The sequence below is a fragment of the Xyrauchen texanus genome, chromosome 33 (genome assembly GCF_025860055.1).
Source record: "Xyrauchen texanus isolate HMW12.3.18 chromosome 33, RBS_HiC_50CHRs, whole genome shotgun sequence".
Taxonomy (NCBI): Eukaryota; Metazoa; Chordata; class Actinopteri; order Cypriniformes; family Catostomidae; genus Xyrauchen; species Xyrauchen texanus.
In genome coordinates this window covers 15865993-16010171 of record NC_068308.1, presented here as the reverse complement: position 1 = coordinate 16010171, position 144179 = coordinate 15865993, and the positions used below count along the sequence as shown (strand labels likewise).

The 144179-nt window shown below is 37.2% G+C and overlaps 3 protein-coding genes and 1 pseudogene across 9 annotated transcripts; 2 read left to right on the top strand and 2 right to left on the bottom strand.

The window, feature by feature from the left end:
- Positions 1-28438: 28438 nt before the first annotated feature.
- On the top strand, positions 28439-69565 carry myocd (myocardin). 5 transcript variants are annotated; one of them, XM_052102409.1, is made up of 14 exons: positions 28439-28694; positions 35305-35370; positions 47888-47943; positions 48168-48243; positions 49258-49422; positions 53446-53621; positions 55245-55346; positions 55636-55925; positions 58580-58736; positions 59012-60034; positions 60403-60549; positions 61158-61280; positions 63870-63927; positions 64154-69565. In XM_052102409.1, exons 1-14 carry the CDS (start codon positions 28640-28642, stop codon positions 64714-64716), a joined length of 3057 nt encoding a protein of 1018 aa, XP_051958369.1. In that variant the 5' UTR covers positions 28439-28639; the 3' UTR covers positions 64717-69565. The 5 variants fall into 5 exon arrangements, with proteins under 5 accessions (XP_051958369.1, XP_051958370.1, XP_051958368.1 ...); XM_052102410.1 differs by having other exon boundaries at positions 47888-47952; positions 64217-69565; XM_052102408.1 differs by having other exon boundaries at positions 47888-47952.
- A 238-nt stretch (positions 69566-69803) lies between these two features.
- On the bottom strand, positions 69804-81317 carry map2k4b (mitogen-activated protein kinase kinase 4b). 3 transcript variants are annotated; one of them, XM_052102417.1, is made up of 13 exons: positions 80711-80962; positions 79078-79113; positions 78913-78945; positions 78339-78441; positions 77293-77467; positions 76945-77064; positions 74581-74700; positions 74411-74462; positions 74114-74241; positions 73925-74002; positions 72268-72416; positions 72054-72099; positions 69804-71832 (listed from the first exon to the last, which is right to left on the bottom strand). In XM_052102417.1, exons 1-13 carry the CDS (start codon positions 80844-80846, stop codon positions 71719-71721), a joined length of 1290 nt encoding a protein of 429 aa, XP_051958377.1. In that variant the 5' UTR covers positions 80847-80962; the 3' UTR covers positions 69804-71718. The 3 variants fall into 3 exon arrangements, with proteins under 3 accessions (XP_051958377.1, XP_051958378.1, XP_051958376.1); XM_052102416.1 differs by lacking the exon at positions 80711-80962 and adding an exon at positions 80978-81317 and having other exon boundaries at positions 69805-71832; XM_052102418.1 differs by lacking the exons at positions 78913-78945; positions 79078-79113; positions 80711-80962 and adding an exon at positions 80978-81317 and having other exon boundaries at positions 78339-78399.
- Positions 81318-82840: 1523 nt separating this feature from the next.
- adprm (ADP-ribose/CDP-alcohol diphosphatase, manganese-dependent) lies at positions 82841-84883 on the bottom strand. Its single transcript, XM_052102419.1, has 3 exons — positions 84180-84883; positions 83829-83951; positions 82841-83738 (listed from the first exon to the last, which is right to left on the bottom strand). The coding sequence occupies exons 1-3, from the start codon at positions 84739-84741 to the stop codon at positions 83449-83451; spliced, it is 975 nt and encodes a 324-aa protein (XP_051958379.1). The 5' UTR covers positions 84742-84883; the 3' UTR covers positions 82841-83448.
- A 1713-nt stretch (positions 84884-86596) lies between these two features.
- On the top strand, positions 86597-141652 carry LOC127626540 (growth arrest-specific protein 7-like; annotated as a pseudogene).
- Positions 141653-144179: the final 2527 nt, after the last annotated feature.

Sequence of the window (144179 nt, the reverse complement as noted above, 5' to 3'; positions counted from 1 at the left end):
GAGAAACACTGGAGCTGTCAGAGTGACCATCGGGTTCTTGGTCACCTCTCCTGACTAAGGCCCTTCTACCCCGATTGCTCAGTTTGGCAATTATTAATTTAATCAATTTTGGAATAAAGCTGTAACATAACAAAATGTGGAAAAAGTTAAGCACTGTGAATACTTTCCAGATGCACTGCAATTTTCTTTTCTTTGTTATCACAGCTATAGTAAGGGTTGCCCATATATGAAATGGCATAGGTCTTCATTCATTTAGTAGCTTGGCACAGCTATTGTTGTGTAATCCATGACTTTGATTGCTTGGAAACAAAACAAGTTAGTCAAATACAGTATGCATGGACATGCTAAATTTGATCATCAAAAACAATTCTAATCTTTCCTTTACCTTGACATTCTGTATCGCTAGATAATTTAGATTTATTTTATGCTAAGCTGTTCAGTGTTTAGAAATAACATGAAATGTAGACAGTCTCAAAAGATTATTGGCAATAATAATCTGTCCTTAACTGTAGTTGTCTGTTCACTTGATTTCTGACATTTATTTTTTGGCAAAGAATTTATATTATAGTTGTAATAAATAACTTTCAAATTGTCCTCAAACTCTGACATATTCTAGAAGCAAATGTTATTTCAAAGCTGCTGGGGGCAGCAAAGACAATCATGCTGATACATGTTGATAGATGTACACGAACAAGAGCAATGCTAACGCTAGCTAGAGAACTACTGAATGCCCCTTTAAAAGAAGGTGCTGATGTTGTTGCTGTTGAGGCGGTTATGAATTAATGATGAATTAATGATTATGAATTAACTCATGTGACTGCGAGCATGCTTTGTTGGAGTCGTACCTAGTCTATTGCATGTACAATGCAAATCCGTTGAGGAACTGCGCAATCCAATCATACTGGACTAAACTTGTAAATGTAGTTGTTTATGTAATGCACATGCTAAAATGTCTCTCTTTTCAAATCATCTGCTGTATAATATTTTGATGTCATAAGATAGCATTGTGTGAAGAACAGAGCAGAAAAAAAAGTTTATAAACTGATATTTAACTGTTTAACTCATGATATATGTGAAAGTGAATAAAAGTCATGTTTAGTGTTTATTTCATCAGGAAACTGCCACGATGTGTAGAACAAGGCATGTGAAATTAAATTACTATACTGTATTAACATGATTCTATGAGAGCAGGTTGAAAGAGTGACAGCATCTTCTTTTAAAAACTCACAGCGCAGCACTATTTCAGCGCTGGATTACGGGAGGTTAGTGCAAGTTTTTGAAGTGATGCAAATGTTTTGTGAGTTTGCCCCTGTATATAGTCTTATTACAGATTGAAAATCTGGCTGCAAGGTGAAACAACATGCCTGCATAGAAACACAAAATCACTGCACTATTTGTTCTCTAACAGCTTGAGATTTTGGTCCAAAGGATAAAAGTACATGGGGTCATTGATAACCTCTGACTCAAAATTAAGCCACCAGTTTATGAACATTTAATGACAAATTATTTCATAATTTTCTTTCATTACCTCAGAATGCAAATATTCCTCTTGAAGAAAATCTTTTATTTTTGCCAGTATACATACCAGGTAAATAGGTAAGTATGCAATGCAAGCCTCTGCCAAGTAACTCCCCATACCAGATAAAACAAGATTGTTTGAACAATTTATTAGAACCAGCTGATGGCTAATCCTTGCTGAAATATCAGTGCGCTCTGCTTTTCAACTTCATAGTCTAATCAAACCAGCTCAAATGCCACTTGAATCACAAGGTTTAGAGATGAAAGTATTTATGGAATGCCGTGAAAGAAACTATATTTTTAGAATGATGGATCTCTGGACTATCAACTTCTTGTGAGAGAAAGACACAGTTTCCCACTTTACTTTAGAGCAAACCAAGTTTTCCATGATGTCATATGTGGAGTTTGGGTGAAAGTAATTGAGGAGGCAAGTGAACATAAACTTGAATGTCCTCGAGTTGAGCCATTCAGACATTTTTTCTCTTCTTTAAATCAGACTAATATGTTAAGAACCTAACAATGAAGTCCTGTTTTGATGCCAAAGCTGTAAAGTTCAAATCTAAATGGAAGATGAGACTGATGCAGTCATCGTCTCTCCAGGTCTTTTCATAAATTTTCTGGTAATTAGAGGATCTTCCTTTAAACTCTTTGTTGCGTTTAATGCTGGAGCTGGAACACAAGCTCAATTTAGAAATGGAAACATGGCATGGAAAAGAATAACAGTATATGCAATTGTAAAGGCATTACTACATGGTTTATCAAATACAGCAGCTATTTTGGTCTTATTTAGCAAATAGTGGAACTGTAGTGTAAAGGATGTTTTAGGAATGTTTTGTACAATATTTTTTTCAAATAACCTTAAATATATATCTGTAACTTGATATTACTGAATATAACTATCCTGAAGCCACATGCTTCAACTCAAATGAGGAGACAGTTATCAAATCTTGTTTGTTATTTTTGACTGCTGTCCCAGCATTAACCTCAACATATCGTTTCACTGTTCTTGGTCTAGAGCCAGAGACCATTGAAAAAGCCTAACCACCGTGTGATGTGAGCTGATAGCTTTCATCTGAGATAGAGCTCCATACATCTGATTTTAACAGAAAGGCGCTATAGAATTATATAAAATCATAATTTCATCAAGCATAAGTGAAGATCCTCCAATTTGCAATGATTACAATGAAAGGAAAATGTGAACATGTCAACAGGTTTTTTTAAGGATTTAATTTTAGATTAAACTTAGTAGTGTACAGAATGTGAATTTAGGATGCTACGCAACTGTATATGCAGTTGGTGTACACATGTTAAAAGGATGCACATGATGGCATAATTTACACAGATAGTCCCGCCCCAGACTCACGCCATTGGTAGGCCAGTGTTGCTGTGTTTGGCTGGTTTGTGTGTTAAAAAAAACAAACAAAATATTGTTTTAATATGATTTTGGAGGAAATCAGCCCACAAGTGACTTACTAAAATTTTCTCTGCATATAAAGCTGGGATAGAAGGAATTCTATTTTACACTGAAAAAATCTCATTTACATTATAATTCCAGAACCTCTCTGGAAGAAAGAAGTTTTATCAACAAACTACACGTGCGTCAGTTCATCTTAAAGTACGTTTGTCTACTGAAGTGCTACCGTGTGTTTCAGAAAACTCAAGCCCTAGTTTGTTAGTTAATTTGTCAGCAAGTGATTATGCTGCGTTGGCTTAATAACATAAACCAGCTGATGCTGTGAGGATTTTCTTGTTTTTACAAAGTTCTGTTGTCATCATGCTCATTTGTCAGTCATCTCAGAAACAAGCTGACTGATGTCATGATCAAAGCGAAGCTGAAACTGCTTGTGACAGGAATGAGCAAAACTGTTACAAGCAACATCAGCACCGGATTCCAAACAGTCTAATATGAACATTCTTTCTCCTACAGACTATTTTAGTTACTTGCTTGTTGTGTGGCACAACTTTGTGGTCTGGTTGGGAATGTTCATTTTCAAAGAATTAGAAAATTCAGTCTTCAGTCAATTTGAAAAACAAAACAAAAAAAAAACTTAAACAATAACAGTTTTTAAGTGGATTTTCTGTTTCTGATGAAAGCTTGTGCTTAACTTTTGTACACATAACATACTAAACATATTAAATTAGTTCACCCAAAAATTTAATTTTTTTCTCACCCTGATCATTCACAAAATATTTTTAGTAAAAATGTGTAAATAAATAATGATTAAACATAATTTTTATTGGAAAAACTGTGGAAAACATGGCTTAATCATTTCTACCGAGATTTTTACTTCATGCATTAAAAAGTTTTATTCTATTTGACTACAATAGTCATTTAGAAAGCTGTTTTGAAAACAATGCTTATTTTTGCAATTCAGTTTGGTGGCCCTTTTGGCGCAGAAATTAGCTTTAAAAATGTATTTTCTATTTTTACAAAGTTTATGTTTTGAGTAAAATTAAGTAAACAATGCTAAATAAATGTTAATTAATTTAATTGTATGCAATTTTATGTAAATGTCAATTATTGTCATATGAAATTGATATCTAGCGGCATTATTTTGACCTATTAGCCTGCTGTCTAGATTCTGGCAGGGCCGTAACCACAATATACTTTGAGGTGGACAAGTATCAAGTAACAAGTAATAGTGAGCAGGAGCTGTCACGCTTCATAAAGGACAAATACTACAAAGCATTATTAAAGGTTCAGTATAAAGACATTATAACAGATGTCCATATGACTCATACTCTACGTATATTCCAAGCTTTCTGAGGCCACACAACAGTTTTGTGTTGAATGGACTACTTTTATGATATTTTTATAATGATTTTTTTTTTCTCTTTGGGCCTTTACAGCAGTGCTCAATATGAACTGTTTTTGTATGGAAAAGAGCAGCATTAGGATTCTTGAAGTAAATATTGTGATAAGATTCTGCTGGGTGGAAAAAACAATGAGGGACAACTTGAGGCCAGTAAATAATTTTGAGTATTTTCTTTTTTGCTAGCCAGCAGACACAATCATGTCATTTTACAGATACATCAATGATGAAAAGAAATTCAAATTATATATTTTTTTTCTTTGAGACAGCAAAAAAAGAAAGAAAATATGACTGAATCAGGTAAACTTCTTGCAGTGCAGACACAGTGTTTGCCTTCTTCTGTGTGAACTTTAAAAATATGGAGCTTTTAAAACCAAAAATTATAAAACTGTTGAGCCTTTAACGGCTTTCAAGCCTTTATTCAGAAAATGATTGCATTCAGTGCCTTTACTATATTAAAGGATAAAAGATGACCACTATATTTGTGACCTCAACACCTGTGAACCTACACGCCCAAAAAAAACACGCCAATTCAAGATATGCCTATGTATTAATTTCTTTATAAAAATTTGTTTAAATGGATAAGTTGGAGAGGATAGTGAAGGAAAAGCTGCCAACATGTGCCTGGCATAGATGGGAACTCTTGCAACACTGTTTAAAAAGCATCTCAGGATGCACCTCATGAAGTGGGTTGAGAGAATGCCAAGAGTGTGCAGAGCAGAATTCTGGTGGCTTTTTATTAATATGGAAGTATGGAAGTTCTACAGTGACCAAAACAATGCTTATCAAATCAAAATAAGGTACAAACAATACTTCTGGCTCAGCTTCAAAGCTTTTATTCAATTTAATTGACCCATATACTGTAATAGTGCACTCGCTCCTCACACCAGAAATGGATTGACTTTCACTCTTTGTTTTATAGCCATTTCATGCGAACAAAAATTTCACTTGATGCTATCTCAGATGTGAAACAAAGGTTGGGGGAGGCTCTGACAAAAGGTTTTTTGGCCCTTTTGTTCAAACCAACACCTGCCATAAAATACTTATTTTTACAATCTGGATTGGGTGGAAAGCTGCACTAGGTCTCTTTCACGTGAATTCCAGACTGATTTTGTGGTGACGATAGGTAAGTGATTAAATTCATCTGTTTGGAATTGCAGTGAAGCAGGCTTGATCTCCAGAGTTATTAAAACTGAATGCCATCAACGTAACATTCCAAATAATTCTAAACATGTGAACATTCTGGTTTCCTTATACCATTATTCCATCAAACAAATTTTTCCTGACTTTACCAGGGCTAGGTTATATGTAAAATGTAATATTTTCTGGAAATGCAATAAATTATCTAGAAATAATAATTATGGTAAAAAATTACATCCTTCAACCCTCAGCCCTGAGCCCCCATCGCATATTTAACAATTACAAGAAAACTGTCACAACTTACACAGTCTTAATTCAGCTTAAAGGGATAGTTCACCCAAAAATGAAAATTCTCTCGTCATTTACTCTCCCTCATGCCATCCTAGATGTGTGTGACTTCTTTCATCTGCCGAACACATACATAGATTTTTAGAAGAATATTTCAGCTCTGTAGGTCCATACAATGCAAGTGAATGGTGACCAGACCTTTCATGCACCATAAATCACATAAAGGCATTATAAAAGTAATCAATATGACACCAGAGGTTAAATCTATAGCGATATGATAGGTGAAGGTGAGAAACACTTCTTTACTGTAAATCTCCATGTTCATTTTCACTATCAGAATGTGTTACACTTCAAGCTCCAAATGTTACAGTTCATGCATGAGTCTAAAGTATTGGCTACAACTGCAATTGAAAATGTTTTGCGCTATTCAAAAAACATGTCGGCAGTAATCCATAATGCTTTTAACTTTTTGGTAATAATAATTGGATTAGTATCTAAAATGCTGGGGAAAAAACACATAAGTAATGTAACGACTATTATTATACTGGATATATTTGGCAATTTCCCAGCTCTATGGTTTGTCATTTCCCATCATTGTCGATCAACCCTGCTGAATAGACCAGTTTAGACCAGTATGAGTTTTACATCAATTGCATTGTCCTGTTACCCAGCCCTCGATTCTGCCTCATAAGAACATTGACAAAGGCCTCAGGCTGTTATCTTCTCAAACCTCTCGCATCACTATGTCCTCCAACACTAGATTTGTTTCCTTTGAAAAGTCTCACATAATTTATCAGCTAAGAAAACATGAAACACATAAGAATGTATTGGAAAGAACTGTCAAGGCACAGTGCCAATATGATCAGTGTAAAATAAAAACTAAAATCTCAAGGCCGCATTGTTTTCTCATTAAGCAGCATGCAGGTGGAATGTGCAGTAATGTTTTTGTTCTGCTATTGTTGTGCTTCCCCAATTTATCCATGAAATTGCTTACATGTTCATGTATTATTTCATTTGAATGTTGAAAGGAGTCATAATGACGATTAGTTGATGGATAACTCATTCCCACTAATATTATCAAGCCCTCATGCCCGTAAACATAAATAGATGTTTATGGCACAGATGTCTGAAGAATGAAATTAGATGAATGTAAAAAAGTAAACAGTGAATTTTAAAGGCAAATGAAGAATGTAGATGGCTGTGTTTTTAGTTCCTCCCAGGAGTCTCGTATAATTGATATCACATTGGGTTATATTGGAGTTAAACATTATTGAAGTCTACACAGTGCTTTGGGTTAGAAAGCATAACTCTAGCATCATTACTTTGGATGCAAAACGTTTTGCACACATGGCAAGTGTTCACTGGGCTGGTCATTGGTAGTTGATTTTGTTGTAAGCTTTAAAAAATTCATGCCCACAGCCAAGAGTTGTTCACCTATTTGGAATGTACAGTTGAAATTGGTTTGCAGCTAATATAAATAAGGGGTACATAGGAAATAAAAAGACATACCGAAGCTGGGCTCACTTCTAACTTGCTCTCTCGTAAATACGTTCTTAAGCTCCAAATGAGATTTATACATGAGGGAATAAGGTTATGTTGCTGAAATGAATCATTGACAAAAGCCCTTTTTGATGACTTCTTGATTCACGGCAGATCGTTTTATAGCTGAGTATTTTTTCTACTGAGAGTGGCTCTGATAGATTATGTAACTTTATGTATTATCAGTGTGTCTATTTAATTCTGGACTCATATGGTTTGTTGTAGTCAAATTGTTCAATCATAGTGGTAATTGGAAATGACAATGATTTCTCACCTAAAAGTCATTAGAGAGCACAGTCTGAGCACAATGATAGTTAGTATTAAGTTCTGTAATGCAGTGAAATACAAATATGTATTTCTATTTGAGCTCACTTAATAGCACAACTAGCAGCACAACTCAAATGCATTCATCTACAGAATATTTTTTAAAGCTAACTAGGTTTTTAAACTTTTAACAAAGATTATATTACATTTTAACTACTGTAGGCAAATCATACCAGAGAAATGTGTTATGTCCTCAGATGTGGCCACTCATCAGACCCACTTGCTAACACATTTCCATTTAGTCGAAACACACATACACGCATATAAATCACTGAATAACCCCAGTGTTTAGTTACTTTGGCCCGGTGGTTAGTTTAGTTGCATTAACCTTCTCAGTGATCTAATACAATAGTTTTAAGGAAAGCATTTAGATTTAACTGTTCCAGGCAAATCCACAACACTATCAAATAGCCTAACTTTTTCATCGTTTACAAGATGATAAGAGCTTTCGGCTGTATTGTATCCTCTCTCCTGAACACTGAAACCGGAAAAGATTAGGTCATAGCATCCAGTGCTCTATTTATAGACATTAAACGGCTGCATATTAAACAAAGCACTCAAGATATTCAATTAAGAAACCACTCGGCCACACTGACCTGAAAACAACCCGCGAGGTTATTCTTCAACACGGAGCAGTGGTTCGAGGATGGGCCACTTGCATGTGTTGGGGGGATGAGAGGACTTTAAACCATGGATTTTGGGATGGCAAAGATTAATGGACAGTTTCTTTTTCCAGGTGTTGTATTGTGGATACAAGAGATTTGCATTGTGCATTTTACCAAGGGAGAAATCCTTTCCTTAGAAATGAAAACAGTAACACAATACACAGCCCTTATCCAGCTCAGCTGAGAAATGAAGTTGCCACTGTGCATTCCTTGCTTCAAAAAAGTACATTTTTGAATTTTGAAGTTCTGTGGACCTGGCCGTTTTATAATATCAAAGTACAACAATTAAATCAAGACATAATCATAATCAAAATATAACTGGATTTAACAGTTACAAAGAATGAATCCCAATTTGATATATCACGTCGCTCATTCTGCATCTACTGTCTTTGTTTGTAAGTGGTTGCCACAGTCTAAACTCTAATTGAGTTCTTTTTTTAAATAAAAAATATATACAGACATTCTTGGTCATTTTTGTTACTCTTTATTTGCAATTCGTTCTCTTTGACCAACTCAGGTTGTAAAATTGTTCCTGTTCCTCTTAGATAGTTCAAACCACACATCCTCAACCTGAAGCAGCCTTTTTAGGTGAAATCCACCAAAATCTAGTTTAGAAGTTATATGAATGCACTGAGTACTTTCATTAGAATTTGTAAAAAGCTTTGGCGAAGTGGGCACTAAGCTCTGCTTGGCTTTGGGATGTTTTTTTTTTTTATTTTTTGACATTTCAGCGATACTTCAACTGTTAATTGATGATTTCAGGCGTTTGCATGCAGGCCCAAATTATTTATATTTATATTGCAGCTGTTGCCAAACATATGTAGGGTCTGAAATTGAAATAAAAGAATTAATTTGTGACCATGCTTGCAAGAAACCTGGGTATGTATCAAAGCCATGGAGAAGGTAAGTTAGAACCATATGTTAATTTCAACGGAAAGCATCTGGAGATGATGAGAGGCGTGCTGTTGATGATAGGAATGCACTGAGCGCAGGCAGCAGTGTGAGAGAGGCAGGGAAACATACTCGTATAAAGAAAACAAAACGGCACTAATGGGTTGCAGCTTTGCATCCACAGGCATCCCGAACAACACTGCAACACTTTAAAAGTTTATTACTGAGCATTCTGATTCATCTCGCTGCCAGCTCACAGAGTCTCAAAACAATAAGAGACTTTATTATTCAATAAAGGTGCAATATAATCCACTTTACAATTTCCTTCCCAACAAGAGAACATGCGTTATTTGTATGGTTTTTACCTGCGCTGTTTGTTCTTCAGGCATCATTGTTGGTGGTGGTCTTGGTTTAATAAACCCAGGAAGAGATCTGCAGGCAAGGTTTCTTTTCAATGGGAGCCAAAAAGGGCCACATTAATTGGAGAATAATTTGTAATGCTTAATTTGAAGACCTCTCTCACAAAGGCCATGAAACTCTACACAGCATCCTGATGAGGCTTATAACATGCTATTGTCAGCAGCTAAGAGTAACTTTGACATGTAATGCAGTTGACAAGTCATCACAGTACTTTTGCCAATCTGTTGATATCACTGGTGAACCCATCTATTGATAATGGAAGAATGTAATAATATTTATCTTTTGGATACAATCAGAGGTTATAAATTATAAATAAAATAACAATGTACTAACTATAATTAATAAATATAACTGTAGAGAACTTGATTTTAATATTTTTTTATTTTTTTTTTCAGGTTTTGTAACTTATAAATCTGGTATTACCATAAGCAATAATTATGAAACATTTTCAAGACTCTTTCACTGGATAATTTGAAATGGGGCGAGCAGGGTTAATTGTCACACAGAAAGATGTCACAAGCGCTACATCTCCACAACCATAAGGTTTTTTGTTAAATGTATGTAAAGCAGTCAATGGAAAGGAGGCGAGAACCGGCTTGATGATATAAATAATATTTTAATGATTAACTTAAACAAAAACAAACACACACACATGATGGACATGTCGGTAAACGATCTCTCTCTCCCGCACTATCCTCCGCAGTCAGCATTAAGTCGGATGCTTAATTAGCCTGATAAGGGACCGGGTGTGTAGAATCACGACCCGGCCCGCCCTCCGCCCTGCCACAATGTACAATTACACAATTGTAAACACCTTTTTTTAGGTTTTTTTAAACACCTAGGATATTTTTGGGTGAATTTTTTCTCCAAATTAAATTTCTATTCTCATCTTATTTTTGCTATAATGGTTGAGTAAACAAGCGAAGACAATACATTCACACTGGGGTCAACTATAATGAAGGTAAAATTTTAAAGGTGCACTTTTATTTATTTTTTTATATCGTCTTGGAATTTACTTGGACTGCACAGACACCTAGGTTCATGGATGAAGCATTATTCAAATACAATTGTTTTCAGTTGCCGACGCCATTGTAGACATTCACTATTCACAGTCATGATAAATTTAATCCATGAGTGAAAGTGCCCAATAACAGGGAGGTTCCTAGATTAAATGAGTAGTATTCGGCTGGTTGTGTTCAGGCTAAAAGCCTCGGTATACTAACAGGGAAGTTCTTCGTAATCATTCGCTCAGAGCCAAAAAATGGAGTTCGAAACAGTCAAGCAATGGTTTACTTGAGGTGTTTGCGAGCATTCTGACACTGCCCATGCCTCTGGGGGAGGTGTTTAGAGCAGCATTTAAATTTAAGGATGCACAATACTTCATGTAAAACCTTAAATAATGTGACATTAAATTGTGTTATCATTGACTTCATGTCTCGTTCTATGTGTAATATTTATAAGATGTTTTAACCACTCTATGATAATTTTAAAGTAATATATATGCAGTTATTTGTAATTTATCATGTTTACATTCTGCATTCATGGTGCTAATGCACTAAAACTCTATATTCGACCATAATATGCACCGGTTAAACTCTATTATTGTAAAGGGGCTTTTCCACTGCATGGTACAACTGGACTCAACTCGACTCTACTCGCTTTTTTGGGGTTTTCCACAGTGGATAGTACTTGGTACCTGATTCTTTTTAGTCCCACCTTGGTCGAGGTTCCAAGTGAGCCGAGCCGATACTAAATGTGACATCAAAATGCTGCAGATCACTGATTGGTCAGGGAGAATCGTCACTACCAGCTTCACTGGATTTCCGACAAGTGACATCAACCCACGAGTTAGCAACAGCGATAACAGAATAATTTGTTCACGCAAATTTCGAATTGTGAAAAAAAGAAATGGCTGTGCGCAATACCACACTGTGTTCAATAAACGTCATGGTTACTGTCGTAACCTCCGTTCCCTGAGGGACGGAACGATACTTTGTGTCGAATGAAGTGACACAAGGGGTCTTCTTTGGATGCCGAATCATACCTCTGAACCTGAGAAAAGGCCAATGTCAAGTTGGCAGACAGAATTTGCATGCCCCGCCCCGGACATATGGGTATAAAGGGAAGCGGGGCAGCCAATGCCAGTCAGGATTTTGCACTGTGGAGCCGAAAATGAAGCACGGCCATTTACAGTGCTAGGTCTAGTGCTGTGGCAGGAGGGACACAACGTCTCATTCCCTCCCTCGGGGAACGGAGGTTACGAAAGTAACCATGACCTTCCCCTTCTGTCACTCACTCGACGTTGTGTCGAATGAAGTGACACAAGGGGTCCATAAAAAAGCGCCACGCACTGACCGTGTTACATGACTGTCAAAACAGGTGCACAGCAAGCTATTGCACACTAGAGGTGCCTGTGCCGGCTGCTTGTAACCCTACCCAACTCCCCAATCTCTTTTTTTTATTTTGCATACAAACCTTAGGTTTTCCGCATCCCATAGGGGGGAAAAAGGTATTACATGCCTAGCATGAGAGCAAGCCCAGCAGCCGCGGCCTTCTCTCTCCCTATGTCTCTCACATAGGACTTAAAGAGGCTGGGGCCTATCTTAAGTCGGGGAAGGCGGTCTTTCCCCGGGGGGAACAGGAGATAGCATGTCGGGATCTTTTAGGATGTCCCGAGGCTAGGGTGCTGAGAGAAGACTCGAAGCCCTTACTCTGCTCCGCGCATTCGGCAGGGGGCGGATTTAGAGACTGAGGAAGAGGCCTAAGGGGGCGTTTTCAGAACTCATCAGCTCTGGAGTGCCGGGGCTGAAGGCGAGGCCGGAGGCAAGGTAGCTGTCCGGTCTGCAAATTTCCTATTCTTTCAGGAGGGAAAGACCCTGCGGAGGCCACGCCCTGCCCAGTTTTAGGGGGAGGTACTGCATGGCAAATACACCACGAGGGTTGTGATGCCGGACATGGGATATGGCACGGTGGTAGGTCCAGCCTAATGAGGGGGGACACTACAAGCAGGACTGCCAGGGAAAATGCGGGTCCACTGACAAGGGGGACCGTACCATGGAAAATACATCACAGGGAGTTAGCCTGAAAAGGGAACTATGCCTGTGGAGCCTGACCCCAGTACACAGCATTGAGACTCGTAGTGGGTCTGGCCATGAATTGCTCCGCTGAATTTGTGGGCCAGAGGGCTAGGGAGGAGAAACATCCAGGCAGCGACGCTCAGTGGCTGACCTGGGACAGAAGGCGCACTGGATCAACTTGGTGAAGGGTGCAAGGTGCAAGCGGAACACCTGGTCGGTTGTGCCACATTACAAGTTCTACCGGCTCAGACGTGACAAAACACGGGAGGAGACCGACTCAACCCTCAGATTGTAAAACCAGGCAAAGGTATTGGATGTTGCCCAGCCCGCTGCTCTGCAGATGTCTGCTAGGAAGGTGCCATGGCTCAGTGCCCACAAGGATGCCACACTTCTAGTAGTTCTCGAACCCGCAAAGGGGCAGGCATGACCTGGGTGTGATAGGCTAAGGCAATAGCATCAACAACCCAGTGGGCTAACCTCTGTTTGCCGTCCGCCAAAGCAGACAAAGAGCTGCTCAGAACATCTAAAGCTCTGCTTGCGGTCCAAATAGGGGGGTCTCTGAAGACCCGAGAGGACCACTGAGAGATCCCAAGAGGGGAAAAGGCTAGGCCGGGGAGGATTCAGTCTCCAGGTGCCTTTCAGGAACCTTATAATCAAGTTGTGCTTACCAAGGGACTTGCCATCTACTGCGTCGTGGTGGGCTGCGATAGCAGCTATATACACCTTCAAGGATGAGGGGGACAGCCTCCCCCAGTCTCTCCTGCCGGAATAGAAGCACTGACCGAACTGTGCATCTCTGTGGGTCTTCGGCTTGGGAAGAACACCAATTTTCGAACAAGTGCCACTTTAGGGCGTAGAGTTGCCTGGTGGAAGGAGCTCTGGCTTGGTTGATCATGTCTACGACAGCAGGTGGTAGACACACTAGATCTTCCGCATCCCTTCCAGGGGCCAGACGTGGAGGTTCCAGATGTCTGGGTGCAGATGCCAGAGGTTGCCCCGTCCCTGAGAAAGAAGGTCCTTCCTCAGGGGAATTTTCCAAGGAGGGGCTGTCACGAGGAGCGTGAGATCTGAGAGGGGCTCCTGTCAGGGAGTGTCTGTCCCGAGAGGGGCTCCTGTCAGGGAGTACCAGAGCGGGCAGTGGGAGTTGTCTTGGGAGGGATCTTTGCCTTGCCAAATTGGTCCCATATGAGCTGGACCACCTTGGGGTGGAGCCTCCACCCTCCGCTGGGTGAAACCTGTCGTGAAAGCGCGTCCGCCATCGTGTTGCAGTTGCCAGGGATGTGAGTGGTGAGCAGCGACTTGAGTCACAGCTGGCGAGTTCTGACATATGATGAGAGCGCACGCCGCCCTGGCAATTGTAGCCAGTGCTGTAGCGGTCTCATATGCATCAACCCGAGTGGCACAACCGCGGCTGAGGATGCCATATGCCGCGCTGTCATTGACACTGAGTCTAAAAGGGTAGTGAGCATGCAGAGAGAGAGACGCCAGCTGGAAATGCGCCGTGCAGATCCAACAGCAATGCTTTTCGCTGGTAGAGGTGAGTGGAACAGGAGTGAAACTCAGCTGCTTGCTGCACAACCATTCAGCTGAGAAGAAAAATTCTGACTGGCATTCGCTGCCCTGCTTCCCTTTATACCCATATGTCCGGGGTGGGGCATGCAAATTCTGTCTGCCAACTTGACATTGGCCTTTTCTCAGGTTCAGAGGTATGATTCGGCATCCAAGGAAGACCCCTTGTGTCACTTCATTCGACACAACGTCGAGTGAGTGACAGAAGGGGAACGAGGTACAGACGGTCCACTCGTTAGTGATGAGTGAAATTAAAAAGTCTCTAAGGAAGTGTCTCAGCTGTTGGCCGCACATAGCTACCAATGGACCTACCCACAGTGTAGAGAAAAGTAAAAAAAAAATTAAAAGGGACTACAGAACCATCAAGGAAAAGTGGAAGTGGTTCGACCAAATGGACGCTAACTAAACCAGCGAACAATGGTAGGGAGGGAGCCCTGGATGATGGAAGATGGTATGTTTAGTTACGTTAACTCTATACTCTGCTTGAAAGCTTCACTTTATTTAGTTGAGTTATATAGTTACTTCTAAAATAACTAGGCCATTTTAACTATTACACTTGTGTAAAATCACCATGCAACAACTGCTTTATGCAGCACAATGTGCTAGTAGCTAACAGCTTGCGGTTGTGTTATTGTTTATGGTCAGTAATGTTTGTGTCACATTTAAGATGATGTCACAGCAGTAGAGGCGGCACAACTGTGATCAGCCTATTATCCCACCCACGTTGAGGTGGCACTAAACTGCAGTGGAAATGCAGCTCAGAAAAGTAAAATACGTGTTGAGTGCCCTTTTATGCATTGTCTTTCCATGTACACTCTTTGAGGAATATTTTAAGATCTACTTATATTATGTTTTGTTTGGGCTCATTTGATTTGAGATAGTCTGCTGAAAGTTATGATATGTCACTGTCTATGTTATATGTATGTTTCAGGTAGTAATGAGGAAATATGTGACAAAAAGACACTCCTGTTTTTTTTATATGTGTGTGAGGCAAAATGTGTTAGCACAAATCTAAAACCGCGCAAGGGGTAAATTTTGCGAAAAACATAACTTACCTCATATAGTGTCACAGCATGCCTGCTATTGGGTTGGAGCTGTTCAATATCAATATTTTGTAGTGAAGAATTTTAAGAGTCTATTCAGAAAATGGATTTAAAAAGAACATATTCACTGGATTGTGAATCTAGCCTCCGATTTCCTCTATATCAATACGAAACTCACTAGATTAGAACCATGACAGCAATGATTTCTGTGCCTGCTTGCCCTTACCCCGTGAATATCTTTAGTTAAAGTAAGGTTCTACCTGGCTGAGGCAAGCCAAAGTCAGGCTGCTGTAAGTATTTTAATCATATGTTTTATTAATTTGGCTTTATGGTATTTTGAACCGTAACTTTGATGAACAATGAACCTGTTGATTTTCGTTGGCTTTCGTTTTATTTACATTAAATATTTTCTCATTTATTACTAAATAAATTATTTTGTTTCCGATAGCTTTAAATATAGGTTGTCATAAGAGTAAAGGAATATCAGAAATCAGTGGTGAGCTGTCTTTGTTATAACTGAATATCTCTTTATTCTCTGTCTTTATTCTCAGTGCATTCCCTGTCAATGCACATGCCCTCATTAGATTTACAGGTTATGTGTACGCTGAGCTAGATGTGGTATTCATTAAACCGTAATGCACTGAATCAATCAAACGGTGCCTTACATTTCTTTTGAAAGCTGCCTATCCCAAAGGCCAAAGAAAACATGGGAGATGGGGTCATATTTTTAAAGGTTTCGACTGACATGCCAGCAGCTATGGGAATCAGCTAAAATACAAACAAGAAAATACCACTTTAATATTGAAAGTTTTGCAAGAGCCAACATCTTTGCGATTCTATCAGACATCATGTTTTACTCAGGTCAGAGTCAGAAATTATTTAACTTTTTAAAATATAGACAACTATGCCAAGAAACTATAGTGTCATATAGGCAGGTGTGCTTTTATGACTCTACACAAAGACCATCGTTCAAATAGTTAATAATGCTAATTAGAACAGAGGCTCCTAGCCATAGAGATGCTTTCCATGCCAAATACATCTCCCTCTAAAAACCCTCTTCCAGAGCATTCCATGTTGAATGGCCTCGAGGTGCTTTGTACACGGTAGTTAAAATCTAGTGTCACTTCTGGGGTCACAGAACAGTTCTGCCTGGCTTTGTCTGTACATTGTTTTTACAACAGAATATAATCTTATTCATCAAAAGTATTGTCTGTATCAATCGACAGCATGCCTCTCAAGTGGTACATTTACATTTATGCATTTGGCAGACACTTTTATCCAAAGCAACTTACAGTGCACTTATTACAGGGACAATCCCCCGGAACAACCTGGAGTTAAGTGCCTTGCTCAAGGACACAATGGTGGTGGCTGTGGGGTTAGAACCTGTGACCTTCTGATTAACAGCCCTGTGCTTTAGCCACTACGCCACCACCACTCCAGTGGTACATAAACATTAGGTTGAAGAAAACACTGAATATTGCTTTTATAAAGTGACAGTCACCCTGGTTTAACCTAATTGTTTATTCTCTAGTCTAGACCATTCTGGAAAACATTACAGAAACTGACACATTGATAATAGACTTTACACTGACCATGTCTCCTTTCAAACCAATTCTGTAGCATAGATTTGGTACAAACTCAGAAGTTCAATTCAAATGTATTTGTATAGCACTTTTCACAATACAAAGCAACTTCACCAAAGATCACACCTCAAAATTAAGTGACCAAGCCAAAGGTGACATTGGCAAGGAAAAACTCCCTTATAAGATGTTTATGTAATTTGAGGTAGAAAACTTCAGAGATAGCAAGACTCAGCTGGGGAAGTCCAGATCCTCTGGCTGGCTGCAGGGACATATTTAAACAATTTTATACAAATGCATATGCACAGATGTTCATTGACAAAATTATGCACAGACATTTATAACATTTTAATTAATTAAATTGTAAATAGATAAATGCAATGAATATGTAACATATTATAAACATAGTCTTTACAATAGCATTGTTTCAGTGATAAGCTGAAACTGGTTACACTTTTAATGTAAGGATCCAGACACCTAAGCAGAACAGAAAGAGAGATAAGGATGACATTTGTTCTGTAAAGTATGCAGCCAGTGAAAGCTCCACCTGTCATCATGTGTTAGTAGGTGTTTCCGAGAAGAGGAAAACAGAAAACATGTCACACATTAATCTGTGTTCAACTAGCCATCACATGACATTGTCTTACCTATTCCAACAACAGGGCTGTAATTGTAGTAAAAAACTACAATGGAATTTTTGCTATACTTCATTCATAGGTCAAGCTAAAATATGCATATATCTAGAGAAAAGTTGTTTACAATTTTCAAAACTATTATCAGTGCAGTTATAATTTTTATTTTTCACACATAAAATGTCTAGTTGAAGTTAGCACCAGTCATATATTTGCCATTTCTTTTGATGCAAAACATTTATGTGGGTTTTACATTTGTGTTTAACGAAAAATTCTGGTTTTTTGCATTTTGTAGCTTCAGTGTAGCTGTTGGCATTTGTTCTGTGACATGGTAAGTAAACATCTGATGACATCATTCTGCCACCCGGGATTCAGATATACATAAGTGACACGTATATGCAGTCTGTGACATGAGCACATGTGTTGATTTAGAGTTGAGCTTGTGTAGAGAGTCAGTCTGACCTCCATTGGCTGACTCAGAGGCTCTGACCACAGCACAAGCCATGTGTCTCCCACATTACCCTCAGAGCTAACAATAATGTTTATATCTGGAGCTTTGCTAGCAAAAAGCTGCTTCAGTATTTATTGTGGAAGAGCTTTGAAAGAAAGTAAAATCACCTGTATTGTAAACTTAACGAATAAACTAAAGTGGGATTTTAAGAGCACTTAAAATATGTGGGTGGTTGGTGAATGGATGGATGGATGGATGGATATAGGTGAATGGATGGATATAGGTGGATGGATGAATAGATCTATAAATCTTTTTTCAATTGTCAGCTATGGGAAAACCAGATCAGTTAGAAAAGATATAGCAACCCAAGTCAGGACATTCTGAAGGTCTGTGCTGAGCTTGGGGAATGTAGCTTGAAAGCTCGAGGAGGAGCAACATTTACACGTTTTCTTTTACAAAAAAAAAACATAACTCAACTTTGTACAATAACAGGATGTTGGCTTTTTCCAACCAAATAATTATCAATAAAAGAAAACAGCGGTAAGTTATTCTGTTGAGCACTATGTGCTCGGCTGGCATAACAGAGACGGTTTGCTTTTTAATAAAGTATTATCAGACCCCATTTTCTCATGGATATTAAGAGCAAACATATGCCTCCATATGTTTATTCAGGTTTTCAATCTGGATCACCTATCACTGCAGAAATACTGAAAACGTAATGTAGCGAATCAGCCGGACAGAGCGATGATAAGCAATATAATTTCACACTGACAAGTTACATAAGTCATTGCATCTAACTCAATGTATTTGCCATGGAGATAACACTTGTATGTTTATTTTGAACACAGAATGGCAGAACCTACCATTTCTGTATAAGCCATTGTCCATTGAATAAGGTCCCTCCTTCAGACATTTATTGAAGATTATATTTATTTTATTTTTTGGATGTCTGGGCTTTTAGATCCTAGTTCTTCTCAGAGGAGCTTGACAGGGTCACCATATGGCTACTTTATCTCCATCAAATAAATGCAGAGCGCTTTATGACATGTGACACTGTGGGAACTTGCTTTTACCAACAAAAATATAGCCTTGGTCTTTCCTCGTCAAGAGGAAAAATGTACTGCTTGACAGCATGTTTCAGCCTAGGTCGTTTAGAAGTGTTTGGTTCAATCCAAGTCATGAAAAGGCAAATAATCACCCTATTCAAAACCCAACCATTTTGATGCAACTTGCTAAATCTGTACTCTTTAAGAATAGTGGCAGTTTACTGAGCTTCTCACAGAAATGATTTGGTTAAGCACATATTAATGAGACTGGAGTTGAATTGCTGAGTGACAGGGCGGAGGGCGGGTCCGGGTCGTGATTCTACACACCTGGTCCCTCTCGGAGATTTGATTGGCCTGATAAGGGACCAGGTGTGTAGAAGCACGACACATGCTTCTTTACCGCACCTGTGCTAAGCGTGATTAGAATTAAATGTTTTTTTTTGTTTTGTTTTTGTTTTTGACTTACTGTAAAGAACATGAACACCTCTTGTGTTCCATGGAAGAAAAAAGTTAGTCTTGTTTGGAACAACATTAAGTTGAGAAAAAAATGACCGAATTTGTGTGAACTATCCCTTTAAATGTGGTGGGAAAGATACTAGTGGTAAGAGTTGTGTTTATGATGTGTCTGAGTGCAGGTAAGAGCAAAGAGAAAAGAAAAGACAATTACGTTACTCTCAAATACCAGGACAAACAGCTGAGAATACACATCACTTGGTAAGCTGGACATCATTCATCAAGCAGAGGCTCCTAACAACTGCAGATAAAAAAAGACCTCAAACGAATTATGGTTGTTAATTAATTGAATTCCTAGGCATGATACTACCGCAACAAGATCAGTTCCTACAGAAGAAAAGAAAATATTAAACAAAACAAAAGTTACTCAGATGTAAAGCACATGTTTAATGGCCAACATAAACCAGAGGAATGTAATAGCAAAGTCTTACACTGTGTAACATCTTCATAACATTCTCACAAAATGTGGACATCCAGATTTCACAAATGCAGTTTGAAATCCTTGGAAACCCTTCAAGAAGTTATACATAATGGGAATAACTCTAAGCTCACGAGACTGAAGTGACACTGACCTATATGTCAAATACATTCCTCAACATATACAGTAGTCTTCAGACTAAACACAGATGAGTGTTACATGTAGTTCAGAGATCTGATCGAAACATGAACATCCCTTTTTTTCCAATCATAAATCAAACTAAGAAAACAGATTCCAGTTTACCTGACAGAAACCAATCAGTTTTGTTCTTTTAGAGCTAAACAGACAGTTTTTGCTAGTTATTTTCAATACCTGTTTTTGATACCAGATTTAGTCAAAGTGCAAGTCTACTTGGAGTTATTGAATTTGATGTGTGGTGAAGTATTAAGAGTAGCTTTTGAAGCCTATATTACAGCTAATAATGCAGATTTAGCATTAAGCTGGTCTGATGCAGGGCTATGCTTGCTCTCGTGCTGAAATCATTAACGTATATTTCTTTCTCCGCCAATGTCCTGGATCCAACTAAAGCGGAGGCAAAGTCAATTGGCGAAAGCAAAACAGCTACAAAGACACAAAATAATAACCCTGTGTTTAACTGCGAGCAATCCGGATTCAATATGAACCTTTGCGATCACACTCTTGTTGTGTTTTAGATTCCTCAAGGATTGCCTGCTGCCAGCTTGAAGCAAATTTCACTCCCTCACACCAAAATAAATGTTCCCCACATCTTTTCTTACTCATGAGGCTTTGGCCTGAGGCCTCCACTTGTCACTTTTGATTTGGGATTTGCCTTCTCCTGAGCAGTGTCTAATGAAATCCCAGTGTGGGTTGAGAAGATATGTTTAACCTCACTCTCCGTGTGGCCATTATTGAGCCCTCCTCATTTTATTTTTACCCCCATTTTCTGAAAAAAAAAGTAAAAAAAAAAGTAAAAAAAAAAAAAAAGCTCTGGCATCCCTGAGAACGTTTGATTTGGGCTAATAAACCCAATGAATCATGCGCAGCGAGTTTGACTGAATTCCACTGAGCTATCAACGATTGTGAGGAATATTAATATATGCATTTTAAGGAACACTGAATCTATGTTACTGATGAGGTTCTCAGCAGAGCTATTCTTAAAAGAAGTCGAAACCCCAGAGAATGTTGGAAGGCCTAAACAAATGTCTTGCATAGGTTTTCCAGCACATTCCAAAAAGGGGACATATTTTCGGCTTCTTACTTAGCAGATAAATGTTCCTAGAACGCCATTTGGGAGTGTTTACCTGTGGATGTGGCCATCTTTCTGAGTCAGTGGCAGCAGGAACAGAGGCGAATCATTAAAGACTGGAGAGGTAACTGAGACCGATGGGCCTCAGAGAGAAAAGATCCAGCTGTTGTTACTGCTCCTGCCTTTGCTGGTCTTCCTCAGTCTGTCCTCTGCCTCTTTCTATGTTTCTGTCCTCTGTCTTTGTCTCTTACTCTGTACTTTACTGCTGTCCTTTGCCTCTATGGCCTCATTTACACCTGGGATTAAGATGCATTTTGGGTGATCCATTTTAAATGGGACAACACCTGGAAAGACAGTTGTAAACAGGATCCAAAATTTTTTAGATTTGTCCAATAAATAGTGTTTACTCCTGTTTTACAGTACATAGTTTTAAAAGGTACCACTTTACTTTATAAACATATTTACTTTATATAAATGACATCTCACATATATAACATTTTAACTTTAATTATTAAGTGCTGTGTATCATATTCCAATATGCCCCTCCCCAAAGCTCAGTTAATACAGTTTTTCAGTACCACTGCTCCCTATACACATATTACTCAGTCTGCGTAGTGCACAACCTCCTGGAGTTGCAATGTCTTACACTAGGGGGCACCTGAAATTCCACCGGCTGCCCTTCCCTGCACAATATTGGATATTCAAGGACCCGATAGCAGTTGCAGGACCCTAATGATTGCAGCACGTTAGATTTTCACCTCACATCTGACGATCGCGGAACTCTCCGTAGGGCATCAAATTTGGCCAGTGCTGGCCCGGCAGCTATTCCACAAAAACATTTTTTTACGTAAACCTCATGTTTGGTCGCTTTATTACACACTGACATAGTTACTGAAGTATGTCGTCATTAAAATCTGTACACAAGTGGTAAAAAGAGATGCATATTAATATCAGGTGGCCTGTCCAATTGTGATCTGATCACTCAAGACATCTTAATACCAGGTGGAAACAGGGCCTATCTCTGGCCTCCGTTCTCTTCCTCTGTCCTATGCCTATGTCTTTCTCTCTGTCTCACTCTGTCCTTTTCAATTTTTTTACGCTTTCTTATTCAGCTCCATCAGCCACATTCCTTCAGACTTTTTCCAACACATCTGTCACATTCCCCCATTTGTCCTCTGTCTGCTCCAGTTGGGACTCAGCAGGCTGCAGCTTCTCCCCTGGATGTTTGCGCACAGCACCCCTGTCTGACGGGCGCAGAGACATAGCCAAAAGCACAGATCCGGACAAGCCCCATTCCCCGTCTCCTTAAATGAGACAGAACTCCTTGGACACCCTGCTTAAAACAACTAAGACTTTATATAATTATCTAATTACTCTTATTATTATTTTTTTATCCCCCACTAGTATCCAGGTGGCAGAGGACAAGTCTCAGTTGCCTCCTCATCTGAGATAAGATGCATGGATTGAGACCGTCAATCCATGCATCTTATCACATGGCTCATAGTGCATGACACCGTGGAGGCTTGTGCTACTCTCCACGATCCAGGCACAAATTACCATGCGCCCCATTGAGAGCAAGAACCACTAATCGTGACCACGAGGAGGTTACCCCATGTGACTCTACCCTCCCTAGCAACCAGGCTAATTTGGTTGCTTAGGAGACCTGGCTGGAGTCACTCAGTACACACTGGATTCGAACTCGCAACTCCAGGTGTGGTAGTCAGCATCAATACCCGCTGAACTACCCAGGCCCCCTTTATATAATAATTTGTATGTATTGCTTTATTCTTACATCTCAGAATCTGACAGTTCCTGGCATTAGAATATGTAAGCAGCAGTTAACAGACATAAATAACAAATGGCACAAATAGGTCCCTTGACTCTGACTGCTGATGAAAAGGTTCACAATCTTTTGTATTTTTACTCCTGATTTTGGTGCATTTTTGTTCATGGAACTATCAAATCTACCCCAAAAGATAAAAGAACCGTCAGATTTATAGATTCATTTCAAAGTTTAAAAATGTTTTCACTGGAAACTGATTAATGATATTTTTGATTTCTTAAGTATACACAGACCACAAAATGATTTATACTTGACCTTGTGTAGATGTTACCAGATTTCTTTATGCAAAAGTTTTATTAAAATCTCCTTTCAAGACACCAATAAACACATCTTGAAAGATAATGACTCTGATGAATCCAATATGGTTTTAAATGCTGGATCCTGCAAGGAAAAAATCCAGTGTCTAAAAAGTTATGTTACAGCACTCACATAACAAACTGAAGATGGATATTGTGTTAAAAAAACTTGTGCGTATAGCCAGTTTTGTTCTGTATTACTGTATACAATCATATATCATAACTGCATTGCCATGATTCATATCCAAAGGTGTCACACAAAGCTGCCGCAGAGAGTCTGCTCAGATGAAACATGTCTCGGCCATAGACACAGGGCCCAATTAAAGAGAGCGATTAAGCGGGACTCAGTGACCCTCTGAGGAATTTCACAAGGATGCTTTGTATTCACTGTCAAACTTTGGGGTTGCACCCTGCCTTTAAGTCCTTTCACCTGCTAATTAAGCCTTCCAAACTCCAGTCAAGGGGAAATGTGTGCGCCCAGAAACTCTTTGCAGAGAAAAATGGCCAGTTCGCAACTCAAGATGTCCTAATGTAAATATTTGACCTAGGTTGTGTATTGGACCGCAACTCTACTACGCGTGGCGAAGGGAGTGGACCGATTTCAGTGCCATTAGCAAGTTTTCAACTAAAGTGCCTCAAAAAGCTGGGCCAAACAACTGCAGGCTCTTAAAAGGGAAGGTCAGGAAAGTTCGGGTGACAGTAGAGCGGACAGACTCCAAGGGGTGGCGACGCACGCTTATAAGCAAGCTTAGTGGCTGCATTCCCAGCTGTAAATACTGAGACTCATCACCAAGAAGAGGAGAAGGCATTAAAGGAATGTTCAGGGTTTAATACAAGCTATGCTCAATTAACAGCATTTGTGGCATGTTGATTACCACACAAAATAATTTTGATTCTCCCTTCATTCTATTCTGTTACAGGCACTTACCATGAAAGTGAATGCGGCTAGTCTATAAATGCTAAAATACACATTGTTTCAAAAGTATAGCCTCTAGATGTAAACATTATATTTGTTAACATGAGTTAACATCTGTGTTAATTTACATACAATATTAAAACTTAATTTTAATGACAATGAAACCCTGCAACTGGATATAACTATAGCTTTTTATAACACTAAAATCATGTTTACATGTATTATGTTTACATATTGTGACTTTACTTTTGAAACTATATGTATTTTAGCATTTATTGACAGGCCCCATTCACTTTTTTATTGCGAGTGCCTTACTGTTATGCAATTTTTGCTTTATTTTTTAAATAAATGAGGGACAAGTTGAAATCATTTTTTGTGGTAATCAACATTCTGCCACAAATATTGTTTATTGAACATGGAATATTCCGGGTTCAATAGAAGTTAAGTTCAATTGACTGCATTTGTGGCATAATGCTGAATATTAAAAAAATATTATTTAGATTTTTTTCCTCCTTTAATAGAGTGAGGCACTTGCAATGGAAGTGAATGGTGCTATTTTTTTAGTGGTTTAAAGGTAGAAATGTGAAGCTTAGAATTTTATAGAAGCACAAACATTAATTCTTCTGTTAAATAGCATGCATTGTTTGAGCAGTGAAGTTGTTTAAATCATAATTTTTACAGTCATTTTATGGTTTATGAAGTTGTAAAATTGGCTATTGTAACGAGGCAGGCGTGAGATGTGAATCTAAATGCAGCTATAATAAACAAAGAAACTCAGAATATAAAGAAAACAAAACACAGGAAACCAAGTAAAGAGCATAACAAACACATGTGAAAACCGGGGGAAACAAGGGCTTAAATACACAAGAGCAAACAAGGGAACGAGGAACACCTGGGGAAAACAATCAGGGGAAAACCAATAATGAAAGAAACCTACAAAGGACTACAAAACTAACAGGAAACAGGAACAGGGAACTAAACAAGAATTTCAACATAAAAGTCTAGACAAAAAAAAAACAGAGAATTTGACAGAGCCAAAAGCCAAAAGGCAGGCAGAGCCAGAAGAGGCTCGACAAAATGTAGATGGAGCCGAAAGAGGCTCGACAAAAGGCAGGCAGAGCTGGGAGAGGCTCGAGGGGCAGAGCCATGGAAGGCGGAGCCGTGGAAGGCTCGAGAGCGAATCCATGTAAGGCGGAGCCATTGGAGGCTCAAAGGCAAAGACATGGGAGGCTCGAGAGGCAAAGCCATGGGAGACAGAGCCATGGAGGCTTTAAGGGTGAAGTCATAACAGGCGGAGCTATGAGAGGCTCTGGGGTAAGAGTCCTGAATGACTGGGAAATGACATCCATGGTCGTGAGCACGGGCAGAAACTTGGAAAAAGACATCTGTGGCCATGAATACTGGCAGAGATTTAGGAACAACCTCCATGGTCGTGAACACAGGCAGAGACTTGGGAATGACCTCCATGGTCGAGAACACTGGCAGAGACTCGGGAACGACCTCCGTGGTCATGAACACTGGCAGAAACTCAGTAACAACCACCGTAGTCGTGAACATGGGCAGAGACTCTGGTACAACCTCTGTGGTCTTGAACAATGGTAGAGATTTGGGAACGACCTCCGTGGTCGTAAGTACAGGCTTAGACTGGGAAACGACCTCCGTGGTTGTGAGTACAGGCAGAGACTGGGGAACGACCTCCATGGTTGTGAACACAGGCAGAGACTTGGGAATGACCTCCATGGTCGTGAACACCAGCAGAGACTTGGGAACGACCTCCATGGTCGTGAACACTAGCAGCGACTTGGGAACGTGGTCTTGAGCAGGCTTCCGGCTCGTTGGCCGTGGCAGGCATGAGTGCTGTCTCATTGGCCGTGGCAGGCATGGGCGCTGGCTCGTTGACCATGGCAGAAGTCGGAGCTGACAATTTGTGAGGTAGAGTCTTCATTCAACTTGGAGAGAGGGGCCGTGGGAGGCTTGGAGCAAGGGGATGCGGGTGGCTTGGAGCAAGGGGCCAAGGAAGGCTTGGAGCAAGGGGACACGGAAGGTTTGTTGCAAGGGGATGCTGAAGGCTTGGAGCAATGGGACGTGGAAGGCTTGGAGCAAGGAGCCGTGGAAGGCTTGGACGAGGGAGCAGAAAATGCAGGTTTTGGCCCAGGGTTCCCACCATAATCCACTGTGTAAAGGGATCCGCAAAGATCCAGAGCCTTTTCCATATTAGCAGAGCATCCAGTGAGGATCAGCCGGAGGCATCAGTTCCTTCAGTGCACCATTCAAATCGGATCAGAAGAAAACCACCAAAGAGAGGTCTGGATAGTAGACAAAATTCACTAGCTCTAAAAACTCACAGATGTGATCCTCAACTGGACGGTCTCCTTGCTTAAAAAACAGAATTTTGACAGCCGCTAGATCCATTTTAGGTCAGTCTTTCTGTAACGAGGCAGGCGAGAAATTAGGCTCTAAATGCAGCTTTAATAAACAAAGTAACAAAAGGCTCTGGGACGGACGAGGCTTCCAGCTCGTTGGCCGTGGCAGGCATAGGTGCTGGCTCGTTGGCCGTGGCAGACGTGGTCGTATAACTACTGTACCACCACCAGTTGAGTTGGGTAGGCTCCTCGTCCCTGCCTCCTATCTCCGGCAGGATATGACGGTTCTGAGTACAACTTCTTCGGACCTCCAGATGGGGCTTATGCCAAAGAGAGACATTACATTTCTGTTTTATATTCATCAAAGAAAAGTAATCTTAAATTGCACTCAAGTCAACTCAAATTGCGAGTCTTCCTGATAGAATATTCCTTTAAAGGGATATTTCATAAAAATTCTATCATCATTGACCGTATGCATATACGTGCATGTATATGTACGTTTGCATGTATATGTACATACAGTATAAGCACTTGTATGTTGGGGGAATCCCGGAGCTTTAAGTAAGAAGGAAACCCCACTATTGCTGCTTAATTCAACTCAATGGTCGCAATAGAATGTTAAGAATTCGAACACAGCAACATCTGCAAATAAAATTGCAAATAAAGCGAAGCAATGAGGCATACAAAAAGTCTTAATTGGATACAATGTTTCTTATTTACACAAGCGTCACAGGAAAATTATGTTGTTGTGGAGAAAGGTGCTTACTGACTGAGCCGCATGTATTAGGGAGTAAAGAGTACGCCGCTTATACAGTGCATGTAAACCAGAACACTACATTCTTGCAGTAATCCTGCTTTCTCGCAATAAGCTGCTTTCTGGTGTCCATGTAAACGTAGTCAGTCTCTTGCACATTTGTTCTTTACCCTTATGACTTTCTTCCACTGAACACAAAATAAAATGTTAGGCTGAATGCTAAACTCAGTCACCGTTCACTTTCATTGCATCTTTTTTTTATACAATGAAAGTGAATGATGACTGAAACCTCCATCTGCCTAACATCTCCTTTAGTTTTAATCATAAATAGGGAGTAAAAATGGGCACTCCCATGAAAGCCCTGTGGCTCTATGTTTTCTTTTTAATTCCATATTTGTTCACTTTTGATTAAATTGATTTCACAGGCTTGCTCAAACTACATATGGCTATTCCTTCATCTGAAGAATCGTAGAGGATCTTACTGCTAATAACACAAAAAAGCTCTCCAACAGTGGTTCTGATAATGTTCTGCTCCAGCTCTTAGGGGGTGGTTGGTTAAATACAGTATAACTAGCTTGTTTAATATGTGGCCTATGTCCAATAATGTGGGCTGTGACCGCAGTGCTACAGGCTGGAGACAGAGCTAAGCACTGACAAATGTTTTGACGGCTCGTGGGAGCTGGAGGAAGGGCTATCTGTTCTCAGAGTGGGGAATCCAACACTGAAGATAACATAACACATATTAACTGAATGACTGTAAATAGCCCATCACTGGCAACATTGATTCAATAATTAAGGGATAATATGGGAATTTAAGTATTAAACTCTTCCACACTTTAAATTAAGATAATTCTGATTCAAGAGCATGACATGCTTTGTTACGTATTAAGATCACAGCATTTGTTTGTGTTTATGTGTGCGTGCATGTGTGTATATGCTCTCCGGTAAAAGCAGCCCACTCCTGTGCCGAGCATGAGTCCACAGGAGGAGGGCTCAACCGAGCCCCCTCTACTTTAAGACCCTCCCAGCAGCATAGACATATCAGTTACTTTCTTATGGGGCAGAGAATCAGTGCTACATGGAACCAAAGCTGAGCAAACGCTGAGTGTCTGTTCCCTGGGAGACACTCAGTCACAGATGTTTGTAGATGCATAAGGAGATCTGCGCTTACTCTCACTGGCAGGCGGTAGATAACGTGCTGTGATAGGTTGGACTGAAGTGGAAGGGCTGAAGTGAATTGATGCTTTGACACTGGAACTGTACACTGAGCAGAATGACTCTACTAGGCTCTGAACATTCCATTCTGATCCGCAGCAAGTTTAAATCAGGTGAGTTTTTTTTTTTTGTGGTGGTGGTGGTGCAGGTGCTCCACCACCACAAATTGTTTAGTGTAAATTCTTACACTAAACAATTAACAGAGTAAGTGAAATGTTTTTTTATTTACTAACAATATGTAAAAATGTTACAATGTTCAAAACATTGACATCTAATTAAGAATTTTCAATTACCATTTAAAATTAAATATTTAAGTCTTACATTGTTTTGGAATAATTTACAGTGAATTTGATAATAGACTGAAATCGGCAACACTTTGCGCCTAAGTACCTGTTGGTCATTGCCTACGCTCTCACGCACTGCTTCCATATTCTGTTTCCAAATGCCTGAAGTGCTTTGAAACAGAGGTCAAAGGTTATCATGCATCACCTCCATATCACTTAACCTGTCTCAAATTGCTGAACACAAACAAAATAGATTTGCCATTTTAAATACACTTTAAAAAGTATTAAACTGCAATTGTTACCTTAAAATTTGTTTTGTCAGTGTAACCTCTTGTATTAATGTTGATTTAGTGATGCTAAATAATGTTTTTTAACTTGAATCAAACCAGTTCATTTGGATCATATCATAAGAAGAACATGTTGGTTACTTAACACCTGAACTGTTTAGTACTATTCACTGATTGTTTTATAAATTTACTATTTTTATTTCTCACTTTGTCTCTTTTTCAAGCTATTTCTCTCTCTGTCTTGATCTACAACATTTATATACATTTATTAAAGCCTTTTTTCTAAGTGACAAGTCAATGTGATATGTAAATGTATTGTGAACAATGCTGCCACCTCTCTGGTGGAAGCGTTACTGACTAACCAAATTGTCAGAATGTCTGAGATGAAAGCAGTACCCTCTAATCTAAAGATTTTCATTAAGTCAAGCATTTGACAGCCGAGATTTACTTCCCAGCAGACAAACTGTAGATCAGCTTTCCTCTCAAATGGTACAGTTGATTCCACAGCTCTTTGGTTTGGCACAGTAATGGCTCACCAGACAAAATTACAGACAAAATTGAGCTCTTCCTCCAAAAAAGGGAAATTACCTCTTTGCTTAAGGGATGTACACACAACTCTGGTCCACACAGCGGCATTACGGGGCTATCTTAAACATTGGCTTGTTTTGCCCAACACACATTATCGCTCTGATATATCACAGATGTGAAGGTGTGCACCCGTTCGTTTTGGAGTCAGCAATGACTGGAGCTCTCATTTCATTTGTGTCTAAGTATGGGACTGAGTTGGGCTGATAGGTATCTTACATTGTGTTCCCTGTGGACGTGTTTTGCTCATTGAGGAACTTCGTCAGGGGCAACAGGACATGGGCGGCCCACTCCCACTACTGCGTAGAGATTACATAAACCCTGCCACTCAGATGTTTAGACAATTCAGAACAGCATCTTCTAAACTGATGCCTCATGAGGTCAAGTGGTTGACTATAGGGAAGAAAGATCACAAACGAGTTCTCGTTTTTACCTCAATTGTTTCTCCTAGACAGTAATGGGATTAAATATAGAGTAAATTTAGTCTTCTGCTTAAGTCTCCTGTTTCCCAGATGTTTCTCCTGAGAAAACAAGACTCTCATTTGTCTCTTCTAGCATTTCAGAAGAGATCTTAAAATTGTCTTAAAGGAATATTCCAAGTTCAATACAAATTAAGCTCACTCGACAGCATTTGTGGCATAATATTGATTACAACAAATAATTATTTCGACTCGTCCCTCCTTTTATTTAAATCAAGGTTGCAGTAAGGCACTTACAATGGAATTTTTGGAGGGTTTAATGGCAGAAATGTGAAGCTTAGATATTTTTTTAAAGCACTTACATTAATTATTTTAGCTGTAAAGTTGCTAAAATTGTAAAATTGGTTTTAAAGTTGATTTAGGGTTTTTGGGCATTGTCGTCATCATGGCAAGTTGTAATATTTGATATATTACACAGAAAAGGTTATTAAGCAATTTTATCAAACTAAAATCATGTTAACACACTTACTGTTTATATCTTGTGGCTATACTGGCCCAATTCACTTCCATTGTAAGTGCCTCCAAGACTTTTTTAAGAAAAGGAGGGATAATTGGAAATAATCAATCAGTCTGCAATAAAAACTATTTTCTTGTCAAATTCTTCAAATACCAAATAATCTGAGCTACATTGTAGTAACCTGCAATTGTTATCTTAAGAAGCTATTTCTACCTCATTTTACCCTCAAAATATGTTTTGTTGATGTATCCTAATGTATACAGGTTGATTTAGAATGATTTTTCTTTTTTTTTTATTATTATTATTAAATCAAACCAGTTAATGTATCAATGCACGAAGAAGCATATTTTTTAGGTTAATTATTTTTTTACAGAGATGTTTAATGGCATTATATTCGAAAGGCATTGTAGAATGACTTTTATAAATTGTTTGACATACCATTACAGCTGTTGGTGCAAGTGCTCTGAATAGACTGTATGTTTTGAAGCATTTGAATGCCAGTAATTAAACTTTTAAAGTTTTCAAAGCAGCATTTAGACTTAAATAACAGCACATTCAATGTTAAAGACCATTAAAATTAATCATGTTATGATCAGTCTGTGTTCGTGTCTGCATGAGTGTGTGTGGAGAAAATGCTCACAGAATGCTTAATACAAAAGTTTGTCCTCTGTTGGACATTAGACAGTTCTTCCAGAATACATCCCCTTCACTAAATCTCAGAACTGAAATTAAACTACTCAGAACTTGAAATCTACTACTGCATTGTAGATATTTGTTTTACCTAACAACTTACATTAGACATTGAGTAGGTAGGACCTCAAATGTTCAGAACATTTGTAGATCAACAGGGATTATTCAATGACAGATTTTTAAACTTTTATATTTGGTCGCCCCCCTAAAGACACTTTTATAGAGAGTGTCCCTAAGTCAAATTCTGGAGACATGCTGGGACCACACAACAATTAATTTGTTGTAGGCAAAGTGCCCCTGGCTCCCATGGCGACAGCTGTGTCTGTGTGATGTTTAAGTTGGCATTTGGTAGTGTCATGAACTTTATGTTCTCGTTGAGATGCGTCACCATGTGTACACACATGGCTAAACTAGCCTTAATGTATGAACGCGCCTGTGTCAGGACTGCTTGTGTCATGTCAACATTACAGCCTTGCTATTTACAGGCAATGTAGTTAACGTCAAAAGTTCAAGGCATTTGTTTAGTCTTGCAGTCTTTCTGATATAGCTCATGACATTAACATTTAATAGAGTTACAGTACTGAAAAAGCAGTTTTTTCCGAAACGAAGACAAAGTGTGTACGATAATTTGTGTACGCAATATTTTAGTTTAAACGGTAATATTTTAACATAGCATGTGTATTCTGCAATTGCATAATTAATGTGTAATTGCCCTAATTTGGACAAATCATTCAGGGTACAAGTTGTTTTTGCAGGTATATGCCTTGAAGACAACCACTGCTGCTATTTTTGCGCTATTGAGTCAGCTCATCTGGATCTGATTGCTGAGAGGGTTATTTGATCTAGTTTGTCTGCAAAGCTGTGATCATTCTTATTGAGGGCAATGACTTAGGGCAATCATGAGCTCTGGTTCTTTCTTTTGCCCTGGTAAAATATTTTTATGCTGCCAGGAGGCATTTTTCCAGTTTTATTAATTCACCTGTTTTTAGAGCTGGACTGAAGCTCAACCTTTAAAGGGATTGTTTACCCATAGATTTAAATTCTGTGATAATTTACTCACCGTCATGTTGTTCCAATCCTGTAGTTTTCAATTTATTTTTTTACATATAATTAAAGTGAATGGTGAATGGTGTCATTTTCCTAAAATCTCCTTTTTGTGTTCCACATAAGAAAGAAAGTCAAATGGGTTTGGAACAATATGAGGGAGAGTAAATTATAATATAATTTTTCATTTAAATGTTCAGTGCCTATTCTTAATGAAAATGAAAATTCTCTCATAATTTACTAACCCTCATGCCATTCCAAAGACTTTTGTTCTTTGGCAGAACACAAACAAAGATTTTTAGAAGAATATCTCAGCTGTGTTGGCCCACACAATGCAAGTGAATGGTGACTAGACCTTTGATCCTCAAAAAATCACATAAAGGCCACATAAAAGTCAGTTCATCAATTGCACACTATTTCTCCCTGATGCGGTTGCAATTTAAACACAAAATGTCAAGCAGAATTATCCATAATTTTAGTGAATTAAATGTATTAAAGGAACTTCAGGTGTTCGTGCTTTTCATTTGTTTTGATATCAGACGCACTGATGAATGGGACAGTTTGCTTTTAAATTTGCTCGTAACCGTAAAAGTTTAAATTCTTGTTTTAGCATAGCGTTTGATTGACAGGTAAGTTGTGATGCTTCACTGCTGCCAGGACACATGCTGGACGTATTAGTATTTACACCGCAAATGAGATGTGGTCACATGCATTTTGACCACATTTGTATGTGTTTTTTGTGATCCAATCACAAAATATTTTAGACCCCGTTTAGACCTGTATTTAGGGCTGACCACATGTGATCAGATCACCCGAAACACATCTTAATATCAGATGTAAATAGGGTCTATAAATCCGAATACCTAAGATATTCTGAAGATTTTGATTGAAGCGCTGGAGTCATATGAATAACTTTAATGTGGCCATTATGTGATTTTTGGTGCTTCAAAGGTCTGGTCACCATTCAATAGCATTGTAAGGATCACCGGAGCTGAAATATTGTTCTAAAAGCCTTTGTTTGTGTTCTGTTAAAGAGAGAAAATCATACACATCTAGGATGGCATGAGGGTTTGTAAATGATGAGAGAATTCTTATTTTTGGGTGAACTATGCCTTTAAGGAGAAAGAACAACACTGTAGCTAAATTTGATCTAGATTGGTCCAGATTGAATTTCTTTTCATCTGCCAAAAATAGACTGGTATATTGGCAATGATTGTCTGAGTTCATATCAGCGATCATGTGAGAAAGCCGCCAATATTGTTTGTGCGTGAGAGGTTGTTTCTGTGTGCCAAGACTGAACATCATTAGATTTCTCTTGTTTGTCCACAGACTTGCAGTCCATGACAGTTGCTGGCATTGGACAAAGAAGCACAGGTTGCCCAGTATGTGACCTAAACGAAAGCAGATGTATGCAGATTGCTTTTTCGTGATACCAGCAGTATGAGCGAATTTGTGGCCATTGCATTTGCGTCATCTACCTTATTATGCAGCTACTTGATTGATATGCGATATATGGGAGAACAAATAAACATTGACAAGAACTGGTGCATGCCCATATGTTAACCACCCAACATAACCGTGTGTTTCAGGAATTTAACGTTATTTATAGAAAAGAGAAGCCATTTATTCCTTATTCTTGTAAGTCATGAGGTTATGTATGTAAATAATAATGAACAGTGAGCCGGACATGACCACAAAATAAACCCCCTCAGAGTGATACAAGACCCCACTCTGAGTACTGATCTCCCTTTTGGGATTTGTTTCACGATAATGACAAGCTGACTGTACGTTTTCCTGCTCATTACATGACTACTTACCAAATAAATAAATAAATGGACATGAAATATTGATTTGAGTTGAAATTATTTTATGATGTAAGTAGAAAGAGAGCACAGAGTGTAACAAGAGTCATGAAACTAGCACAGTGTTGGAGATTGGTTGACAACAGTCACATTTACAGTTTAGCGGTCAATATATGAAAATATTTGACCACTGGATTCCATGATTCACCAATCTGTATCAAGTATTCCATAGAGCTATTTAATAAAGATTTTTACACATGGACACTCAAGCAGTGATGCGTGGACTGTTGACTGCCCTGATGAGAGACACACCACCCAAAACAAAGCAGGCCCACAAATATTTCTTAAAACAGGATGTAGGGGCTTTGATAAACACAGCTCCTGGCTTTTAAACAAATCTTCCTTGCAGTGTGTGGTCCTCCTGAGCCTGGGAGGGAGGTGCTCATAAATGTAAGAGGATGGCCATTAATCGACGCTGGTGTGTGTTTCTCAGAGATGGTTCTTTGTGAAAGGAAATGCAACTTTTTTCATCATTTACTCTCTTATATGTATTTCGAAACCTGTATTATTTCTGTGGACCACAAAATGAGTTATTCATAGCAGAATGTTCAAGCTGCTCTTTCCCATACAGTGAAAGTAAAAGTCTGGCTATCAAGAAAGATTTTCAGTAAATAATTACTTATATTTCAGTCTGTTGAAATAAAGCACACAGTTAGTGTAGACTACATAAATGATGTCCTATTTGGAACCCCTTGTACCCATCAACTTCCATTGTATGGGGAAAAGCAGCTCAGACATTTCTGTTAAACGTCTCCTTTGGTGATCCACTGTAACAGAATTGTCCTGTTAGACTTAAATAACAGCACAGTCAATGTTAAAGACCATTAAAATGAATCATGTTATGATCAGTCTGGTCTATCCCTTTAAATAAGTCAAGAGAATGCAGCATCTGCCTGCCTGAAGAGTATGATGTGTTCCTTCTATGGACACATATTTACAGTATGCATTATTTCTCCAGCTTCACTGATGTTGAGTCATTATCTCTTCCTTTCTATCTCTTTATCTCTCTCTCTCCCTTCCTTCCTCCACCCACAGTCCTGCAGTTGAGACTCCAGCAGAGGAGGACACGAGAACAGCTCGCAGACCAGGGCATCATGCCTCGTGAGTAATACCTCTATAATTTCTGTGTCATGTACCCCTCTGCTCAGTCTCTATATTGACAAAGACAGGCTTTATTGGGCTTAGAAAGAGGGAGAGACACATACAGAGACAGAGAAGAAGAAAGAAAGTAACATCCAGTGGTGAAGGGAAACAGCTTAAACCAGCCTAAGATGGTCTTAACTGGTCTTACTGCCCAGTGTCGAAAGATGCAATTCAAAAGTGAGAAAGCACAGATTGTTGATTTTGGTGACTGCATTGTTGCTTCAAATGCTGCTCAAACTACTACTGCAAATGTCAGTTACATTTCTAACTAACTTCATTAACTAAATTTTTTTTTAACAAAACAGGTAAAATATCTGATTATGAAAGCTAAAATAAATGTGTTACTTCAGGTAATAACAGCATGTATATCTCAGAGTCACCGGACACTGCTCGACAGTGGTACTTTTACATTTAATTTGTTGTCAATCATGTACATCACCGTTTTGATTACTGGCCATTTATTGAAAAGTGCAACCAATTTGAGAGCTTGACCAATCATCACATAGAGAAGCCAAGCTTCCAGGCAGAACAAAAATGCATTTATGGATGCAGTGTCTAATAGGCTCTGTTTAGAGCCTCTTGTTTAATGAACATCGTTCTTTTGCCCCTTTGATTTGAATGATACAGGTATCTGTCATATACTTTTATTGAAGCACGTCTATGAACCGTGCGTCCACTGACTCCTATGAACATATTTCATATGAAGAGTTCAAGGTTGCCATGGCCTCTAAATTCCCCTGATCTCAATCCGATTGAGCATCTGTCTGATGTGCTGGACCAACAAGTCTGATCCACGAGGACTCCACCTTCACAGGACTTGAAGGATGTATTGCTAAGATGTATTGTAGAGTCCATGCCTCGGCGGGTCGGCACTGTTTTGGTGGCATGTGGAGGACCAACATTATATTAGGCAGGTGGTCATAATGCTTTGGTTCATCAGAGTATGTACAAACCTTAAACTTGTCTTTTCAGCATTTATTATGAAATTTTTGGGGAAGCCGTTTTGGCCACTTTTCAGCTGGTCAAGGTGGGAGCCAGCTGGGCAACCAGCTAAACCAGCCAAACAGAAGCTTAACTATACTGGAAGATCTGCTTGACCAGCTAAAGACCAGCTTGGCCAAGTTGGGAGACCAACAAAGTCAGCTTAAACCAGATAAGACCAGCCAACCATTCATTTAAAAAAATAAAAAATAAATTAGCAGGGAGGCCTCCTATTGGGGGCAAAAAATTATCAAAGTATTAATAATTACAGTCTTGACTGACACAAAATAGGTATTGTTTTAAAGCTAAGAAGCTCTACTTTACAATGCATGTAGGCATTATGACCAAAACTGAACCAAGTGCTTTGAAATTTGCAGACGAATCAGAAGTGCTTAGTTTTTATAGTTTATTAATAATTTTGCACTATACATATTATAGTAATCAGTAAAAACTTAAAAATTATCAAATAGTCATGTGTCATATGTCTTTGGAAAGTTCTCAAAGAGTAAAATACAACCAGCCTATTTGTTTTACTTGCAGATAGAAATATCAAGGTCATAGATAAGTACATGTCTTTGACAGACATGCTACATTGTACACAGGCATTTCCATGAAAAATAAACAGTACATAAAATATCACATACCACTACTTAATGGAGGGGATTCCTGTTAAAACGAGCCACCACACAATGTAATCTGATGCATTAATTATAGAATCTACATGAAGCACCATGTGCACACAGCACATAATGCACTATCTGGGTAAAAATATGTTAGCTTTTCTGGATCAGATTACTTCATCAGAAATGTAGTAGTAGTTTGTTCAGCGTCATGGAATGATAAACCAATCATATTAGAAGTGCCTTTCTTGAAGTTCTTGAAGAAGTTCTCAAATATTTTCTTCAGAACATCTTAACTGTTTTCTTAAGAATAAAAAAAGCTTTGACATTGTCTGATTAGCCTGCTAACAGAGTTGCCTTGTCTATTAGCCCATAACAAATTCAATACTTCAACACTGGTAAATTGTAACAATTGGTTTATCTATTAATGTTTTTTTTTTTTTAAAGTTCAAGCATCTCGCAATAATTTTTTTAAATGTAAAGTGTGTGAGATGTGTTAGTTTAATGACATTAACCATCAAAGGATAATTTATTTGCTGTTAACCATTTGATTTCTGCAAGGAAAAAGTTCTCCTTGGGAAGCTTGATAATAACGTCAGGCTTTATCCACTGTGCACATCTCCGATAGGGATGTGGATGGGGGCTCAAAAAGAAAGTCTTTGCTTTCTAATGTTATAATTATTATGTTTCTTTAAACTCTGAAGATTGCAGAAAGCACCATGTGTGGCGCATCCATAATCATGCTTGGACACCACATTAAGAAGCTTCAAATCAATTTATTATTTCAATTTGGTGATACATTTACATGTTTTGAAAACTGAAAATAATAATATAATTAATCACAAAACAGTCGAAAAAGATTTTCGGTCAAAAATAAAATTTCTATGTAAACAGCCCACTACGACTTCAGACTCAACATGAAAAACCTATTAAATTCATGAAACATCTTACCTTTTATGATATAAGACAACTGTAAGGTTATCCTAACTTTAAGATGTTATTTATGACAATATTTAAGAATTATTTTTTTTGAGAAATGTAATGCTTCTTAAGTTTTTTGTTGTCCAAGCATTAAGAACAATCTTAAGAAAAAAAATAAAAACTTTCTTAAGAAGTTTATTCGGGAATACAAAATATTCTTGTCTTTTTTCTTAAGTTTCAAATTAAGAAGAAAATGGTAGTTAAGAAGAAATTTCTTCTTAAGTAGGTTTCGTGAATCCGGCCCCAGATCGCTGCAACCAGAGGTGGAAGTCATCCAAATATGGTAGAGAGGATCGTTCACTCTAATTACGTGTACCAGTAGATGGCACCAAGTACAGACTCAATGATGGCTCAAATGACACAGAATAGAACTGTATGAGATCTCGTTACTCATGCCTGTATGGTTTGGAGAGAGAGAGAGCATACCTTTAGTCATTGTTGTATTTGCATGTGTAGTTAGTTCTTATGTACATTTCTTATGTTTTATTTGTTTTGAGAGGCTTTTGGACACTAGGATGAACAATTTATGTAATGCTATAACTTTTGATTGTTTTATCATATAAACACTGAATTTTATTCAGTTAGAGGTTACATGATTTTAAAGATCTTTTTACACCCTGAGATAAATAATGTCAAATCAGAGAATATATATATATATATATATATACATATATATATATATATATATATATATATATATATATATATATATATATATATATATTTGGCTCAAGTTTTTTTGTGATTTTCAGCAGTTTTTTAAGCTGAAAGACTCATAGTTTATCAAAATCTATATCATTACAAAATGTGAAAAGTGTCACTAAAACAGGAAATCTTTAAAAACACCCTCAGAGCTTAAATGGTTAAAAAACATCTTGAACCAGATGGTCTACCAGCCTAGCCAATCTGAAAAGTGCACAAAACCCCTCTAAGACCAGCAAAAAAGACCAGCTATGACACAGGTAGGCACATGCTTTAATATGACTAAAGAGTGAAGTAAAGGCAAAGACAGCTATAAGATGATCCTTGCTGCACTACTTTTAATTAGTGTGCTCCTCGCACATTTTGTTTGCACTGTCAGCCAGCGTTCATCGCACAGCCTACAGGCTGACCTCACTGGAATTCACTTGCGCTGAAGAGGTGATCTGCACCAAAATTACACCAACAACACCTGTTAACATTTAAATAGAGGAGGCAATTTCATACAAGCAGGAGTTGGCCACCAATGCATACTGGGCACAAAAACCTTGCAGATTTAATCTGCCTATTTAAACAGCTGTAAGGTGATAAGAAAGGGTAAAAAGATAATAAACAGATGATCAGGCAAAACAGCATCGCTTTATACCTGAAAATGAGATCATGGACACCATTTATGCTTCAAAGTTAAAAAAAAAATCACAAGGTCTTGTGAAGAACAACATTTATGTACACTCATGTACAGTAGCCAGACTTTTGACAAAACATGATGAAGTCTGGTCTTTGTTTTTGCTTTATCTAGACAATAACTGCATACTTAAGGCCTTTGTATACTTAATATAAAATCGAAAAATTGGTGTGACTTCATTTCAAACTAAATCTGGCCAAAATGAAGGTGTTTTTTAGTTTGTTTCAGTGGTTCCTAACTGATCACCTGCACAAACTTTCAGCTTTGTAACAGCTGCTTAACGCCTTCTTACTGCCATTGGTCCATGCCATCGGTAGGTGTGACCTGGAGCTCCACCTACTTTGAGACAGACGGCTAATTCTGGTTACGTTGTACAGCTGTACAAATCGTTCGCGTAGAGACATCTTCTAAGAACATGTCGTGTGATTTTTTTTGGTCTACAAAAAGAATCAAATCTACTTTTAAGTGCTCATTCACTATGTTGTTTGATATGCTGCTTCATTCATGTGCTGCAAAAGAAATCCATTAACACATTTGCCCAAAGTGCGATATGCCTCTTGTCATCATTCTTTGGTCTGTATTCTGCCCATTAACACTGTTTTATGCACCCATCTTTGCAGTAGTATCAGTGTCATCTTAAATGACCATTTAAATCATCATCGAGTGATTAAAAAAGCTAATTATACTGATCTCATGTGAATTTTACTCACAGACCCAGTTTCAACCTGGTATTAAGAAGTGTTTCATGTGATCGGATCACATGTGGTCAGCCCTAAATACAGATCTAAACAGGGTCTAAAACGTTTTGTGATCAGATTACAAAAACCATATATGAATGTTGCATTTGAGGTGTAAACGCTTATCCATCCTGTATGTTTCCCGGCAACAGTGAAGCAATTTTTTACACTCAAATGTATCATTTGTTGTTGCTGTCCTAACTATTTAAGTATGTAATTCTGTTTCTGTTCACTCTATCTCCCTTTAAAACGTCTTAATTAATTCCACTAAATGGCAACATGTACTAGGGAAAAGAATTCACCTTCCATCGCAAAATGCAGATCTGAAATTTATGTGGCACTCTAACTTATTTTAGACCTGACAGATGTGCTTATCCATAGAAATTCATTCTAATTTTCAGTTCATGGACCCTCCAATTGTTTCATCAAATATCTCGGCCTCTGTGTGGACTAGAAGCTCAATCTGGGTGTCATTGGAAATCTGAGATTCTTATCTTTGCGATGACATAAAACATTTTATCACTAATAGTCAAATTTTTCCGATAAATTAGTTTAGCATGCTTTTCCTGCTGGGCTGCATGTGTTCTGGACTTCCTATATATAACATTGGATTATTCACACAAGCAAGCTCACATGCATGTAAAAAATGGCTCATTGTGCAGAAAACTGCCTAAGATAAAAGCAGATCAAAGTTTTTTGGCTCCTTGGGGATTATATTAGCATTGATCACTGCATAAACGAGATATTTGTATTTGATGTCTTTCAGAAATCATATTTCACTTTGTGATTCTTTTGATTTTTTTTTAAATTGTGGTATATTAGGCAACAAACTAAACTATATAGTCACATTCCTAAGAAAGAGAGTTCCCCGTCTGTCACTAACTTCAACGTTGTGTCGAATGAAGTGACACTAGGGGACTTCTTTGAAGGCCTTGGTTACCTCTGAACTTGAGAAAAGGCCAATGAGAAATTGGCAGACAGAATTTGCATGTCTCTCTCCCAGACATACGGGTATATAAGGAGGGAATCATGCCTCTGTCCATTCAGATTTCTTCTTCGGGGCAGAGCGGTTGTGCGATCATCGAGCTGAGATCACTTACTGTTCCACTCATATCTGTAGAGAGTATGCTGTTGGATCTATGCCGCATATCAGCGGCTTTCTCCTCTGTACGGCAGTGCAGCTTTGCCCTTGGGTGCAATACACAGCTGGCGTTGTACGTCCTTTTCAGGACGTATCTTTATAAAGATGCCCTTCCTGGATAAGGTTGATTTCTCTCCGCTCCTGATGGTCACAGACACTGCCTCGTGTGTCTGGGCAGCGATCACACCGAGGAAGCGTTTGTGGATGGTTTGTGTTCTCACTGGGAGAACCTTACCATGGCAATGTTGCGGTCGCGGCTGTCCTTCTTAAGGAGAAACGCCACTCCAGCTACCCCCGCATCGCTCCTTCCCATGGGATTGAGGATGACCCGGCTGGCGATGGTGGCGATTTGGGAATGGCAGTGGGCTAGGTTTCGCCAGGTAGATCCCCACGTACCACCCGCCCCCAGCACGATCACTGACTTCCGTCCAAGCTCGAGGTGAGAGCGGCTCGCCTCACGGCCAGTCTGCTTACTTCCTCAAGCCCCCCGAGCTGGATGATGATTTCATCGCTGCATTGGAGAGCATTCTGGCGTCTAACGCGGAAGACTCGACTGGACTGCCACCTTTGGCTCGGCACACCCAGTCTGAGGCTGACGCCCTTCACGGCTAGACGATTGGTTCCTCGGTCTGGGTGCTGCTCACAACCACTCCCCTCCCCCCCTGTTCCTTTCTTCCTGGAGGTGCATGATGAGCTGACAAGGTCGTGGAAGGCACTTTTCACTGCCTGCAACGTCATCGGCCCACGGGTACTTGGAGGTCCCCCAGGTGGACAGAGCGGTTGCAATCCACCTGTGTCCCGAGCGGAGGACACAGGTGAGTGTCGGCGGAGAGTGGAAAGTCCAAGCAACTGCCTGCCCACACCTGCATCAGCAGCGCATCAGCACATGACGTGATTGAATAGGGACCCCTAGTGTCGCTTCGTTCGACACAATGTCGAAGTGAGAAACAGACAGGGAACGTCTAGGTTACTGTTGAACGAGACGTTGTGTCCCCCTGGCCACGACACTGAACCGAGCCACTGCTATGGCCGAACCTTATACTCTGCTCCTCAGTGCAAAACCTGAATGGACAGAAGCATGATTCCCTCCTATTATACCCGTATGTCCGGGCGAGGGACATGCTAATTCTGTCTGCCAATTTGTCATTGGCCTTTTCTCAAGTTCATGGGTAACCAAGGTCTTCAAAGAAGTCCCCTAGTGTCACTTCATTCGACACGTCTCGTTCCCTCCATCAGGGAACGGAGGTTACAACAGTAACCTAGACACTTTTCTAACATTTCTACCACATTACCTCTAGGTGCTGCTTATTTGCAACACAGATGTTTTCAGACTTTTTTTTGCTATTCATGCAACATAAATGCAAAAAAGATGATATTAAATCAGTTATACCTTCTAAGCTTTTAAATGAAACAGCATACACCAGACTTATGTATCCGGGAACTTTAATGATTTTAAACTTATTTTGCGATATAGCGCTCCCACCCATATGAACTTGGGATATAGCGCCCACCATTAAAATTAGTTTGATAACACATTTTAATGTCACATTAGTTAAGCTTTAACATGTAGTCTTGTGCTTCCTCATTTTTAAATGCTCCTCCCCCAGTGGCTTGGCTGGTGTCTGAATGTTTGCAAAGAGTGTTCTGTTGCTTAGCTGTTTTGAGAACTTCGCCACAAGTATACTGGGACCTTTTGAAAGATACAGTCTGACTGACATGTTAAACAAACAACCACAGTTCATTTTGTTTTGTTTGTGGCACAGATTTACCTAAAACAGCTGATACCACAGTATTAGATAGGCATGGTAAAAAAACACTACATCTGTACAAACGGTTGTCTGCCTGGAAACACAACTTTGTAAAAAAAATGTCCATACACCCGGAAGTTGCGTTAAGTTAGCTAATCAGATTAGATTTTGCCAGATGTTAAAATAAAATTCCAGTTTTGAGAGCAAAATGTATCAGACGTTCAGCGAACAGACCTCAGACGGGACTGTGGACGTGCCGTCTGAGTATGAGACTAACTTTTCAGTAGTTTTTAGACACCGTGTCATATAATGAAAGTTGTATTGTAAGATGATTCAAAGCTAAACACCAAAAGATATTAAAGAAAACAGAGCGGTATGCCTGTCTAGCCTTATTGGCATATCTAAAAGTTTGCTTTAGGTTTAATAAATATACCTATGTCCCAACAGAATACAATTGTAACTGTGTCACAGGTAACCTACTGTATATTTTCACATGTGATTAGGTGTTTTAAAATAAGCTGTTGAATGGTACCACTGGCACAGTTGGTCTTTTTGCAGAAAGGCTTTAGATAACCTGGCATAAGTGTTCAGCAGCCAGCTCGGCCCTATCAATTTCAGGGAGTCTGTCGGAGATAAAATCCACCCAAAAATGTGATTGGGGTCTGTGGTCCTTAAAAAAGAATTTTCAATGGCTGTTTATCTTTTAATGGCAGACCAGGGGCCGACAAAGTCAGATAAACATTTTTTTTTCAAGCATTTAAATAGGTGCTATCCACCAGCCTAAATGTGGATAAAGGTGATATCTGTATAATAGTTTACATGTAAAGAACATTTATGTTTTCTCGTTTATTCACCTTGTCTGGTGGATCTGACTTTCTGTAGATAACACCTCTTTATTGCACTGTCATGTTTCTTATTCCGTGCAACCCCAAGCACTGTTTTGCGAAATCTGTTCTTGTGTTTGTTTTATTTATATCTCACTGTTTTCCGAGAGTCAGTCCAACATAAAGTAGATCTAATCCAACCTCTAGCACACTATATTGCCTATAAATCATAATGCACCTTACATTTCAAAGGACTGGAATTATGCAATCCATTACTTTCCTCTGTGGAGGTGATATTTCAATCTTTCCTCTGCTTTTTGAGAGGATGGACTGTACATATGCCCTGTGTATACATTTCCCTGTGAACATCTGGTCTTTATTAGACAGTTGAAAGCAGCAGTCAGGCCTCTCAGGGTTGTTTGGCGTGTGGCTGAGGAGGAGTCAGTAAGATGGACATCTCTGCTTTAGTGTTTGGCTAGTGCATGGGCTGTGCTCTGTCTGGGACTAAAGGAGTGTGGACGATTCTCATTCCACAATGTGTTACTACTTATGTTTTTTTTTTTTCCTTTTCTTTCATGCTCATTTGTTGTAATGTAATTCAAATATCTTTGTGTGACTTTAAACTTTAGTGTCTCACTTTCCATGTAAAATCTTTTAAAATAATATTTGTAAGCTAAAAAATAAATAAATAAATAAAAAATCTTAATGGTCCCAAAGATTCATTTTTTTCCATTTCTAGTTTATCTATTTTGTTTTGGAGTGAAATGTGACCTGGACAAGTTTTCTGTAGAATTAACCATCTAACTATTGCATACTTAAAAGGAAGCATTGCAGAGACCATTCAGGTATGGCCAGTGAGTAACATAAATGGTGAAATAAAAAAGGCTAATTAATACAATTTTGTTTCCAGTTCATACAAGTACAATATTTGCTGACTGCAGATTAAATACAAAATCAGAAGTATACCAGAGAAATCTGAATTTATCAACATGCTTATTCCATAAGAGAAAACCTGTGATGCTTGACAGCTGCCAGATTAAAAAAATAAATATATTTCAAAAATATTTCAAATTTAGCTATATTATTTAAATATAGATTTTATTATAACTATATGTTGCAAACAGCACTGTTAAAAGAAGTTTTTTTCCCACAAAATTTAAAATAACCTTTAACCTTAAAATATATTACAAAATGTGCTTCAGGGGCAAGACATTTCTGATACTAAGTTTGATTAGGGAATATGCATAAATGTATAGCTTAAATTCATTAGAGGTTTCTTGAGCACCTGTCAAATGAATCAATGTAATGTATAAATGTCATAAATAGATGGAAAAAAAAAAACATAATTTATTTGATACATTATTAATTTTAATTTTAACAGAATTTATTTATTATGACAGTATTTTTATAATTAGATTTTTAAATATAAATTAAATAAGTAAAATAAATACATAATAAAAAATTACAAAAATGTATTCAAAATACATTTATATAAAAATATTTCAAATATAATTATTACCAATTTATTTTCCAGATATATTTTGGCCATTTTTTAATACAATCAATATTTATATATTTATATACAAAGCATAAACAATGATGTCTTTTAGAGTACATACAGGAGAGACTGATCTAGGTATTTTCATGTTAATTAAGAAATATTGTAATACATGTGTATGCATTGTCTTCTTATTGCTAGGGTGAACAGTCAAAAAAGCTTTGTTTTTATGTCAGCAGAGGGTAATGTCACAAATACTCAATTTGACTGCATAAGTATTTGGACCCAATTTATATAAGATGTCTTTAACTATTACTATATACTTAAAATGTGATACAATGCACTTGAATTTAATTACACCTTTAATTACACTTAGCCCTAACTCTAAACTCTAACCCCTAACCCCTACCACTACCCCTAATCCTTAACCTACCTGTACCTCAATCTCAGTAGCACCAAATTTGAATCGTGTGAGAATTTTGCAGAACATGTAGTTCCAAAATACATTTGTTGTATTGTATTTTATTGTTAGTACATAGTAGTTAAAAACACCTGATATAGTTTGCTTTATACTGGGACCAAGTATCTCTCTCTCTCTCTCTCTCTCTCTCTCTCTCTCTCTCTCTCTCTCTCTCTCTCTCTCTCTCTCTCTCTCTCTCTCCCTCTCTCCCTCTCGGTGAACTCATAGTGACCTAATGTTGGTATCTTTAATTGCATTGTGTGGCATGAGTCATGGCTATCAAAGCAGTAGGTGACTGTAAGCACTTACAGAGCACTTACTGTGTCAGAAGGTCTGTGGAAGAATCTAATGTTACCTCTCTATTTAATGGCAGCTAACAATGATCTGTTTAAAACTGAAGAGTATAATATTTTATGTAAAATTAATTCATGTATCCCAGCTTAATACTTTATGCGGCATCAACTATAAGTAAGCCAATTGTATTTTGATTTCACTTAAAAGTGTAACACACTGTGACTCTGGGGCCCTATCAAAACATTCATCTGTTTGTTTGAGCGATGATCCAGCCTGACACAGCAATAACCACGTGACCAATGGCGGGACTGTTTGTTTGTACGACCATTGTACTATTTTTGCAATTCTGTTTGGTGACACTAGTTGTGCAGAAATCAAACATTTGTGTTTTAATCTCCCGGCTTATGGTCCACCTAAAGAGATAGTTCTAGAGATAGAAGTGGATCATAATACATCATTTAGCTTTCATAAGTAGATATGTAGTTCTTCCAATAACACATAGACGTCTGACACAACAGACGATTTTAACGAGTGTGATGATAGTATGCATAACCGTGTGAAAATGTATCTCACTTTATAAATGATTGCTACATCATTAGTAAAACATAAATAAACAAATAATACGATTTCAAATTGTTTCCATGTTCTTGTGTTTGTGCTAAAATGTGTTCCTGATCCCTTCCTAATTGTTTCCATGTGTTTCTTGTTTGTCAATTACCCGTGTGTGTGTGTGTATAGCCCTCATGTTTGCCATTGTCCTTTGTCAGGTCTTGCCTTTAAATGGCTGTAATGGTTAGATTTAATTTATTTAACATTTTCCCTTTTCCATGTGTTTTGAATTCTTGTATCTTGTTCTTATTGAAGAAAAAAAAGGATGCAAGGATGAATTTAATTTTAATTATAACACTTTCAAGACAGACCTACTGTATCATGATCTCTGATGTTAAGCAATTATATCATGCTTGAAAAATCATGCTTAGTAGCTAAATGCCCAGTGACGAGCTACAATATCCATAATCATGAAGAGAGATTCACCAATCAGAGACTTTCAATGGAAACAAAAATATACATAAATATACATAAACTTGAAAACTATAATCTAACTATGATGATGAATATAATGCATTAGTTTTATATTGTACTTTTGCTTTTGAATCAATAATGCTTCATATGATAATTAGTTGGTTTCCTCATAAAATAATTTAAGCACAGTCTTGTATCTATTCTCGATTAGCATACATTTTATTTGAATCAAATATTGTAATGTCATGATTCATCATGGAGCTGGTTGGTTTGATTTAAGGCTTCAATCAATTTATTGAACAATATTTTGAAATTCCTATGGAGAAAATCAATGGGAAAATTATGCCCCTGAAAAAAGTGGGTGGTCAGTGTTATGCTTTTAGGTCCTCTAACTGCTGCTTTGCTGAAACACACATTGTAGAAAATATGACCAGAACCGTAAAAAAACTAATGTTTCAAATAACGTAAAAGTAAGTTAGCCACGTGTTGAATGTCAATATCGGGCTTTTTATACATTTATGGAATCATGGCCTCACATATGACCCAACAACTATTTGATGTACTCAAAAAACATTAAATAAGTGTCTTGTGTCTACATTTCTTTGGAGCAGTCAGGCTAGCATTTGGTTCAGAACTATAATTCAGCTTTATGGGAGATACACAGGGTCAGATCAGGTACCAACAAAAATGATTTATGTAGGATTCATTGACAGCGTGTTTACAGACAGCTTTACAGATAAAAGTGTATCACATTTACTTAGTTCTCTTCCATTTGTTTTTCCAGCCTTGAAGAGTCCGGCTGCATTCCATGAACAGAGAAAAAGTCTTGAGCGATCCAAGGTTAGAACTGTAAGCAACATTATCTCATAGAATCCTTCAAAAACAAAGTCACGTGGCATGCGGCATGTCTCTCAGATATATACAATTGCACAAAATAGCTAAATAATTCAATTTGATTTAATTTGATGGTGTAATGTTCTGAAATTACAACAGGTGATTTGTTGTATTGGTATTGTGTGTGAAAACATTCAAATGCTTTAATTAGTTGTGTCAATATTTTGCAGACTGGAGATTACTTAAAACACAAAATCAGAAGTAGACCGGAGAAATCTGAACTTATCAGCATGCGAATTCTACAAGGTAAGACATTTTGGTGCTCGCTACTGCACTTAATAAAACTTTAAATATTTAGTTTTTACAAAAAAATAAAAAAGTTATTTGATGGAATTTTGTTATGAAATTGAAATGCATAAATCTTAAAAAATAGGCTTTTACTTATTTATTTTATATGCAGTTGCCAAAAGTAAAAAAAAAAAAAACATGAAAAAAAAATTTGGTATATATAAATATATAGTTATATATATATATATTATTTTTTTTATCTGACCAAAATAAATTATAAATATAGAATATAGCCATTATATGAATATAGATTTTTTTTTTATAGCTATATGTTGCTAACAGCACAGTTGAAAGTTAGTTTTATAAATGAAAATATATATACATTTAATTTTTTTTTAAACCTTAAAATTTTAAAATATATTTAAAAAAGTACTTCTGGGGTAAATAAAATTAGAACACCAAGATTTGATTATAGAACACACATAAAATGTATAGATTAAATGCACTGGAAATTGACAAAATAATCTAATGTGTAATTATAGTGACAATATACCATCAAAACATGCTACTTAATTCTTTAATTATTTACGTGAATATATATATATATATTAGGAAAATTAAATAATTAAAATGTATTCAAGACACACTTATATAAATACATTTCAATATATTTATATATATTTGAAAATACATTAAAAAAAATAACTAGACATGTTTGCCATATGGTTACATACACTGAATAATTCAAATAAAATTACAACATCTAAAAGTGTATTTTCCGTAAAGACACAAAACACTTGGTTTTTGTCTGCAGTCATTACAGACTGACTGTTTGCAGTGGGAGCATTTTGACACTTCAGACTGAGTTTTGCATGATCCGCTCTGACTGATGGTGTGCCCTGACTTTGGAAGCTCACACAGTAACTGTTTATTCTGGAAATGACTCCAGTGCTACATCATGTATGTGTTTGAAGGCCTGCTATATTATTATACTGGTTTGGAGTGCTTACCAACACTCTGTTTACTGTGCAGACCCGGCCAGTGAAGGCCCCGCACAAGACTCGCAGACAAAACTTAAGCGTGCCAGGCTCGCTGACAACCTTAATGAGAAAATAGCTCTCAGACCAGGCCCACTGGAGCTGGTGGAGAAGAATATCATTCCTGTTGATTCAACTGTTAAAGAGGCGGCTATGAAAGGTATTTGAGGCAACCAAAATGTAACTTGCTCATGTATTCTATAGTTTTCACTAACAAGTTTAAGAGATAAAAGAGTTTGTTGTGCTATTAAAACATATTGTAAGTTTCAAAATTCCAAACTTCCTCCCAAGTCCCCATTTATTGAAACAAAGTTGCCAAAATTTTTATTTTTGATTGCCACATTTCGGCATTGATTTTTTTATGAATCTTTTACAATGTGATGCAATTTTTTCTTTGCTTTATTGTTGAAGGATCTGTAAGTAAAACTATATTGAAACCGACATTGAACCTGCAGCTCGTCTGTGCCCAGAGAAAGTACTGTTTTTAATTTCACATGCAAATAGAATTTCTTAGTCACAAAAAAAAAAAAAAGTAAATAAAAATAATTCTATGGGTCAGGCAATAATCATGAAATACATTCATGGGTGCAACTACCCATTTACAAGGGAGTATTGCAATATGAACGTTGGCACCCTCTTTAAAGTCTGTCCAATCAATTAGTTTCCCCTTTAAATCACTACAGAGGCTTTATGAATAATTTTAGTGAAACAAAAACTAAAAAACATCTGGTGTTCAAATAAATAAGGTTTTACATTAAAAAAAAAAAATGAAATACTATATGAGAGAATATTTTAATTGATTTTGTATATTCTATGGATGACTATCCCATCAATGCTCAGAATTCCAAGCTAATTATGGTAAGCGAGATTCCTTAAAATCCTCCTAACCTGTGCTTCAACAAACACAGTTTGATTTAAAAGGCCATCCGCTCATGCTTACAGACATTAACTTGCAATGTGTTTACTATGTAGTCCGACCACAGTATGCTGTCCCCTTAGATCCCCCCAAAGCCAATGTTTTTAGACATGCTCAATGTCAACATTTTGTGTTTTCCCACTGGAGCTGTCGGTAAGTGTATTGCATAAGCCAGGCATGAGGCTAGGGGCAATAGTTTATGTTACCTCTGTTGGAAGAGGAAAATGCTTTATTGAGACAAACAGCAGCTGTATTTAGATCCACCCTTTACAGTGGAGATCAAATGAATGTCCCCCTCATTTCTCTGTTTTGACTCGGTATGATTTATATGGCTCCACCAAACCACCTACAAAGGTGTCTGAGAAAACAGGGGTGCTACCTAAGACAGCCATCCCAAAATGTGACTTCATAGTAAAAAAGAAGTCATATATATATATATATATATATATATATATATATATATATATATACACACACACGATCAGCCACAACATTAAAACCACCTGCCTAATATCATGTAGATCCCCCTCATGCCGCCAAAACAGCCTTGACCCATCGAGACATGGACTCCACGGGATCCTTTAAATTGATCATTATTGATGATAAAATAATATACAGTATTTAATCATTTTATTTGACACATTTGAATGTAGAAAGGACAATGAAACATGTAACTTAACTTTAGCTTGTTAACTTTAGCTGTGGTTAAAGTTAACATCATTTTCATAATTTTTAAATAACAACTAACAAAAATTTGGTTAAAAGATCAAACAATAATTGGTGGACCCCTGCAGTACTGTTCTGGTGAAGACCGCAGTTGTAAAAACAACTAAATACATTTTCATTTCAAATGAGTGCAAATGCTCTGACACCTTGATTCATGGTGCTCATGCATGTGGTGCAAGTTTGAATCTGGCTTTCAACATTTCTTGATTCTGTTCCCCTTCTAAAATAGCAGAAATCCCCTGCCTTTAAATACAAAGAGTGATAAAAAGTAAAGAAAAAAGTCAATTAAAAATGCATTGCGTAGATGGATTAGGAGCAATATGGTACATTTTCTTTCTAAACACAACTGTCTCAGAAGATCCAAGATGGTACAAGTGGACAGGCAGTAGTCAGGTGCTTCCTTGGCTATGTTATAATGCACAGGCCAGTCCAACATCAACAACTGAAGGAAATAACACACACATTTCCCAGTGTGTGCCCAGCACACAAGTGTAAAGTGTGCTTGACATGATTGAAACCAGCCTCTCCACTCTTGGCAGGTCACATGCTTAGATTTAAACACACACACACACACACACACACACACACACACACACACACACACACACACACACACACACACACACACACACACACACACTTTGGTCTACCTATCATTATGAGGACTTTCCATAGACATAATGACTTTTATACTGTATAAACTATAGATTCTATCCTCTAAACCTAACACAACCCCTAAACCTAATCATCACAGAAAACTTTCTGCATTTTTACATTTTCAATAAAACATTGTTTAGTACGATTTTTAAGTGATTTGAATTATGGGGACACTATAAATGTCCTCATAAATCACATTTATAGCATAATAACCTTGTAATTACCAGTTTGTAACTTACAAAATTGTCCTCGTAAATCACAAAAACACGCACACACACACACACACACACACACACACACACACACACACACACACACACACACACACACACACACACACACACACACACTTTCCCCTCTTAAGTATGCACTCAAATCAGTTTTGGGGAGTAACTATCTAAAAGTAGTGACGTTACTAACTTAAAGGGTAACTAAACACCTGCTCAGAGTCTGACTCCACCCACTAGAAATATTTGAAAATGCAGGAAAAGTGGGCAGACCCCGGCGGGGATAGAGGGAACGAACCGAGTGCGGGGCTGAGCCGGGGGGTGGGGGGGGCACCTGAGACTCGTAGTGACAGATTAATTGACAGCTGTTGTCAGACTCTATGTTATTATTATTCCTCACACGGTCGCAAGACGACATGTACATGAATCTGGCGTGGTGAGCTGGAACCTGCTTACGTCAGCTGTCACCGCTTACATCACGAAGTACCGCAAACAGCCAATAGGAAAATTCAACTGCAGTAGCCACCGTTCAACCTGAAGAGGGCAGCACTCAGACGTTTTTACACCATATATTGTAGAATTAAAACACTTTATACACAAATGTCAAAAAATTTACTTGAATCAATGACCAGTACTAATAAAGCCCCATGCTTACAGATCATTAACTAAAAAAAGTTGGTTGAGGGTTTAGTTACCCTTTAACTACATATTTCAGTAGCATGATTGTAGATCAGCTATTTTAATAATAGTGTAGCTTTTACAGCAGGAGGCTACTGTTTTCAATAAGTAGTTGTGTAGCGACACAGAAACATGTAGTGTCTTCTTTTGAAGCTATATTTAGTTTATTTTAGAGTTTGGTAGATTACTCATGAAATGTCATCTGGCACTGATTACAAATTGCACTTCTAAAATTGTAATCAGTCATTTAATATTTTAGATTACACTTTTAGGTAATCTAATCTGACTATTTTAGGATTACTAAATGCATGTTTTTATGAAAATCCAACATGTATGAAGTACCAATTTGCACTTGCACTACAAAACATTAGTAAACAGGAAATCATACAGCAATTAGTTTATTTTTTTCAGTCCCTGAGCTACAGTTTCAAAGTAGCTTCAACAACAGTAACTCATACTGGCCCTATCATGACCCCATAGTCTGACCTGTAGATTATCAGTGCTCCCGCGACTCTGAAGTGGCCATCAAGGCACCTCTGGCCCAAGTGCTTAACTAGGTGCAATTGACAATCGAAATGCACGTGTTCAACAATGGCCAGGATCGAGCCCATGGCACAAGACAGAGCAGCTTTCTGGCATTCGCTCATAGCTCTTACATTCCCCCTCCACACACTCGCAAAATCAGACGCAAACAGACTCATGCACATACTCTGCAAGACTTTTAGTCAAATATTTACACAGACACAGACTTCAGAGCCTTGTAATTCTTTCAAACACTGCTTGTGTTAAGATGTTAATCAGTCTAACTTCAAGTTAGTTGAACTAGCGGGCTGTGAGGTTCTGTAAATTCGTTTTTTCTTATCTTTGCTTTGGCCTGCTTTGTTTTGCTTCTTAGATTTATCATTCTATGTAAGCTAATCTTAATGCATTCGAGTTCTGTATCCCAATAAACTAATTTGTCCATGTCTTTTCTCCCTAGGGAACCATGGGAAGTACCCCAAGCATGAGGACTCATATGCTTTTGAGGAAGACAGCAGCAGTGACAGTCTCTCTCCTGAGCAGCCCCACAGTGAAGAGTCACAGGGCTCTTCCGATCCCCTCCCAGAGAACAAGACTAGTGGTTCGCCCTCCCCTACACTGACCAGCATTTGCCAGGTGAAACACTGCACTGTCCAACAATGATAAAAATATTCTATATATTCAGACTGAACATACTGAAAAAAATCAGAGTCAGGAGGTTGAATATTTTTCCTGCAGAAAAGACCATCATTGCTGGTCACCATCTTATGTTGTGTTTTGGGTGCTGGTTCCACAGCATAGAATTCTGGTATGCTATTGACCCCACCAAGCTTTTAAAATAGCTTATCCAGCTTCATCAGAAAGACCATGCTGGTCATCCAGCTTCACTAGCTAGGTTTTGCTGGTGAAAAGCATGGCTATGCTGGTCCACCAGCTAGACCAGAACCAAACCAGCACTTACTGGCATAAACCAATGGGAATTCCATGCTGGTTAAGCTGGTCTTTTCAGCAGGGTTGACTGCTAAAATCGCTATATACTTTTAGAATTTCCAAACTGGCCCCCAGTGGCCAAATCTGGAACTATATATATATATATATATATATATATATATATATATATATATATAAGTTCAAATTCTGCCTGGGTCTGCCCATGGTCTGATTTGAAAGGGTCACAGAAAAGCAGGTAAAAACAATGCTAAATGCAAAGATACCATTATAATCATGCATTGTTAACTTAGGATAGTTAAATAAATATGTAGGATTAGGGACAAAATACTTCCCCTTTTGTTGATGACTTCATGGCCAGGTGCACAATCAAACTATACAGTATTTTAAAATATCACTTGGTAATGTGGCTAATTACTCGTGTTAGGTTTGTAAATCACACTTCTGCTGTTTTTTATATTTTATTATTTTTACACAATTTTCTGTTTTCCTATTCAGCCTATAAAGGCATATAAATAATTTTGCATATTATTGCTCCTATGGTTATTGTAATACACTTCAATGTTCCTATTTGAGGACAATTTGTTTAACTAGTATAATAAACTATTTTTGTACTGTGTTGTACCACTAGATAAAACCTAGGCCCTGAAGCAAAACCATTTGTGAACCGCTGATTTGTTGAAAACAGTAAGCAGTGTCTTAGAAAGGTTTTCCCCCTGTGGTCAAAATGGGAACTACAGTGTTCTGCTCAGACTCTTGAGGAGCCGTTAAGCACGGGATGACAGGACTTTGACTCAGGGCCCAGTTCAGCATGCCAGTGTGTTACTTACACAGTGAAAAGTGTAATGTGCTTGTTGCTTTTGCAACATTGCTTCAGCCATTAGAATGATTGCCCATTCTTTGGCCACAGGCATAATAAATGACTCGCTATTGCTGTCAGGTGCCAGCCCTGGCATGAAATCATGAAGTATTACTGAGATCACGTGCAGCGAAAGCGTGAACGAGTTGGGAATATTTGTTTTAACATTGTGGATGTCTAGTGGTGAAAGCAGTAAATTATGCACATGTTTAATAATAATCACCTAATGTGTACTTTTAAAATGGAAAGTAAAGAGAAAATATGTGTAAATCTTGTATAAACAATGTTGTATGGGTACCAGCTTTGTTAGTGTAATACCCTTTTATAAAGCCTATCTTCAGTTGCAGAAGCAACAGAAAATATTTGTCATTTAATTATTTAATTTATTATATTAGATTATAATATAGTATAACATAATACAATTATCTAATAATCATTTGACTATTCTTAAGGGATCTCAGAACAAAGACGCCACTAATCAAAACCAAGAGGACAACGCACATGTGACGAAAAACCAGGCAACTCCACCAATACCAGTCCCTGCAATTGTCAAGGTAGGACTAGGCAACTTCTCTGCCATTTACAATCAAAAACAAAGATGGTTCATTACATTGTTTGTTTAAGCATCTCAACCAGTCCAACATAGCAACATTGGCTCAACCAATGTTTGGGGGTGGGATTATCTGTTTATCCAACCAATGAAAGATGAAAGGAGATCTGTTTGACAACAGTCATTGCTTTTACTATAGCAGAGGTCACCAATAAAACTAACCTTTAATTACAAAGTTTAAGAAAACATGGAATATCTGAATTGACAGTTTTTTTCTTTCTCATTGATCAAAGGAGTCCAAAATGTCCGACAAGAACCGCCACAAGAAGCCCAAAGATATCAAGCCTAAAGTGAAGAAACTCAAGTACCACCAGTACATCCCACCAGACCAGAAGGCAGAGAAATCTCCTCCTCCACCCATGGACTCTGCATATGCTCGTCTTCTGCAGCAGCAGCAGCTCTTCCTGCAGTTACAGATTCTCAGCCAGCAGAAACACCAGCATCACTCTCACCCCCACCAGCACCAGTATCCACAGAGCCAGAGCTTTAGCTACCACACCTTGAACCAACACACACCAAATAAGTGAGTCCTGTGTATGATCACTGGCAGATGCTGTTATTTACCAAGAATATAAGACGCTTTAGTTGAATGGGAAATAGGGTGCAAATTAGTGTCCCATTACTTTTTTAACAATATATGTCACTCACTGACTAGTCACCGACCACTTTATTAGGTAAATCTGTACACCTACTTATTCATGTGATTATCTAAACAGCCAATTGTGTGGCAGCAGTGCAATGCATAAAATCATTCAGATACGGGTCAGGAGCTTCAGTTAATGTTCACATCAACCATCATAATGGGGGAAAAAAAATTATCTCAGTGATTTTGACTGTGGTATGATTGTTAGTGCCAGACGGGCTAGTCTGAGTATTTCTGTAACTGTTGATCTCCTTGGATTTCCACACACAACAGTCTCTAGAGTTTACTCAGAATGGTGCCAGAGTGGCAGTTCTGCATACAGAAACACCTTGTTGATGAGAGAGGTCAACAGATAATGGCCAGACTGATTCGAGCTGACAGAAAGGCCACGGTAACTTAGATGACCACTCTGTACAATTGTAGTGAGAAGAATATCGTCATAGAATGCACAACATGTCGAACCTTAAGGCAGATGGGCTACAAAAGCAGAAGACCACATCTGGCACAATATATATATATATATATATATATATATATATATATATATATATATATATATATATATATACAGGGTTGGGAGGGTTAATTTTGAAATGTTTTCCACTACAGATCACAGAATACATGCTGTAAAATGTCATTTATAATGTATTTCGTTAGATTACTCAAGGTCAGTAATGTATTCTAAATACTTTAGATTACTTCTTCAGCACTGGAAGATTTTTTTCACTTCTTTTGACTATAAAATCTCTGCCAGTGCAGTAAGACAAATTACACATGTTAAAAATACATTCTCTGAAAAACCTAAATATCTTATGCAGTGTTGTTTCTAAAACAAGATTCATTCAATTGTTCTTGTTTATAGGATTTTTAGATAATTTTTGTATTGTTTTCCTGTAAAATTATTATTGAGAATACGATTTTTACCCAAATATCAAAAGGTCTTATAGGAAAAAATAAATTATGATATAAAGTGATTCTTTTTTTCTCCCCACTTTGGAATGCCCAATTCCAATGTGCTCTAAGTCCTCATGGTGGTGTACTGACTTGCCTCAATATGGTTGGCAGAGAACGAATCTCAGTTGCCTCCGCGTCTGAGACCGTCAATCCGCGCATCTTATCACGTGGCTTGTTGAGCGCATTATCGTGGAGACATAGTGCGTTTGGAGGCTTCACGCCATTCTCTGCGGCATCCACGCTCAACTCACCTCGTGCCCCACATTATAGCAACCATGAGGAGGTTACCCCATGTGACTCAACCCTCCCTCGCAACCAGGCCAATTTGGTTGCTTAGGAGACCTGGCTGGAATCACTCAGCATGCCTTGGATTTGAACGCAGGACTCCAGGGATGTAGTCAGCGTCTTTAATCGCTGAGCTACCTAGGCCCCCTAACGTGAATTTTCTTGATAAAACAATATGATCATGCCAGTTCAAATGTGCAAGTAAAATGGCTAGAAATAGCATTTTAGCTTAGCGTAAAGCTGACAATTTACACAAGGTTTATTTATATTTCTTCTGCTCCAAACTTACTTCTCTGTCTGCTCGTATGAATGTAACAAATCATAGTAAAATGTTTCACTGCTGTTCAAATGCACTTTGGATCACATAATTTAAATGTTTTCCATCTGAAAGGCCTAAATATTAAATAAAACAAATGACAATAAAATGCAAAGTAATCTCTTCAGTAATCAAAATACTTTTTGAATGTAACTGTATTCGAATTACCAATTATTTAAATTGTAACTGTAGTGGAATACAGTTACTTGTATTTTGTATTTGAAATACGTAATCACATTACATGTATTCTGTTACTCCCCAACCCTGTATATAGAGTATATGCACATTTAGATAAATACTTTAATATGTAAAAATCAATACAAAGTTAGGTTTTCTATAGTTATATTGTAGTTACCATGTTATTTGGTTGGAGCTATAGTTTTGATTAAATTAAACATGTTGTTACTATAATATGGTATTAATATAGTAACCATTAATTTTAGTTAAGTTTAATTTTGTTGTTACAATTACTTTACTAAAAAAATCCATGAGTAAACTATAGTTACTGTAGTAAAACCATGGATAACTTGTGTAAATGTAAGTTAGGTTAGAAAGGTGTGTAGGGTTAGGTTTAGAGGTAGGTGTAGTGTGTCTGTGGGACTCTACATAAACACAATAAACAAGCTGCAGTGATGCCCTTGCAATGTCTGTTTGTATTTAATTAGGAGTGCAAATAGCATCTGCCACAGCATTGACCTTTCTTTGCACTAGGGTGAAAAATATCATCTACCAATATATATATATATATATATATATATATATATATATATATATATATATATATATATATATATATATATATACACTCAGTATCATTTTCATGGCACATGCTTGGAACTACAGGAAATTCTTGTATGTTTTAATTTTTCTGAATGTTTTTCTAAGGAGTGGTAAGACATTGTTGTCAGACGACAGAACTAGTACATCTACTACTGATTTGTGTGTCATTTAATTAAGTGTATTTCTTTCTGTTTAACAGGCAATCAAGTGAACAACAAACATCATGTTGTTCAAATGGACCAACTAGTGGCATTAACAGCAGCTCCTCATCTCCTGTGAAGACCACCTTCTGCAATGCCACCTGCCTCACCCCAGTCAGACCAGGGCCTTTGCCTGCTAACCTAGATGACTTGAAGGTAGGTGCTATGCACTTATATGGAAGGTGGTTTGGGGTAGTTGATCTGGCCTGGTAAACGAATGGTTGTAGGTTTGAATCCTGCCAGAGCTGATCTGTGAGCTATAACCATTGTGCCATCAAGGTCTCAGAATTTTGGAGCCCACCATATAAAGAATGCACTCACTTTCAATCGTCATTTAAAAACCAACAACAACAAAACAATTCTTTTAAAAAAGAATGACAGAAGAAATGTTTTAGGTTCATGTTTGAATTAATTAATTTCTGTGCTGGCAGGTATCTGAGCTAAGGCAACAACTGAGAATACGCGGCATGCCTGTGTCTGGCACTAAAACAGCTCTAATAGAAAGACTGCGACCCTTTAAAGACTCCAGCTCCAGTTCTCCAGCCAGCTCTGGAGACATCAGCACTGTAACCTTCCCAGTGACCCCCACAGGATCTCTTTCATCCTACCAATCCACAAGCTCCTCAAGTGTCATGTCTCACGGTGGTGGCTACTACCCCTTCTGCAGCACAAGCTCCACCCCACCCATCTCACCAGCCTCTTCTGATCTCTCTGTCAGCGGCTCCCTACCTGACAGCTTCAGTGATGTCACAATGTCTTCTCCACAATTTGGCCTTCAGCTCTCCCCTGCTCAGCTGAGCACGGATGAGGGCCAGAGCATGGCGAGTGCCCTAGGATCAGGTTGCCTGCGTGGGGAGACCCAGGCAGGTCTAGAGCCCCTGGGCCTAGATGCAGAGAAGGACAAGATGTTGGTGGAAAAGCAAAAGGTGATTGAGGAGCTCACATGGAAGCTCCACCAAGAGCAGAGGCAGGTGGAGGAGCTGCGGATGCAGCTTCACAAGAGGAAGCGTGCTCACAGCCTGCAAGAATGCCCTGCCCTACCACCAGTACCACCATCACAACATCTGATGCATCTCCAGCCACCATCCCAGATGCAGCAGTTTTATGGCGTGTCTGTCAAACAGGAGCATGTGGTTTCAAGCTGCCCTCTTTCATCTAAGCAGCTGAAAGGAGGCCCAAGCAATACCTGCATGGAAGGGATAGGTCACTGTAACCTACACAATGCTTCTCACTGCCTCGAGGTGCCCTCCTCTGGAAGCCCTGCAGGCCTCTCAGCCTTCCTAAGCCCCCAGTGCTCTCCTCAAGATTCCCCTGTCACCAAAAATTCCAGCAGCCCCCAGCCTAGCAGCTTGCCTTCCTCCCCCAGTCATCCCTATATGCTGACCCCTCCTCAGGGCAGAGATGGCTGCTCTCACCCACTTCCTCAAAATGGACCCAGACCATGCAATTTGCAGGTACCGGCATCATGCAGAGAGCTGAAAACTTATAGTACATTTTTGAAATTGATTTGCACAAGTCAACATAATAGTCTCATACCCTTACATAAATTACACGACTGTCATGGTACTTTGATATGGTATGGTATTTACATGGTACTCCGAGGTAGGCCAAATTATACCATGGTATTTACATGGTAGTTCAATGTAGTTAAAATAATATCAAGGTATTTACATACTACTTCAATGTACCTCAAAGAATATCATGGTATTTAATTGGAACTCCAAGGTATGTCAAAGTCCAAAAAACATGGTACGACCATGGCTCCATGTAAAAAAAAAAAATCTAGATAATAAAAAAAAAAATTCTGATACTTTTTTCACAGTTACAACAGAAAAATGTTGGACAAACTGTGAGCTGCTCATATCCATCTGACCAAAGAAGCATGCAGCCTGTATACCCAAGCCCTGTGGAGAGCAACTTAAACCCCACAGCGTCATCCAAGGCCAAGAGTGCTAGCATACAGCAAAAGGTATGTGAAGAACTAATTAAGTGTAACTAATTAATTCAGTGGGTCAAACTTCATTCATGCACAAAACCCACATGAGAAATCATCACATACTCTTTTCTTTTCTGCATCTCCTGCAACAGTAAGTCTCAAATACATTGTACGAGATCTTGCCATTCTTTAAATGTATAAAAGTATGGCTTCTCGTTAAAATATGTCTCCACAAATATTTTGATATAGCAGTCATGTGTCTTCATGAACATACCTTGGAATTGCTACGATTCATTGAGCTGTTTAATCATAAGAAGTCACAAGTCCTCCTCAATGAACATGAGTGTGGTCATGTGATCATCACATGCCCAAACATATGGAAGCTCTCACACAAGGAGGTGTGTAATGTCTTTTTTATTTATTGTCATTCGGCCAGAGTTTACACCATCTCCAAGAGCGATATGATAGATTTCCTAAACAACCAGAAAGAGAGCACAGGAAACCTTTGGTGCCCCCCTGCACATGGCCCAAACATACAAACGGTGTCTGCCACACATCAAAGAGACCCTTTAGAACATTCTCTTTCTCTAGTCCCTCTTCCTCTTCAGAGGTTTAACATTTCCCCATGTCTCCTCCTATAGGAGGCAATTTTGCACTCTCCCAGGCACGTTGACCCAAAGTCTCCCACCACTGCCTTCTGTAGTTCAGATTCTTCTGCATCCAACACTAAACAGCCCCCATGCTATGAGGATGCTGTAAAACAGGTAAAGCAGCCCCAAGATTAGCTCAGCCCAGCTCCCTGCAATAATTTCTGGCTCCCTCCTCTCCTCTTCCCCCTGCAGAGTGCACTCCTCTGCTCTCACACTGCACACTGTTGTATCCCCAAAAATAGCTTTCTGGCTTTCTTTTAATAAAAGAGCTTTTCTAAAATTCTTGCTAAAGAGGAACTTATGAGGCAGCGTTAGTGGTGCGGAAAGTATCAAATGCTGTATTGTGGGGCTAATCAAACCTACTCCTGGAGGGGCACTAGAGTTTCGCCCCAACCCTAATCAAACACACCTGACATGTTAATGGGAGGATTAATAGACAACTGTCAGGTTTCCTTATTGCAAATTAATGCAAACAATTGGAATATCCCAAGAACAATTTGAGAGTTTCCATCCCTCATAACTTCCAGTGAAATTGGTACAAAATAAAAAATAAACAAGCTGGTCTCTTATAATTCTGTTACTATACCTTTTATTATGTGAAACGTATGCGGTTTTCTGGTGAAATGAACACAAGAGGCATTACATCAATGACTTAACTATCACACAAATAGTAAAACAGCAGATAATCAGTAAATTAACACTCACTTTTTACCCTGTTCCTTAAGCAATGCTATCTTATGACATATAAGTATTTTTACTAAAGTGCATGACTTGTAAAGGCTTGGGTATACTTAGTTTTTCCACATTGCCTGGTCGACCATGTTGCCTTTCAAAGTATACTATTTTGAAAATGTTTGTATTCACTCATGGTCAATAGAGTATACTTTGAAAGGTGATGCATGGCACGACAATGCTTTGTGTTACTTTTTTTAGTACAGTCAGCAGCTGGCGGATGCACCGACAATATCGAGAAAATCTGGGCCATGTGCGGACATTCCAGCATATTGTGACACGCATACTGTGCATAGAGTGATCAGCAATGTGGACAACCGAAGTATACTTTGGCATTAAAGCCTGTGTATAGGGCTGTCAATCGATTCAAATTTTTTAAACGAATTAATTACATGGTGTCCCGATGAATTAATCGTGATTATTCGCATATAAAAATATTTGCTGAAAAAGTCCCTCATATAAAAATAATTCAATATATAATGATTAAATATTTATAAATAGTTATCTTTAAAATATTTAAAATAAATATTATCTATTAAAAAATAATATATATATATATATATATATATATATATATATATATATATATATATATATATATATATATATATATAATACTACATATTCAGATAATTAAAATGCATTAAATTCTTGTGGCTTAAGAGTTAATCATTGATAAACAATACAAAAAGCGGCTTTAGAATACAATGTATTGTTTACTACCATATTATTGATCATAAGTCAATCATTGGCACACAGTTCACAGCAATCCATTACACAAGTGAATTTGTCAATCAGTTAGAGATTTATTATGAGGGCTTGTTTAAGGACCCGTCAATGTATACCTGCATCAGACATGCTTGTGTAGCGTCTCGGGTGCATTGCGTCATAAACATACATTTTTAGGTCACTGTGTCAAGTTAAATATAGTTTAATACTTAGAACACATCTTGAGATCCCTTAGTTCGAATTTGCGCTCCATCAAGTGTTTTGAATGCAAGAACGTAATGCATGTTTGTGTTATTCTGCTGCTGGATGGTTGTTTTCTTCATTGTATAAACTGCTCGTTAGTTGAACGTAACAGCTGAAGTTTCATTTATTGCCCTCTGGAGTAAACAGGTAGTACTACAAGCTTGCATTTCTCAGGAAACTTCATTATTCATAATAAACCCCCTGTGGCCTTTTTCTAAAATTGAATAAATATCTTGCTGTCTAAAGTGCGCAGACAAAACACTGTAACAAACTTTATTTTTGCAAACAATCAATGGCAGATGCTTTATGTCTGGGAGCGACAGCATGTCAGGCAATAGTAGCCAATAATTTTGATGACAGGCTTTGGCTCCAGCATTTCAGAATGACCAGAGCAACATTTGCTATGAACTGCAATGATATTGGTCTGCTATTAGTCTAATTGTGAATGATTTAAATTTATATTTAATCAATTGATTTGATGAGGCAGTCACATCACTTTTTAAAGCGCATCTAGAAAATCATGCGGTAAATGTCTTTAAATGTGTAAACACTCCAGGTGTGGTAGTCAGCATCTTTACTTGCTGATCTACCCAGGCCCCGTCTATTTTCAGCATTTTTTATCTATTCATTAAAATTTGCGTAAAAATATGTGGATGGAAACCAAGCTAATTACAGACATGTAAGCAAGCAGGGTTGGAACAAAACTCTGCAGGATGGTGGCCCTCCAGAAACAGATTCAAATAGGCCAGCTGGATTATGTACTTTATAGTGATTGCTGTCCTTGGTATCACCTGCAGGAAAAAACATTTGCCAACAAGTCTGAGTGTAACAATAATAGTTTAAGTACATCACATTTGAATGTGATCTTCACTGAAAATCTGGTTAATATCAGTTTGTATATTTACATCTTCAAAACAAAGCCTTGGGATGTGTCATAAATCTGTTTTAAAACAGCAATTAACAAATGATAGTTCACACATAATTGTTATTTTCTTGCAGCAAATGACCAGAAGCCAGCAGATGGATGAACTTCTAGATGTCCTCATTGAGAGTGGAGGTGAGCATACAATGTCTCATATTAACTGCAATGGGAAAGCTTTCAATTTCAGCTAATTTATTTTATCCTGTCAGTTGCATGGTGAATGGCAATCAAATATGTAATACTTTTGCAAAGGCCCCTTAAAACTGCACCTTATGCCACCCCATATTCAAGACCAGCCTGCTGTTTTCACTCCTTCTTAGTCACTGTCTGTACTGTGATATCCTGCACTTTTTTCCCAAAGAAATGCCAGCTAACGCCAAAGAAGAGCGGCCCCCTGTAACCAAAGTTGTGCCTCACCTTACAGTTTCACCTAACGGAGTGACCATATCCAGGTTTCACAGACACTACAGTCACATGGCACCCATCCTGCTTCCATACGAGCATGCTGCAGGGCACGGGGACGGCCACCTGGATGCGCTACTGAGCCCTATATCCCACCAAGGGGATTCAGTCCTTCTAAAGATGGGTGTTGAGGAAGGACACTTGGAGGAGGTTGGGGAAGTCTTTACCGGACCCCAACATGACGAAAAGTTGCTTAGCAATCGTGATATGATGGACTCACCTTTGACGCCCATGGCTACCAAAGTGTCACCGGTTGCTGTAGATAGCCAAGGGCTCGGAATGACATTTACAGAGTCGCCGTGGGAAACTATGGAATGGTTGGACCTGACCCCACCCAGCTCAGCTACAACATTTAATAACAGCATGCCTCCTCCCGGACCCAGCATCTTCAACACAGAATTCCTTGATGTAACGGATATCAACTTGAACTCTACAATGGATCTACACTTAGAGCATTGGTGACAAGCAAGATGACCAGCAAAATACCAGCAAATGTTATCACTATGCACTTCAACATCATATTTCAATACACAGAGCTTTTCCAAAACACACTGTGTGCCCAATTATTAGGCAAGTGAGTATTCTGATCTTATCATTATTTCATGCACATTTTCCATCTCCAAACCATATAAACTTGAATGATTATTGGATTTAATCATTTTCAGGTGGTATGTATTTGTGTAATGAGGGAGGGTGTTGCGAAAGTGACTAACCTTATATCAAGGTGTGCATAATTATTAGGCAGCTTCATTACCTCAGGTAAAAAGAGCCAAAAGAGATTTAACTGACACTGAAATGTCAAATATTGTAAAATGCCTTTCAGACGGATACAACACTCTTGAAATAGCTAAACTATTGAGGCGTGACCACCGGAAAATCAAACGTTTTGTTGCGTATAGTCAACTGGTGCACAAAAAACATCTGGAGAAGAAAAGGTGCAAAATTAACTGCAAAAGACTTTAAATAAGAATTAAAAGTGAAGCTACCTGAAACCCATTATCCTCCAATGCTACCATATTCCAGAACTGCAACCTACCTGGAGTATCCAGAAGTACAAGGTGTAAAGAGCTCAGACACATAGCCAAGGTCAAGTAGTCTGAAACACAACCACCACTGAATATATTCTCAAATTGAAGCATCAAGATTTTTCAAAGGTTTAATGGACAGATGAAATGAGAGTGACTCTTGTTGGACCAGACGGATGGGCCCATGGCTGGATCAGTAATGGACACAGGGCACCACTTCGAGTATGAAAATCAACTCACAAACCTACTGCCAGTTTCTGGAAAGTACATTCTTCAAGCAGTGGTACAGGAAGAAGATCTCAGCATTCAAGTAGGCCATGATCTTTTATGCAGGACAATGCTCCATTACATGCATCCAAATACTCCACTGCTTGGCTAGCCAGCAAGGGCCCCAAAGATGCCCAAATAATGACTTGGCCCCCTTCCTCACCTAACTTAAATCCTTCTGAGAACTTGTGGGCCCTTCTCAAACATGATTTACAGTGAGGGAAGACAATACATCTCTTTGAACAGCATTTGGGAGGCTGTGGTTGCTGCTTCAGCGAAAGTTGATCGTGAGCAGATCAAGAAACTGACAGAATCCAAGGAAGGGTGGCTATATTGGTCACAATATTTTTGAAAGGCCAAAATTTTTATTTAATTGTCATTTTTTGTGACTTGTTGCACCTACTCTAAAATTTGAGAATAAACAATTGAGTTGGGAGAAATTATTTTTGTAATTTAGTTGCCTAATAATTGTGCACACTAATATTTGTCTAATAATTGTGCACACTTATTCCCCTGAGAAAGACAAAACTCACTTTTTCTTTTTAAAACATTCAGTCATTGAGTTTCAATCAATTTTGGATTAACTGAGAGCATTGTGTTTGTTTAACAATAACATTAAAATACAATTTGCTTAATAATTGGGCATGCAGTGTATCTCAACATGCGCACAATTCGCATATTAAAATTAGATATCAGGATGTGGTTCCCATGGTAGCTTGTGAAATCTAGCATATCTTCCTATAATTTGGCTGAATAAGAGCATAGTGTTTTAATACCGTTTTATCATGGTCCTTCCAAACTTGAAAAGTGTTTTGATTATGGATTCTGGGAAAGAAAGTTTTGATTACTGGAAACAGGAAGATCCAAAAAAAACAAAATTGGACTCAAACAGGGAAATCCACACCAAATTCAAAGGCATTTTCTGAAACCATTTGTAAATATTCCACTGTACAGATAAACAAGAAATCAATACTTTTTTATTTTGTCTGCACATTTGTGGTGTGGAAAAAAACACGTTAATGTGTAAAACATGTTCACGAAGATCAAACTAGTATATCACGTGTAGTCTTTTTTGCTAATGTAAATATTAATTCACACTTTGCACCTTGAGTAGTAGGCCTACAGTACTATGTGTCACACTTCAGCTTTTGCAATAGTTTCATTTCCTCCCCCGTTATCTCCAAATTGTTGTTTAATTTATTTAGAGAACTGAAACTTTTGGTTTGTACTTAATGTATGAACCCTCACATAATGTGATACTCTTCACCTAATGTGAAAGGATATTCTTCAGATTTAGAAAGGAAATCAAAATCTCAACGTATATGTGGCTGTCTTCATAATCACTGGAGAAATTAACTGTATTAAAACTATTAAGTCCTTTAGGCTCTAAAATATGGTCAATAGACAGACATCGCATACAATATTATAATTAAATAACTTGCATATCTTACATTTTGGTCACTTAATTGCCCAATCTATTTGAATGCCATTCAAGAATGCCATGAGTATTTCTTTAAAACAGTCATTGCTATTTTATTATTATTTTTGCGCTTAAGATCTTCTGATGTATTTATTTCAAGCTTTTCTTTTCATTGGAGTATTTATACATACATATTTATGAGACATTCCTTTTCATTAAAAAACTAAAGTTAGAGTAAACCTGCTTATGGTTAAATCGCTTTAACAAATGATGTTTCCTACAGTATTAGGATCAATAAATGAATCATTAAAGGAACAGTTCACCAAAAAATGACAATTCTGTCATCTTTTACTCAACCTCATGTCATTAAAAATCAACTTGAAAAGTCAGGTATCAACTGATATTGTATTGAAACCAGTGAATGGAACATCTTTTAAAATATTTCCTTTTGTGGTCCGCAGAAGATAGAAAGTGATATGTGTTTGGAACAACATGATTGGGAGTAAATTATGACAGAATTTCAATATTAGGGTAAACTATACCTTTAATGATGCGACTGTCTCTATTATTGATATTTTGATATTACATGCACTGATAAATGCCAAAAAAAAGTTGTTTTTTTAATACAGATTCATTCTCTTTGAAATCTCTCAGAGTGTGAAATAAGTTACATTATATGAAAATGAATCAATTTTTTTTTATGTCTCAACACCTGAAACAAAAGCAAGACCTTACTAACAGGTGATGCCCATTTTTACCAGCACTTGTGATAAATGAAATCTAATATATAGGTTATATTACATTCAACTGTGAAAATTGACTGTTTATCTCTTGCTAGTTTGGGATTATCAAGCAGTTTCTTTTAGTATTAGCTCACCAAAAGCTCAAACTGTGAACAGATTTTATTTGAATGTTTTGTGCATGGAATAGATATTATGTTTATTGTCTTCATTTCTCCTCATCTCTAAACACATTTCACTCAACCTTAATGCTTTTGACTTGTAGAGAATATATCTTTATTCCCAAGGGGGATTTGGGGTCTCTTTGCTGTGCCTTTTAGTAGAACCAAAGACTGACATTTTTACATGAATATAGTTTTGTAAGAAATAAAACCTGGGTTTTATTTACCCAATAGGCATTAAGTGCATTATAGACCAAAAACAAGCTCTGTTTTATGCTAAAGACACAGTATTAAACACGGTACTGTTTTTAGAGGCTCACCTCGATTTCTTTACATTTACACATTAATCATTATTGCAGACTATCATAGAACTGTAATTCAGAACAATGTGAGTAATCCTATTATTTTTAAATCCAGGAAAATATATTAAACATTACAAAATGCTTTCGTAAATTTATTTTAGTACAACCAGTTAAGATATTAGGTTTACAATCCTGATTCTTATAAGTGCATAAAGATTTATGTAAATTGTACTATCAAGTTATGTAAAGAATTTCAGATTCTTCTAAAGAAATATTTATTTTTCTATATTTGATATAGGCCAATAATAATAATAATAATAATTCTGTCAATGACATGAGCAGCCCAGTTGAACTAACTTTGCAATTTTATTTTTTTCTTAATATTATGTTATGTTCTTCAAGAATGTAAAATGTCCTTCCACATTTATGCTTTTTCTGCGTTCAGGTTTGCTGATATTGATGGCAGAATACCATCAATGGTGCACAAATGTTCAGTATAACTCTTTTCTCTCCCTTGGAAGTGAAGGTTTTATCTTATTTCTTTTGAATTCTCCAAGGGAAAATATATATACATATGACAAAAAGCTTTTGTATTGCTTGGCCACTGAACAACTTTACAATATAAACTGTCTGAATATTTGTCTACACCACTGTATTACTGTTACGAGAGTTCAATAAACAAATATAAAACTTACAAAATTGACTTCATCAGTGTTGTCTACTGTACAGTGGTGTGCAATAATACATCACCCAAGTCAAAATTCATTTTTTTCTTCTTAAAGGGATAGTTTACCCAAAAATGGGTAAAAAAATCTCATTTTTGTGTGAACTAATCCTTTAAAATTTGCTTAACTGTTTACAATGACTACGTTTACATGGACACCAGAAAGCAGCTTATTGCGAGAAATCAGCGTTCCTGTTTACTGTATGAACGCCATACTCTACTCTCATATAAACGCGACTCTGTCAGTAAGCAGCTTTCTCCACAGCAATGTAATTTCCCAATGACGCTTGTGTAAAAAACAAACATGGTAAAATATGGAGTTGCTGCTATGTTGTTTTCCTTACCTTTCCATCATGACCTGCAGGAAAACTGCAATAGTGGAGTTTTCCCTCTTACATAAAACTCTGGGATTCCCCCAATGTATATATGCAAACGTATGGACTGTTGATAATTTACATTGGTGTGTATAAATGGGTATCATTTCTAGTGAATGTGCCTTTTCCACTGCACTCTTTAAAAATTCTGATTTCTTTCCACTGTATTGACTTGTTGCTGTGCTCCATCCAATGACGTTTGTTCTCCGGTGTGTTCCATGCACATGTGCACTCCTCATAACCTGTTAGAAGTGCGCTTATGTGTTTATTGCGTTCTCTGGGAGAAACCTAGGTGTGTTAAGCCGCTTTCTCTTAATCTCTTAAATGGCGTAAGGAAATCAGCATTCTCTTTTACATGCATTTCAGAACGCCGCTTTCTGCAAAAACCCTGGAATAAACCATTTTCTTAAAGTGCATGTAAACGGGGTCAATGACTGCACTTAAAAAAACAAAAACATCAAAATTAAAAATACATTCAACATGCACTGATTTTGCCAACAATTCATACAATGGCAATTACAATATGCTTGTTACAGTTTTTTTGAGGGTTATGTAATCTTGCTAATTATTGAGTGTAGGTATATACTATAAATATACACGCACACACAAAGAATAACTGATTACTTGGTTTTATTCTAGCATTTAGCCCATATGTGTGTTCAAATCAAACAGAGCAGTATGACAATAAGGTCACAGCTACATCCAAATTATGTAACAACTGACCTGCAGGCAAATACTTGGATCATAATATTAATAATGTGAACTTGGTTTCTTAGATGTCCTCATTAAATGTGACGTGTATAAGACAAAGAGCCCGAAGCAGTCAAAGGTTAATATATCTCAACCTGAACATATATGCCATTATCCCTGCACATTTCCTTGTTACAATTGTTACGGTTTACTGTTCTCACCATACACTTAAAATATTTTCACAGTGATAACTTTTCTGTACATATTTTCCACTCTTGATACAATATAATAATACACATTGCCCAAAAAAAATTATTATACCACGTTACTAAATATTCTGATATTGCAATTTGCACACTATTAATTCTTTGATATCATTTAAGAGGTTTTTCTTACGACTGTGAAACTGGAAAGTTGATCTTTTAAAAATAAACACAAGGACTATTGACGAGTAAATGTCATATATTAGTGAGCTAACATGATGTGGCAATTCTTTAGTTTTTTTCCATTCTGATACTTTTTAAAAATATGAAACTCTCAATAAAACTTTCAACACTATCAGGTGCCATATTAATGTGCAATCAAGCCATTTACCACAAATGATTTGATAACCACTGTACATCTTTAAAAATAAGTGACCCGTCAATGAATTATCATTTGAGGGCCCCAGACACATTCTATCCAAGCAAACAAAATTGTCAAGCCAAAATGTGACTTCAGGAAAACGGGCAGTCTGTGGAGAGGACGAGCATCTTAAAAAATGTGTGAATAAAGCAGATTCCTCAATGTTACTGAGAAAACGCCTGTATAAATATACATTTACAGTGGATAAGTGCCCTGTAAATCTAACTAAGCAAACTTTGATATAGTGAAAACCATTTGGATCTTTATGACATAATATTGCATATTGCACAAGTAAAGCTAATTAACACATTTCATCAACGCAGAACAATACCTTTGCATACTGATTCATTAAATAGAGAAAGGGTGACAATGATGTAAAATGTGTTTGTGTGCATGGTGTTATTTTGCTGATTATCTGTACACATATGAAGCAAAACACCAAACGCAGAAGATTGTTTCATAATGATGTCATTTTGGTAATCATACCCATGATCAACTAACAGACAAAGCTTGATCTGATGATCCTAAATGAGCAAATTCAAGTTTTGTTCATTAATATTCCCAAACGATTTCACAAACACAAAATGTAGCATCATATAAAGAATTAAGAAAGGCTGTTTTGCTGAACTTTGAAGCTAGATAACTCCTGTTTAAACTCCACAATGTAAATGGCTTTTAAATGAGAGCCTTTACTAATCTTTATTGCACAAAACATTTTAGAATTATTGTTGAGTATTTCTCTTTAAACACAATAATGTGTTTGTACATATGTGATAGTACAATTATGGTGCCTAGAGGGAATACTTAGACCCTTAACTATTTGTCTCATTTAACAAAATTACAAACCCTGCATTACATTATTGTTTTGGTCTTAGTGATATTTTTTTTCTAAGCACTTAAACTCAAAATGAAATACTAAGTTCTAAAAGGATTCAAATTCTGCACAAAGAAGCCAATGTCACTTTTAAAATAATTCATTCTGAATTTCAGTTTTTTGAAGACAGAGATCAAAATTTCAAAGTAGTGTTTGCAATTCAGTAAAATGGGAATTGGTAAAGGGTCTAAACGTTTTGCGAGACGCTGTATGTACACCAAATGATTGCCAGGCCATCCTCTTACCCAACAGACCGGTTACCATCAGTCAACATACATGGGAGAGCTAGGGGAGGTGGGCATTTGATCTAGAATTTTACATACATAACTGGCAACGTCCACAACTCGCTCTTCATACATCAGGATAAATGGGTGCTTCTGCAGAACAAAACAACAGAAATATCCTGAGCACATTAAGTCTTCCAATGACAATTTTTAGAATAATATGATTGTATTATAAAACTAACAAGTTAGAGACATAAAAGGCATTTTTGAATAATGTGTATTAGATAATGTATAGTCAGTCGGTCATTATTGCAAAGGTTCATTATGCCATAATGACCATTTGACTGAATATGGGAACAAGTGACTTCATTTACCAGCAGTTCTCTGTACTTTGGCCTTTTTGACTCATCCTTTGTAAGGCTGGGGGGCAAAAAAGTCACATGATCAAACAAAACCACATCACAAAAAGCAGCACATGTGTAACACAAAACATGCTTGTTTTACACTGGTAACCTATCGTTCAGGCCAATGCTTCAAAACTAACATAGGAAAACACCTCTGCCACATATGGTAAGGGACTGAACTCACCAAAGATTGACAAACTGGATAAATTTGGGAGAAAACTGTCTCTCCTCTGAGTTGCAGAGCTGAGGTGGGTCTCCTTTCACCACCTGTGTCAGCTGATCAAACACACTGTTCCATTTAGGGTAAGGAAAACGTCCCGTGGCAAGCTCATACTATAACAAAAAGACATTTGGCAGTTAACTTGAGAAAAGCACGTTGTTGTTGTTTTTTTTTTATATAGGCTAAACATTTTAAATGAAAAATTATTAGAAATTTGATAGGGGTTGCATCAACTAGTCAACTAGCTGCTTAGTTCTGCCACCAGTCGACGTGTTACATTTACATTTATTCATTTGGCAGACGCTTTTATCCAAAGCGACTTACAAAATAGGAAAACATATGCGAATCATCTTAAGGGGACAGTGATACGAAAAGTGCCATACTACAAAGTTTCACTATCATCAGAATAGTATACAAAACAGATTTAAGTGCAACAAGAATTGTAACGTTTTTTTTTTTTAGTGACCGGTTAAGTGCTTTTGGAAAAGAGTTGGGACGGTCATTCCACCAACATGGTATGATGAAACTGAAAGTCCGGGAAAGTGTTTTGGTGCCTCTCTGTTATGGCACGACAAGGCGACGTTCCTTAGCCGACCGCAGGCTACTGGTGGGAACGTAGCTCTGCATAAAAGTTTTTAGGTATGCTGGAGCAGACCCAGTGACTGTTTTATATGCCAGCATCAGGGCCTTGAATTTAAAACGGGCATGAACCGGCAGCCAGTGGAGAGAGACAAAGAGTGGTGTAACATGTGCTCTCTTAGGTTCATTAAAGACCAGACGTGCTGCTACATTCTGGATCATTTGGAGAGGTCTAATAGCACATGCAGGGAGGCCTGCAACAACTCAACTAGCTGCTTAGTACTGCCGTCAGTCGACATGTTCACAGTAAACACTACTAAGTTAGAAGAACTCAAGATATTTGAGGTAATCGGTTTCATCAAATGTTTTAAGTTCATAGAACTTTCAGATTTTGTACTACACATGCATGTGAATTCCTTTTAACTTGAAATTTTGAGTAAGCCAAGCCATACATTTTAAATGGCACTTAACTTTAAATTTAACTGGCTGAACTTAAAAAACCATGTCAGCTCAACTCAAATCCTTCAAGTAGAGGGAGACTAACAAGCTAGTACCAGCTAGATCTAATTATCTATCAACTATTTTGAGCAGAGTGATGGTTCTGGGTCGGCTTGGATCACATGACTTCTGTTGCACTTGTTCTATATTGCTACTTTCCGGGATGACTAGAAGAAATGAGAAGTCATGCATGCCCTGGTTTTGATATTGTGACAGAATAGGGCGGGGCCGGGTCGTGATTATACACATTATTATAATTAGCCTGATTATAGGCTAAGGGACCGCGTGTGTATAATCACGAAGCCCCGCCCTCCACCCTGTCACATTCCTCCCTCGTTTTCTCAGGCAGGGGAGCCCCTGGCATGACGTACAACCCCCCCCCCCTTTTCCCTGGGGGAGGGCGTGCCCCACTTGTGGTCGGCCTTTATCCCTCTCGGAAGCTTAATTAGCCTGATAAAGGGACCGGGTGTGTATAATCACGACCCGGCTCCGCCCTGTCACAGATATGTTTGTACAATGAAGAGTAGATATATTAGAGACATACCAATGTTATTCCCAAACTCCAAACATCTGAGCGGACATCATAGCCTTGTCGAGAGGCACTGGGGTCTATTCGTTCAGGCTGGAAATGGCACATGGTTTAATATATGGCATAAAATAACATCATATACTTTAAATGGACACAATCTACACGCAATGTTTTTTTCTAGAGGTAAAGAATATGGTGACTCACAGCCATATAAGGTCTGCATCCTGCATCTCTGGTCTTGGCAATTGAATCAACCAGCTGTCCACTGATACCAAAATCACAGAGCTTGATGTTGCCATTTCTATCCAGAAGAATGTTGGATGGTTTGATGTCTAGAAAAAAAAATAAAAGAGTTGAATAATTCAATGATTCAATTTAGGAATTCTGACACTATGTGTCAGAAAGCTAGGAACAAAAATGTTATTTAAAATGGTACAATTGATTTAATGGAATAATTGAACAGTATCCAGCTTTAAATGTTTTCAGAGCTTGGCAACTCACCTCTGTGGATTATTTTCAAGTTTTCTTTCAAGTGATTCAGTGCTTTCACAGTCTATAGTAAAAGATTAAGAAAAAGGTCAGTTGAATTTCCCTTTATAATAATCAAGAGTAATAGCAAAACTTGTGGAAAATAAATAATCTTCTAATAATACATGTGATTGGCCACTTACTGCTAATGTAATTTTGCCTAATATTTCCTCTGGAATGACATCATCTAATGCACAATATACATATTTGTAGAATTTATCGAGGGAGGTAGACATAAGTTCCATACATATCCAACAGTCACCCTGAACACAGACACAAATGGGTCAGTGACGTGACACTCTTTTTTTTGTCTGGATTTATTAAGTTATTCAAAAATACATAAAAAATGTAAAATATAAAAATATATTTAAAAAAAATAACAAAACAATTCCTTGAATACACCTCTACAATGATAAAATGTTTGGGATTTCTGAGTTCAAAGTCCTTTTTATACTGTTACCGGGGCTTAAACTAAACAATGTCTAAGCGATGTAATCTTTTGGAGAAAGTAATAAAATAAAGTCTCCTTAAAAGCTGAAATGATTGAGTGAGGAAATGTTGGCATAAGAAGCCTGGAATTTTGCAATGCAAATAGTTTTAAAATGTGATTCATATTTGAAAAACTTTGTCCACCAAATAAAATTTAGGCTGGGCGTACACGGTGTGAGTTTTGACACTCAGGAGGTCATGAGCCCCAGCACAAGTTACGAGTCAGTTTACTTGAATGCCAATGATTGACTTATGTTCAATAATATGGTAGTAAAAAAGACATTGTATTCTAAAGCCACTTTTTGTACTGTACTTATCAATGATTAACTCTTCTGCCACAAGAATGTAATGCCTTTTAATTATCTGAATATTTTATATATATATATATATATATATATATATATATATATATATGTATAATCTTTATATATTGAATTATTGTTATATGAGGGGCTTTCTCAGTAAATATTTGTATATGCGATTAAATGTGATTAATTAATCGGGACACCATGTAATTAATTAGATTAAAATTTGTAATCGATTGACAGCCCTAATATATATATATATATATAAAATAAAAAATACAAAATATTCAGATATATTCTGAATTCTTTAATATTCCAAAATGCATTACATTCTTGTGGCAGAGGAGTTAATCATTGATAAAACAATACAAAAAGCGGCTTTAGAATTTATTGTTTATTACCATATTATTGATCATAAGTCAATCATTGGCACACAGTTCACAGCAATCCATTTCACAAGTGAATTTGTCAATCAGTTGGAGATTTATTATGAGGGCTTGTTTAAGGACCCGTCAATGTACACCTGCGTCAGACATGCTTGTGTAGCATCTCGGCTGCGTTGCGTCAAAAACAAAAAAAATTTAGGTCACTGTGTCAAGTTAAATATAGTTTAATACTCAATCTTTAAACACATCTTGAGATCCCTTATTTCGGATTTGCGCTCCATTAGTTTCAATTACTGCCCTCTGGTGTAAACAGGTGGTACTACAAGCTTGCATTTCTCAGGAATCTTCCTTATTACGGTCTGGGGGCATTGCGATTAATTGCGTAAATTTTTTTAACGCGTTATTTTTGGTCAAATTAATCGCACTGAATTAATGTGTTAAATCGACAGCCCTAATAAAAAGATTTTTTTAAATGATCAGGAGGTTGTGAGCCACTCGGCTTCACTTTTAATTGCTCTCACACGATGCGAGCTGTGACCACACGAGCACCCACAATTTCCATGCGATCTCTCCTGACTGGAGAAAAATAATTATTATTATAAATCGGTCAGAGCTCGCACGACAGCCGAAAAACCGCACTGTGTACACCCGCCTTTAGGTGGTGTAACCAACATGGAGGTAGCCATTCTGTTGTCATGTGACTAAAAACATATATACATATAAAATACATGTAAAAAACAGAGGGGTCCCCTTAAACCCTCATGACTGCATGTGTGCGCATGTTTTTAAATATATCAGATATTTTGATTTTTTTTTTTTTGGTGAAAGCACATTTTGTTCAGTTCAAATAAATCTTTCAGATTTATGACTCAAATTAATATTTGGAAAAAATATGATTAATTTGTGTACATTCACATGTAAGGAGCAAGGAAAGTATTTTAATTATGTTGACTTGATGGTTACACCACTTGATATTTTTAAAGTTGTGAAATCCAAAACTTGAAATTAAATAACTTAGATTAAATATCTAGACAAAGATATTATATTTATGCAAATATATTTTTAACTCTCCTTGTCATCATCTCAGACAACCTTATTTGTCAATGGTCAAAAACTTACAGCCAACATTAAAATAACCAGGAGCATCATTAAAATACATACTCATTAAAATACATTTGAATTTTAACAAAATGTTATTTATTGACTTAACAAAACGAACCCCAAATAATGTTTCATCTTTTTCATACTGGAAGCAATCTTCAAGATACAAATGTTAACCATGTGGATGTTAATAGCAAAGTTGAATTCAGAGATGCCATCAGCTCACCTCTCTGAAGAGTGCTCCGTAGAACTGGACAATATATGGGCAGTCGCTACTCCTCATCACTACATCTAAATCCATGAGAAGCTGTTTCTGTTCCTTCTCATCAACAGTGGAGCGAATCCTCTGCATAGCACAAGAAAAACTTGAGTCAGTATAGATACATAATGGCACAGTCTATGACAGTTTTAAAAAATATGGAAGAAATCTTTGAAAATCAAACAGAAATTCCCGCCTAAGATCTCCTTCCCTTCCAAATCTACAGCTCACATGCAAGCCTAGTTGTGGCTATACTGTATGTATGCCTCTCTTACCCCTTTTTTACCTATTTATAACCAAACAAATCTGAATTACCTTGACAGCCATGATCTGACCACTAGGTTTATGCACCATGTTGTTAACCGAGCCGTACGCTCCCCTTCCGATCTCCCCCAGATCCTTCAGGTCCTCAGCCGTGAAGTCACAATGCTGCTCTGGAGAAATCTTCAGTTTCCCTGACGACTCAATACTGTGTGTCCGCAGCCTCTGTCTGAAAGTAATTTTTGAAAAAGTTAAGTTTTATTATTTCTTTTTTTGCAATTGAAATCTTAAAGGAACAGTTCACCCAAAACTTAGAACTAATCATTTACTCACCCTTATGCCATCTCAAACTCATATGACTTATTCTTCTGTGGAGCACACACTAAAACACTTTGATGGAGATATTAAATATGGATGTTTTTGTTTAAACAGTGCAAGTCAATGGGCTCCAACACTTTCAAACTCCAAAAAAAGGCAGTATAAAAGAAATCCATACAACTTGAGTGGTTTCATCAATGTCTTCTGAAGTGATATGATCAGTTCTGGGTGAGAACATACCAAATGTAACCCCTTTTTCATATCTAAAAATCTTGACATTGGCAGTCCCCTTAAAGCTCATTTACACTTCCTCGTGCTTGACGAATGCGCAGAGGACTTGTTCATGCACAGAGCATGTACATGTGTATGGGCGAATATTCTTATCCAAAACCGATTGGATTGCATCAGAAGACATGGATTAAACCACTTTATGCTGCCTTTATGTCCATCTTATAGCTTGAAAGTGTTGGACCCTATTGACTTGCATTGTATGGATATATTCACATCACATCTCCATTTAAAAAAAAATCCTGGTTTGTGCTTTACAGAAGAAAGTATGTCATACATGTTTGAGACGGCATAATGGTAAGTAAATGATGAGAGAATTTTCATTTTTGGGTGAACGGTTCCTTTAAGAGACTACTTAAGTCGAGACAGTACAGCCAACTTCGATGAACTACGCCTCACTCACTCCCCTGCTGCTGAAAGGGGATGGTTGACAACTTAATTCATGGGGAGGGAATTTATCTACAATTTGTATAGTTTCTTGTTCACCCACTCACATGTGTGGATTCTGGAAAGGAGGGTTAGCCGTCGCGATGGGGAGCCTTGCGGTTGGTTTGACTGGTGAATTAGCAAAGTTTAACTTAAGTGCTTTGCGTTTACCTGTAAAGGAGGAGAACATTAACTCCTGTTAACTTGAGATTTTATTACTCAAGATAATTAAAACTTTTTCATGGTTTGGGTTTCAAAACAAAGTAAAAAATATATAAATAATAATACACAATGTATGCAGAAAAAATGACTATGGAAATAACTGAGAATAAATAAATGAGCTGATTAGTGCAATTCAATTTTCCAAGAGGCAAAATTATATTGTATGATTAACTCTGTATGTAATTAGGTCATATTGTCTATTATTTGTTTTAAAAAGTCCAATGTGATATTTAAAAAAACAAAAATTTTACATTTTCAACATTTCATTCAAATATTTAGAATTTTAACCTCTTTAAAAAGGTGTCATTGACAACCATCCAAAATAAGAAAGAAAACAGTTGACATTTTCTGCAGAACAAGTGTTTAGAATACCACAAAAGGGTGGCAAAAAATTGTATGGGCACAGAAAACTGGGCTTACTTTGGGTTACTCCAGACAGATTTATTTGAAATCCTGATGAAAGAGGAAAACAAATTTCAACATTAATGCAGATGCTGATAAATCAAAATGATGGTGCAAATAAAAATGAGACGTGCAAAATTGAACCTACTGTAAACCAGTAAAGTTGTACATGAGCAAGCATACCTGTTTCATTTTGACACCTCCAGCACGTGTTGGAATCTGAATGCGAGCCATACATATACACATATATACATATATTTAAAATAGACAATTAAACAATGATGCTATAACAATAATGGAAAGTAGTCATATTTGTTACCTAGCCTATCTACTAGAATATATATATATATATATATATATATATATATATATATATATGATATATATATATACACATACACACACACACACATACATACATACACTGGTGGCCAAAAGTCTGGAATAATGTACAGATTTTGCTATTTAGGAAGGAAATCGGTACTTTAATTCACCAAAGTGGCATTCAACGGATCACAAAGTATTGTCAGGACATTACTGATGTAAAAAACAGCACCATCACTATTTGAAAAAAGTCATTTTTGATCAAATCTAGACAGACCCCATTTCCAGCAGCCATCACTCCAACACCTTATCCTTGAGTAATCATGCAAAATTTCAAATTTGGTGCTAGAAAATCACTTGCCATTATATCAAACACAGTTGAAGCTATTTGTTTCGTTAAATGAAGCTTAACATTGTCTTTGTGTCCACAGTATGCAATAGACTGGCATGTCTATGACACGCCATGCTTGAAATTGTCAAAAAAAACCCTGAAGATTTCATACAAATGTGTACACTACAGTCTTCAAAGACAAAGGACAACTGGCTCAAACAAGGACAGAAAGAGATGTGGAAGTCCAGATGTACAACTAAACAAGAGGATAAGTACATCAGAGTCTCTAGTTTGAGAAACAGATGCCTCACATGTCCTCAGCTGACAGCTTCATTGAATTCTACCCACTCATCACCAGTTTCATGTACAACAGTAAAGCGAAGACTCAGGAGGCCTTATGAGAAGAATTGCAAAGAAAAAGCCACTTCTGAAACAGAAAAACTAAAAAAGGTTCGAGTGGGCAAAGAAACACAGACAATGGGCAACAGGTAATTGGAAAAGACTGTTATGGATCTTAACCCCATTTAGCTTTTGTGGGATCAGTTAGACTGTAAGGTGCTTGAGAAGTGCCCGACAAGACATCCACATCTATGGGAAGTGCTACAGGAAGTGCTACAGGAAGTGTGGGGTGAAATGTCACTTGAGTATCTGGACAAACTGACAGCTAGAATGCCAAGAACCTGCAAAGCTGTAATTGATGCACGTGGAGGATTTTTTTTATGAGAAATCTTTGAAGTAGTTTAAAATGTTCTGAATTATTATTTTTTAAATAGTAATATACTAATTTAAATTGTATAATATGTTTCACGTTATTAATGTCCTGACTATACATTGTGAACAGTTGAATGCCACTTTGGTGAACAGTACCAATTTATTTTAATAAATCTGTTGCTTTAACAGATGATCTAACCAAATGCTATGAAACACATTCTTCATGTTTGTATTCTACATGTTTACATGTATACATATAAAATCTATATAACCTGTCTATAGTATAAGTATGTAGGTCCATGTCTATTGCTTATTTTTATTTAAGTTCAAAAGTGGTAAAAAACAAAAAAAAAGAACAAGGTGGTTGTGCATTAAAACTAAGTGAGTTGCTTAGCTAGACAGTATTTTTAGGCATCGCAATGCGATGTCTATGATAAGTAGGAAGCTTACTATGTTTTGAGAAACAGCCATTGAGTGCAGTGCAGTACAGGCCTACAGCCTCAGGAGACAAATGCAGGATTAAAAAAACATTGTACATATATAAAGTAGTTCTTTCAGAACAGTTTTTGTAGTGTTTTGCTTTCATTTGTCATTGTAATAAACATTCAGTACTGGGGAAGGCGAAAGCCCAGGCCTGGCCTAACTACTGTCAGCTTGCGTTAGCAATGTCATATTAAACGACAGGGAATACATCCACACTGTATTTGAATCCCTTACCCTGCATGTTGCTCACTTTCGTTAAGTGTTGCGTCTGCAGTTGCGGATGGTGCAGCACGGATCCCACAGCGCTAATGCTCCTATTGCATGAAGTTGGTGAGTTGGTGCTGTGACTGGGAGTCGCCATTGTGGAGCTCTTTGATTCCACAGCAGCTCTAGTGGCTGCAATGCAGTGAGACAAATTTACACTTTGACACGATTCAGCGCTACACATTCAACAGTCACTATGCTTCCGCGCCCCATTCGGTTCAGTATAGAATGGAGAGGGTTAAAAAGAGGTCCTAAGTCGAGACAGTACAGCCAACTTCGATGAACTACGCCTCACTCACTCCCCTGCTGCTGAAAGGGGATGGTTGCCATGTGTTAGAAAACTCCCCTCTGTTGTGTGTGCATTGAGTTTGAGCAAGAGGAAAGATTCTTCATTGGGGTCAACTTTGAGGTTAAGATGGTCATGCAAGAACTTGAGGAGAAAATAAATAAATGAATACATTTGAACTTCATATAGTTCATATGAAACTTAAATAATCTTGTCTCAAAAGTTTCATAATTACAATGGCAATAATGAGGGTTGGATGTTTGCTTTGTTTGTAGGCTCTGTCTGTATTAAAGGATTCCGGGTTCAACACAAGTTAAGCTCATTCGACAGCATTTGTGGCATAATGTTGATTACCACAAAAATAAATTTTGATTTGTCCTTCTAAAAGCAAAAATCTGGTTTCCAGTGAGGCACTTTTAATGGAAGTGAATGGGGCCAATCCATAAATGTTAAAATACTCACTGTTTCAAAAGTACAGCCACTAGACTGCATGTTGACATGATTTTAGTGTGATAAAATCACTTACTAAACTTTTCTGTGTAAAGTTATATTAAATTTGACAACTTTGTTATCATGACAATGCAATGTCAACAATCCTAAAATGACTGTAAAAATGTTACAGCTCAAATAACATGTGAGTTTTAAGAGAAAGAATAAAGTAAATTTTATAAAATTATAAGCTTCACTTTTCTGCCTATAACCCCTCCAAAAATTGACCCCATTCACTTCCATTGTAAGTGCCTCACTGTAACCTCGATTTTTGCTTTTTTTTTTTTTTTTTTAAAGAAAAGAACAGACAAGTCAAAATTATCAATATTATGCCATAATTGCTGTCGATTTATTCCAGGTTGTATTGAACCTGGAATATTCCTTTACATTTTAAATGTGTATTGTACCAAGAAAAAAACTTAAATATATTTGAATTAAGTTAATAATTAAAATAATATGTATGGATATATGTGCAGATGGCATGACATAGTTTTGGGAATTTGACATGTCCTGCAGTGCGACATGCTATACTCCAACTAAAAGTATTTTAACAGCACTTTCTTTTATAATTATTATGGATGCAGCTTCTATGCGCATCCAAAAATATATAAATGTGGGTGCAGGATCCAAAAATAACACACATAAAAAAACATATATATATATATATATATATATATATATATATATATATATATATATTCAGTTATATTTTGCATAAAGCAAATGAAGCCTACATTTATAACCAATAAGGTTTTTTTTTTTTTTCAGGAGATTTTACTCCCCAATTCTCATTACTGTAACACATCAAGGAATGTTACTTTTACTATTCCTATTTATCTCAAAGCCCTTACAAAGTCCTGTTTGAAATATTTTACAATACAAAGAGGATGTTGTACAATGATTTCTAAACTTAAAATCAGCCAATACCAAGGAAGAACTACTATGATGTAAAAATACTTTACAATTTAAATAATATAGAATTTTATTCATGTTGCATTAATGAGAATATCATAATGACCATCTTTTTCACAATATGTTTATTAGTATTGAGGGATAAATTGAGCATAACTGTCATGGAAATAATGTACAATTATAATAACAAATACTGTATTGGCCCAAAAATATAGGCTTCAATTTCTTTAAAGCAAAATGTAATTTCTTATTGATTTTAGTGTAAAATAGGACCAGGAATTTTTCTTGACAGGTTTTGTGAGAATCACACAATTAACATTTCAAGCCATTCAGCTCTACCTCAGACACTTAAACTAAATACTTTTAAAAATGTATTTGTCACACTGCAGGAACTTTAAATAAATTAGTGACAGAATCAAGTATACACAATCTTAAAAGAAATGGGGACCAGCACTGGGCCTAAGATATAGGCTACACAGAATATACATTCTAACCTAAAATCTTGATAAAATAAATAAATACAAACCTCCATGGACATTATGCATCAACTACACATATACAGTATTTCTAATTGATACAGAGGATATTAAATCACCTTGTTCTTTCTAAATGGAACATCATTTTATGAACATATTTATCAAATATAACTTAACACTAAAATGTAAGTATAATTTATATTGTCATGCAAAATGGCATGTTTATTTTCATTCACAATAGTTACTGACAATGATTGTATTCTCTGTCATACAAGGGCTCATGGATACTTGAGATTTCTGTCTGATATCCTTCCACTGCCCTTCAGAACCATCTGATCCTCGTAGACATAAACAGTCCCATAGGCATTACTGTCTGGAGAAGTTTCAATCACCCCTTCCAGTGTAAGGTGGTGAATTCCAGACACATCTCTGTGATATCCTCCATCATGGTCATGTCCCGCCATGAAGCAAACCACACTCTTATGAGAGTGAAGACTAGAGAGCATCGCATCGTAGTTCCAAGCAAGGCAAATTGGGTCCGTAGAGTCTGGGTGAACAGGAAGATGACCTGTAAAAATAATGTAATAAAATTACACTCAAAATAAATATTAAAGAGCTAATTAAATTAACTGAAAAAAGAGGGTTATCCTGTACTTACTCACGATAGTTACTTTCTCGTGTTTCTGGTCAGCAAGGGATAAGACTTCATCAAGCCACACAAGCTGTTCTTGACTGAATCCTCCATTAAATTTCACAAACCTTTGTTCTAACCCCTTACACACTATATGAAAGCACATTAACAGTACACAATTAAGGATGAACGTATATAAAAAATATCAGCTTCTCTGGATTTACTATTTATAGGTATGTGTTTGAGTAAAGTGAACATTTTTGTTTTATTCTACATTATGTATTATATAACATTATGTGTTTTATTGCAAATTACATTATATTATATCATTAACATTAATTAATATATTATTTTGTCTTACATATAGACACAGTTTACCTGGAGAGATGTTGAGATCAGGATTGGTGTTGTGTTCCTTCAACAGTTTCATTGACGTATTGTACTTTTCACTGGACGGATCTCTTCCGATGATGCTCATGTCATACGCATCAAGAACTACAAATCGAAACTTGGGGGCGGGGCTGAAGTGATACGCATAAATTTCGTCACCAATAAGGCTACTTCCGGATTCGGTTGGTGCTCCGCTGTTTACTGGAGAGGCGAAAAGTGTTTTTCTGCTGAAGTTGTAAAACTCGTGATTACCCCACACATGATGAACCTCTAGTGAACTGTTGTTAAATTCATTGACAACTGTTTCTAGGGCTCGATCCGAAGCGTCATAATTCTTATTGTAACCATCTATAATGTCCCCGAGCTGAAGAATAAAGCCGGGTTTGATGTGCTCCTTGTTCCAACACTGGTTCGCATTACGCAGCAGTTGAAGACTATTCCTATAATAGCGTTTCCTTGTTCTCCGGAAGTTTAAGCCGTCGTCTATGTCTGCGTATTGAATGTCAGCTATTATTCCAAAAGTAAACACCGGTCGCTTGCAATCCTCCATTTCTGCTCTAGCGGTCTGTGGATGTACAGTACCGACAGTGCTAGCGCTGCGTGAATGGGTAGCTAATTTAGTGAAATTCCGAACATACAGCTTCAATGCAGCCAGTGTTCAGAAGAGTGTTTACAGAGTTTATAATATAATGACCAGCGTAACTAAAGAAAAGCGAAAGCGTGCCCTGTCATTGACAGTTCGGAGAATGTACCATCACAATAAAAAAAAGGGGGGGCGGATAAAAATAAACAGATTATTTACATTTTATTTATATATTTATTAAATTGTATTATTAAAAATATATATATAAAATATACTTAGATTTAGCCTTAATCTGTGTTTCATTTCAAACGTAATCCGTAAAACTAATGTAATATCTTTTCAAGGTATTCAGACCTCGTGGTAAAATCGCTACATGTTGCTGACCACTAGAGGGAGACAACAGGAAACCATGTGAAGTTGGCTTGACCACATTGCAAAAACTATTGTAGGTTTTTGTATTATTATTATTATTTGAGAGAATACTTCTATTTATCGGTATTTTGTTTGTTCCGTAGACAGAAAATGTTTAAGATACATATATATATATGTGATAGTTTATATACAAATGTGTGGACAAAACCTGAGAGGCAGTGGGTTTGAACTGGACATGAGTCATCTCAGTGCTGTAGGTGTCAGTGTCAAGGCACATTAGCATGGATAATGCTGTATATCACTATAACTATAATCATATAAACACAAGTACAGCAAAAGTCATTGTTCACTGCAGAGGTCAGAATGCTGCGGAAGGACATTATGTGTATATTTTTCCTATACAATACCCTGAGATATTTTTGCTGACTAAAAATTGTGACAGCTAGCCCCTGTGTCCCCTATATGTATAATATGATTATTTAAAGCAGTTCCCAACCCTGTTCCTGGAGGCCCCCCAACACAGCACATTTTGTATATCTCCCTTTTCTGACACACCCAATTCAGGTCTTGGAGTCTCCATTAACGAGCTCAGTTGAATCAGGTGTGTTTGATTAGGGAGCTATCCAAAATATGTAGTGTTGGGGGCCTCCAGGAACAGGGTTGAGAACCACTGATTTAAAGGAATAGTTCACCAAAAATTTAAATTATCTCATCCTTTAATCACCGTCATGCCATCACATATGTGTATGACTTTCTTTCTTCTATTGAACACAAAGATTTATAGAAGAATATCTTATTTCTGTAGGTGAATGCAAGGGTGTGGTGGCTAGACCTTTGAACCTCCAAAATTCTCATAATGGCAGCATGAAATTAATCCAAACGACTGGTTAAATCCATGTAGTCAGAAGAGATATGATAGGATGTGGGTGAGAAACTGAATGATATTTAAGTCCTTTTTTTTACTATACAACTGAACTTTCACTTTCACAATCAGAAAGTGAAAGTGGAGATTTATAAAAAATAAAAATAAAAAAAAAAGATTTAAATATTTACCTGTTTCTCACCCAAAGCGATAGCAAAGGCATGATTTAAATCACGTGTCGTGTGGATTAGTTTTATTGTGCCTTTATTTGAGAGAAAAACAAATATTGTTAATTCTTGTTCACCTAAAAATGTTCAAATTGGCAGCTATTAGCAGGATGCTTTATTAAAGCACACCCATCTATCTCCAGCATAGCATTACTGAAGCTCTTTGTGATCCTCTGTATAAAATAACTTTTGTAAAAATAAAAAAAATAATAATAAAGGGGAATTTCTGTTCTGAGGGATGGGGAAGACTTACTCATCTCTACTGCATGTAAATGATGAGAGTGGGTGTGTTCATTTACACAGCAGCACATTGTCTCATTAGCATATTGGAGTGAGACGCTGAACTTTGAGTCGCATTTTATCATAGTATCGCGCAAGTCAGGCTGAACCATTTGGAATAGTGGGAGTCCAGCGCTGTCAGTGCCACAGAGGGCTCAAAATACTGTAGATTTTAACTTCACTGAACACCACTGTCATGATACAGTATGACTGGAGCACTCTGAACATCGATTAAGGTTGCTGTTTCACCAGGAACACGTTTGGAGTAAGGGATTGGAGACAATTTGACGATTTCGTTCATCGTCCGGCGAGTTTACGATGTCAGGATCTTTTTGTAGAAGTTTGTATGCCTTCAAAGGAGATCAGCATCAGCAAGGGTTGAAGTTTGAGGCAGGTGAACTCATCAAAATAACACAAGTTCTGGACGGAGGTTGGTGGGAGGGCGAAAAAGACGGAGTGAGGGGATGGTTTCCCTCAACTTACGTTCAAGCAGAGGTAAGAGTGCGCTTTTTACGCAATGGAATGTGTCAGTCATCTGTAAACGCCAACGGTTTTATGTGTATCGTGTGTAGCAAGACATGCTGCATTTTGCACCATCATTTTAAAACTAGATTATATTATGTCAGAAACTAATAAATCCCTTCAGATGTACAGTTATAGTGCTTTTCTTTTAGCTTACATCGGCGCTTAAAGCGCTTCTTACAAAGTTTATTATTATTATCATCATCATCATCAGTTTATTAAAGCTGTAGCTACATGTCTGCACTTTTTTGTGAGAATAGCCTACACTTTCGATTGAATTAACCAGTGAACTTGCAAACACTCACCGTTACAACTTTCCAAACAGGTTTTGAATCTAGCTATTCATGTGCAAGAGGGGCACAGTAGTTTCCCACAAGGGGATCTCTTATTTTTGGTGATGTGATACTGCCCACAAACTGGTCTTGATTTCCTCGTTCCACAAACCTGAATATGGTTTGGTCAGCTAAACCTCTTATATGGATGGATGGATGAAAGATAGATAGTGTATTGTGTATCTCTTTTTCTGAACTTGATTCAGGTGTGGACAGTAACAGAAACTCTTCTAAATCTCAACATAACAAAACATTAAACACTATCAAGTATCCCCATTTATATTCATCTTCCACAAAAACATATAAAATAACAATAAATAAATCCCCAGCCCAGTTTCATCTATGCTTCATTAATTCTACAAAAAATATTCATGTTGTCCCAACTCAAATGGATTATGTAAACTTCTGTTTTACACATTTAAGTAGCAAGAACATAACGAAATCAAGTTGTGACTGTATGTTCTAGAATTGTGTTGGTTTAGTTTATTTTATTTATGTAAGTCTTTTAAGTTTTTTTTTTTTTTTTGATGGTCATTCCCTAAAACGTAATTTTATTAAAATTCACCAAACAAACTCAGTTAAATTCAAGAGGAACTCCGTTAAATTCAAAGGAGGTGGATTGTATTGGATTACTCTAAAAGTCCAGATACATTAACATGTTAATGATAAATTACACTCTTCCCCAGGAAATTGGGGATGCTTACTCAACGAGGAAGTGTTTTTCTTTTATTCTTAAATCTCTTCCTCTTTTTAGATCTCAGTTTTCAAAACTACGGGCCACAATTAAGAGAAACCATACATCAGAGTTAAAAATAGAACTAAGACACGCTCCTCTGAGTGGTAGCTATACCTCAGCAGTTCTCAGTTTATTACCATGCATCACCTCCAATTTCTCACTTTCACTCACACCCCCTGTTTGCGCATGCAGAGATATTCAGGGTTGTGCAGAGTAAAACAAAGTATTCTGGGCTGAATACTAAATGCTCTCTCAAATGTATTCAGTAGTGTATTCTGATACATAACAAAAGTTATGGGTTCAGAATATATGAATACTTATAGAATACATATTTATATAATCAAGGCACAATTGGAAGAATTATGTGTGATATGCAGTATATCATATATTATCTTATCTGAACGGCTTCATCTCCACTACATAAAAAAACTTGTTTTGTATTTTAATATTCTTCTTAACCCATTATTTGATTGGACTGACAAACATTAATACATTTTGACAAAAAATTGGATACAAAATGCAACATTAACAATATTTTCGAGATAATAAATGAATGCCACTGAAATGCAACAGAAATTAAGCATGCAACATTGTTGTCACAGGATCTTACAATGTAGTCAATTATTTTAACTATGCATGCTTCCATATTAAGGCCTATTTTTTCTTAGAATTTTATACTTCTTTTATTACTGACACTTTTTTGGGGGGTGCTTGTAATTATTTTACTCCTTTGATTTTAATTGTCAATTATAGATTTTTGTTTGTGAATCTCTTCAAATGATATGTCAAATAAATGTATTTAACAGCAATAACAATCACAGGAAACGATGTATAATGCGCTCAAATGTATTGACTATATTGATTCTGGTGCACAGCTGACAGCCTGCTGATTAAGACAACAACTTTACTTTGCGGTTGCCTGATTTTCAATCCTGGAATCGCAGCTGCTCTGGGAGAGAGAGTGCAAGTGCACGTTTCTGTAAAAAAAAAAAGTTTCTCACTTGATTGACAAGATTTTAATTTTTCTGCCTTATTTTGTGGTCATTGAAGATCCCTGAAGTTACCATGCTTTTATATGTATCTGCATTTTCAGTTATTTCCTTTTAAAGCTGCACCGTCAAAGTTAAAACTCTTGTTTTAACACAGCGGTTTATTAACAGGCGAGGGTTGGCGCTTCGCTGCTGTCTGGGATGCATCTGGATGGATTAGCGTGTACACCTCAAATGCGATGTGGTCATGTGTGTTTTTTTTACTACCTTCGTTTGTGGTTTTTGTGATCTAACAAAATGTTTCGGACCCGTTTACACCTGTATTTATCACTGACCACATGTGATCGGATCACCTGAAACACATCTTAATACGAGGTGTAAACTGTATTCTGAATACAGGTGCTTGAGAACAGAATGGGGCTGAATACAGTTACTTAATTTTTGTATCCTGAATATGTAAGGCCAGTACAAGTATTCCTTTACAGCCCAGCACTGGAGATATTTAACATAAAATGAGATTGGTTAGTTCACATACAAATTCGCATACAGTACATTGTACATTCCTTACTGTAACAGGGGCAGTACACATTCATGGATATCTCAGCATCTATTTAAGAGTTGGCCTAAACTAATTATTTCCCTCTGTAGACCCTGGCCAGGTTTTGGGTAAATTGATACAATTAAAGGAATTCCAACATTAAAATATGACCATATAAAAATAAGTATTATTTGTGTAAGTAATATCAAGAAATTAACAAACACAACATAAAATAACCTTTATATAACAAATCATGTGTTTTTACTGCAGTGTACAGTCTGAAAGTGCCATTAAAATGCAATTGCATGGAGTCTATAACAGCAGTGACAGAAAGAATTACATCCAGTATCACATACTGTAAAACAGTTAAAGGATGGGCAAGGAGGAGGCGAGAACCGGCTTGTCAACATAAATGATATTTTAATGAGAAACTTAAACTCAAAAACACATAAACAAACACACATGCGGACCTGCCCGTAATTCTCTCTCTCTCGAACAATCGTCACCGGCCGCCTTTATCCCTCGCGTGCCTCATCAGGCCGATTGGGGACCGGGCGCGCGATATTCCGACCCGGCCCCGCCCCCCCTCCGCACCACCGGCATGACTTACACCCCCCCCATCCCTGGGGCGGGGTGTATCTCGCGTGGTCATCCCCGCCTTCCTCGCCCTGGGAGGAGACGAAAGGGGACAAACACCAACAAAATAGGCGAGGGAATATTCCGATATTCCCGGCCCCGCCCCCCTCCGCTCCACACATACATTGTCAAAGTTCACAGCAGACCCACACATTAGCACCAAAAAACCTGAGTGGAAAATATGACATGAACAACAAACCATGAAAAAAGCCTCTAGTGTCTAAGGGTGGCACCTCAGCAGATAACATACACAACAAATTACCATTTAAATCATCTTGCATCACTTTGCCGGACAGTGAAAAACGCATTTAATAGGTCATGATTTCCTTCTCTCACCCTCCTTGCAAAACTGAATTCCATTATATTAGCTATGCTGATGAAAGTGGTTAGGAAATGTTTTCAGTTACCTTAACTCTCTCTGCTTGCTCTGTTATGTTATGCTGCTAGAGTTACAAACTGCGCATTAATATCGAAAAGTGATTAAAACTGACCGGAACTACCTGTGCATTCAACAGTTTGAAATGCATGCATTCCAGCCAATCAATGAGCAGTGTACAGTTGTAATCAGAAGTTTACAAGTCATTGTAAAGTCATTGAAATACATTTTTTAACCACTCCACAGTTTACTTATTTTTTAAGTCATTTAGGACATCTACTTGCATGACACGAGTAATTTTTCCAGCCATTTTTTCAGACAAATTGTTTCACTTTTATTTGACTAATTGGAGTCAATTGAAGGTGTACCTGTGGATGTATTTTAAGGTCTATATTCAAACTCGGTGCCACCTTTTCTTGATAATCTTGGGATAATCAAAATAAATCAGTCAAGACCTCAGAAAAAGAAATTGGGTCCTCTGATTGTCTGGTTCATCCTTGGGAGCAATTTCAGAATGCCTAAAGGTAGGTGCCAGGTTCATCTGTACAAACAACACCATACTGCTCAGGAAGGAGACACATTCTGTCTCCTAGTGATAAATGTAGTATGGTGTGAAAAGTGCAAATCAATCCCAGAACAACAGCAAAGGACCTTGTGAAGATGCTGGAGGATTTAGGTAGACAAGTATCTATATCCACAGTAAAACGAGTCCTATATCCACATAACCTGAAAGGCTGCTCAGCAAGAAAGAAGCCACTGCTCCAAAACCACCAAAAAAAGACAGACTACAGTTTGCAAGTACACATGGGGACAAAGATCTTACTTTTTGGAGAAATATCCTATGGTCTGATGAAACAAAAACATTGTATGTTTGGAGTAAAAAGGGTGAGGCTTGCAAGCTAAAGAACACCATCCCAACAGCAAAGCATGGGGGTGGCAGCATCCTGTTGTGGGGGTGTTTTGATGCAGGAGGGACTGGTGCACGTCACACAAAAATGGCATCATGAGGATGGAAAATGATGTGGATATATTGAAGCAACATCTCAAGACAGCAGTCAGGATGTTAAAGCTCGGTCAAAAATGGGTCTTTCAAATGGACAATAACCCCAAATATATTTCCAAAGTTGTGGCAAAATAGCTTAAGGACAACAAATTCAAGGTATTGGAGTGGCCATCACAAAGCACCTCAATCCAATAGAATATCTGTGGGCAGAACTAAAAAAGTGTATGCGAACAAGGAGGCCTGCAAAACTGACTCTGTTACACCAGTTCTGTCTGGAGGAATGGGCCAAAATTCTAGCAACCTTATTGTGAGAAGCTTGTGGAAGGCAAAGTGTATGTAAACTTCTGACCCACTGGGAATGTGATGAAAGTAATAAAAGCTGAATTAATATTTCTCTATTATTCTGACATTTCACATTCTTTAAATAAAGTAGTGATCCTAACTGTCCTTAAGACAGATAAGTTTTTCTACTATTAAATGTCAAGAATTGTAAAAAACTGAGTTTAAACGTATTAGTCAGATGAGCCATAATTGCATATTTAAATGATCTGACACAAGCACAGGACATTTCCTGTTGGCAATGAAATCTAAAAATGACAAACAGGTCTCTTTGAGTCACAATGTTTAGTGGGTATTAGCAAATGTCTGGAAATGAGTGTTGGAAAGATTGCAGAATGATTGACAGACTGAAAGCATAGAGCCTTTGACTGGTCCCATTTACAGAGGAACAAAAAGGTTAATTGTAGCTCATTGTCTATGAAATAAGTTTTTAATGATTGTCTAGTTTTGATAAGTTTGTGAATGTACTACTTTAAACACATTATGAATAATTAAAATGTTTAATTTCTGTGCCACTACCATCACCAAATAGAATTGGAAAAATAACAATTTTATTCAACAGTTTTCCCAAACACTCCACCAGCTTCCAGTGTTTGGACAAAAAGATAGTCTCTCAATAAACTCGGCCAACTGTGCTGCTCTGTTGGGCTGGTTAAGATTCTAGAACAAAGTTTTGATAGGTTTGATAGGGCAAATTAACCATAAAAGACTTACTTATAGTTGTCTCTGCATAGTAAGAGAAGATATTTAAAAAATGAATGAACTTTGTCCAGTTGTAATTGACTTTGGAACTTTAATAGTAACCTGAAGACAGTAACTGACCTGACTCTTTTGTCAGACACTTATTCTGGCAAAAAGGCCAAAAAAGAAAGACTCTAACCAGTCCAGCTTAAGGTGAAATACAGAGACTAGCTGTACAAAACAGTCCTTGTTATCAGAACAAGTTCAAGCTAAACCCACAGTGATAACTATTGTTTGCATCACAATCTGTGGGAGTTAGATACTTTGGAATGAGACTCCAAGTTTGACATCTGGAGAAACCAAAACAAAATCCAGTAAATGAAACCATTTAGTCATCCACTTGCATGTTTACTTAGCGTTTATACTTCTTTGCCTAGTCTGTTTGAGCCTGGATTCGACACTGTTCCGTCTCAGTCTCCATTGCCTCTAACTTGAGTCATGGGTCTTGTGGTAATTAGTTTCCAAGTATGTGTAAAATATTTCACTTGACACAATGTGTTGCTTTCAGGAACTAAAAATGAAATGTTTTTCAGTTTGGTTCGTTCTGAGCAGAAGCTTTATTTTTTTCGTTCCGGTTCAGAAGTTCCACAGCCTCCTTTCCAAAAGGTTACCGGTTAGAGCAAAGTATAAGAATAATGTTAATTTTAAAAGGACAGTACTCTGGGGGGTTACTACACTCGGTGACCTATATGATTTTACATTGATTCTATTGGACCCACTCTAGATTGTATAGGCTTGGTCTTAAAGTCACACCCACCTGCTGGCGATGTCAATCGGAAGATGGAGACACAACCCATGTCTTTTGGTGGTGTATTAATATCCAAGAGTTTTGGTTGAAGGTTCTGAGATTTATGTGTTATTTATTGGGCACTAAAATTTTGTTTTGCCCAGACTATGTGTTTTGCGCAGTGGGGCAGTCATCGATGTGGAGAATAAGCATATAAACTGTTGGGTCCTAACCAGCGTCATAATCGCCAGACAAATAGTTTTAAGGGGATGAAAGTTGGCTGGAGTGCCCCCATTTTAAGAGTGGTGCTCGGAGATGGAGAGGGTTGTGGCTTTTGAGGAAGGGTCTTCTAGAAGACTGGGAAATTTGGACTTGTTTGTGGGGAAATGGGGCAATGGGGTTAATGTGTGTGTGATTTAGTATATTTATTATGTTTCGTTTTTGTTTTTTATGACCACTGGGGTGTTGTTGGGGGCCTGGCTGGGGCATTGGAGAGGGGGAATTGTATTGATTCCATTTGTATATGTTTTGCTCTTCTATGTTTAATATATGAATCAATAAAAAGAAATGTAATCACACAAAAAAATTGTAAAAATAAATGACAGTATGGGCAGGTGAAATGTCAATCGCAAAAGCCCAAAATACTTGCCTCACCAAAATAAGCAAAAACAAGCAATTCATTTTCTTCTGTGTGGTGGATGTATCAGCATAGAAATCATAACAAGCAGTTAATTAATAGTTAAGCATCATTTTATTTACAGATCTGCTTCTGAGTCAAAACCCGGAAGCATCTAGTCTTATTAATGCATCATATCTAACAATAATTAAGTGAAGACTTGGAAACAACTGAGAAATGTTCTTTTTACCTCTAATAATGTTTTCCTTTTATCTGGATTAAACGTGCATGTGTACTGTATGTAGTAAGTATAGTTGTAAAAATTTTCTTCATTCAGGGAATGCGACATCCATAATTGGCAATTAGTCAAAGAAATGTGTGATGCAACAGTTTCCTTCAGGACCAAAGCAAATTTTTATTTTATTTTTCTCCCCTTTTTTCTGCCAATTTTGAATGCCTAATTCCCACCAGTGCAGTCCTTGTGGTGCCGCAGTGACTCGCCTTATTTCTCAGTTCTCAGTTGCCTCTGCGTCTGAGACCGTCAATCCGTGCATCTTATCACGTGGCTTGTTGAGTGGGTTACCACGGACACATGCGTGCATGGACGCTTCACGTCTCCGCGCATCCACGCACAACTCACCACACGCCCCACCGAGAGCGAACCAAATTATAGCGACCGCGAGGAGATTACCACATGTGACTCTACCTTGGCTTGGCTGGAGTCTCTCAGCATGCCCTGGATTCGAACTTATGACTCCAGGGGTGGTAGTAAATGTCTTTATTTGCTGAGCTACCCAGGCCCCCTCAAAGCACATGTTTAATGTTTTTGGGCATCATGAAGTGGTGTAGTTCCAAAGATTTACTGTGATAAACCCTTTGGCCTTTAGTATCATTAAAACATTATCAGAAAGAAATTAACAGGTTATAACCAGTTACCAGCATTTAAAAAAAAATTCACTCCAGAACAATTGAAGATCACTTTGTTTTAAGGTTTTCGGTTGCGTTCTGCAAAACATTTAGTTAGTTTTCGTTCCTTGAACCATTTTTAGTCTCTGGTTGCTTTTCTCGCAGCCCTCTCAGTGATTGCAGCAATCCAGTATTTCACTCCACTGTGAATGGTGATAGACTGTTGGAATTCTGTTTTTAGTTTATTCCTTTTTTTTTTTTTAAGGGATCATGGGATGCCTAATTAAGCATATATATATATAACATAACATGCAACAGGTTGGTAACTGACATTGTCAAGGCCACAGAATTTTAGAGAAGTGTTGAAATGGGAATAAAATCAGCACCCTGTTAGAAGAGGTTGTTAATAAGTGTGAAAGTGATTGAATAAACAGGCAAAAATAGGAAACAGACACTTCCCTATATTTGGTCCTGAAGGGCTTATACTGCTGACACTACATAATAGGAAAAATAAAACTTTGGCTTAAAGACACTGTACTAGCAAGCCCAGACTCAATCTGCAAATGGTTCTTTTTTCCTGTGCTGAGAAAATTGTGGGAAATGTGTGGATTTCTGCGGAAGGGATTTAAACATGGTTAATTGAACCAAATAGAGCTGAGCATACTATTTTACACTCTTATTTATATCTGAAAGTATTATCAAATGTATTCTTTCTGTGTATGATTGAGGATAGCTTCCTATACTTTTTTGCCAAATAGAGTGAATATGTGTTGAATGATTTCTTACTGAGTTTTACTATTATTCTTTTTATTGTTTGAACTGCTCCATGACATAATTTGAGTGATGACTACTGGCAATTTTATGCTGCAACCTAGACTCATAGAATGAACGTTACTATAATAACATTTGTGTAAACTACGTTTTAGGTTTGCACAAATGCAGTTTTCTGGTGAAATGAACACTAGAGACACCACATCAACTGTGCTTTTAATTAACTTTCACAAAAGTAATGGGTACTATGGCTGTTTATGCATGATTGCTTCAGTAAATGTGCTTTTAATGCTGAATTTCAATCTAAAAAAATATCAAGTAGGTTTAGGTGTTGGTAAAGGTTAAGTATGTTTGTTTTGTTCACCTCTTATTTATGTTTTTGAACACTATTGGTTAGGTTTAGGTTAAAGTTTTAGGTTAGGGAGGTACGTTTTACTCAAAACATCCATTTAAGATTCATCTTAAAAACCTTGTCTGATTACAACATCATTTCACTCGCTTTTGGTGCCCCATGCTGGACATTTCACTGGGAAACTGCAGCCAAACGTGTAATGAAGCACCACATTTTGGTTTGCAAAAATGTTCCTATTGTCACACAAATTTCGTGAGATCAGGCTTGTATATTATGTCGATGTCAATAATGGGCTGAACACAGTGTTTAGGTCCTAAAGTACTCAAGATTAAGCCAGCACTCATATCCTTGACCCTTGCCAGTCACACATTTACATCTACTGGTAGAGTTCACTAGTGGATCTCCTCTTACCTCAAAATGATTTTGCTGTAATCTTCTTTTGAAACACTGGATGTTTGTTTCAAACATTCTATTCTGGACTGGTGATGTCAGAGTGACTCTTAATCATGTCTAGCTTAAGAGCTGACAACAGATTTTTATTAGGACATTTTCAGAGAACAAATTTTTCAGCTTTATATACTATTCAGCATTATAATGGAATTGACTGTAAAATGCTTAAAAAAATACATGTATGCCCCAATTTAATCAGTGTGCATAATGTAGCCATAAACTGTTGAAAATAACACACCAGCTCTTAAATCAGACTAAATTTGTCCGAAATGTCTGAGAATTGAGGATAGAAAAGTAATTTGGTCAAGGTAGGGGATATTTATGTTTGATAGACCTTATCCACAAGATTAAACATTCAAAGCATTCTTTCACAGGCCATTCCTGATTTTCCAAACAGGCCCCAAACCATGTGAATGTGCCATGGATTTTTCAGAAAAGAGGCACAGAATGATTTTTTGGGGGTTGTGGGAACTACCTCATACAGATTAATAAACAGCATTGTTCTTGACATCTACATAAACTTTAAGGGTAGACCAGAAGAATTTGAGTCCTTATATTCAAGTCGTACTTATTTTGCCTTGATTGCTACATGCCTATGAACCTATTTTTTGACATTCTCTAGTGATTCAAAACATGGTTAAGTTTAAGCATTGGAAGCATAAGCAAGGTGCTAAAGAACACTGGCACCATATTTACTGGTTGGATATCATGAATGTCATTGCCATGATATGTCATGAGGATCTGGGAGGCACAGACAGTCTGTTGTTAACATATATAGGTAGCCAGGGGCAAATTTGGAGCCTCGTGTGGCATTCAGGATTTATAAGGTTAACCATCTGGAACTATGCATTATTTTATCTTACATATGGTCATGCAGGCACATTGACTCCCTTTACTTCGCCAAATTCTTGCATTTAAAGGGAAAGATCATAAAAAAAAATCAAATGATCTTAATTCGAGTATCAGTAACTTCAGTGTTCCATTTCCACTTTACCAGTCAATATATAGAGTTAGAGGCTCTTTTCCACAAAAACACAGGAGAATTTTCTCAATCGTTGCTTAAATGGCAAAAATGTTCCACAAGGCATAAGTGCAATTTGAGAGAGAACCACAGTCTTGTGTTTCGCTAATGTCTCCTGTAAACCATTTAAAGAATATGTAATTAAAATGATATTAGGGGACATTCCAAAATCCACATTTGTTATTTTCTGTGATTACTTGATTTGAAAGAAACATGTATCCCAGTGCAGAGTATTTAGATACACAACTTTTATGTTAATTCTCAAAATATACATTTGGAAATGGTTGGATTATGTATTTACAGAGGTTATTTTTGTATCAAAAGGAAATCCAGTACAGCAAGTCCTATATAATTATGAATAATCATAAGTCATTCTTGCTATTGGTGTGCTCCATTTGGCTCTTTGATGAGTGAAAAGATTTAATGATCTTTTAAATGTAGTTGTTTAGTCCATACAAAGAGCCAGTTGTCAGACTGCAGCTGAGCATTTGTCTTCTAATATCATGTTTGATTTGAAATGGAGACTTCATTTACTTCTGGCATTTCATCCTTCCCACACATTTACAGCATTCTCAACTGGATGAAATTACGAGTGGGAAAACCTCTATGATCTAAACTCTGGAGAAATGTTGCCAACTGCTCAAGTTAAACACATTATGTAAGAGGATGGGCAGATCCCAAAGCAAAACATGCCAGATTCAATAATGACTTCTTAACTTGCACTGTCATTGCATAAAAAAACCAAAATATCAAACTGTGCAGCATTTATTTTCAAGAAAGTTAGCACAAGCACACTTTTCAAGCAACAAGTGGGATCAAATAATAAAAGGATAGATGCAATGTTCAAAATGAAAAATATGAAAGTATTTGAACACTTTCTGGTTGTCAAACTGTCCACAGATGAAATACACATATCGAAATAACATTATTGCTTGGGCACCTGTGTGAACTTAAGTTAACTGACTTGGAATGTATATAAAGCATGTGTCACAGCTCTGACTTTATATTTTGTTCTATTGCAATGAAAGTCATATATATTAGGTGACACATGTATCCAAATACTTTTTGGGGCCACTGTATTCGAGTAAAGAATACTTTGAGAAAGTGTGTCACTGGAAAGAAAGGGACTAAAAATGAAATGCTTTTCATTTTGGTTCGTTCTGAGCTAAATCAATATTTTTAATTTTTTTGATTTTCTCCCCAATTTGGAATGCCCAATTCCCAAAGTCCTCATGGTGGCGTAGTGACTCGCCTCAGTCCGGGTGGTGGAGGACTAATCTCAGTTGTCTCCGCGCCTGAGACTGTCAATCCACACATCTTATCACGTGGCTTGTTGAGCATGTCACCGTGGAGGCTTCACGCTATTCTCAAAGTCATCCATACCCAAATCGCCACGCGCCCCACTGAGAGCGAGGACCACATTGTAGCGACCACGAGGAGGTTACCCCATGTGACTCTACCCTCCCTAGCAACTGGACCAATTTGGTTGCTTAGGAGAACTGTCTGGAGTCACTCAGCAAGCCCTGAATTCGAACTCGCGACTCCAGGTTTGGTAGTCAGCGTCTTTACTTGCTGAGCTACCCAGGCCCCCCTCAAAATCTGTATTTTTTCATTCTGGTTCAGAAGTTCCGCAGCCTCAGCTAAGATGTGGGTAATTTACCAATAGCAGTGTTGCCAAACCTGGTCTGAAAAACAAGCCTAAAATAAGCCACTTGCCTCACCAAAATAAGCGAAAATAAGCCAAACATTTATCAGCATAGAAATCATAACAAGAACTTATTTAACAGTTAAGTATCATTTTATTTACAGATCTGCTTCTGAGTCAAAACCCACCAGCATGAAATCTGTATTAATGCATCATAATTAAGTGAAGACATGGAAAGAACTGAGAAATTTACATTATACCTCTAATAATGTTTCCCTTGTATCTGAATTAACCGTGCATGTATACTGTATGTAGTAATTATAGTTGTTAGAAAGGTCTTCATTCAGAGCAGGGCTCGGAAACTTATGGGTCGTGATCCATAAGTGGCTCTTTTGTTAAAAATCAAGTGGCTCGCGGGGTCTCACCAAGGTTTGAATTGACTACCACCAAATGCAGATTTTTCATGCGAAGTATTTTGCTGATGTACCAGCCACTGTGGAAAGCGAACTGTAAGACCTCTTGAAGTGATATATTACAATAAATCAGACACAAAGACGCACGTTTGACGAAATGTGATAACAGTTGGAAGAACAGACGAAAGAAAAGCAGCCGATGTGCGTCTGATTTGATATATGTTTGCAGTGAGCTCTGCTGTTCACTGGTGCAATGAAAGCACTTTTCCAAAACACGCACATGCATAGAGTTCTTGGCTTCGTTTCCCGATAACTATTGATCTTAGCAGTTACAAGGGATTTTATGAACATTCGTTATTTTTTATATGCACACAGGATATGATTTAGCACCCGCTACCCGCAAGAGGCTTAATCCAGTTCGCAAGTTCCTCGTCAAAATGTATTTCATTCTTGAGTAATTTTGCCCATCTACCCGCAACAGGTGGGTGACCTGTAAGATGTCTCGGAGTGACACATGACAAGAAATGCTGTTAGTCAAAAAGACGCGCTTGAAGAATTGCACTTTAAAAGTGATTATCATTAAAATATTTTTTTACATATCGCCCAGCCTAGCAAGTAATTTCATGGAGACCCTTTTAAACACTTGTACTCAATTCCATATTGCAACATGTTGCCTATTAATTTTTGCATATTTGTTTGTTTTTGAGGAGTCTATGGGCAATATAAACATTTTATTTTATTGAAAAATTTTGTTTTGAAAATAGTAAATTATTTGTTTGGGGTATATGGCTCTTTCAACAAAAACGCATCAACCAAAAAGGTTAAAATTGGCTCCTTAGTGAAAAAATTTTCCCAACGAAGTTGTGTGGTTCCAAAAATGTACTGCGATAAACACTTTGGCCTTTGGTATCATGTAAAAATTATCTGAACAAAATGAACTTGTTGTAATCGGTTACCAACTTACGTTTTCATTCCGGAACAATTGAAAATCACTTTGTTCCGGTTTTTGGTTACGTTTCATTCGTTTCCGGTTTTCGTTCTTTGAACCGTTTTTAGTCCCTGTTTAGCAGTAACCTTATATTTTCCAAATCAACCACCCTCTAAAGTGTCTAAAAAATGTAATGCTGTAATAAAACAAAATTGTGTTTCCTTGCGTTGTAGAAATTATCTTCAATGTCACCAATTGATGAGCCACTGCCCAGAGACTGGAAGTGCTACATGTCACCGCAAGGACGGAGATACTATGTCAACTCTGTCAGCAATGGTAAGAACTTACTTTTATGGAATTTTGTGATGTTTCTAAAAGTGAATTACAAATAAAACACCTCAATTTCATAGTACCATACCAATGTGCAATATTTTTCCAATTCACTCTCTTTTGTTCCAGTAGATAATGTTATTACAAAGGCAGTCTGACACAAAGTTACAAAAGATCTCCTTCAGTTGTGAATGTCTCTAGACAGAAGCTGTGCTGTCATGTCGGGCTGGTACAGCCGGGTCTGAATAGATCAGAGGCTTGGTACAGATATCTCCACTCTCTTCTCATTGTGTGTAAATGATAAGCCTTGTACATATCCAGAGCTATCAGTCAGCCCACAATGCCATGAACCAATCAATCCTTTGAATATTCTGTTCAAAGGAACATTTTACAAAGATGCTTTTCTCAAATGTATCTTTTTAAGTTACCTGATTTAAAGTCTTTGTGCAATTTGTCTGACATTTTCATTGCAGCGTAGATGCTTTCATGCCCACTGTGTTCAGAAATCGCACTAGCATACTTCATACTAATGTGATACCAAGTCATGCATTACTATTTCTTATACTCGGGATGTTGCTTAAATTCACGGGGCCCGGGGCAACATTTTTATGGATAATGCTATAGAAAACCTAATTGGGCCCCCTCTTGTCTCAAGGCTACAGACATGAATGGTTCCTCAAATTATGTGGCTTGTTTAGGGGATGTGTGCTATTTCTTTTCTGTGTGATCAGACTTTGATTTTCACCCAGCGGTGGCAAAAATGGGAAAAAAAATCCTATGACTTGCATTCAAAGAGGTACTCGAGCCATACCAGAATATTATAGAGACTTAGGGGTGGGCTCTTTTAACTTGGCAGAAAAAAAACACACCAGCAACACACTAGCAACCTCAAAGTAATGTGCTAAATGAATGAGCAAGTGCTTAACAACTTCCTCACAATGACACATAACATTCTAGCATCGTGACGACGACTTTTGCATGGGCAAGTGTTGCACTCGCATTGTAGAAAATGTAAAAATTGTTGTTTAGAAACTTTCTGACTTAGCCATTTCCAACGTAGTAGTATCCTGTGAATACAAAATTAGATGATTTTGTATGACATGGCTCGTATAATAAAGTACAACTTTTATTCCTATAAAGACAAACCAATCAACAAATCGATTCAATACAGGCATCACATTTTTGCTTGCCTCCTATCCAACACCTTATTTTTAAGAAAGGAAACGGCTGTAAAAAAAAAATTGTTTTTGCTCATTACAATATATATCCAATATAAATGATTGATGTACGTATGTGTATAACCTGTAATGCTCTTCTCTCATTTCGTTCCAATGTTTTCGTGTTTCTGTTGTACAACAGTTTTGAATTAAAATCGTGGTTAGATTCAGACTCCATTTACACCTGGTATTAAGATGCGTCTCGTGTGATGTGATCACATGTGGTCTGGCGAGACATGTGTTTACACCTGGTCGCTTACATGCATCACCTGTGAACAATTGTGTCTGGATGTCAAGGGCAGGGTCTCAAGGGACAACATACTACAATCACTATGTCAGTGAGTGACTGCATGACACTAAACTGCAAAAAAGTGATAAAAGTTCAAGAAAGCATCAACAAAGGCAAACTGTTTCTCCCAGATGCAGTTCAAATTTAATCTAAGCACAGATGTAGCATTCTGTTATTTTAGAATTATCTGTAATTTTAGTGGAGTAACTGTATGAACCTGAGGTTCAGATGTGTGTGATTGTCATCTTTGTCCCTGCATGTTGATATCAGACACACTTAAGAAGATTTGTGAAGTTCTTGTGGTGGTATATTGTATGTTTTCGCTATCCAAATTTTTCCAGATCTGACGGTTATTTTTATTTTGAAAGCCTCTTAGAACTAGCAAAGTTTAAATTCTTGTTTTAGCACACTGCATAGAAACATCCCAATCCTTTGTTTCTAGTTTGGTTATTGGAGTAGAAAGTTGCGTGTGTGACTGTGAGCGACTGACCGAGTAAGAGAGAGCGTGAAAACCTTTTTCATGATCATACCTAGATTAATTTTCATCATAAAATACAATAACAGAGGGTAATTGGTTCATATTATGGCCATGTATAGAATTTGTGCCATGAATCTTTGCCATACATTACACATGACACATTATCTACTTTGTATATACCACTTTCAATCATCATCCAGTTGTTATAACGGCTTCTTTTACTGATCTAATCTGGATTCCATTCATAGAATGAGGTAGAAAACAGATTATTTATAGAATATGCTGCATGGAGCAATTGACAGCGGCAGTGACAGCTCCGTCTTTTCAATAATAAACGTAAAAATATACCTGAATGCTTGAAAAAAAATATTCTTTATTTATTTACTACAAGTTCCATCAGTCAAAACATTATATTTATGTTTTATGGGAATAAGGATAATATAGTAATACAGCATGGTATGCAGAAGACCCTTCCATTTGGCCTCTATACATTATATAATAACTTCTAATGCTAATACTTGGGATGAAAAATCATAATAGCAGCCTCCCCGTTTTGGATGCATGCAACTCACAATATACGAGAGTATTAGAGCACATCAGATCTTATAATTTACTAGAAAATGGAAGTGAATGACAATTCTTTCTCAAAAAATGTTAAGTATACAAATAAAATTTCTCAAAATGTCTCTAAATGTGCACATTTTTATACTAAATGTTCTATTGGATGTTGTTCAATGAGCCCTGCTAGAGATAAGTCAACAGGTGTTTGCACCATTGAAAATCTATGTGGGTTTCATTTCCACATGATGTTAACATAAATTAAGAAATTGCTCTCACTGTAACATTTCTATTGTAAAACAGTGGCAAAATATTGTCATCTCGAGCCCTGAGTTTAGGTTTGGGGTTTGGATTCAGAGTTATTTTAGGGAAAATCGGAAGAACGTGTCTTTCCTCAATAGAACACGACAGTGATTTTCCTATGAAAATCATGGTTGGGCTTAAGGTTAAAGTAAGGGGTAAGACTCTTTGGTAAAGGTTTGGATAAGGGGTTAAACTTAATAATATGTCATAAAAATCACTCACAGTAGTTTATTGGTTTGTTTATTTTACTATAAGGGAGTAAAAGGGATTTTCTTTCATATTCCAATTTGGCCATGTTGTATTATTACACCCTGTCTACAACGGACATGAGTGGCGCGTCGAGTCAAAAGCAAACCTATTACAATCATGAAGCGTCTGTTGTGACGGATGTTTATATGCATTTATATGATAGTCAATATCGGCGTTAGCTAGCTAGCCAGCTTTATCTATAGCTGTTAGATACATTTGGTGGATGATGACAGTAGCTGTATAGACTGTACATTATAAATATGTTGACACAATTCAGTATTGATGTGATTCAATCACAGCTGTCATTTTGATATATCGATGCACTATTGTTTTATAATAATAGATTGTATATATTTTCTGTATAACCAAGTTACGTCACACTAATGAATGGAGCTTTTTGCATTATCTTGAACATTGTCTAGCATTCATTTCATGTATTATTGTAGTTTACCTTGCTGAATAATTACAGATTAACATTGATTATGACAGTTACTGTGCAGGCAAGATCAAGTTAGCAAAAATTGCACAGATCAATCCTTATGGCACTGTATTTCACATGCTTTGCAGTTATGTAACTTTACCTGTCCAAATAGAAAACTCCAATTCAGAACAAAGGTCCCTCCAGGAATCAAATGCTCTGCCGATGTTCACTCTTGTTTTCACTTGACCACGATCAAGTTCCCGCTTAGCCAGACGGGATTCAGTAGATGCATTTTATTATTTTTTTTGGCTTACTCTGAGTTTGTGTAGGAGGTGTTGTGCTGTGAGCTGGCCGTTTGCTGGATTCCATCTCTAATATAGTGAAACCTAGTGTTGCAGTTTGTTGCCGCTATAAGGCTTTATGCGCCTTAAGGCTCTCAGGAATGCGCATAAACATCACATCCTTTGGATTTTTCCGGCAAAAGCGGCCCGCTCCCTTCACGTGAAAATCAGTCTACAGGCTTTAATAGGCAACCTACGAAGTCCGGGAAGGGCTCAGTTTTTAAGTTGCGTTACAAGCCATTCACACATAAAACTAAAAAAAAAGGCAAATATTACATGAAAATTGTTACATATTGCACCTTTTCTATCTCTTAACCAACCAATTACACGAATCATAGTTAGACTGTGAATAACACACGCTGGAACGCACTGACTGAAACATTTCTACTGTTTAGTCTAGCCACCCAAATCCTTTCAAGCCTGTTTAATGATTATTGGGACATAATTAGCTTTTAAATTTGTTACTCATTCAACTATTAAACCTCAGAACAAATAGAATGCAAGTTAAATGTAGCGAGAGTCTTTTAAGGACTTGAATTTTGTGATTTTTAGTTGGTCATGTTTTCAGGGGGTGTTTTGTTGTGTGTTTCAGTTCACGCCATTTCAACAGAGGGTTGTTATGTTGTGTGATTGCCATGGTAACGTGTGGAGGGGAATGCTGTCGCTAGGTTTTGGTGTCTTGCGTGATTTCCTTCCTCTTCACAGCTGTAGTGTGGTTTTGTGGACATGTTTTCTGCTGGGCACGCACTTAACTCAGAAATAAACTACTACTGGTGCCAGATCAACCTCGTATAACCTTCAGAGGAAAGGTTGACAGTAGAGACTGTTCAACAAGTCCTTGAGCAGTGCAAGATAAATACAAGTTATAAATGTGATATCTTGTTTGCAGTCAGAACATATACTGAAAACAAAGCAAACAATATACTTTACCAAATTATACCACTTTAAAATGAAGTAAAACCAGGTTTGAGGTTGTATAGGCTCCTTTTACTTGTAACACGATGTTTCCTTATTGTTTGATTCAACACTTGTGACTTGTGCAGCTGAAGAATGACAGTGGAGATAATACAGATGGTGGTAAATTAAAGATGAATTACAGAACACATACAGTAAGTAGGCCAGTATTCATTGCTCAAAGTGCCGAAACTACAATATTCACCACAGAGCTCGGTATGGTCTCTTTTTGGCTATAAGATCAGTCGCTCGTGAGCACAAAGTACAACAATAGATCTCATGCCCAGTCCTGCCTGTCCAACTGCTCAAAGATCGTTTGAAGGAAATAATTCGACTTATCAGTTTCTCAGATGCTTGTTGCTTAGTAACCAGCTTTTCTGTTTCATAGCCCTTGCTCAATCAGATACTGTCAGATGTTTGTCAGGCTGATTTCGAACTTGCTAAAGGATTCTGTATATGAAATGGTTAAGTCGATACAAATACGCATATTTTGATTATTCAGACACAATCAGAAAAACACATTGCTCGGCATTAGTGAAGACAATAAGCCTAACAAGAGGTATCAGAGGAATACAAATTGTTGCAACAGAACTTTATTGATGTTCATGAGGAGGAATAAATGTGTGCTTCTGAATATAACATCAGTCTTTTAACTGAGTGAATGCATGCATTTGTATTTGTATTGCTAATTTATGTGATTTTCTACATCTTTGATCACATGCTTCATAATTTTCAAACAAAATGCCCCTCTGATAGATCTTTCCCACGTTTATGTCATTTAATCTGAACTGATGTGTTTAGCGGTGCCTCCTTCACTACAGAGTAAAAACATAATAGTACTCACGAAGGTTTGGATCTAAAAGTAGCAAAGCTTTATGCATTACTTTATCAAGCACTGTTTCAGTTTGGGTATTCATGTACTGTATATTGTTTACTCCCCTTTTGTATGAGGGTTTAGTGCATATATACAGTGGGGTCCAAAAGTGAAAATGCATCTTTGTGTTTTTTTTAATAATAATAAATAAAAAACTTTTGAATTTGTCTTTGAATGTGCATGTTTTGCTTTAATGACAACATGCACTCAAGCTGGCATGGATTCCATAAGGTTGTGCAAAACCAGATGATCCATGCAGCATGATTTGAGAATGTATGAAAGAGCCTATTGTGTTTTTTTTAATGGAAGCAGCTTGGGAACATTTACACTTCACAACAAGGTTCCATTCGTTAATGTGCTATAACAACTGACTGACTGTACAATATCCCTTACTTAATGCATTAGGTATCATAATCTAACAAATGAACACATATATATTTTTTACTTTAATCTTTGGTAATGTTTGGTAATAAAAATACAATTGTTCATTGTTAGTTCATGTTTTGTGTATTAACTAATGTTAACATATTCAAAATTCTGAAATGCTTAAATTAACATTAACCATGATCAATAATTGCTGAATTTTAAATTTTCAAGCTTATGAACCCCACTGTACCTGATCAGCAGCACACCTTAATTATTATGATATAATGATACTGATTATTGGGTTATTTGAATTTTGAGTTTTCAGAATGTAAATGTGGCAAATGAGGCTTGGTGCTTAACCTGTATCTGCACCTAATTATTATGTGAAACCTGTCATATAGGACAGAAGATAGATTATGTATTAATGGGAAATTGTCTGGATCTGCTCTTCTTTTTCAGAGACGACATGGGAAAGGCCGTCCAGCACGCCTGGCACCCCCAAAACTCCATTAAAACATAAGAATTCTGTACCTACAGGTAAAACTGCTCTTTAATTATGTAAATCTGTATGTATAAACAATCTGCAGTTTAAAACAGTTATCTTCTCAGATAGACAGTCTAAATAGGGGGAAATGAAAAGACATGGATGAAATATCTAAACAGAATGGAAGCATTCTCTGTTAGTGCTTTTGGCCAGAGGCGCTTTATCTCTTCTACAGGGTGCAGTGAATTCCACAGAGGCCTCTGATTACAGATTTCCTGTGTTTCAATTTTATCTGTGGCTTGGAACACTGGAGTCATATGAACAGTCTTTGTGAATCTCTAGCAGTGGATATTAACAACCTTCACAACCGAAATATCAACAGCAAAAAAGCTTAGATTTATATGTTTGATAGTTTAAAATACATTTGCACGTATGGTCTTGATGATGCTTTCTCACCAAAGTGACTTAAAGAAGCCATAAGCACAATTTTTTTTTTTTGGAAAACCACACATAATGTGTACCTATTACCAAGGCTGGATTTGAGAGTGGAAGCCATCCTCCTTGTTTAAAGAAATGGCAAATACCACCCCCCTTGTAAAGACACCGTCCCCCCTTGCCACCCCCTTTAGATCAATTGTGTCATGAATTAGGTTGCTTGGAAATAATCATACATGTAAAATATTATAATTCTTTTCGTTTAATATATAACAGACTTTAAACGACATCGATTAGCCAATCAGAATTAGAAATATTAAAAATATTTGGCATTGCCATATATAACAAGAGGAAATCTCCAAATCCGATCTTAACACTTGCACAGTTAAAATATTCTGACAGTGTTACACTTTAGTTGCGCAATCTGGCACCGATGAGTGTGCAAGCTCTTTCTCCTCTCCTAAAACGTGCCCGTTGTTCTGAAAACACCGGTAAACAGGTGTTGAAGTTTAGTGATGTGTTGACGTGTCCTTCCCAGTGTTCAATTGAAACTTACTTCACTGAAAGTAATGCAAGTTTTCAACAGTTTTGCGCACATTCAAAAAACAGTTCAAGGAAATCTTTTAACTTTCTTTTAAAAGAAAGAAGAGAACAGAAAATAATATATTTCTATGAGCAGGGTAGGGAGGGTTACTTTTGAAATATATTCCACTACAGATTACAGAATACATGCTTTAAAATGTAATTTGTAACATATTCCATCAGATTACTCAAGATCAGTAACTTATTCTAAATGCTTTGGGTTACTTCTTCAGCACTGGTAGATTTTTTCTGTTGTTTTGACTATAAAAACTCTGTCAGTGCAGTAAGACAAAATACACATGTTAAAAATATATATTCTCTGAAAAACCTAAATATCTTATGCAGTGTTGTTTCTAAAACAAGATAAATCAAATTGATCTTAAGGATTTTTAAGATATTTTTACAGGAAAACAATACCAACATTTTTATATCCTAATATCCCTAATATCAAAGGTCTTACTAGAAAAAAGAAATTATGATCCAACATGAATTTTCTTGATAAAAATATATGATCGTGTCTGGTGACGTGTGCATGTAACATAGTTAGAAATAGCATTTTAGCTTAGTGTAAAGCTGACAATTTACACAAGGTTTATTTCTATTTCTTCTGCTCCAAACTTACTTCAAACTTTCTTCAAACGTACTTCTCTGTCCGCTCGCATGAATGTTATCACATCATAAGAAAGTGTTTCACCGCTGTTCAAATGCACTTTGGATCGCATCATTTATATGTATAAATGTTTTCCATCTGAAACGACTAAATATTAAATGAAACAAATGACAATAAAATGCAAATTAATCTCTTCAGTAATCAAAATACACTTTAACTGTAACAGTGTTCTAATTACCAATTATTTAAATTGTAACTGTAGTGGAATACAGTTACTTATATTTTAAATACGTAATCACGTTACATGTATTCTGTTACTCCCCAACCCTGACTATGAGTAGTGGACAGATACAAAATGTACATGTTTTTAACTAAAACAATTTTCAGGTTTTTGCCCATAAAACGCTATAGTGTATAGAACTTCTTTCTTACACAACAGTTTAAGCATTCTTCATAGAATCATAGAAACCCAAACTTCTGTTACAAGTGCTACTAGTTATTTACTACATGTTCCATTGCTCAATTAAATAATTTGGTGCTTTACACAGGGGTTATAAGGATAATACGGCATGGTATGCGGAAGTCCCTCTTTCTATAACATTAACATATTCAAACTGTGGAGATGTTTTGAAGCTGGTGTGCTTTTTTCTAAAGATGTTTTCATGATTATATAATAATTGTATGGCAATAATATGCTTTTAAATTTAAAAAATAACAGTCGTGAAATAGATATCCTGAAAACTAATACCTATCTCTGTGACAGTCTAGGCTCTGTAAACAGCAAAAAAGAGTCAGGTGACTTTGATTTTTACCATTATGTGAGGGTGGGCTGATTCAATAGCTAAGGCTAGAGGAAGTTAGCAAAATGGCTGAAATCGCTCACAGCACCTTTAACATAGCACAGAGAGTGCACATTTCAGTACTCACATTTTAGTATTTAATATGTTGGACAGGTAGACAAGAATAAATTTTACATGATGACCTTATGACAAAAAATCACATCAAGGTTATGGTATAGGAAATCCACAATAATTAAAGTCCCTGGATTAGTGAGCAAAAATAGAATTGTATGTCATAAAGTGAATTTGTTTTAAAAAAAAAAAAAAGAAATAAAAATATCCAGAAACTTTGTTTAATTCCAGATTTTCAATGTGGTCTTTTGGACCACACTGCAGATCACCCTTATGTTCAACACTTGAGACAAGCCAACACAATGGCTTGTCTCCCCAATTCATCAAAAGACTCCCTAATGGAGCCATTTATTGTCCCCATTTCTGTCCTGAGCCACCTCATGTTCTGTTCAGTACTCATCTTGATTTGATTTGCACTGGTTATCAGCATTTTACAATGTCTACTAGCACAAAGCACCATCTTGTTGATAGAATTACAGTAAAATGGAGTTTACCAGAGATTCAGCATGGAAAAGGCACACTCTATACAAATTAAATTAAGACCCAGCTCAAGAAAGATGAGTGTCATTGCATATGGACTGAGGAAGGAAAGAGTAGACATGTTCAGGATGGAGATCTCAGCATAAAGCCCTGTCAAATTAAAAGTTTCATCGTTCTGAATATAAAAGGAAGCTTGAATGATCCACTCAAGAGACAAGAGAAGCGCCCAATAGAGATTTGTAAAGTGGCAGTGAATTGAGAAAGTGAATTGGCAAGTGAGAATATTTACCACTGTGCATTTTTTTTTTTTTTTTTTTTTTTTTTTGGGAATATTAGTGAAAACAGTGTGTCAGTTGCAGCATCATATATAAGAAATGCTAAGTCCAAAAAAAATCGCTTATTGCTAATGAGATGAGTCTCTGTCTCTCTTTGTGGCTCATATATTAAGTGGTTTAGGGGTAAATAAAAACAACAACAAAAACAAAATGTCAGTTGCTACAAATGTTTATCTTTAGTGAATCATGTCTTGGATTTAAATATCTAATGTCACTTACTTCAGCAGGGGTTCAGACTATAATTCTTACTATTTGAATTAAAGGGATAGTTCAACCTAAAATGAAATTTACCTCATCATTACTCACCCTCATGCCATCCCAGATGTGTATGACTTTCTCTCTCCTGCTGAAAACAAAAAAAGGTTTTTAGAAGAATATGTCCACACTGTAAGTCCATACAATGCAAGTGAATGGCATCCAGACCTTTGTAGCTCCAAAAATCACATTAAGGAAACAGAAAAGTAATCCACATGAGTTCAGCGGTGTAAATCTAAATATTCAGAAGTGATATGATTGGTGTGGGTGACAAACATCAAAATCTAAGTCCCTTTTTTACTCTAAATATCCATTTTCACTTTTACATGTGCCTGTTTAGTTTTAGTGGAGTTTCAGAGTGAACCTTTAAATGTAACATTTTAGTTCTGTGACCAGCCAATGGCAAGTAGCTACATTTTTCACTAGAAAATAAGTCCTTTTATTTACCTCGCCAAAGCCAGTTTTTACTTACATTCGGTGCTTGGTGAGTGTAAAATATTTATTCATATTTAGTGGTATTTCTTTACTATTATGGGATTATGTAAGAGATCAGTGCCTGGACAAAAAGGCTGTTGAAAGTGCATTGTTTACTTCTTAAAACTTATGATAAATAGTTCAAATGAAATTACTCAACTAAAGGTTAAAGTGTCTCTCAGACTAATTTTTGCTAATTGTGGAGTGGGTGATAACTAACATTGTATGCATAGGATCCATAAATTGGAGCTAAGGGCTTTTTGGCCTGACATTTCAAATTACCCAATCTCAATGGAAAAGAATAGTGTAGACAATCAGAATCAGGAAATGCTATATTGGTCTAGAAATAAAGTCAGGGTGTTTAACTTAGACTGAGAGGGGAGGTGCCATAAAAGTGTCTGGAAGGAAATCTGAGATATTGGGTCTAAATGCAAAAGAATGGTGCTATTTTTATTAAGAATATACAGGCCACACTTTTCTTTATAATGTCAAGCAAAAAAAAAAAAAAAAAAAGCACCATAAAAGCATCATAAAAATGGTTCATACAACTCGTGTACAAGACTTTCAATGAATAGTGAATAGAAATGTGCCTTGTTTGTCAAAGCTATCATATAGCTTCAGAAGTCTTGGAATATAACATTAGTTACATGGCATTTTTGGTTTAGGTAATTGGCTCAAAAACCTCTGGAAGATTTCAAATCATGGACATCCTGGGGAGCTGCTCTAGTCAAGCAACTTCTATCATCTATTCTAACACATAGTTTTCTCAAAGTATTATAGACCTCCTTGTTTTGAGCATTCTGACCAGCCTATACAATATTGGCTCAACCAATAGAGTGAGTTTAGGGCAGGACTATCGGTTTGTTTGACTAAAGCTGAAAGGGGAGTGGTCAAAAAATACTGTTTAATAAAAGTAGTTATTATGGCAACATACTGTAATGTCAAGCACCATATGACTTTTCATCAACATTTTCTGTGAATAACAAATACAAATTTAGTATGGAGCTCTTTTATGAACCTTTCTCTTTCATTATATGGAGTCAGGATATTCATCAATAATTCACTGTAATTGGTTCAGAGGATGGGCAAGGAGGAGGCGGGAACTGGCTGAACAGTCAACATAACTTAAATGTCTTAACAGAACTTAAACAAACATAAATGCAGAGACGCACAGTGGCTGCGTGTGTCTCTCTCTCTCGAAATGGTGCCTCCAACTCGTCTTTATCCCCCTCCCGGCTGATTAGGGAAATCTTCGGCTTGATGTACTCCCATCCCTTCCTGGAGGGGAGGTGTTGCCCTTCCAGCCATCCTTCTCCAGGAAGGTCTTACCCGCTTCTCTGGAGCTCTGGGAGAGACGAGGGGAGAGACAGAGACAGAGAGAGAGAGAGAGAGAGAGAGAAACTCGCTCCCGGTCCCAGGACACGCCATAGACTGGTTCGCTCTATGGCGGACAACAGCCACTCCTCCCCTGGCGGACAGCAGCGAGTCCTCCAACCCATAGTGAATGGTAACAGCTCATCCCCTTCCTGGAAGACGGAAGCGGTACCTCTGAGTCCTGGTGGCCGGCTGCGGCAACTCCGTCCCCTGGTGGATGGCAGTGGCGAGGACTCCATGACAGCATCCCTCCTCCTTCCCGGGTTTTGGCACCAATATATCGAGTTCATATATATAATATATCATACAATATATCGGCAGAATAGTCTACATACCTTTAATGACATAACTGATCTTAAACATAAACATACAGACACGCACACACAGCGGCCACATGTGTCTCTCTCTCGAACTGGCGGCTACGGCTCATCTTTATCCCCCTCCCAGCTGATTAGGACAATTCAACGCTGGGCGTGCATACTCATGGCCCGGCCACACCATCCTCCTCGTCACATTCACCTTTTGTGGTTTCATGGAAAACAGATTTAGAATGACATGAGGGTGACTAAATTAAGGTAGAGTTCTCATTTTTGTGTGAACTATTTCTTTAAGGCATTGTTAACTGTAAAGTGGCTTTGGTACAATATGTATTGTGCAAAGCACTTTAGGAATTGGATAAAAAAAAAAAATATAGAAATTTAGACATTTAGCATTGATGCTGTACACAATAATGCTATGTAAGTAGTGCATTCATTTCATATCAAATTGCTATATGTCTCATATGCTTTGTTATATGAACTTGATGTTATCTATTGAAGAGGATAAAATGAAAATGAAGATCTCTTCTTGTCCTAAATCAGACTTTTCCCACTGTCTGTTTTTCTTTGCAGTGAATGGATTTCATGGCAATGGTAGCCCACTGCAACCGACTGAACAGTCACATGTACTGATGCGGAAGACAAGCACAGATCAACAGGTATGTCTGATCTCACAGATGTAGTCTGCTTCTCCCGGATTACATTCATCTAAATGCCAAGACAGACACATCTCATCTGAGAGTTTTTAACCTGAAATAAAAAAAAGTTGCAGTTTCATGCTTTTAAGAATATAGCCCCAAAAATATGTTTTTGAACACATCTTTTAAGTGAATGAATTGTTCTCTTTCACTTCTTATGTTTCGTTGGTGGGCAATTCTTTTTGGGCTGTTTTTTTAACAAACTAGTTTAGTCAATGATTGAATGACTCACTTTTAACAAAGACACTCATTTGTTGCTGTTGGCAGACATATCCAATCTCTAGAAATGGTCACTAAATGAATCAATGAGTGAAATCAAAATGAGCAATGCATTAAAATCCCCACCGTGTTTTGGAAAGCCACGAACATGGAGAAGTAGAATGAGACAAATGTGAAGCATCCCAGTGCTGATGGACTGTATTCAGCATTCTTGGAATGCCGCTCGTCCAATCAAATTCAAGGACCAGAATTTACTTGTATTATATTATATTTAGGTTTGTCGATTTAACATGTTCATTCACTGTGATTTAAATCTCTAAAAAAAAATTCACAGCGACCTAAGAACGGTATTTTTATGACATGACGCAACCAAAGTAAGATGGTCATAATCATCTGTCTGACGTAGGTGTACATTGATGCATCTTTAGAAAAGCCCTTATAATAAATCTATCTCGGACAGATTGACAAATTTAATTGAAAATTGGATTACTGTGGACTGTAGGCCTATGATTATGCTTACTGTATGTTTAATAATATGGAAATAAACAGTATTTTGGATTCTAAAGCCAATTGTTTGTTTTGGCTTATCAATTCTTCACTCGTTTGCCACAAGAGTGTACTGCATTTTAATGATCTAAATTTATAATAGTATTTATATTTATAATTATTAAATCATTATATATTGAGGGGCCATCTTAGCAAATATTACAATTAATTATGATTAATTCAATTAATTAATTGCCATACCATGTAATTAATTCAATTAAATTTTTTTATCAATTGACAGCACTTATATTACATTATTTTATATTTATATTATATTATATTTCTTGCAAAAAATACACTTAGTGGTGTAGTTACAGCATCTACCAGCTGGTTTAATATTGGGCTCCAAAGTGATTTGTCACAAAGCAGTTATGACTCTTGATTGGCTCAGCAATCTCCATGTCCAGAACTGCGTGCCCATTAGCAAAGTTGGCAGATTTCAAATCGCGTACATCCAAGGGCTCTTGTGCCAGCCAAGCAACTACCATTTAATTGAATGGGAATGGTAACGCATAGTTTCTCCAAGTCTTATGTACCTCCTTGATTTGAGCAGCACAACCATCCAGACACCGAAACATTGGCTCAGCCAATAGAGTGGGGCATGACTATCTGTTTGTCCAGCCAATGGAAGATAGGGTAGTGTTCAGGCCACTAGCTTGAAAGATTTCAGAATTTGTTTCAGAAGGTCACAGGTTCTAACCCCACAGCCACCACCATTGTGTCCTTGAGCAAGGCACTTAACTCCAGGTTGCTCCGGGGGGATTGTCCCTGTAATAATTGCACTGTAAGTCGCTTTGGATAAAAGTGTCTGCCAAATGCATAAATGTACATGTTTCAATTAAACATTTCACCTTTAATGAGCATTCAATAAAGTTGCTGTCATGATCGTATGAAAAAGAGACTAAGGGAGAAAGGGAGTTTTCTTTGAGCTTTCTTACCACCCACCCTCTTTTTCTTCCTTCCTTTTTCACAGCCCCCTCTCTTCTCCTTCCCTCCCTTGCTAGGGGTGACAATTTATAGAGTGTAGCAACTCACACCTCACATGCAGACATATGCTGCACCCCTCCCAAGCTCACTCATTACAGCAGGAACAACAACAGCATCATAATACCAACAATACATGCACCATGTCTGACGCTCAGTTTTATGTCTTCTCTCAGAGTCCTGTGTCTACTTCACCCACCAGAAAGCTGGAGCGAGAATCTACAGTAACTGTGAGTACACCAAAACAAACACAGTGATAGGTCTGACACCTGCTCACATGCTTATGGATAGAGGTTCAGTCTTCCAATGTCACTTAAATTGAAACTGTCAGATGGTTGTAGTTTAAAATGTATATTCATGGTTTAAATGAAAGACAGCAAAAAATAAAAAAAAGTTTAATTAAATAATTGCTATTTATTACTATTAATCAGATGTTGGTCATATTCTGATTATGTAAGTGTCATGTAAAAAACAGATTAAGCAATATTCTGGTTGTAGAATTCTGAAAAGACAGCTGGCATATGCCTGTATTAATCTGAATTGTGGTTCATGTAAAAACTTTATTCAGTTTACTACAATGAGTCTTAGTAAAAATAACGCTTATGGTGTTTTCTGAATTGGTACAACTCCATTCATATTTCACTGACATCTCAGGTCATTATTATAGAATGCTATATAGTATGTCATATTTTGATTAGCATCATGTAAACGTATTTACCAGATTTGTATAATCAGATTAAGCCAATATTCTGATTTCAAAACATCTCATTAAGACTTGGATGCACCTGTATTAATCAGAATTTTAGGTTGTGTAAAGATCTTATTCAGAATATCCACCATTATCAAACATGCATTTAAATCTATGAATGTCCAAACAAACATAATTTTGGTATATTCAGACATTTGTAAAAATGTAAGTTATTGAAGAAGCATTTTTGTAGCAAGAACATGACATCCATTTTACATTCATCACACTCTTGTGTACAACTGTTAAGAACATGAATGAAAATGAATCCGTTTACTAAATGAATAATGAGCAGCATAACAAGTGGCAAAAACAAGCATCTCCATTATTGCACAAAGAGAATAGCATGGACAGAATGTGAATGTCTTAATTTATTCAGATTATGGTGATTATTTATTCAGATTATGGTGATTATTACAATTATTCAAAATCGTATCCATACAATGAAAGTGAATGGTGACTGAGGCTGTCAGTCCCTAACATTCTGCATAACATCTTGCATTGTGTTCGACAGAATAACATGATATGCATGCAAATCTGGTCACTATCCAAATCTATGTTGTGGAAAACAAACAGATCCCTGTACTTTATGCACTTGGTGACCACTTTATAGATCAATGATAAAATAACATCATTCGAAAGAAAGAGGTTTTGAGAGTCCAGTTTGAGTTATGACTAGTGCACAGATTAGTTTCTTTCATAATCACTGTACGAAACAGAGCCATGGCGTGGAGAAGAAAACAGAGTCAACACATGCACTGTTACCATGGTAACAGGGGCAGTACCATTGATAAATGAATGCTGGAATGGGAAAGACACATTGCAAGAGAGGCCTTCAGTGTTCTCTGAGCAAATAAAGCAGTTGACTGCTCTCTGTAGCTGTATAGTCAATAAGGTTACATGTAATGTGATTAATTAGATGGTTATGAGACATTAAAGGATGTTCTTTTGACGATCCAAGCATCTGGCCTATGTATTGACAGTATATTACAATGAGGAATATTAACCTTGTAAAACAGATTTGTATTATGCAAAAACAGTTGTTATTATGTAAAGTTTATGATACACACTACAAGTTGATAAGAAGCAGATCTTAACCTCATTTGAAGTGTCACTGTTAATACAAGTCGAGTTTGTCCATACAATTCAGTACTGTGTACATTCTTACAGAAGACTAGACTGAAAAGTCTTTTGAACTTACATTTATAAATTAAATGGACTGCATTCTTAAGTGAATACTGTTACTTTGTTTGTATTGTGAAACCTGGATAGACTGGTATTATCCACCTCTAGACTCTCAGACTTACATGAATCATTGTCTCACAAAGAGCTATTCACAAGAGATATTCCGTAATAAACACATACTGTAAAAGGGCTTTTCAAACCGCACTTAACCCTGAGAAATCGTCTTTTTAAACCCTGCTTTTAACCCCTGGGTAAAGCAACATTTCTCACGTGTAATTTTGAAATTTTGAAACGAATGGTTTCAAGTTCTTAAGTAATTATTCAAGACTAGTAAACAGTCAGTAATAAAATAACAATAAAAAACAGCAATGAATAGAAATAGATTAAAAACAATAGAACAAAAATTCAGCGCTTTTTTAACAGCTTTAAAAGTTTTAACAGTAGTAGGCTATCAAGTATTCAAGTAAACATTCAGAATGAAATGCAACATAAAACTACTACTGGTGTATTGTAAGATTATAATACATTAATACTTTTAAAGCTACTGAATTTATTCAGTCAAGAGCAGTGAGTGGTTTCTTGTTTTCTTGTTATGGTTGTTTGATTATTATTATATTTTTGTTATGCAGTATAGCTCCAAAAGTAAATGTACATTGTTTTAAAGGAGTTTTAGATATTATTTGGGAAAACAAGCCAAAAAAGATGTATTTTGTTTCAGTGTATAATGGGCTAAGACTACACTCTCTCATCTTTAACTTTCTATTCTTAATCACCGATTTTCTTCATGATAAGATACACACAGTGAACGTGACACATATTTACATTTACATTTATGCATTTGGCAGACGCTTTTATCCAAAGCGACTTACAGTGCACTTATTACAGGGACAATCCCCCCGGAGCAACCTGGAGTTAAGTGTCTTGCTCAAGGACACAATGGTGGTGGCTGTGGGGTTCGAACCAGAGACCTTCTGATTAACAGCCCTGTGCTTTAGCCACTACGCCACCACCTCCACATATATTATGATTCACTACGTCGCGAGCCATCACGTTATAATCTAGCTGCAGCAAGCATGCGCAAGTGACGAGTATCTCTGCACCAGAGTGTGCATCAGCCAGGAAGATTCAATCACTTCCCTGGTCACTACACGCAACTCATAGACATGGTGCTGACCGCACAAAGAAATACCACTTTCAGAGTTTATTTTCATAACCCGCTTCCTTATTATTTGATCTTTAATAAAGGATGCTTTGAAGATATAACACGGGGGTGTTTTAATTGAGAAATGGATTGCGGCACAGTAATCGTTTTATCTCAATTATCTTGTTTTCATAATCGGTGGAAGCCAAAATTGGAATTGAAAATATAATTGTATTAATTGTCCAGCCCTACTTAATGAGCTGCACGAATCATTGTTATTGACACAACAAATGTAAATAAAAATGTTAACCTGAGGTTGACGAATGTACAGTGTGAAATCTAAAGAGATAGTTCACCCAAAATAAAACAATTCTCTCATCATTTACTCACCCTCATGCCATCCCAGATCACAAACAAAGATTTAATGAAGAATATCTCATGGTGAACAGACATTTGCAGCTCCAAATATCACAGCATAAAAGTAATCCATACTACTCCAGTGGTTAAATCCATATCTTCAGAAGCAATATAATAGGTCTGGGTGAGAAACACCAGAAACATTTTCTGAAAGTGAAAATCAAAGTGGAGATTTATGGTAAAAAAAAAAAATTCTCACCCAAAGGAATTGTGTTGCTTCATAAGACATATATTAAACCATTGGAGTGGTATGGAATACTTTTATGCTGCATTTATGTGATGATTTTTGGAGCTTGAAAGTACCCGTACTCGTAAAAATGCTCAGATACCAAAAACTGATGTACAAATGTCATTACGTTATAATTCAGCGCTCAAATTAAAATCACGTCATGTCCTAGTGAGATTATTTTACCACAAAAGCTGCTATTTAATTATATAAATATATAGATGCATAAGTGGCACGCTGCAAATGTGAGCTCTTGTGAATGTATGGAGACAGTGTTGTGCTGATGCTAGCTGCAAGTACATTTTTAACACAGTAATGTGCTTTGAGCACTCTTTATGTAGCAGATGACAGTGAACAGAGAGCAAATTCACTTTTTAGCACAAGACACAAACCGAGTGCATATTTATTTAATTAAATAGCAGCCTTTGCCATTTAGTAATCACTTTGAGTCACATAGCGACTGGCATTTCCGGAGTGGGAAGCTCGTCACAACGTAAGAGCTACTTGGTCATAACAACACTGAAACACTTCAAAATAAAAGCTCTGCCAAATAAAGCCAAATTTAAATGAAAAAGGTATGACAGAAGTGTAATATTCACTGTTATATTACTACTACAACTAATAATAATACAAATAAATCAATAGTGATTTTATTATGTTTAGGCAACATCTTCTATCTGTGATGCTCTGGAGTGCAGCACTTTAATTGATCAAATAAACTCCAATGTATATTAGATTATGCTTTGAGGTTCTGTATAAAAGTACTTCATTTGATAAAAAAAATAATACAATATCATGTTGACATTTTTTTTTTTTATACTTTCATTTGATTGATTAATTAATTAATTGATTTATTTAAACACCGTTATGATGAAAAAATGTAATTTTATGATTAAAAAACAGGTATCGGACTTGGTATCAGTGAGTACTCGTCACTTCTCAGTACTCGTACTTGTTCTAAAAACAATTGTTTGAAAGTGAGAGAATTTTCATTTTTGGGTGAACTATCCCTTTAAAAACATTATAACCAGGATTAATTATTAACCCAGTCTAAAGTATGAACAGTGTGTAACACAAAGCAAGATAACCCATGATTCCATTTACCTAGGGTTAAGGATGACCCTGGGTTAGCAATGTCAAGTGTAAAATGCTTGAAACGCAAACTGTTACAATCTAATACATTCAAACACAGAGACTGGGAAAATTACTTTTACTTCTAGATTAGCATATTTGTTTTACAAATAACAAATGAAACTGATTAGTTAGTTAGTTAGTTAGTTTCCAATATGAATATTTCTGATTTGCTACACCTGTCTTAGACCTCATTCTATCTTATACCTGGAAAGGCTATCTAACCTATAAAAATGACTATTGATGGTGTAACCTAATTTGCCAGGTAAATTTAGTTTAGACTGTGAAATCTACTTTCACTGCAAGATTAAAATATTTGATTTACAAATGACAAATGAAAACAAATTGTTAGTTTATTATTTAGCAAGTTGGATGGTTGGTTGGTTGATTTATATGTACGGTCAACTTAGATTAAATATTTGTTTTTTACTTGAAGAAAACCAGTGAATTTTTATGAACTTTTTTTTACATTAAACACATGTAATGAAGTTCAAGGAATGCATGGGAAAGGAGGAAGCTGGTACTGGCTTGACAAACACATGGCTAGACATTTATTTCTTAAATAAAACATAAAACAACTTCACATGCTGCTTCCCCACAGACGTGGCAAACACACACACACACACACACAGCTCTGTGTGTCTCTCTCTCTTGTCTGCTGCTGTCTCCTCTCGTTAAATACTCCTGCCACCCCTCACTGGAACGTGAGACCGTTGTGGCACATAGGTGGAACTCATTCACCACTTATCTTCCCTGCCTTGCTCTGCCAGTCGCCAATTGGACTCATCCTGCTCGCCACCTACCCCCATCAAACTCAGGCTGGGGAATTCTTATTGTTTCTTATTTGACACCTACTTTAGAACCCAACATCGTATTTTCTAATTCCTATTAGACTACGTATCGTCACCAACAGTCACAAAACAGCAAGGCTTTTTAAGTACTGAATAATCCCAGATCCAATCATCCTTGTTGTCCCTCTTTAACTCCAATGCTAATTCCTTTTGGATTATTGTTAGCTCTTTGTTCTTTCTTTGCCTTTTCAGAAACACATTCCACTCAAGACTGTCTGAATAGCAGACAAAATGGGGTACTGGCCCATGCCAACTGTCAGATCCATTCATGTACACTTAAGATGTGAAGTCCTTCCAACACACAAAATACACAAAGGATGCTTTGACCAAGGGTTAGTTAGGGTGCACACTACCATTCACCAGTCTTTTACAATTAGCTTTGGACAACTCAGGGAAAGCAAGTTTGCCAACTAGATTGAACAAGGACAGCCAGAGTTTGATTTGAGTTTGTTTTCATCCTTTTTTCAGACATAGGCTTTACATTAGCACCAGAAAGGGATGCATAAAGTTCATAAAGTAAAGTTCATAATTCATAAAGTAAAGTTAATGCGAAAGCTGATGAGGCATTGGGACCTAAATTTCTTGAACTTCCTACAGTGGGGTCCAAAAGTCTGAGACCACTAGTGAAAACTCTTCTTTTCTAATGTATTATTATGATTATATGATCAGCATAACAATTTTATTGAAACGTTACAATGAAAAATGCATATGATTTTAAGAATTTCTTCGAATTCGTTGTGTCCCCATTTTGACAGCATGCACTCGAGCTGACTCAACAAGTTTGCACAAAACCTGATGATTGACATTATCTCAGCATGATTTGAAAATGTATACTTCAGTAGAGGCAAGGAAATCTGACCTTTTGTACAAAGAAGGTAACATGGTCACAAATGTGAGTACCGTATTAATAAGTGACCTTTTTTTTTCTTCTTTTTTTCAAAATCTCTAACTTTTGGTTCCCACTGGGTAGACATGAAGCCTATTTCATTAAAGCCCACATTGCAACCAGAAGGAACTTACTTTCACATTGCTTTAATATTTGCTGACACACTGAGCCGATAGTTTCCGTCACACTGACAATGACGTAGATGTCTGTTCAGCTTGTGTTTGCTTTATTAGCCCTTTTTTCTTGTGTGTCACACTTTGTTATATAAACATCTCATTGTCTAGCTGTGCAGAGGTGACTACTTGTTGTCTTCTTTTATCTCCCTGCACTTCTCCTCTCATATTATACACCTTTGACTTGACCAAACTCCAACCCAAACACAATACCTTAGAAACCAAGTCTCTCTCACAAACCTGCATGACTTTATGAATTTTAGGGGTGAACAATCATTGTGCAAAAAGTGAATGAACATACTTGTTTCATAAATCGAGAAAAGTCCAGTGCATAGCAGTTAAAAGAGAAACAACAAAAACCAGAAGTGAGACTGTAGTTGCAAAATGAGGCAAATTCTGAGCCATTTCCTAATTTGCCATAATGTGAATGCTGGGCAGAATTAAACTATTAGGCAACTTAGAGTGATTGTATTTTTGACCAAATTGTTGACAACACATTCAAACCGAGGGGATTTTTTCTTTGCCACCTTTCCACATATCCACATGATTAATTACTCTTGTGAGGGGCAACTTATGACCTCATAGCAGCTGATGCAATTCATTTCAGATAAATAAAGTAGGGCTGTTTGTGTTTTTGATGAAAAAAAATTAAAAAAGTGTGGTGTACACAAGGAGTGTTTATCTTTGGTAGGGTAACTGGTATGGGCAATTTAAAGAACAAAACCCAGAAAAATGAATGTGCCTTAAATATTAGCGTTACAGGACTAACCACAGAAGTCCTCATGTCTTTGTTGAAAGTCCATAAGCAGCTGGTTGAGCTCCACAAAGAGTTGTAATTGCTAAACAGCTGTTTCTCTGAAAGACTATTGCTTGAAATGTCAATGCTTATTTAGTTTGTTTACAGAACAGGGATAGATTGCACACATTGCTCTTCCATTGCAAGTACATGCAGTTTTAAGAAAGAAACCTTTTACAGTAGTTGTTAAAGGTGCAGTTAGATTTTTTTCCAAAAGATTTACAAAGAAATAAATAAACAGCACTTTTGACAAATATGTTTATCTCACTCACATGTGAAGAACACCAGTCATAACATTGGTGTACAAAAAGCTGTTTCATTATACATATAGGTTGCTTCTCATTTAGGAAATTGAGCATTCTTGTTCCCCTTCTGTCACTCACTTGAAGTTGTTGATTGTAGTGACACAAGGGGCTTCTTTCAGGAGCCTAGCATACCTCTGAAGATGAAAAAGGCCAATGAAAAATAGGCTAACAGAATTTGCATGTCCCACCCCTGGACATAGAGGTATAAAAGACATGGATCGTGCATCTGTTCAGTCAGATTCTTTATTCGGAGCCGAGCAGTTGTGTGATCAGCGAGCTGAGAAACTCATTACTGTTCCACTCACCTCTAAATCACCATGCAACATCAGCTTTATGCAAAACAATGAGATAGTAGCTAACAGCTAGTAGTTGTGTTATTGTTTTGGTCCGTTTGTGACATGTTTAAGATGATGTCACGGCAGTAGAGGTGGCGCAACTATGACGATCAGCCTATAATCCCACCCACATTGTTGCTGCACTAAACTGCAGTGGAAATGCAAGCTCAGACAAGTAAAGCGAGCAGAGTTGAAGTGAGTCGAACCTTAACGTGCAGTGGAAAAGTGCCATAAGTCCCTAGGGAAGCACGACTTGATTATCAGGTTTCTAAGAGGCGCTCGGAGGTTGAATCCTCCCAGGCCATGCCTTTTCCCCCCATGGGATCTCTCCGTGGACCTTACGGGCCTTCAGAGAACCCCCTTTGAGGCGCTAGAGTCAGTTGAGCTAAGTGCCCTCTCCCAGAAGACGGCCCTCCTGATTGCGCTCGCTTCCATCAAGAGGGTTGGAGACCTGCAAGCGTTCTCTGTCAGCAACACTTGTCTGGAGTTCGGTCCAGCAGATGCTCATGTCATCCTAAGACCTCGACCTGGGCTATGTGCCTAAGGTCCCTATGACACCTTTCAGGGACCAGATTGTGAACCTGCAAGCGCTGCCCCGGGAGGAGGCAGACCAAGCCTTATCGTTGCTGTGTCCGGTACGTGCTTTGCGTACATGTTTGGACCGCACACAGAGCTTTAGACTCTCTGAGCAGCTCTTTGTTTGCTTTGGTGGACAGCGAAAAGAGAACACTGTCTCCAAACAGAGGCTTGCGGTTTTGAGCACACTCTACAAGGAGTGTGGCATCCTCGTGGGCACTTGCCAATGGCACCTCTCTAGCAGACATCTGTAGAGCAGTGGGCTGGGCAACACCCAATACCTTTGTGAGATTCTACAATCTCCGGGTTGAGTCGGTTTCTTCCTGTGTTTTGTCAGGTCAACTGGGACAACTGACCGGGTATACCGCTTGCGCTAGCGCCTTTTCCCTCCACTGAGGCAAACATGAGAACTTTTACTCCCAGGTGAGTCCTCATACTCACGCTCCCTGGATGTTCTTCCTCCCCAGCCTTCTGGCTCGCGAATTCAGCAGAGGAATTCCCGACAAGACCCACTAAGGGTATTTATTGCTCTGTATTGGAATAGGTGCTCCATAGTTGCCGGTTAACATAGTAACCCCCTGTGATGTGTTTTATGTGGTACGGTCCCTCTGTCAGGCGGACCCGCATCTCCTTTGGACAGTCCCCACTTCCTCAGTCGCCGTGTTTGTAGAGCTCCTCCCTCATTAGGCAGGACCTACCACAACGCCACTTCCATGTGTGGTGAAACAGGCCCATGTGATGTATTTGCCACATATTCACCTCCCCAGCCTGGGCAGGATGTGGTCTTCGCAGTGTCTTTCCCCCTGAAAGAATAGGACTGGAAAAGAATGCTTTCCCCGATGCATGTTATAGCTAGATAGCTACAGCCGCATCTAACAATCTATGAGGAGAAACATAGAGAGAGAAAAGGGCCGTGGCTGGAGCTGCCTGCTCCCATGCTCGTCATGTCGCTTGTTCCCACCCCTCAAGGGAAAAACTTGGTCGGATGCCGGGAACCTAATAAAAAAAATTACGTCTTAGTGGGGCGTTAGGGAAGTTTACATGCAGTATGATTCTCATGCTCCTTTGGCACGCTATAGCTTGCTGCACCATCATCAGCAGATCACGTAACACGGTTCAGTGTACATTTACATTTATGCATTTGGCAGACGCTTTTATCCAAAGCGACTTACAATGCACTTATTACAGGGACAATCCCCCCAGAGCAACCTGGAGCTCTGGAGTTAAGTGCCTTGCTCAAGGGCCCAACAGTGGCATCTTGGTGGTGCTGAGGCTTGAACCCCTGACCTTCTGGTCAGTAACCCTGAGCCTCAACCACTGAGCCACCACTGCCCCACTGTAGGTGGCGCTATTGAATAGGGGCCCCTTGTGTCACTACAATCGACACAACGTTGAGTGAATGACAGAAGTTGAACGTCTAGCTTACTAGTGTAACTCCTGTTTCCTGATGGAGGGAACGAGACGTTACGAAACCTTTTTTTCTCGGGTCCTCAGTGCAGTACCTGACTGAACAGATGCACAATCATCGCCTTTTATACCCGTATGTCCGGGGCTGGACATTCACATTCTGTTCGCCAATTTTTCAGTGTCCTTTTCCATATTCAGAGGTATCCTAGGCTCCCATAAGAAGCCCCTTGTGTCAATACAATTGACACAACATCCCGTTCCCTCCATCAGGGAACAGGGGTTATACTTGTAACCTAGACGTTTCCTTTACTTGCATCCTTGCTCTACCCTCTTAGGAAATGAGTAAAGGATACAAGGAAAGGAAATGATGAAGTATCAATAGGCTAATCTAGAGGTATCAAAGCAAGATACTGTATATTTGTAAAATGAAATGTCCTTGCACGCGCAAGCGTCACTTCAGAGCACCATAGTTGTATAGTACTTTGGCTGCATACCTGTCAGTAGACTCAGCAGACAGAGATGTGTTTATTTGTTTCTCATTTTTGTTATTTTATTATTGTTTAAATGTTTTCTTTTTCTTTTAAATGCATCGTAAATAAAATGGACTTGGCTGGACTCTAAAAAGATTTTCCGAGTCAAGTCTGAGTAAAAATCCATCCACGTCCGTGACAAGTCCAAGTCCATTAAAAATTGGACTCAAGATTGGACTTGAGTCTGAGTCTGAACTCGAGTACACCATTTAGTGCACCTTGAAGTCAACTTGAAATCATAATTGACCCCATTTACTTAACTTAATCTTTCATTAAAATGTAATTACTTTTCCCACCTTTCAAATTACTTTCAGACATACTCATCACACCGTGAATTCGACAACAGTAGGACAAAAAATTCTGCTAAAGTCATTCTGTGCTGACCGAAATTTCAATCGAACATTAGAAATTTTGTTCCAAACAACTTTTAAAGCCTTTTTCTGAAATCTAAATGCCTAAATCTTAAAGTTTCGATGGATAAAAGTGCCGACCTGCAATTTTTTCTTGATGAATAGCAAGAAGTAAAATAGTTTGCAAATGCTGTTTTTTTTTTTATTTATTTTTTTATCGCCATTTCTCCCCAATCTGGAATGTCCAATTCCCATTCCTTCCTAGGTCCTCATGGTGGCGTGGTTACTCACCTCAATCCGGGTGGCGGAGGACAAGTCTCAGTTGCCTCCGCTTCTGAGACAGTCAATCCGTGCATCTTATCACGTGGCTCGTTGTGCATGACACCGCAGAGACTCACAGCATGCGAATGCTCATGCTATACTCTGTGATCCACGCACAACTTACTGATCGATTCAGTCAGACAAACAATAATACATCTTTTTACAATGTCATTTAAATGCTTTAGTCCAACTGAAATGGATGCAGTCATTTTACGTAATAGATCTGTTTTTGGAAAAACAGATGGATGTAGATAATGCAAATTGGACTTTAGGTTTAACTGTCATGGGTTGAAATTCTCTGGCCAGTTTCTGGGCATACCATACTTTTCTTCCACATCCTGCTAAGAGCTGATATCCCTGGATGATTCCCTTTCTCTCCCTCTGTAGATCAACTGTGTGACGTTCCCTCTTCCTCTGCACATGTCTGAACAGCAGCTGCTCAAACCAGATGAGTGGAGCTACTGCGATTATTTTTGGGTAAGGTAGAACTTCTGCAATCATCAAAAAATCACAAAGATGCGAGGTAGCATCATTCGAAGAAAACTTTACAAACACCACTTCAATGTTTTTCTGTTTAAAGCTGAATTGGACTGAAGTGCAAATTACATACTTTACATCAATGGTTCTCAATTGGTTGGTCACAACCCCAAAATTGGTTGCAGGTCTGTTCTGACAAGGTCGTAGACAGGAGGTAAAAATCAATGCTAAGTGCAAATAATACAATGCCACTAACCATATAATTATGTAAATTTTAAAAGGGAGAAAATACTTACCATATCTTTTGATGTCGACTTCAAAGGCAATGCATCTCTTTATGGTATTTTGGCAACTATTCTTCGGTCACTTGGTAGAAGCTAGCCAAATTAGGGACATGCCAACATGCATAGGTTGTGTGACATGCCCTCATCCTCGAAAACTATTAACTAAATTATGTTAAAAGAATATACAGTATATATATATATATATCCAAACAACATGAAATATGGTTAACGTGTTTGGTATTGTGTTGGGTCGCCAGTGATGATGTCCAGTGTAAAATCCACGTCTTAAAGCAAAACCAGTTGACAACCGCTGCTTTACATCTCTTTTCTTATATTTAACTGCATACATTTCATAAAGCATCTGTAATAATCTGGTTTTGCTTATGTTGCCTGATGGTATGTTTCTAGTTGTGATTTTAGAATATTCTTCTAAATCCTTGTTCCTAACAAATCTACAGCTTTAGCATGGTTCTATGCACATGAATCGTCCCTTGTTTTTTATCTGTCGATCCAGGCAGACAAAAAGGACTCGCAGGGGAACGCCACCATCTCAGGATTTGAAGTTTTGCTCCAAAAACAGCTGAAGGGGAAACAGATGCAAAAAGAGATGGCAGAGTTTGTGCGGGAGAGGTATGAAACAGAATACACACTGGCTCCCGTTTTTAATGATATAATGGGGTGTTTTACCAGTGGTTACTAAGGTCTTACTACCAACACCACAGTTACACTATGGTTACTATTGCAAGATCTATGGTAGATTTTCAAAAGGGTAATGTTGCCCAATATCTTGATATGAGCTGTTTGTTCTGTTGCCTTGATGTTGATAAAAACAAAACAATGTAGCACATGCAAGCTCATTTCCTGTATTTCATGAATGGCTAAAGCTTTATAGAAATGAGAAGTGAAATGGTGTCATAATCAGATGAGGTTGTCAAGGTGCTGTTTGTCAAACTTCAGGTGTGCAGCAATGTTTTCCTGCCATGGACACAATGCCTGTTTAATGTTTTCTGTATAGTACACTCATGAATAGAGAAGTAAAACAGATCCAATGAGTCCTTCAAGTCTTTAAATCTCACTCTACAGTTCTTCTTTTACCTCATAGAGCATTCTGCGGTGTGCCCTTTGAGTCATATTAGTTGGGCGGAGTAGCCACTCTCCTAGGGAGAGTAGCCACATTACTCAATTTATAGACAATTTGTCTAACTGTGGACAGATGAATATCTAAGCTCTTAAAAATAACTTTGTAAACCTTTCCGGCTTTATGAAAAGAAACAATTCTTGATCATAGGTCTTCTGAGATCTCTTTTTTTGCAAGGCATGGCCCAACATTTATGAGTGCTTTTTATAAGTCAAAGTAGATCTAACCCACACCTTCAATTTTGTTTCATCAATTAGATGCCAGGTTTGCCAACTCCTGACTCTAATTAGATTTTGGTGACGTTATTAGCCATGGGGTTCTCATACTTTTTCCAACCTACTCTGTGAATGTTTGAATTATGTATTTAATATGTACAATAACAATACAATAATTTTTGTATTATTAGATAAAACAGATTATGTATTTTTCTTTCCACTGTACATGAAACAATATCCAATGAGTTGTCAAAGCTCTTCTTAAGATCGTCACTTCACAAAATTAACCAATGGAAAACTTTAGTTTCCTACTGCCTTAAATGGGTTAATTCATAGACATGTTTGCACAGAAATCTGTGCTCATTGAATTACAAGTGTCATTTTCCCTGATGTAGAACATTTCGCTTCCAGTCTGGGAAGGAAATGACCTTAGTGTGTGAAATTCAGGACTCAACATCTGTGATTAAACATCATCCCTGATGTGTCTTTGTTTTTTGTAAATGTATCATATATCCACTTGTGATTGTGAAGGTTTTTTCACCCTACACTTTAACAACAATTTTATTTTATGTCTGTAGAATCAAGATTGAGGAGGAGTATGCCAAGAATCTGTCGAAGCTCTCTCAGATCCCACTCGCGGCACAGGAGGAGGGGTAAGTATCCTCAGAAAAAGTTTGGATGAAAAAAGTGTCACAAATAGCAAACAGGGAATAACACACTCTCTTTACTCCTCTACAAACTCAATATTTTTCAAGCTAACATTTGGTGTAATGTAGTGACATTTAGAGGAATATGGCTTTTTTAAAAATGTTAAGAAAAAAATATGTTTCCAATACAGTATCTATCTGCTTGATTAACACTGGCCATAAACAATTGGATGTAAAGCTCTTAAAGGGAGAGTTTACCCCAAAATTTAATTCTGCCGCATCTTTTTCCAAACAATGAAAGTGAATGGTGACTGAAGCGAATATTCTGTCTAACATCTCCTTTATGTTTGGAACAACTTGAGGGTGAGTAAATTATTTTCATTTTTGGGTAAACTATCCATTAAAAAAATCCCTTTAATTCCTAGTAACAAGTAAACCATTTTGCAATTGAAGGACGTTATAGAGCTTATTATTCTGCAAAAATGTTTTTTGCAGACTAGGGATGGGCAGATCGATACTAAAGTATCGATAATTCTGATTTGGTATCAAGAATATCGATTCTGATGGGTTTCTTTTAACTAGTGATCCTATAAAATGTATATTAATGCCTCTCATAAGCTTTGAATTGGAAATTTTTATATATATATTTGCGAATAGTTGCATAGTATTGGAACAATGTTTTTTTGCGCTCATCTTGAAGTGCAGAAATGCTCAAATACACTATCAGTCAGTGCTCACCCTTTTAAGCACTCATTCAGAGAGGGAGCAGTGCTTTCCTGAAGTAATGACAGAAAAACAGCATCTGGAGTTATCCACACTAAGTAAGGACAAATCTAGACATGACATGTATTATAATTGGATAGTTTGACCATTTTTACAGGTTTATTTAAATTCAGAGTTGTTAAAACATTGATAATCTGTAATCCTCGTTAATAAATGATACCCTGATGAAAAATACCCGTGGATTAACTGTAGTAATGTTGTATTAACCATGACTAGTAACCATTACTGTAGTAACCATGACAAATTTTAATAAACTTTTTTTTTCCTTTTGATACAAATAACCATGGTGTATTACTGTAGTATGCATATTGTAAATTGATTTTAGTAATAGTAACCATATAATAATATCTATGGTTAATTCTGAGGTTTTATATTTGGCTTATACTTACTCATTTTTAAAGGGCAAACAAAGCAGCATAATCATTTCCTGTTTAGGCCTATAAATATATAAAATAATAAAAAAGTAATAATTTAAGTTACTAATTTTATCCAAATAATTCGTAAAAATTCTATTCATTAGAGGTATCGTTATTGGTATGGATATCGGCGATACTGGCCTTAAAGTACTTGGTATCTGATTGAAAAGAAAATAAGTGGTATTGCCCATCCCTATTGCAGACAAATGTTCTCCATTCTCTCTTCGGGACCTTCAGGAATTATTTTCTTGTAAATAACAGGCAGTTGCTGCAATCTATAGGGTTTGCAGAACTATTCCTCCTGCCCAGTATCAAGATACAACTCAGCACAACAGAAAGTGACTTTTTCAGCTGCCGAGCCAGTCTGGTAGAGAAGGCTAATTGTTTCATATACAATGTAGACAATGTCATAGCGAGCCGCCCACCCTCTCCCAAAGACAGCCAGCACAATCCTGCCATTATTCGGTCTCTCAACCCCCGTTGTGTTGTCATTTGTAATGACCATTGTTTTTTGGCAAGCTCCTACGTCTGTGTTCAGAACCTCTTGTTTATTCCTGAATTTATCATTTGTGTGATTGCCACGGAGAAATCATTGTTGCAGAATTGCAGGCTGTGACCCTTTGGCTATGCATATTTGGCATCACATGACGAGCCTCTGGTAACTGATCATATGCTATCTATGCAGAATGTTGTATTTTACAATAGGGTAAATTATTTCCAAATGGTCATTCACATCACTGAGCATTTTTTCTGAGCTGTGGTGTAGCAGTAAGCATGCATGCTCCATGCACAATGAGCTATGGTGCTCAAATGGGAAATGCAGGTTTGATTCTGGTCTGCAACCAAAATGAGTGGTCACTTTATGTGTGGTGAGAAGGACTGGGTGTAATCTGATTACAAAGTAATTAGTTACTGTAATCAAATTACATTTAAAGTCAAAAGTAGTGTGCGTCATTACATTTTAAATTCTTGTAACCAGATTACAGTTACTAACCATCAATAAATTAATTTATTTTTAAGTACAAGATTTACATTCGTTAAGGACATTATTTGGATTTCACAGTTTTCTAAAATAATATTATTTATGTATAATACATTAAAACAAATACACGAATGTAAGGAAGAAACGTGAGGTGCTAAGTATGACTTGCGTGAAACAATCAAATATAGACATTATTTTGAAACTGAGAAAAGTAATCAGGAAAGTAATCCAATTAAAATATTAGAAAAGTAATTAGTCATTTGTAGTGAAATAATGTTTGAGTAACAGTGTAGTATAGTTGTTATCAAAATGTATCTTTACAGTACCTAAACACATTAATTAATTCTGTACATATTCCAGTAACGTTTGACAACTCAAAAGCTTTTGATAATTTTTGTATATATTGCAATGACGTTTAGTAATTTTTAAGTGTCCAAACACTATTTGGGGCCACTGTATATTCCTTTACAAACAGTAAGGAAAAATACTGATATTGAATCTTGTAGTTTTGACTCAGAAACTCTGAGGTTCTTACCATGCATGAGACTGTGCAGGTGCTGAGGTCTGTGCTGTCTGTACCGGACTGTATTAAATTGTCAAATTCCACACGTGTCTTCCATTCAAAGTGCTCCTTTGAATCAGTGCATTGAACCTAAATGAAAGGCCTTACTCCTGCCTCATGGGTGCTATTGGCTCAGTCTAAAATGCCTTTGAGAAAACATCTGAAAAATCTCTGGAATGAAGTAGTCAAGGTTGATCCTCTCAGATTAGGTGCCCAACATCGGCCCCAGATTTTATAGACAGATGATCTAAGCTTTCATAAACATATTTGTAATGCCTTTTAGAGGAGAAGGAAAAGTTCACAAGGGGTTTTAAAGAACTGAGAACTAAGAACACCCCTTACCCATGGTAAAATCACTGTTATGCACTACTTCTTGTGGCTTATTGATTTAATAAGCCTTTAAATACAGCACAAATATCACACTCTTGCCCTTTTTATCTCCTCTCAGCACGCTTGGAGAAGCTTGGGCCCAGCTGAAGAAAAGCCTGGCAGATGAAGCAGAAGTTCATCTCAAGTTCTCCTCCAAGGTAAGAGGTTCCAACAGCATAATGAATTGTTTACAGCCCTGAAAGGGCTCTTTAGCTTTTTGTTTAGAGTCCACAATGTTATTTTTTCTCTTAAAATGTCTAATTGCACATTTCTTAGCTTTTCCAGATGTTACAGTTTGCTCAAACATATTAGGTGTTGTAATCTTTAATTCTAGCCCATGCACAAGCTTGTAGGATTTCATTCACCCACTATAAATGTTGTATGTGTAAAATAAGTTGGCCTGGGACTATACTCACAGCTGGTTTGAAAGGAATGTGGTCTACAGTAATATTTTGCTCTCTAAAGAATATGTAAGCAGATGTTCCACACACTGGCTGCTGTGGGTTCTCATGCACTCGTACTTTAAAACAGTAAGGTAGAGTTACACGCTCTCCACGGACCCTTTCCCCAACCAGCTGTTTTCAATGTTTAACTATGGTGTGCATTACTCATAGGAGTATTTGAGACCCACTGAGGCAATAAAATGTTAGACATTATGTAAGCAGCTCTTTTTGTGTTTTTGGATGTAGTTGCTGGTTAGGTTTGCAGCACACTTCAATAACTATTGAAATCACTGCATGTATGTGCTCTTTTTACCTGTGATTAATCTGATACAAACTGTCGTTCATGTTTTTCTGCTCACCAGCTTCAAAGTGAGGTGGAGAAGCCCCTCCTAACATTTCGGGAAAACTTTAAAAAAGACATGAAAAAATTTGACCATCACATGGCAGATCTCAGGAAGCAGCTAGCCAGTCGATATGCTGCGGTGGAGAAGGTGAATATTGTCATCACATATATTTATAATTTTCTCAGAAAATCCATAAAGCATTTAAGAACAAACTACATAGACAGAAAGAACATACTATTTTAATTTTAATGAAAGACAAATTTAGATAGAATTGTAGGTAGAAAATGACTATTAACCAGTTTAAATGTAATGATGAAGAATGGGAACATGCAAATGCTCTATTATTCTGATAAAAAAAAACAGACATTTAAAAAAATAATTGTCGTTTGTTGTGTGTCCGTGTAAAGTTTTACAATTCATTTTTCAGACCATACCAATCCAAATGCAAAAATGGAAAAAACATTTTGAAACTTTTATTTTTTATTTTTCTGGTTACTTCAAGAATGGAAAATTGTATTACTTTAGAAATATTTTTTTTAATAATGTACTTTTTTTTATAAAAAACATTTTGTCTTGCAATTTGCGCTGTAGGCTGTACCATTTTCACAGGGGTGTGGGTTAGGGAAAGTACTGCATGTACGTTGAGTAGTAGTTTAAAAGGTTTGCCAAAGGCACACATGCCACCTTTGCAATGCAGAGGGGTTGGCACGCAGGCAATATCAAGAGAGTGGATAAACTATTAGCGTGACCCACTTTTACAAGGAATTTACATGGGAATATTTTGGGGAATTTAAGTTCTTCACTTATCCATCCACCATGCCGCACTTTTCTTCCAGAGAATATCATACAAGAAGGAGTGGACCTGGTAATTTGCAAGTATACGCTCTGTAAAAAGGCCTTAATACATTAAAAAACATTATTAGTAATGATAATAATAATAATAATAATTAGGTTGTGACCCCTGCTAGCCTTTTAAACTCCTCAACGTCCATGTAGTAATAAGCAGTCTGTTCCCTAACCCACACCCCTATGGTAATGGTACAGCCCTCAGCACAAATAGCAAAACACACAATATGGAAAAATAGAAAATTGGTCATGAGTCAATTATTCAAAAAATAATTTCTAAAGTCACATAATGTCTTAAACATTAATTGTAAAGTGTTACATGGACCATTGTGCTTATTTTGTTTTGTTGTTCTTGTTTTGGTTTGTTTTGTTTCATTTTGTTGGTTTACTTTGATTTTTTAGTTTTTACATTACACTAAACAGAGTAAAATCTATCAAATAATAGGACTAAGTTCAGTATCCTATCGATTATATAAGTTGTTGGGAAACTGACTGCATACAAATGGCACTGAAAATGTTTATTGACAATTAACTGTATGTGTGTGTGTATATATATATATATATATATTTGATGAATATGTGACCACATTTAGTCTGCCATAACCTGGCTGATCCCGCCTCCTTTTGCTCTTCTAAAGTTACAGGGATATTTCTCATGCATTATTAAAAGTCCACCATGTTTTTGGAAGCAGTAGTCTCTGCCCATTGAAGTTCAACATATGATCTCATGTTTTTGCCCTTCACACCCTTGACCTTCTCGTAGAGAATCTGGACTATCACTGCCAAAGCAACAAAAACAAGTTAATGAAAAAACAAAATATCATCAGATCTACATCTTTTAAAGGGTTAGTTCACTCATAAATGAAAATTCTGTTCTCATTTACTCACCATCATGTCATTTCAAACCCATTTATGGCTGTCTTTCTTCTATAGAAAACAAAAAAGGTGACATTTTCCATATTATGACTTGTTGTGATGCACCAAGTTTGAATATGCAAATAGGCAAAATTGGCAAAACATGTTGTTTTGTGATCCAAAGAAGAAAAACACTCATATGGGTTAGGAACAACAAGAGGGTGTGTAAATGATGACAGGATTTGCATTTTTAGGGTGAAATATCCCTTAGAAACATAATGTAAACAACAGCATCCACTTTGTGAAATATTTTAAACATCTAGATTTCAACATGCTACTGTTAAAACAATGTTTTTTCATTATTTATTTTTTTGCCATAAATAATTACAAATATATATCTTTGAAGTTCTTCAATCATTCACATCGCTGTAGAATGACAGGTAGTCCTATAATTTATTCAGAAGCATCTGGATCACTACATACTCCAGATGTCCCTGAACACATTCATCTAGTTCAATTTTAGATGTACTGTAGTATTGATAAAATGCATATTAGCTTATAAGATGCATGTAATGCATATAAGACATTGTGGTAATCTTAACTTCTTGAATACTCAAAGGCACGTAAAGCTCTCGTAGATCGGCAGAAGGATCTAGAGTTAAAAACTCAGCAGATGGAGATCAAACTGAACAGCAAGATCGAGGAGGACATCAAGAAAGCACGCAGAAAATCCACACAGGCAGGTTGGTGGCATCATCAAGATCCTAGCTTGATCTACAAGCCTTTCAACTGTCCTTTTCAATAGCATCTTTGAACAGTATCTAACTCATTGTCATGGGGCCAGTGGGCATGGCACATCTTTGTCATCTTCTACTCCACCTTAAAGTACAGTACATGTAGCACAACTGGTAATGCATGTGAAGTTTTATGCTAACAACACTAAAGTCATGTGTTTGATTTCCAGATAACACACATACTCATATATTGGGTACAATACATTTACTGTAATTCGCTTTGGATAGGAGCATATGGCAAATAAATAAATGAAAATGTAATCTTTTAGGAAAATGTGGCCAATCTCTTTTTAGATTTATTATAAGATAATGAACTAAGAGAAAAATGCAGGGCCAAAGATTGTTTTAGTGCATGGGAACATGAGCATAGAGAGAACCTAAGAGACATTGGTGAATAATACTTGGGATCACAGTCCAAATGGATGACATCACATAGTCTGATGAGGTTAAAATCAAGCTGTAAGTGAGAACATATGGTCTTTGGGGTGAAATGGAGCCTTTTTTGAAAGGGAGAACTAAGAGATGTAACCTCTGTTGTTATTAAAAGTTGAGTGTAATATCTGCTCTAGCAGTATTAAACAAAATAGCAAAAAATAATGACAAACTCATCTGACAGTCAAGTACTTGCCTGAGCCATGTTTGTTAAAGCCTAAGAAATAGCTTAAGAAGAAATTGTGTAACTAAAAGACATTAGAAAATACAGCTTTTTGTGCCATCTAGTGTTACTGGCAATCATTTCAAAAATTCAATATGTGCTACTAGTCGTCTGTTAATGGTTGTTTTAGTGAAAGTATGATGTTCTGCTATAACACATGTAACACCTTCTGTATCCTCAGGGGATGACCTGATGCGATGTGTTGACCTCTATAATATGTCCCAGTCCAAGTGGTTTGAGGAGATGGTCACCACAAGTCTGGTAAGCCTGAGAGCGTCACCACTTACATTGAGATGCATTGAGCAACTGCAGTCATTTGGGTAATAACGAGTCTGTCATGTTTTCAGAAACAATAGAATATGTAGGGGATAATGTACAGTCAGACAGTCATTATTGCAAATTAGTACACAGCTGTCTGATTGATTGGTCAGTTGAGGCATTCTGCAGTCAAATATTTCTATTCTAAACAGTTTAATTTAGTGTTTTCTAAGGCAGCAGAATTCCTACATAGCTGGACTAGTTTCATGTCTCTGGTATCATTCCACATTCTTTTCTCACTTAATAATATGTCATGTCCATTTGTTTGGAAAGCATTGTTATGATTTAGAGTCAACTGGGCATTATCACAAAATTAATATTTGAAAATATTTGGTGTTACATTGTATGCCATCATAATTCAGCAAAAATATATTTAAGCAATATCACACGAGCAAGAGTGTGATTTGGCCCTACATCAGTACTGCTGTGATTTGGCCGCAAGCACGAGGCCACAGGCCAATCTGGGTTATTTCACCCTATTCCGCGGTTGCCGGTCCACAAGAGTCGATCACTATATAAATCGTAATGTCCTCCGCCATTTTAAACAGCACCCCTTGTGTAGTTAATCAGTCTGTTTTGTCTCTCAGCTGTGATGAGCCGTAATGCTGAAGTTGTTAATTTAAATCCATTTCCTAGCTTTAATAGTAGTAATAAAAGCGATTACAAAGAGCTGTTTTATAGACACTGGCTGACACAGATTCACTTCACATCACCTAACCTAGAGGCGTTTCCAGCATTGAAGGACATCCGGGGCTTAGCCCAGACAATTTTATTTTCACACTAGCAACCACTTCTCTGTAGTTCAAAGCTGGTGAGAGGGTATTCTTTGAGTTCTGCTCTGGCTGGGCCTGTTTCTACAGTTCCTAAATCTTCCACTGTAGTACTATCCTCAACATCCTCTCTCCTCCCTGAATCATCTGTGATGCAAAAGAACAGATACAGCACATAACTTATTGCAAATCAGCTTCAAACAACTAATTCATCAAGTGCTACATATTTCAAATTGTGGACCAATACCATTGAATTAAATGTATTGGGAAGAGCAGATCAGTGGGATTTCCCTAAGATCTATCATGATTCTTGAATTTTCATGTACATTACCATAAAGTCATCACAAAAGAGTTATATTATAGTGAGTAAAGTGAGGTAAAAAAACCCATTTAATATACATAATATATATATTTTTTTTACGTAAATAGTCAAAATGATGTATAAGATCCTAAGTTAAAGCAATACATGAATGACTTTAGTCTAAGTTCATTGACACACCATGGCATCGAACTGTATATAATTCTCCATGTTCATCTGTCAAAATCCTTTCATTAGGATCACTGGGATAAACAATGTTTCACTTTTAACTTTCTCTAAAGTAAAGTGACTGATTAATTGTTACCAGTTTCCATGCCTGATTCTGGCACAGCTGCTGCTGCTGCTCCTCAGTCTGTTGCTCATCTTTGCTACACTCTACAAAACCATTTAATCAAATCAAAGTGTATATTTACTACAAACTAATATCACAAAACAAGTCACACATACATTTTATGCTAATGCTTATTAGTTATCCTTAGAGAAAACGACGCATGATAAACAAGAAAAGTACACTCCGGACGGGATTCGAACCGACGTCTCCGGCTTCAGAGATGTATGCGCTAACAAGGAGGCTACAGCCTTTAGTGTCAGTCACTAATGCACCTCTTGAGGTCAGGAGAGTGAGGTTTACACACTGCACAGCTATCTAGTGTGATAAAACTAGTGTTCCTGGCTACCCACTGACTTCTTTTTTGGAAAAATCCCCATAGCCTCATTTGCTTCATTTTTGCTGTCTTTCCTGCTAACTGCTGTTAACTCGCCAATAAGTAACGTTAGTTGATGACAACTCCTCCCCTACCTGCTGCATATTAAACAGAGAGGAAGAAACGGAGTAGCCCATAGGCTACCGACAACAAAGAAACTTATTAGAGACTATAGGCTAGATTATTTTTAAGACCTATGTCTATTTTACAGGCTGTATGCAGTATGTGCAAAGCCAAAGCACAATGAAATAAGGCAACTTATGATTACGGGGGTTTACATAGGCTATTGTCCGGTTTCATATTTGTCAGTCAACTTTTCAAAATACATTCGGGGCTACACTCAAAACATTCGGGGCTGAAGCCCCGGCAAAATCGGCTGATGCCGCGTCTGATTACACACAAAAATTATCTTTTGCCACCACCTGCTGGCTAACATATGTAATGTCAAAAAATAAAAGACAAACCATAGCTCTTAACAGATATACACTGCTCTTTCACTTTAGTTTAGAACAGCACTGAACACAAGCGGAGTGATACACACACACAGTGAAGCGTCGGAGTGCTGATGGGGTCAGATTCGAGGACCGGAAATAACTGTTGTAAATATACATTTAGTAGGGATGCACCGATACAAAATGTGTGCCGATATCCGATTATTTAGAACTGCGTCTGCCTATACTGATAGTTTGGTGATTCTATTTTTATGCTACCTTGTTTCAAATCACTGATCTCTACATATCATCCATGTTGCAGAGTAACAGGTCTCAGTTATAAACAAAACACTGAAACAAAAAAGCACATAATTAACTCACATTAACCCAATTCTTAATAGCCTCTTGTCAGTCAATTCTTTTTAAATATTTTTATTTTCCCTAGGGTCCACTGATAATGTTAGTAAAGTTTTTATTTATTTGTATTTATTTATTTTGCACCAAAACAGTCATAATTTTGTAATATATGATTATTTTCTACTCTGTCTCTGGTCCACTGTCTGAAAAGCTTGGGTTTGGCCACAGTGCCTCTTAAACTTCTATGTAAACCCCCACTGTTATGATTGGCTAACATTGTGCTACCCCTCAAATACAGCCATATTTGAAACTCAATCGAAGAGAATTAACAAGCTCCACAACATTATAAAACTGAATTTCAGGGTTTAAACATAGCACACACCCAACATATTGCATCCATATATATATATATATATATATATATATATATATATATATATATATATATATATATATAAAACACCATTCACTCAAGCACAGCAGCAACATAAATTATCAAACAGTCTTGACTTTGAAACATTCCTTAATGAAACTGTTTACTTACGGTTTTGAGATTGGGTACAATAGTGTTTTTAGCTGTCCCATATTTCAATAACAGTTTCTTTGCAAAGCTTGAATCATATTATGACTGGTTCACAAGCAATCCACACTGATATGAGCCGAAAAAAAAACATATGCTGAAATATGCTGAAGACACATGATGCACATACATAGTCCACAAAGCAAGGTGAAACAAGACGCGCACACACATAGAGTACCATTCTGCACTGATGCGCATGGTGCTGGAAATGCATCATAAAAATAGCACAGATGGGTGGAAGCACATGTCCAGGGTGCATTTGTGCTCAAAAAAGCAAGATGCAGCACAGCTGAATGAAGTGGAATGGGGTCTCCATGCGAGATACAGGAAAACTGTCTAAGATGTCTGTCTAGTGCGTGTTTATAAACAAAAATAATTCAAAATAGACCAGAAGGGTCCCCTTTGGTGTTCAGTAATAGTTAGGCCACACTAGGCCTGACAGTCCTGCTCTCTCTCACTCTGTTTACAAACTGAGCCCCAGTGGGCGAGGCCAAGGATGCGATGATGTAAAGTAGGCGTTGATGTTTTTTGCTGTAGAGGCGGTAATGAATTAATGAGCCCCCAAATGATGTTGGAAAGTTGCAGAAGAAGAGAAAGAGGCGTTTTTGCAGCTTGGTTTCAATAAATGCTTTTATTGCATTGGGGATTAGGTTTTGAGAAAAATACCAATGTTAGGTTGATACATCGGTGTGTTTGTAGAATTTATAGCTATCATAACAATATAGCTGTAGAATGTTTTAACTGTAATCACAAGTCAAAAATCAAATAAATTATTTGTATTACATTTTTTTTTTTATTAGGTTTTTCTTTTTTTGGAAAGAAAACAAATTAAACAAATACACCTATATTTTGTTCTGACAAATAAAATAAGGTAATGCATAATTTTTCGAGGGCGGGAAATAAAAAAGTTGACAGGGCCAGTACAAATATGAACTACTGGCTTGAATGTGCCAGGAGAAAAAAGCCTTACTGTTGAGCCCTGAACCTATTCCTGACTGATGTCTTTTCCCCTGAAACATCCAGGAGCTGGAGAGGCTGGAGGTGGAGCGAGTGGAGATGATCAGACAGCACCTGTGTCAGTACACAACATTACGACCACGAGACAGACATGTTCAACCAAGGCGTGAGTTAAACCAACCCTATTCTTGCTTGTTTTTTAAAGGCTGAACTAGATTGATGAAGATCATGAGTGAAGACAACTTGCATTTGTATGTCCAGACCATAGAGCCAGTGGACAAACTGCTTCGGAATGTAGACCCTGTGAATGATCGAGAGCTATGGGTGAAGGAACAAAAGACAGGGGATGCGAGACCAGTGGACATGGAGATCTAACACCATGGAGACCAGACTCACCCCACTGTGCTAGGACACTGAAGCTCCACCTGGTCTCCCAACATCCAGTGAACATTGGTCTTGGAGGACGTATTCCCTAATGAATTCATAGACTGGAAGAGAGTGGCTGCTTTGGAGTGATGCTTCAATGCAGCAGGTTGGATGAAGAGAAAGAGTGCCCTCTATTGTTTGATGGTTGTCCTGGTGTGACATTCTAAGGTCTGGTCTGAGGTTTTGATTTCTTAAAGTAGAGAATAATGAAGTATCAAATGTAACAACCAAAAAGAGGGAAGAGAAAGAACCAAGTTGGATACCATAACCTTTCCACAAATGTGTCTGAAAGTGGCACAAATAAGGTGTGGTGAGACAAGGCATCAAACGTTGTAAAGGGAAAATAAGGAGAATGCGTTAATATATTTCACTCAGGAGATCAGATGCTTTGAAATCATACATACAGAAAGGTCAGTATTAAAAAAGTACTAAAATATAAATGCTGCTGTTGTAAAATACATTCAACTACTATAGCTGATTGTACAGTAAATGCTAGCTAAACATAGCCTATTCACCCTTAAAATCAAGACTTGATTGTGTCCATCAGGAATTGATTGGATCATTAAAAGTGGGTGTTACATTCCATGATGTTGTCAAGTGTTTGGAAGGAAGGTGTGAAAGGGTATGAGGGATCTTGCACAATAAGACCAGGAACATTCATAAACAAAGTAAATACAGATAATTTGGTCTGTTAGTAAAATTTTATGTAGACTTTATATAAAGGTTTGCAGCTATATTTTATATAGGATATACAAAAGACAAGGCAAAATCTTAAACATCTACATATTCATTGTTATTATTGTTACAGAGACTAAATGAAAAATCTAGGCAGTCACTTTTAAAGCCTGACTCATTGTTTTGATTCATATGAGTATTATTTTTTGTCTATAGTTGATAACTTTACAGATGCTCATAGTCTTTGTCTCCAAGCAAAAAGGCTCCACATTACAGTGTAATTTACCAGTCCCACTTTATATTAATATTAAATGTCTTTAACTACTATGTACTAATATTATAATACATCAAATACAATGTACTTATTGTGTAACTACATGTGTTTTGGCAAAATTCTCACAAGATTCATATTCACTGCTACTGAGTTTGAGGTACGGGTAGGTTAAGGAGCGGGGTAAGGGTAGGATTAGGGTTAGATTTAGGGGTAAGGTTTGGGTTATGTATAGGGTTAGGGGTTAAGGGTATGTGTAGGGTTAGGTATAGGGTTTTGGGGTTAAGGGTAGGGTTAAGTAAAGGGGATAAAGGTAAGGGTAGGGTTAGGTTTAGGGTTAGAGGATAAAGGTAAGGGTAGGGTTAAGGTAGGGTAGGGTTAGGGCTTAAGGGTAAGGTTTGGGGGTAAGGGTAAGGGTAGGGTTACGTTTAGGGTTAGAGGATAAAGGGTAGGGTTAGGTATAGGGTTTGGGGTTAAGGGTAAGGTTAGGTAAAGGGGATAAAGGTAAGGGTAGGGTTAGGTTTAGGGTTAGAGGATAAAGGGTAGGGTTAGGTATAGGGTTTGGGGTTAAGGGTAGGGTAGGGTTGGGGCTTAAGGGTAAGGTTAGAGGGTAAGGGTAGGGTTAAGGGTAAATGTAGGGTTAAGGGTAAGGTTAGGTTTGGGGTTAAGGGTAGGGTTAGATTTAGGGTTAGGGCTTAAGGGTAAGGTTAAGGGTAAGGGTAGGGTTAGGGGTTAAGGGTAAATGTAGGGTTAAGGGTAAGGTTAGGTATAGGGGTAAGGTTAACTGTGGAAATGCAGATCTATTTAAATGCAGGTAATTTAAATACAAGTACAATGCAACATCATCAACAATGTATGTACATAATAAGTATATAGTAGTTAAAGACACACAATATAAAGCAGATTTTAAAGTTTTGTTTTCCCCAAAGGATTTACTGAAGGACAGGACAAAAGCATCTGATTAACACTGGCAAATTGTGTATAGTGAAAGAGGTACAGATAATATATTGAAATCATTCAGCACAGTGCTTATTTTTATATCAAATCAAGTAACACCTTTTTTATTGTCTTCAAGGTCTTTTAACTGGATTTAATTGTTTATAAGATTAACTCATTTGCAAAGAGTTCATCTTAAGTACTGATGTTCAGCCTTAAAATTAATTCAGTCATAAAAAAGAAAGTTAATGAAGAATAACTGGTAAATATCATCCATTTATTATGTTTTCTGCAATAAAAATGCTATTCAATTTCATGTTTAACTGAATCGGATTTGATTGCACTATTTATGTAGTTGTCATTAGTTGGTATCTCAATAAATACAAAACTAAAGCAAACATAACATTTGAGCAAGGATATTATACATATCCATTATCAATGCATTTCTAATTATTTGACATGTTATTTCTAGATATTGGTGAGGTTGTGTTTATTTAATTTCAAAGTGTATGTGAATTTGTGACAGAGATTGTAAATATTACCTTTCTTGTTGTGTGCATAACTAAAGCTGGTCACCATTTTGATAACTATAAATCTCTCTTGTTGTCTTG

Excerpts from the sequence above, each read along its gene's own strand:
- map2k4b (XM_052102416.1), bottom strand. The coding sequence starts at position 81,191 with ATGTGTAGCGCTGAATCGTGTCAAAGTGTAAATTTGTCTCACTGCATT. Across the intron at positions 74,463-74,580 it reads TAGGCAAAATTACATTAGCA|ACTGTGAAAGCACTGAATCA; the intron begins GTAAGTGGCCAA and ends CTTTTACTATAG. Across the intron at positions 72,100-72,267 it reads ATCCAGTTTGTCAATCTTTG|CCTTACAAAGGATGAGTCAA; the intron begins GTGAGTTCAGTC and ends TTTGCCCCCCAG.
- myocd (XM_052102408.1), top strand. The coding sequence starts at position 28,640 with ATGACTCTACTAGGCTCTGAACATTCCATTCTGATCCGCAGCAAGTTT. Across the intron at positions 48,244-49,257 it reads CAGCATGCGAATTCTACAAG|ACCCGGCCAGTGAAGGCCCC; the intron begins GTAAGACATTTT and ends TTTACTGTGCAG. Across the intron at positions 61,281-63,869 it reads ATGAGGATGCTGTAAAACAG|CAAATGACCAGAAGCCAGCA; the intron begins GTAAAGCAGCCC and ends ATTTTCTTGCAG.
- adprm (XM_052102419.1), bottom strand. The coding sequence starts at position 84,741 with ATGGAGGATTGCAAGCGACCGGTGTTTACTTTTGGAATAATAGCTGAC. Across the intron at positions 83,952-84,179 it reads TGATCTCAACATCTCTCCAG|TGTGTAAGGGGTTAGAACAA; the intron begins GTAAACTGTGTC and ends GCTTTCATATAG. Across the intron at positions 83,739-83,828 it reads CGAGAAAGTAACTATCGTGA|GTCATCTTCCTGTTCACCCA; the intron begins GTAAGTACAGGA and ends TTATTTTTACAG.